The 107,595-nt window shown below is 42.2% G+C and overlaps 5 protein-coding genes and 1 long non-coding RNA gene across 12 annotated transcripts in view; 2 read left to right on the forward strand and 4 right to left on the reverse strand.

Annotated features, from left to right (window-relative positions):
- DUSP29 (dual specificity phosphatase 29) overlaps positions 1 to 981 on the reverse strand; it is a 25,176-nt gene extending 24,195 nt beyond the window's left edge. The window contains exon 1 of the mRNA XM_005500077.4: positions 849 to 981. The gene's annotated coding sequence lies outside the window, so the exon portion shown is untranslated. The remainder of the gene's footprint in view (positions 1 to 848) is intronic.
- Positions 982 to 18,757: 17,776 nt separating this feature from the next.
- LOC102087681 (dual specificity protein phosphatase 13B) lies at positions 18,758 to 43,554 on the reverse strand. Of its 2 annotated transcripts, none has more exons than XM_021284351.2 (4): positions 43,025 to 43,554; positions 28,202 to 28,393; positions 27,286 to 27,506; positions 18,758 to 19,182 (listed from the first exon to the last, which is right to left on the reverse strand). In XM_021284351.2, the coding sequence occupies exons 2-4, from the start codon at positions 28,390 to 28,392 to the stop codon at positions 18,971 to 18,973; spliced, it is 624 nt and encodes a 207-aa protein (XP_021140026.1). In that variant the 5' UTR covers position 28,393; positions 43,025 to 43,554; the 3' UTR covers positions 18,758 to 18,970. The 2 variants fall into 2 exon arrangements, with proteins under 2 accessions (XP_021140026.1, XP_005500135.1); XM_005500078.3 differs by having other exon boundaries at positions 42,860 to 43,110.
- Positions 19,019 to 27,899, forward strand: LOC135579834 (uncharacterized). The gene is made up of 4 exons (XR_010473636.1): positions 19,019 to 21,476; positions 22,707 to 22,781; positions 24,473 to 24,546; positions 27,820 to 27,899. It is a non-coding gene; the product is annotated as an uncharacterized LOC135579834 (long non-coding RNA).
- Positions 43,555 to 44,907: 1,353 nt separating the features above from the next.
- Positions 44,908 to 68,065, reverse strand: LOC102088175 (dual specificity protein phosphatase 13B). Of its 3 annotated transcripts, none has more exons than XM_065068572.1 (5): positions 67,568 to 68,065; positions 62,779 to 62,807; positions 48,489 to 48,696; positions 47,164 to 47,384; positions 44,908 to 46,026 (listed from the first exon to the last, which is right to left on the reverse strand). In XM_065068572.1, exons 3-5 carry the CDS (start codon positions 48,647 to 48,649, stop codon positions 45,800 to 45,802), a joined length of 609 nt encoding a protein of 202 aa, XP_064924644.1. In that variant the 5' UTR covers positions 48,650 to 48,696; positions 62,779 to 62,807; positions 67,568 to 68,065; the 3' UTR covers positions 44,908 to 45,799. The 3 variants fall into 3 exon arrangements, with proteins under 3 accessions (XP_064924644.1, XP_013227336.1, XP_005500138.1); XM_013371882.3 differs by lacking the exon at positions 67,568 to 68,065 and adding an exon at positions 63,543 to 63,676; XM_005500081.4 differs by lacking the exons at positions 62,779 to 62,807; positions 67,568 to 68,065 and adding an exon at positions 55,783 to 56,201.
- A 4,256-nt stretch (positions 68,066 to 72,321) lies between these two features.
- On the reverse strand, positions 72,322 to 82,531 carry LOC102088486 (dual specificity phosphatase 29). Its single transcript, XM_065068574.1, has 4 exons — positions 82,019 to 82,531; positions 74,090 to 74,307; positions 73,652 to 73,752; positions 72,322 to 72,480 (listed from the first exon to the last, which is right to left on the reverse strand). The coding sequence occupies exons 1-3, from the start codon at positions 82,222 to 82,224 to the stop codon at positions 73,712 to 73,714; spliced, it is 465 nt and encodes a 154-aa protein (XP_064924646.1). The 5' UTR covers positions 82,225 to 82,531; the 3' UTR covers positions 72,322 to 72,480; positions 73,652 to 73,711.
- SAMD8 (sterile alpha motif domain containing 8) lies at positions 82,401 to 99,898 on the forward strand. Of its 4 annotated transcripts, none has more exons than XM_065068547.1 (7): positions 82,405 to 82,543; positions 83,799 to 83,950; positions 89,122 to 89,728; positions 91,514 to 91,609; positions 92,330 to 92,447; positions 93,224 to 93,374; positions 94,339 to 99,898. In XM_065068547.1, exons 3-7 carry the CDS (start codon positions 89,148 to 89,150, stop codon positions 94,641 to 94,643), a joined length of 1,251 nt encoding a protein of 416 aa, XP_064924619.1. In that variant the 5' UTR covers positions 82,405 to 82,543; positions 83,799 to 83,950; positions 89,122 to 89,147; the 3' UTR covers positions 94,644 to 99,898. The 4 variants fall into 4 exon arrangements, with proteins under 4 accessions (XP_064924618.1, XP_064924619.1, XP_064924620.1 ...); XM_065068548.1 differs by having other exon boundaries at positions 82,410 to 82,543; positions 83,799 to 84,037; XM_065068546.1 differs by lacking the exon at positions 83,799 to 83,950 and having other exon boundaries at positions 82,401 to 82,543.
- Positions 99,899 to 107,595: the final 7,697 nt, after the last annotated feature.

Raw genomic sequence — 107,595 nt, forward strand, 5'->3', positions numbered from 1 at the left:
ATACTGAAGTGAAGGAAAACACAATCCTGTGTTCCTTATTCCTCTCCTAATCTTCACCAAAAACTGTCATTTACTTCAGTCCCTTTATTTTACCCCTGCATTCTTATGCTTGAAGTATTCAGGAACTGTAAAATAGTTCATTCAATGCATTGGTTTTTAGACAGTTTAAAACCAAAAGAATCATAGCCTCTGTGCAATTATTTCCCAGACCCTCCTGCTGCGAATATTCAAAACTATCCAGCTATTTCAATGAATTTCTAAGCCACTGATGACTTTTTAAAAACTTATTTTTGCCCTCATTCTTTATTGTTGACTGAACTGGGTAATTTAAAACAGATTAAGCTGAGATTTCATGAAATATTGTGAGAGTGCCCAAAGAAACTTAAAACACAGTGTCATCTGAGAGAATTGTAATTCAATTGGAAAAGCTAGATTTGACTGGAGGGTGGAGCAATTATCAAAGAATAAGCAAAATATTCTGGGGTGGATGTCACAAAGGCTTGAAAAATTGCATTTTTATTCCTAACATTTAAAACTTAAATTGAAATTATCTTTAAGATAAATGCAGTTTGGGTTCCACGTTTCCTATTTTATAAAGTCTTTTCTGTAATATGACCAATTTGTTTTTTATATACTTTCAAAACTCTTTGACTCTGCAGTAGTTTTAAGCTTTTTTTTCTCTCTACAAGAAGTTTATGTTAAAGTCTGAGTTTATGTTAACAAGTTTACCAGTTACCTTAGAAAGTTTGCCAGCTCTCAGTCCTCTCCCTGGTTTACTGAACTACTTTATAAAAGGAAGCAAAGGAGCACAAGAAATACAGCAAAAAATGTGTATTGCTTAGTCTTACCTGTAAGCTTAGGTGGGTGCTCTAGGTAGCTGGGTCCTGTGAAGTGCAGCAGAACGACAAAAGAAATCTTACCAACTTTGCAACTAGAGTCTATTTTTAGAGGAGGATTTGCTGACTCTGACCTTGAGTGCTACCCACTCCAAAGGACGATCTTTACATCTGCTGGTAAAACTATTCCCTGATGCGACCTGAAACGTTAAACCTCGCAATTTGGTTACCTAGCCTTGGTATGATTAAGATAATGTGATGCCTGCGTGTCAACTATAATAAGACAAAACTCATCTTTTATCTTCTTATCCCCTTGTCAAGCTGTATGGGTTAGGAGCCTTGCACTGCTGTTTTCTCTCATGCTATGCACAAGTGATCTGGCACTGGCACAACAGGCAATGGGAGAGGTGGCGTCTGACAAGATCTTCATTTCTTGCAAGCACACCACCAGAGAGCCACCTTTCCCTACCTGCTGTCTTGCTTTTCTCCAGTGCTACCACTCTTAGTATTCATCTGACTCTCAAATGCATTTTTGTGCTGAAAAGTGATGTGGTTCTCAGCCCTGCTCAGCTCTGGTGACGTGGGCACAGCTGACCAAAATAGGTGGAGATACACTCTCCAACCTTTGAAAAACTCTCCACTTTTCTAAAAAGGTTTCATGAAAAGATCTTTGCCTTCCTGTTGCAGAAAGTCTAAAACTATCTGTAAAAAGACATGTCCAGATTCATCAAAGATCAAGTCTGATTTCCCTGTAAGAGCAGTGACTATCGTGGTTCACCAGACTGCCTGCTAGAAGGGTCAGTGATCTTGTGTGAGGAGCTGGAACACAACATCCTCTCCCCGAGTGTTTGCTCTGCAGCAAACCATGCCTCAGTGTTGCCAACAGACAGCTTCGTTAGGAGTAATGAGATTTCTGTGCTGCTGGAGCCAGGCTTGCAATGACATAAGAAGCTACAGCTGTCACATGAATATTGGTATTTCTCAGGTTAAATTCTTCTGATCAATTGCCTTCTGCCTGGGAGTAGGGGAAAGAGGCAAAGAGACAAGTCAAGACAAATGCATGATTCTGGGAAGTAGCCCAATGGTTTCTGCACCTGGTTTTGGGGCCTCCTAGCCCCCCTTCTGTTGAGATGACCATCTTGGAGATGACCCAAGCAGACCTGTATGTATGGCTTGCCTTTCTTCTTGGCTCACGGTGCTCCTTACTCTCACCTCAGTGAATGCATAAAGCAGCCAGCTGTTGATGTATACCCATTGTGGAATTTTTTTCATCTCTTGCAAGAACAGAAACAGCCTGTGAATGCAAATGCCTGTGCCTGACTGAAGTTTCAAGTTACCCAAGCTTTTTTCCCAAAGTATATAAGTCCCACGGTAGGTGCCATTAATTTTCAGTGGGACAGTGTCAGTTATTTCTTATGTTACTTCAAATGCTTCCAGCCAGCTTTGTCAACCTCTGTCTGTTTAAAAGATAAAAGCTCATCCCAGAAGGACCGGACTTGGTCATGGCCTGTGGGTAATGCTGCAGTACAGATGTGAAGTAACAACCAAGTTTCAGTTCAAGTTCTGGATGTTGGATCTGCTGCTTTTTCATGCTAACAGCATCACTTTAGCCAAGTTTCTGTATTACCGAGCAGCCACGCTCCTCCCTGCCAATTATTCAGATAGTTGCTCTTAAAATGAGAAAGAGCTTAGATGTTAGAAACCTGCTGTGCCTTCTAAGTTACCTTGGAAGGTTGTTGTGCAAATTAATTCTATACTGATAACAGAGAAACTTTGTGGAGGAAGAGATACAGGCCCCATATAGCAGAAACTAGCAGCAGTTGTTTTATTTTTATCCCTGCAGGCGACGCCAGTATTGGGGAGTATGGGTAAGATGATACAGCAGAGTGGCAGGTCTGGCAAGAGGATGCTGTGTGAGGTGTGCGATGGAAGGTCTGTGTGCCCGGGGCGGCATGGCGTGGGGATGGGCAGTGGGCTGTTGCTTCTCTTGAGCTGTCACTCCCCAGGGTTGTCTTTCTGATGTCAGATCGATGGCATGACAATGTTTTGTGGTATTGTTTTTTCAGGCTGGCATTTTGAGTTCCGGGAATATTAAGCTGAAACAGAAGCATTTGTTTGCCTGCCTGGCTGTCAAAGCAATATGAGCACTTGTGCTTCTCTTGCTATAGGGTCCCAAGAACATGTAGAGAGGAATTGTTCACCTCCTGGAAAAATGTTCTATTTTTGGGACTAGTTTTATGTGTTTCCATTAGTTTTGATTTTGTTAAGTAAAAAAAATACTAGCCGCTGAGATGTCTTGAGGGTGGCCAATGACTTGAAGTGTTTTGGAACCTGGACACATGGGAACCACAGCAGGAAGGCTCTTATTTTGGAACAGGTAAGCACCTGCCCTCTGGAAAGTTGAACGTTTGCCTTGGGCTCCTAAAAGAGGATGATGTTTACCATGTTATTGGTAATCTCTGAAAATCTTGGCTAAGCTGGTGACGGTGCTTTGAACATGCCAGTCGCTCCCCTTTCCTGGAGCCTTGTATGCAGTCAGCCTGCAGGTCCCTGCTGTCGGTGGTCAGCTCTCGTGTGGGGTCACCCGCTGGCCCCACGCGCCTGTCTTAGCAAAACAGTGTCACCAGCCTCAGGACATGGCCCTCCACGAAATTCATTATCCTTGTCTTTTTCATGTGTATTTTGAAAGTGTCAAAGGGCCAGCCAAGGGCAGCACCAGGCATTGTTCAGATACGGTATAAAAGACACTTCCTGGCCTTGAGAGCTAACATTCTAGATAGAAGAGACAAAGGCTTAGGTGGGAAAAAGGATGACACTCAAGCGGGATGAGCAAGACTGTGGCCAAAAAAATGCCATTGGCCAGATTCCTAGGTGGCAGTTTCTGTGGCACAGAGTATGGAGCTGTGAGAAGGATGAGAGCTAAAGTCCCATTCAGGGTGGGAGAGGTGGGAAGGGAGGAAAGACCAAAAAGCTTTAAAAAAAAAAAAAAAAAAAAAAAAAAAAAAAAAAATCTTAAAAGCACTGAATTTCTTCCACAAACAGTGGGTAAAGAGAGGGGAAGGGAGAGAAATGATAGATTTCTGGCCAGACCACACTAGAGGTACAGTTGGAAAAACCTGACACTCCATTTTCTAAGGCTTGAAATTTTGATGTTAGTTTAAAATCAAATCTTTGAGTAAAGTTCTGCTTTAGAAGACTTCCCTCCCCCTTTCCAACCTGGTGGACTGGAAGATTTTTCCTCTTTGCTATTTGGAAAAGCTGGGTTTTTAACAATTGCATTGTAAGAATAAGTATATAATTATATAAGATTGTCCTAATGGACATTTGCAGCTGTACTGAGATGCTAACAGCATGCAGAAACCATTATGTTTCCAGTTGTTTGGCAAAAGTTAAGAAACCTTATATATATATATGTATTATTTTTTTTTTAAAGTTAACCATAAAGTAAATCCAGATGGTTCTCTCTTGCACAGACATCCAGTCTTCGAACTAGACATATAGCTGTAGCCTGGCTATAACTTGTTTTGATTACTGCAGATAGAGAGAAATGTTTCAAATGACTGTGCACCCTCCTCACAAAATGCTGCATGCCCTTGATTCTTGCTGAAGTCAACTGGCATTTACCCAGCACTACATAAAACTTGTTTGACAATACCTTGCATGCATGAGTATCTATCTGGGCGTTACTTGTTTAATTTCTCTTTATACTGAAGTATTGCTTAACGGCCCCCATCAGGGGCTGGGGCTCTGCTGAGGCAGGCATTGCAGACCCATAAAACAAAAAGGACAGTTACTGCAGTTACTGCCTTATGTAACCTGCCATTCAAGCTCGGGCTTCTTTTCTTCTCATCTCCTAGTTAAGGATTACCAGAAAATATTGGTTGTACGCTTATTTTGTATATATACTTAAGAGTTTTATTTGATTCTTTAATAAGCATTGCCTGTTCTGTTCATTACTGTATTTCAGCTAGACATTGGTTGTGCTAGCTTCTATCAGCAGGGGAATCAAAATGATGTTGACTAGTGAGACTATTCTGCAAATCAAATCAAAGGGACGTTTTTGCTTCACAGGGCAAGGATTTTGGTGTCTGAATGTTTTAAATCAGCACATTAGGAGCACTTCTGAAATTCTGAAAATAAGGGGAATTGAAAGGCCCATCAGAAATGATAGAGTTGTGGTATGTTACTGTTCTTGTTGGGGTTTTTTTTTAGTCAATAAGCAAGTGTTCTTGTAGATAACCGTTGATGGTTTTTTGTCCAAGTAGTATAACAGGTAGAAATACTGTTTTATGAGCTTCTTAAGCAATATTGTCAGGAGGGTAATTTGGACTTGACCTGGTAGGAGTCATTTCACTGGCTGGTGCTTCTCCTGCTACATCTCTGACAGGGCTACTGCCCAGCAGTAGTGGCTGTGTTTCTAAGACAGTATTTGAGGTTAGGGATGAATCAAGCTCCTGGGGATGAGGAAGGAAGGACCCCAGTCATGAACGAGGTTTCCTGGCCTTCCTGAAGCTTGTGAGGGGAGGCTGGGGCCAGGAGTCTGAAAGGCATTTTGTTCACTGTTCTGCTTTTTCTCTTGCTGTCAGCAGAAAAAAACGTTCTGGGAGATTTGTGTTCCAGCGGAGTATAGATCCCAAGGCACAGTAATGTGGAAAATACAGGATGAGGGGCTTTCTTGTAACCTCCCTTTACTGAAGAATGCTGGGAATGGGAAGGCCTGGGCCCCAAGCTGCTTTCTCCCCTATTTCTTGGTTCATGCTAAGAGGTAACAGTGCAATAAGAGCACCTACCAGAGAAACCCTATGGAGAGAGGATATTAACCAGTGAGTGCATCATTCCCTGCTGTGCAGGGCATCCTGACATACTCCTGAGGTCCAAAGTTTGGGCACCTCCAATTGTTTATAGCATTTAAACTGCCCTGCAATGAAAACAGCATTGCCAAAATGCAGGGTGTGTTTGTCCCTAACATACCACAGTATCACACACAGGATTGCACTTAAACTATCTTGATGACAAGTTGGGAAACTGCCACAGTCTATTTCTACTCTAATTATTGTTCATTGGGTTAAGAATGTTTCTTTCTTTTCCTTCTGTGTATCCTTAATAACATGTTGCTGCAGAGATTCCAGAAATGTGTGGTCCAAGCTATTTCCTAAGCATAACATGTTTTTAAAAATAAACAAAAATAACAGATACTTGGTATGTAACTCTGATCAGAAAGTTTTGTCCAGACATGCTGAGAACAGGTTTCAGGTCAGAGAAATCTCATGGTATACTGAGTGCCAAATCGAGGCTTAAATATAGCTGAGAGCCAGGAATTGGATTGATGTTTGCTGTCTTCTTGGTACAGGTTTCTGGCTCGCTAGTGGTGCAGATGGAGAAACACCGGAGCTGCTGTGCTGGTTCCATTAGTCCAGTGTCTGTACCACTGAGCATGGTCAGCAACAAACACCTTACAGGAAAGTACAGGAAATCTGTGCTCCCCACTTATTGGACAGAGTTTCTGCCCCACAGAAAATCTGTCTAATCTCCCCACTCCACATCCTTACGTAAAGCTTGGCTGGAAGCCTGGAGCATGAAGTTTTACAGCTTTTCCCAAACAATTTCTTTTCTTACAATGTAAATTGTCTCTAGTGGTGGTTTTTCTTATTTCTGTGACTCTCTTTTATTCTCTTTAACTCTTCTGTGCTTTCTTCCTCCAAGTGTTCTGATAATGAGTTCAACAGACTAAATAAAGATAATAACTGTAACTTATAACATTAACTGGTTTGAAATATAGCCCCCTTTCATTTTTCCTGAGCCAGCTTGGGGGAAGTTTGCCTGACCACTTTTCAGGTGCAGCTGTACTGCTGTACTCAGAACATCTGGTCCTGTGGTACCATTTGGCTACAACTGACCTTCCATCCTCCTAGAAGTAATCAAGTATACTTCATGTCATAAAACCCCACAACAGCGAAACAATGCTTTGTAATCCACTAGGAATGCTCCACACCACCTCAGGGCAAGTGCCTTTTAATGGCTTTTTGCTCTGAGTTTGATCAGGTTCCAGACTCTTTTAAGCTGTTGGAAACAAGGTACTCCATTTTAGGCAAAACGCAAAAGCCAGACTGAGTAGTTCTGTGAAGCAGAAATAGTTGTTACACTATGAGAGATAGCAAGACTGCCTTAATAGATGGCGTTCCAGCACAGTTGTTTATGGGTCTTAGCTGGTATTGGCCCACAAAACGCATACTTAGAAAAGAAATCAGGGAAAGCTAACACATGCCTGGGGGCTTTGAAGTTGTTATTATCATCCACATGCATAAGAACGGGAGATCCTCTCTAGTCCAGCAAGTACTGAGAAATGAATGAGTTTGGCTGGCACATACATCAAAGGTCTTCACTTGTAATTTGCTTAAGAGATTAAAAATGAAATATGAGGGAATTATTGACGAAGAGCAAGCTGCTGGTTTTTTTTTTTTCCCTTTTGCAGAAGGAAAGAACAATTGAGCATCTATTCTGGCTGAAAGTGATTACTGAAAAGCCTTCTGACAACCTTGAGCAAAACAGCAGTTGCATCTTAGTTTCACTGACATGAAATAAGCATTTGATTTACTGGGACCCAGCTGGACCTGTCCAGTGCCAAGGAGCATCTTTGAGAAGAAAACAAACTTGATAAAGCTCTTTCTTTATAGAACCACAATCTCTAAAGCAACGCATTGCCAGACCATGAAATATGCTCTGCATTTTAGCTACCAGAAATGGTTTGCCTCAGAAATGAACTAACAAAACCTGGTGACAAAGACTTGAAGCTTGCCACTGTTCCCTTTCCTTTCAAACATGATTTTTACTGAGGTTCTTCAAGAGACTGAGTAATCACTAGGAAGGAGACAGTGTTGTCGAGTCATTAAGCCATGGTTGGACTGGGAGATATGATGGCTTGATTACAAACTGTGATCTCTGGGACAAAACTGACTGCAAATGCTTTTGAGATGGAAGGAAGAGAGAAGTGGGCTCCTGGAGCAGCTTCCAATAGGAATGCAATGTGGAAACCCCTTATTTTAGGGTTTTGAGGAAAAATAGTGGTCAATTTTTGAAAAGGATCCAGAGATGTTGGCAGAGGTCTAGATGACGTAAATCTTCCCATCCCATGTCCCTTGCTGTTGCCAAGCCAGAGATTTTGTGGAATGACTTCTGAATCAAGATCAGATACCTCAAAACAAAGCCTGGCCTTTTTTGGAGCTGACATAGGGAACTGATGGATGTTAGTCAACAACCTGTATTATGCAAAATGGAAGATGCTGACTGCAGATTATCTCCATGTTCACTTTGTAATATTTGCTTACTTTTTATCCAGCATGTGCTTTGTCCCTTTCTCTCCTTGTCATCACACAACTCTTATTGAGAGTTCTTGATCCACATAATCTCATTTAAGTTGCAATTTTACCTACCCTTTTAAGTTCCAGAGTGGATAGTCCTAAAAAAATTTCTGGCTGTAACTTCATTGTACATAGAGCAGATTATCACCAGTCCAGCTCCTTTATTGTTTCAGACATGCTGTGAACTGTGGGGTTGTCATGTCCAGGAACAGGAGTTGGACTGGATGATCCTTGTGGGTCCCTTCCAACTCAGGGCATTCTATGATTCTATATCACAGAGGCACAAGGCAGTAGAGTAACAAATGAGTTTGTATTTCTCAGTCAAAATTTATCAACCACATTTATGAGCATTGCTACTCTTGGTTTTTATGCAGTGTTAGAATATTTTCTTTTTGTGAAATCAGTCAGTCACTGCCACCCTTTACAACCCATCCGTATAAACACTAGCACTGAGGTTTTTAAGGAAAGCTTTTATGTTGACCCGTTGCTTTTCCATTAAGACTCCAAAGCATCCACATTTCTCCAAGAATCTATTCAACGCACTTCATTCCAGCTGTTACAGATGCTGATTTCAGTATGAATTATGAATTTGATCCCCTGCGTTTTCCTAATTTACAGACAGCAAAGTGACAGCCAATTGTTTTAAAAGAGCGTTCGTGTAGAGGATTTTCATGCGAATGAAAATGAACTCAGAGCCACAGCAGACCTGAGAACACCACCCTGTGCCAGAGAAGAGCATGCAGAGAGGTGGCAGGAGATGCCTTGCTGCCAGCAAGGGAGTGCCAGGGGACAGGACTGGCCGTCAGGAGCCCTGGCTCGAGGACTAAAACTGTGGGAAAGCTGGATGGGTGGTCAGTGAGAGGATTTTTAAAAATGTTTCCAGAAAAAGAGGACTCGGATCTGAGATGCAGAACTGAAGTTTTTAAGGAAACTGAGCTATCAGCAGGAGTTGCTGCCTATTGCAATTATAGCTCATTTACGATCAGAAAAGTAAAATGTATAAACAGTGCATAAAATTACTGCTAAGCATATTTTTGAAATGTCTTTAATTTTTCAGTTTTATGAATAAGCCTGGTTTTAGAGAGAGAACTATGCTGCATACCAGAGATAAGTATGGGTTTACCTGTTGACTTATCTCTTTAAAAAGTGAGGGAAAGAGTGGGGCCAGGGGGGTAACCTAAAGGAAAGAAAACTTGAAAGTAGAATACATGAAATATTGTTTCCTTGGAAACAAAAAGGAAGATTACATCACAGGGTTCAAGCCTAAAAATAGAAACCTAGCAGTGCAGATGCAGAAGAAACTCCTAGAGGGAAAATTTAGAAATGACTATGACCTCTCTTTAGACACTGCTGTCACAGTGCAGTCAGCACAACCTGATCCTGAGGACCAGCAGTAAATTTAGCTGATAGTATATGACAGTCTTCTCTCAATTAGCTGTAGCATTCAGCTGAGGGAACTGGTTCAGTTGGTGAGAAGAGGTACAATTTTCAGGCTGCTATAAATACTGTCAGTGTCTCCAGAGCCCTGCTATGCAGCTGTGGCAGAAATTACTAAAAGCCTTCAGCCTGAACTCTAAATCCTTCAGGCAGCCATGACAGGACAGTGAAAAACTCAAGCCTGTATTAATGTTTGTGAGAAACAACCTGTGCAAAATATCACCACGCTGTAGTGGTTGTTCATGCCTTTGGACAAGATGAGCTTTGGCTCACAGGAGCAACTTGGGGTGCCTGTCCTCCTGTGGTCCCCACTGTGTCCTGCCCCCTTCTCCTCTCCCAATTTAGCCACCCTGCAGTCGTGCAGCAGTTGTGCTCAGGGTCAGAGCATCCCTGTGCCACATGGGGGGTGAGCAATAGCATCTGAGGAAGGTGTAAAGGCGAGCATGCAGGGATAGTGGCTTGGCACACGCCAGGCTGCTGTGAGGCTGTGGTCCCAGCTGTGTTGTGGGGCACATCTCTTGCATCCTGCTGACGTTAAATGTGGGTTGCAAGTGTTTTCCAAGTTATGTTTCTTAATGTTATAGAACATTTGTACTATCAGTTATAAAACCAAGTAATGATGTTTTCATTGTTACAAACAGGTTCCTTTGCACTATGCAGTGGTTTGTCTCATAACCTTTTTTTTTTTTTAGTGACATGCAACTTTCTTCCTGCTTTTGCAGCTGAACTCTTATCTGAGCATGTGCATACAACACTGCTAAGGGACAGCTTCAGCTTTGGGCAATTCACGCATCTTAGGGGCTAATGTAGCTAAATATTTCTTGTATAAATAGTATTGTTATATGGTCCTTCCAGATGTTTTAAAAAAATTTTAAACCCCCTGATTGGTTATGGCTTTGTCAGTAAATGATTCCTTTTAAATTGAGACACAGATTTGTTCCACCAGTTTGTATGTGGTAACATGGGGCCCAGTCAAATTTCTGCTTTCTGGTGGGAATCATCTCAGTTTAAACAGTGATCTTAGTTTGATTGACAGCTTGCAAAGGGCTGTTCCTTCCCAAAGCTGACAGAGCAGGCCTTGGAGCTGCTGGTAAGTGAAGAGATATGTTAAATGTCCCAATGTTACAGATGTTGATGAAGCTGTAATATATATGTGTGTATACATCCTTCCCTGGCACTGCTTATTTTAAGGCATAGCCAAGTAAATGAAACAACATGTGCACCCAGCTGCTTTAGCCCTAGGACATGTCTGTGGTGTACCAGGTGGCAGCACTATAGCTCTCATAGCTTTTTCTGTGTCTCATAACATGGTACGCACTCCTAAATCCACCAGAGAATCTCAGCTTTCCTTGGCAGGGAAGAGGAGGAGGAATATAAGTTTATTGCCCTTGTCAAGAAAATAATGAAAACAATGAACCTTAAGACAAATAATAAAATCCCATGCTTTACAAAGACATTTTATAAAGCCATTCTCACAATGGGAAAGGGTGGGTGGGTGATACAGGAGTTCTGAACATCTGGGGCTGACAGAAATACAGTTCTTGCTTAGGTAGATACAGGGGTGATTTGTACATGTATCTGAGTCTAGCTGTGATTCTGGATCCAAGGTTGTTATTGCCATAATAAACTTTCAGATTCCGGGTCTCTAAGTGTCTACCACTAAGAGAAATCTGGGTAAGATTTGAACCTTGTAGTATGTGTTTGTCTTCAGTTTAATCTTTTTTCTTTTTTTCTTTTTTTTTTTTGTTTTACAAATTAAAACATAAGGGATTTGGCATACTACTTTTCATGGGAAACGTGGCTGGGGTGGGCAGGAGATCTTGATACGATGGTGCTTTCTTTGACTTACTTGCATTTGCTGCTGTAATCTCTCATCCCTGTGAGTCATTGTGCCTGGACAGTTTGCTTTTTTTTTTCCAACTGTCTGTTCCACATTGTGAACTGACATTCCACATTGCAATATTCTGCTAGTACAATCACAGCACTCCAGAAGTGCTCTTGCAGTTTATTGCATGAGATAACTACTAGAATATACAGAATTTTTAGCCAAAAGGATCTGGGATAGCAGAAATGTAGGTAAGTTGACATGTCTGTGGTGCAGAGCAGGTTGGGTTAGGAACTAGAGGACTTGCTGGAGGTTATAGTGATCATAAAATCATGGTGTAACCATAAACTGTTGGTTTGGGTTTTTGTCTTCCATGAAACATGACAGTAGGTGAATTGAAGAACTGTGTGACTTGATGGGAAATAAGTTTAATTTTAAAGAAATCTAAATGCTCATTTATGTTATTGCCTTCTCCTGAGCACTCTGTATCTCCCTAAAAAGCAACAGACAGCTATTCTGCCTGATCAGATGGGCTGTTTAAATTAAAGCCACTCTGTAAGACTAACACGCGTGCCAGGACTGTTTTCCTTGGTACAGTTTTCATTTATTGTTATATGATGTCTTCTTTCGTTAATTCAAATGTGTAGGAAACAAAAAAGATGGTCAGCCTGATGTTTAATCAGTTGTGTGTTCCAGTCAGATATCAGCTAATTGCATACAATTAACAGTTGCATCTGAGAAATGCATTGCTTAGCGTTCAAATGGGCAGAGTGTGCAAGGCTGGGATTTCCCCAGGAGAGCCGAGCAGGAAGAGGAGGAGGAGGAGAAGAGCCATCTCCCCTGGTCTGCAGCACTAGTTGGTCCCACCAGCCAGGAGCTGCTGCACAACCTTTCCTGGCATCCAGGCGCCTGGCAGGGGACGGCATTTCTTCACGGGTGGAGATTTTTCTTCCGTGAAACTCTTGGCCAAACAACATCTTCTGGTTTTTGTTTCTTGAAATCAGCTTATCATTGGCCATTACAGACTGAACTCTTTAGACATGTTCCCTGCATGGGTGACTTAGCCAAATCATGCATACCTCCAGGCATGGTCATAGCTATGAAAATTGTACAGCTGATTGATAGTTTTACGTGCACACACAGAGGATTAGAAATGCAAGTCAATGAATAGAACAGAGAGTCAAAAGTAAATTAAATTTTCCAAATATCCTTAGTTTGAATAGTCTCTGATAAAATGTTGTTTTGCTCTTGTGAGAATGGCAAAGAAAAGTGTCGTTGAGTCCAGGCCTGGGATCCTGCTGTGTCTCTCTTGTGAATGAGTAATGAAAAGTGGCCATTCATTGCTGAATGATTATTTTTCCCGTTCAATGGAGTGGGGAGGGGGTGTGGTGGGGGGGGGAAATCCTCCAAAACCCAAGTCTTCTATGAGTCCAGCAGACTAAAAGCATCAGAAAACCTCTGGAGGGAAGTAAAAAGTTATGAATGGAGAATAAAATATTGGTGCAGAGCAAAAGGGCTGTTGTGTATAAAGAGCAGATGGGAAAATGTTGAGTTTGAAGTTTAAAAGACAAGGATCTGAATCTCATTCAGCTGAGCAGGGGAAGTGGTTTGGGTTTCCTTTCCTTGGAGGTTGGCTTCATTTGATGAATTGTCGAGATGTGCTATAAATGTTTAAGATTTATAGGAGGGGCTCCAACAAATACTAATGAGCAGCTAAAAATAGATATGATAGGAAAATATAAACTGACAAACGGATCATCCAGCATAACAATAACTTCATAATCACGCAACTGTTGCCAGCTGAAGATGGGAGACATGGCATGAAAATGAGTTTTTGTTTTTCACCTCCGAAAGTTAAAGCAGTCAGAGTGGAAACAGATGTTCTCCAAAATAATGTGTCAGAATAACTCTAGTAACAGCCAATTGTTACCAGAGCTGAGCAAATAATTCCTTGCTCATTCTTTTCTGTCTAATGGTTTTCCAATGATGGGTGGGGGTTTTGTAAATAACTGATTTATTTACTTTTTTATTTATCATAAGCAACCTAAATGGTTTTGGTGCAAATATTATCAGTGTTTCACTTCTTACAGTTCTGGCTTCTCGGGTTCCAGGAATTTTTGTTTAAGAACCATTGGTCCTCCAAAAGCAATCTTAAGGGCTTTGAATCATTTTGGTTGTAAAATTTTGTGAATATTTCATTGTTGGTATTTAATATTAGATTAATTGATTAGTTATAATTATTATTGAATTAGGAGGAAGTACATAATTAGATGTTTTGTTTTCATAAAATGAAGCTTGTAGGGCAGCAACTACCTTTCAGAAGAGTTTTACACTGGGAAGCACCACAAAGGTAGATCTACAAGAGCAGACGTGTTGAGCTTTCATTTTTAGGGTCCATCTGCTGAACATTCAGGTCAATTGGTGATACGTGGACAGACTGAAGGATCAAAGATCCTTTGTGCTGCTATGAATCTCCATCTGTGCTGGGTGCCTACTGAATGCGCTAGAAGATCTTTGTGATCATGAGGATGACCGGCGACAAGCAGGATCAGACTGCAGCAACTAGAAGACCCTGTCCCTTGACATGTGGCATTTTATGTCGGGGAGGCACTGCCCACTGTGATGGTATTTTTATTCGCAGTGGTATTTCCGTGGGGAGATGCTTTTTCTCTAAAGTAACTTATTTGAGAGTAGTTTCAAAAGTTAGTCTGTGAAGAGTACTGCATGTTGTTTTGCAGTCTTAAAATGCCTCTTTATCAAAAGTAAAAAATATTGTTCTTTTTCTGATTCTCTTTTTGCCTCAACTTGGCACTTTCTTACTGTCTGAAAAGTGGGCAGAGCCATATAGATACACTCAAGGATTTGATGAAGACAATGTGGCTTCACTGTAATTAATTTAGTGATAAAGTGGGAAACACTAGATGGGACATGACATGGCAACATCACGGAAGTTGCTCTGTGACAGGCTGGAGAATGGCTACTGGCAGAGGTGGAAGGAAAAGAACAATTTTTTAGAGGGTGAGACCGGAATAAGGTTGCTTGGGCAGCCGAGGTTCTTGAGCATGAAGATCATGGAAAGATGTTATGGAGGCAGAAGCAGGAGGAGAGAGACGGAGCCAGATCCTCAGCTAACATCAGTGGGTATTTTTAGGAGTGCTTCCTGAGAGTGCTTTCTGTATATAAACAGACGAGGTTCCAGGAGGCAGCAGTGAAGGGGAGCAGTATAACTTGATGATACTAGTACCACAAATAGTACATTGCAAAGAGCAAATTGTTTGACTTTATTAAACTGCAGCCTCCTGCAAAGGATCAAGGGTCTAGTTTCTAAGCAAAATAATTGTAGCCTTAAGAAAACTTAACTGTTGAAAGCCTCTCAGGTCCTAAATTCCTGTTTGACTTGGCTTTAGGAGCTACATATACTCTTTGAACATTAGACTATGAAGTAAATTTGTAAAGCACAAGCTATTTTGAAGCCCCTCTCCACAGTAACACATAGCTCATCCTTGTTATCAGGAAAATACAAGATAAAAAAATAATGGGAAGAGAAGAATGTCTGACAAATGGACATGGGACTGCTTTGCAATTCTGGAGGGGCTGGCAGGAGACATCAGGGTTACATAGAAGAAAGTCACCTGGCCTTGGTGAGCAGTGCCAAAGTTAAAGCAGAAGTGGGAACCAGTGGCTAAAGCAGAACAGACTAGTGTAATGCAGAACCAGGGGATCTGCCTGTGGGGGTGCTTGTCTCCATCCTTGCCTACAGGTGCTGCATGTCACTTAGGGTGCTGTGTCCAAAGGGCGGTCATGCATGTACTGAAGGCCATGAACAAAATAGTTACTCTGGAACATGGTCAACTTAGGCTTGTTCAGTGGCTTGTTACTCAACTCTGATGAGCTTGTCTTGTTCACACTTAGTTTTCCCTGTTTTTGGTCTATTTTGGTCTCAGTTAAGATTTATCTATCTATTTATTTTTGGTAAGAAAAAGGGGCAAAAGAAGGTCCCATAGGAGGGCCATCCTTCCTGCAGCAACCTCAAAGCTACTTGTCCAAGGAGGAATTAATTAATGCACCTGCAAGAAAAAGGCTGACACTCTTGGCTGTTGCCCACTACACTTGTTGTGTACCTGGGCAATATCCTGGCTGGCATTTATTTCCATGAGAAACCTGTTCTTGGCATCATCTCCTTCCATGTAACTTGTTGAAGATTTCTGTCCTCTCCCCTTGGCTTCTTGCAGAGCAGATTTATGGTCCCACTTTCCTTTTACAAAAAAGCCCTAAGTGCAAAACCGAAGGATAAATAACACAGTGCAGACATGCCCACAGCAATATTCTCTATACTTATCATTGCTGAAAGCCTGGGAGGAAAAGCTGGTGAAGGCAAGAAACCTTACGTGAGAAAACTATTCTCATGCTTTTGTGCCGGTTCTGGAGACTGGAGAGCAATCCTGTTGTGCTTTTCCCCTAACATCGTACTGCAGCTCAGGCAAACTCCAGGTGCCTTGTCTGGGAAAAGGGGGGAAGGCGCCCATCCTCCCTTGCAGGCTGTGTGGGAAGGGCACCGGCTCCACCGCAGTGCTGGAGGTTGCTCTTTCATAGGCAGGCAGAATGGATAGGTGTTCATAAACTAAACCTCAGTGTTTGCTCTGCACTGGTTAAGAAGTGGGCATGGAAAAGGTGGTAGCATCAATGTTGCATTGTCCATTAATATGTCTGAATCTGCCATTCTGAACACTTTTGCCCTGCCTGCAGTTGCTTTTGGCAGGTAATACTTAGCTAGGGCACTGGGCAAGTGTGGTCACAGCCGATACTGCAAGAGCAATGCAAGTGAGCAAGTGGGGCTTCTGCCTGACCCACCAGCAGCACAATTAACAGCTGCACATCAGGACCAAACACCTTGCTGTTTGGGCCAAGCTGATGGTTTGCAAAGAGTCTGCAACTCTGGATCTCAAGGTTGTAGTACAAAATGTACTTGGAACTGCCCCCAATATTGTTTTCATTTTCTTTGTCTTGATTCCAGCCGTACTTTCTGTTTAACCAAGCATAGGGACAATAAGCCATCTCAGTGTGCAACACATGTGGGGCAGACACTAGGACTCCTTAATTGTCATCAACAAATGAGCCTGCCCCTGCCAGGCCATCTCTGTGGTGCTGCAGCCCAAGCACAGAGGGAAAGCAATGGTGGGCTCAGGTGCTGTTGTCTGCTGGAGGGTGGAGAAACTGCAAGGAGATGTGGGGACATGCCTTCTGCTGTCTGAACTTCATAGCAATACTAAGCGCTGGAACCAGCTTAGGCTTTTCTAGGAACGGAATTTTTTTTTGTCCTGGGCTTTGATAGTTACTTTATTGTCTTTGGGTCAGTGATTTTTGACCTCTTGTTCTTCATTGTTTCATTAGGGTTTTTTTCCAAGTTGAAGAGGAAGCTTCCACTATACACCTGTAACAGTGACACCCAGAAAGCAGTCCTGCTTTGCCAGGTCCCTGGCTTTCCTGGCAGGCTGCAGCTCCAGCCGGAGTTACTGCACCCTGCTGCAAGTCATGCATGGCTGGGAAACCTGTGGCTGTCCATGGTCAGATGAAATCGTCCCACAATGGCTGTCAGGCCTCAACTGGGGGAAATTTAGGCTTAGTCACTCAGAGAAGTAGTTTGCTTTAAATTCTGCCCTGCAAGCACAGATGTTTTGAGATGTGCAACTTGCTGGGAATTATGACCTGTCCTGACAGGCTCAATGCATGGAGATTTTGGACCATTGTGTTTCATACGCTTCTTATGCTTTAATACAGTGCCATTTGGCTTCGCGTAGGCTGAGTTACAGAGACCTGAAGGGAGTGATTAGTCAGGCAACTGAAAAGGCTACTCACAAAACAGCTTCAGCATGGTCTGAAATAAAGAAGGATCCCCAGACAGACTGAGGTGGAGGAGACCCAAGTGCCAGGAGTGGTTCAGCCACCATGCTCACTGAAATCTAATCTCTGTGCTGCAACAGCCAGTAAGAGGCCTGTGAAAACTATAACTTCACTGATTTTTCCATCATTAGCTGTGACCTCCCTTCTGGCTGCTTACTCCAGTCTCAAAGGATGGAACCCTTTTTGAAGGGAAGACACATCTCTCCGTTCCCTGAGAGGAAATTAGTCTGTAGCGTTGCTTGTGTTTTACTTACAATGTTTATGAAAGTGGAAACACCACCTGAACTTCTCTATAGGCTCTGCAGGGAAATCATGTTCCCATATTGCATTATGAGAAATTCAGTGGAAGTGTGCTATGCTCACTTAATTTTTTTTAATGTATGGAGGCAAAAGAAACTTCAGAACCAGTATATGCTTCTCTCTTTCTATTCAACATCTATAGTGTTATAAATACAAACTGCAGGGTACTTTCAGAACTGCAAGCCTTTAAGACCTCCCAAGGGAAAACATCACACCAAATTAATCTGCCATCAAGTGGAAATTCTATATTGTTTGCATTTGCCAATGTTCTGTATGTGGCTGTAATTGCACTGAAGCAAATATCTGCTTCGAGTTCTTCACAAGATTAAATGTGGCCAATTGGGCGTAAAAGAATAATCGAAATGCAGAGCTGCTGCTTTGAATTTGTTAGAAGCACTGCTCGTTTTTGCTCTGACATGATGACACTAGGTTCTGGTTTTCCGTTAAAACAGGGAAATTTAGGGAATGAGATTTGGAGTCCTGGGTTGTCAGCCAAGCGGAGGATGTTTCTGTCTGGCACTGCTGCCGCCCCACAGTGTTCCAGTGGGCAGCGTGCCCTGAGTGTGCCCCTTGTCTTCCACGTGCTAGGGGACACCTTCCCCGCTCTGACCAGCAGCGAGGCAGTCGATAGCCATGCCCCAGGGTGCAGCGTCTGGCTGGGACCTCCAGTACTGCCTCCTGAGGATTTCATGCTCTTTTAAAGTCCTCAGTATTTGCTGTATGTTGGAAGCTGAAAGGACTTGTGAAGGGTCCTGGTGAGAGCCTCCATGTCTTGTAACACAGAGAGCCCCAGGTCCAAGTTGGATCCTGACTGGTGTCACCATGTCTGACTAAAGGAGCATGTCAGCTTACAAAACCTGAAGTCTACCCCTGTGCCAGCTGGATGTGAAATGTTAAAGATTTGCTTAAAAATCTCATGCTTTCTTTTTCTTTTTACTAGTTTAGCCATTTTCCCTCTTGCCATATAAATGAAATTACAAGCAAGTAAAATGTCTTTTTTTCAAGTGGACTGTGCTGCCTTTAATTCTGCAGGAAAACCCAACTGCTCCCTATGCCCTGCCCAACAGGTAGTTAAATAAACAGGACCAGGTGGGCAAAACTGCACATTTGAATCCTTCTTTATTTAATTTTCTTTCCAATTAGTGGGCTTATCCAAAAAATACATACCAAAGTCCTACCAGCTTGCTCGTTCTCAGCCGTTTCCCGAGGTGTTTCTCAGCGCAGCTGCACAGCAGTCCTGACAGCGTCCTTGCACTGTCCTTGGTGAGGGCAGCGTCTCTCTGTCCAGCGCCAGGAAGCAGCACCCCTTGGTGCTAGCAGGTCTCTGCTCTGCCTTTCCTTCTTCCTAACTGGATGTCCAGCTCCCGGAGCTGCTGGAGGAAGCCGGAGTTGGGGCAGACACCTCTGTGTGAACGCACAGTCTGAATTGCATCAGCGAGGGACATATCTTCACAGATCATTAAGAAAGCAAGGACAAGAGTTGCAGAGCGGCTGATTCCCATCGCACAGTGAACTAGTACTTTACCTGGAAAAGGGAGGGAGAGAGATCCAATTAAGCCAGGAGGCCAAATGGTGGGGTTTATCATGCTGGAGCAGAGATGGAAGTGGTGCTGATACTGGGGCTGAGCAAACAGATGTGTTCAGCCCTGCAGAGCAGATGCGGTGCACTGATGGCTGGGGAACAGTGGTGTTTGTAACGTCTGGGCATGGAAAATTCATAATTTTACTCCAGGATCCACATTTGCTTGTTTGGGCTTAGCTGTCAACCTGATGGCATGCCCTTGGCCCTCCTGCCCAGCCTGCCATCCATGGTGTCCCTGCTTGCTCACGTGTGGTTTTAGGGAGTGATGTACTTGCTGGCAAAGCTTCAAGTCTTCATACTTGAAGGCCATACGATGGGAAGCAGCCTTGACAGGTTACTACAAGAGGGCCTGGAAACTTGGGATTTCAAATGTGTGATGCTCAGGAGCCCTTGGTGCTATTATAGGAACACTCCTGATTTTCAACAAGCTCTTTTTTTCTTCTTTGCTTAGGGCAGTAATGCTTTCTGAGGGTGCTGACTGCTGCCCAGAGCTTGTTGGAAGCGTGTGGGGAAATGGGTGTTACCTGTAAGAATAGCTCCTGTTCGTATATGCCATTTGCACCTGCTCACTTTTGTTTTTTTATTTCTATAGCTTATTGTATAAGCCGGCACAGGCAGGATGCAGGAACAACCACAAAACCTCAGATGAAACGTGAAGAGTAAATTTATTTTCATTAGCGCGCCAACCGGGGTATTCCCGAAGCAGCACCTGGACAGAGGCACACAGGTGGGGACGCAGGTATCGCAGAGCTCAGCCCATGCTAGAGGATCGCTGATCCTCTACAGGTTTTGCCTGTATTTCAGGGATTCGCACAGGTGTAGTTTACCGCTACCTGCCTTGATCTTCCCACAGCAGGGCAAGTGTCTCAATCATGTTTGATAGGGTGCTTCTAAGTCTGTCACAGGGCTGTGGTATCAAAACACAAATGACTAAATAACAATTAGTATCATATGTGTTTTTCTACACCTCAGCTGTAGGTAACTTAAGTGTGTTTATAATTCTCTTTGACAAACTTCTGTTATTTTCCCACACCTACCCTGTATGTCTGTAGTCACTATCCTTCCCTAACACTTTTGTCTTCCCTTCTGCATTAGGTGATCACCAGAAAAACAATTTATGAAATGTTCTGAGTTCCCCGGAGATTTCAATGTGAGGTGTACATCTTCATTAAGAGTAATATTGTGAGTCCTTCCATGTTGCTGTAAGCGAGCCTCAGAGAAGACTGCCAGGGATCCCTCCTGCCCTCTGCTCTGCTTTTGGGTTTGCTGCTGTGATCACTAATGGAAGCAACCTGAGAAACCCAATTCTGTATCATGACCGCTTCCCGGGTTTCTGATGTGTGTCTTTGACCCATGCTGGAAGGCAATAAACATTTTTTTAAAATGGTCTTATGTGAAATTAAAGCAAATTTTGTCAAAAGGATTGCTTTCAGAGGGAAAAACTCAGATTCGTAGTATTTTCCTTCTGGATGTGAACAAAGAGCTCATTCTGGAACCTGAAAACCTACATCTTGTAAATGTTGTAAAATGCCTCAACTTTCACAAAAATGGTGTGATCCAATGAAAAAATTTTAATTAGAAAAATGACCTGTTGTTCTACTCAGTTATAGCCATGCCTGAAAAATCTCAGACTCTTCTGTCCTTTGCTGCAGCCAGATCTAGTCTTTTCACAGAGACCAGGGCCCAACGATTGGGCATTATTGAAGCAACTAATGATTAGAGTCAGATTTGAACTTCTGGCCAGCTCTGTGCCCTGTTAAGGCAGCTGGGAAAAAAAAAGTAGTCTTTTTAGCATGAAAATTTCAGAACACTGCTTCACTGCGGATCTTCACAAGTTTGAGACAAAATCTTTTCTGTATTTTTTTAAATTTTAGGAGGTTTTTAGACTCTTATTTGAAGGCTCTTGTTTACTGATTGTATAGCTATATGACGTGCAATTTAACAACAATACCATTTAAATCCAGAAAAATATTAAAATCAGTAAAAACAATCCCATGTTGCTTTTTTACCTTTGGAGATGGAATACAGTGTTTCAGATGCTGTTTCTCTGTATAATGTAAGGAGGAGTAGAAAGAATGGACATCATTTCAGGGCTGGTTCCCTTTGTTTGTGCTTACAGCATCTTAATTTCTGTATTACCAGGGAGCAAGACAAAAATATCCTTGTTGGATGATGAGCATAGATCCAGTCAAAAACCTCAGACTGATTGCCCCTGTCTCCCTGGGTGTTAATTCCAGGTACTTTGTGCACAGCTTTTCATCTTAGATCCCTTTTTGTTTGTGACAGGGTATTTATTTAGCAACTGTTCCAGTTCTGACTAATGATGATGGCATAGCGACATGCCTGTGTTGTAAAGACCCGCTCTGGCCAGCAGGTTGAGAGAAGTGTTGAATGCTGCAATGTATGTGACACAGCCACCTTTCATTATCCTGGCATGAGAAATCTGAGCTCAGCACTAAAGATAGACATGTCTTCAGCAGAAATAAAGGGACAAATATAGTCTCCAAGGAAGCAGCGAAACCAGCTCTGGTGACAGCAGATTGGGACTGGGCATCAAAACCTTCGGGGGAAGGAAGAGGTTTTCCCAACATAATGTTGGTTTTGCAGAATTAGTAGATCAAATGATTTCTATTTATGTTTTCCAATTCAGATACAGCTTGACAGATTTAACTGAGATACTGATGCCATTATTCAAGTTAAATTACATCTGTCAATTCCATTAACTCCATGGGGATTCTTGGAAGTGAAGTCCTACTTTTTGCAGGAATATGGCAAAATGCTTTGCACCCCTGCTAAAAGATAATGGCAATTTGAATTTTAACTAGGCTTTTTTTTCAGTGTGCTGCACTATCATCAGCCTTCACACCAACCTGGTGGGATATGCATGCTGTATTGTCTTGCCTGGAGAAGGCACTTCAGACCCACATAAGCCAGGTCTGAGATTTTCAGCGGGACATAAAGGAGTCATGAGCACAATTTATCTTTAAGAAATACTGCAAATAGGGCTAAGTTCAAAAGGTCTTTGGAAAATCCATGCTTCAGTAGCTCATAGTCGGCCTAACTGCAACGTAGTGTCAGGGACTGGGGAAATCCAGACTCTCACCCTGATGCAAAGCCCAAATAACAGAAGCAAAGGAACTATATGTTCTAAAAAAATTTTCTTGGAACTAGAACAGCCTTTTTTTTTACACCACCACCCCCCCCCCCCCCCAAAAAAAACTTCTAAGCCACTAACACTTGATAATTAAAATAAACTATATTTATGGTTAGAACTACACCAGGAAGAGGGGAAAAAAAGAAAAATAAAAAAGATATGACCTTGATGGTGAATTTGATTTTTTTTGAATCACTAAATAGTTTAGAATTCCATCTAAATTTGGCCAGAAATTGGATGGAGGACAGGAGACTTACCGTTCGGAACCTAATTAATTTTAAAAATTGTTCTTGGGTCCATTTTTTTTTTCCAGCCAGAGGGAGCCTTCTGCTTTGGAAAATGCTCTGCCCCACCTGCAGCCTGGAAGTGAAGACAGAGCTAAGCACAGGTATGGATGCTGCCTTTAACTATTGCCTGATGTGTTTTTGTTGTGTGCATAGAAAGCAGAACAAATTCCAGACTCCTGCTTGTACAGGCTGGCTCTCTACTGTTTTGTATCTAATTCTGTGTCTGAGAGGAGGAGGTGGTAAGTAAGAACACACTGAATTTTCTTGTCTGCTTCTCTGGCTTATCCACACTTCAAAAGAATCCTCCTAGATTGACATCTAGATTTAGAAGGTGTCTCAGCGACAGCCTGGACAAGCCCCAGCTAATGACCCTGGTCCTAATGGACAGGTCTCTCCGATACACTTGTTTCCATGAGAATGCAGGTATATTATTTCTTTTACATGTGCTATGTCTATTCTACATTGTTAAATTTGTTTCATGAGGTACAGAGGTTATGATAAATGCTGGTACACTGACAATAAAATGACTGTCATATGAAATGATTTAACTAACGTAAAATTGCTCTAATGAAAACATATTTGAATTTCCTATGTGATTATTTGTAGCAAACAAATTGAATGTTAAACCTGAGTCAGGAAACAAAAGCTGTGTTGCCATTTGGTTCTGTGTACAGGCTCAGACCCTTGTCTTCTAGCACTTGCTCTGTCTGAGTTAAGTGACACTCTGAACCCACCACGATATACCGCATTTTAAAAGTGCCTGAAGCAGATCTGTACCATGTGGTGACTGCAGTGGCCTTGCTGACAGCAGGTTGCGTGAGGCTCTGGCGGGAGGCAGCAGAGATGCACTGTCCCAGCACCAAGGCTCGGATTCCCGGGTGGCTGCTGGACCACAGCCTGGGCGAGCAGTGTTGCAGGGGTGGTTGTGGTGCATGCCTCTGTCATGGCGTGGGCAAGGAGGTTATAACCAGATCTTCTGTACCACAGAGTCCACGCCACAAGCTGACATCCTTCAGATCTGCTTTCCTCGCCTCCATTTGTTTTATCATACAGTGCAAAGAGAAGTCGGACTGATCCCACATTAGAGGGCCATATTGCAACCTTCTTTCTGAGCGTGTAACAGGATCCCTTAGGAATAATGGGATTAACTGAGGAGAAGTGGGGCCACTTAGCTTTTGGCATTATTAAATATTGCAATCCTTATTTGAAATGTTGCACCACACATCTCAAGCTACTTTTTGCAGAGGCAGACAATAACTGTCATCTGGCTGGGATTTGTGCAGAACAATGACACTTGGTTTTTAACAACGGATTATGGATATTATATCCAGCTCATGCCTGCTGTAACTCTACTGACATCAAAGGGTTTGTGCTAAGGATGAAGTTTGCACATTCAACTTTGTTGGCCAAAATCAAGTTGGGAAATTCAATGTTGTTGAACAAATTAGTCATTAAAACACATAATATCTTATTGTCCTTTTGCTACTCATCATTAACTGAGCTAAATGTCCTGAACCAGCCCTTGCGTTCTTGCAGGATGGATTCAGTTTTGCTTAAGACCAGTCTGCACACTGTCACCCGGAGTGAACGCCCCAGTTGCCCTTGCTCCATTGAATCCAGCAGAATTGTGCTGCTCACCAGCACGAGGGCTCAGCTGGGCCAGGAGGTCCCAGGGCCTCTTCCTACTCCACTGTGGTTTTCGCATCTCCTGTTACATTTTAGCCACCATCCTGTAGCCAGGTGCAGAATCAATTGTCTGTTTATTGACTAATCAAATGTCTATCTGTCACAGCTGAAAACAGCATGAAGCCTATGGAGAGCTTTAAATAGTGGCATGTCCTTTCCTTCCCATGCCTCCCGGAACAGGTAAGGGCTGTCATCTGCTGTAGGGCGGGAGATCAAACTGGTATATGGAATGCCCCCGTGGCAGAGTCAAGAAACAGGACCCTTTTCTTGTAAGTTAATCTTCTTTCGCAACCACCACCACCAAGAAGGCAGAAGAGGGATCCGAGCTTCTCATTTGCTCCAGTGAAGCGGAAGAAAGGAAAGGTCTTTCAGAGGATTTGCCATTTCAGGAAGTTAATGGGTGATTTTAACCTGCCCGTTTTAAACATGTTTGGAGGTCAATAAAAGGAGAAGCTCTCTCCTTGGGAATCTTTCTCTCTACATACTGTTAGTTTAATAGTTTTCATGGCATGTTTTCATCTGTGCTCTCAAGTTCTCTTTCCTTCCCTCTCCTGCTAGTCTTCGCCAAATGCTGCTGGTTTATGCTTAGGTTTAGCTGTACTCCAGAAAAATGCAAATTGCACAGATGGCCATGCAAGGGTCAAACTTGATATTCAAGGTGTTGCCCCTTGAGCATGAGTACGAGGGAGAAAGCCAGTACTTCCCTGACATCATGTTTTTCCTTGCAGAGAAGGGGGCAGCTTGTGCATCTGCTTGCTCTTGGCTAAGCCTTCCCAAACAGCTCTGTTAAGTGGGCACAGTAACAGCAGGGGTCTGCTGAAAAAAAGGCAGCCAAGGAAACAGCGTTCATAAAATAGTGCTTATATGGCATGGCTGCAATAGTACTGCCTGTATTTCTTAATGTGGACAACAAAGATGATGAAGGAAGTAATTTAGGGTGTTATGCAGCCATTGACCACTGTGACAGGAATAGCTCCCGATGAGGAGTAGGTGAGTACACGCTCCTCTGCTTCCTTCTGCTCATGCTCTGGCATGAGCAAAAGACGTTGCTTTATAAAGAAAATTCTTACATCATCAAAGATGTAATCTGTTCAGCTAAGGTAGAAATCTGAACTAAATCTCACTATGCTGTTTCCTGGACTTCTGGTGTAAAGCATCAGAATTTTTCTTCAAGCATGATGGGAGTAACAGTTCTTACTTATTTCTAATTAGTATTTGATTCATAGTTTTAAATATGTTTGTGTCTCATATAATCTTAACTTTGACTTATCCTCCCAGGTGAAAAAGATCATTTAATTCCATTAAAGAAAAGATGCTAAATTTGCTTGTAAGAGTTAAGCAGCAGCCTTAAATGACTTCTCAGTCAAACGAAAGTACCTTTTTACATCCTGAGTTTAATATGAACAGGCCTCTTGTCACCTGGTGTAATTTTTTGTTCAGCATCACTGCTTATAATAAATGCCATTTTTTCTCTTATTCTAAATGCTGTGAGTAACAATCCCCTCCCTATCTCATCCTTGCACAGGTCATGGGTATTTAGCTGCTAAATTTCTATACCTCAAGAAATTATGCTTCCAGAACATCTTGTTTATATATTTTCTAAACTGTTGCACTTTCCTTAAAATGATGAATGTCAGCAACAGCTGGACTGTATATGATTGAATTTCACCTTGTCCCCATTCCCAGAACCTTACTTCCATATGGATTTCAGTACAGCAATGTCTAAAAGCATGGGAGTAGAGATAAATATACACTCTAGACATGAGTTCATTGTGTTTGCCTTGAGCCCCAACTTGTTCTGCATTCATAGCTTTCAGTATTTGGGCATGCATCTTGCAAAGCACTGATTTTGTTTGCTTTTGTAGTCACCATGATTTGTCTGTTGTTTTCTGTCTTTTGTCAATTGATTTGGAAACTTTTTTTTTGGAAACTTCTTTTTTTTTTTTTTTTTTACACTCACATGAAAAGATTTTTGGATTTTACCTTTCCCTGGAGCACCACAAATAATGAATTCAATTGCAAACAGTATACGCTGTAATAGAAATGTGTGCAGGTCCAAATTCCCCAAATGTGTTAGTGGTTTTGAAATCCAAATGCAGCCAAAGTCCAATTCTTTCTAACAGGATGGGTCAAGCCCTCCAAACAGCAGTAAATGCTGAGGAATCGAGCACAGAGGTGCACTGTTTTCAGTAACTGTGTCTCCCTTTCCTAGATTGCATGGTGTAAATTAGATCTACTAGCTGCACATGGTTAATCTGGGTAGTTAGTATTTTATGACCCTCATTGATATTAAAGCTCACCATGATGCAAGCAAAACAGTTTGCTGAGTGTGTAGGTGTTCTCTTAATGAATCACTTATTTTTGAGTGTGTATCTGTACAGTTTTGTGCCCCGGTGAAGACTTGCTTTTGTGAAGGCTTATCCTTAACAGTTATGATCCCCCACTAGCCCCAGGCCTCTGGCATCGTATCTGGCCTGTATTTAGTGAGTCCAAGGATTTTGTGGGTTATCTTCCTATTTCAAGGTTATACTCCTTCTAGCAACAGCATGGGATTTTTACCCCATCCCAGCATTTATTCTAAATCCCAGCACTAATTTGAAAAAATTGTGTGTGTGCTGTCTCCCATGTCAGTATGTCACTATAGGTAATAATGGATACTTGCTATTTTATCTTTCATTAACGAATAGCACGAGGCATAGCAAAACACTTTTGAAAGCCCGTTCAGTGCATCCTTCCCTGTTTCAGGGGAACTGCTGCTTACTGTGGGAGTTCAGAAGGCAGGCGTCACACTACTTGATTTGGCTATCTCCATTCTTACCCACATCTGCAGGTGGTTGGTTATGCCAGATACTATTTGATAGCTTGCCCTACTTGGCTCTTATGCAGAAGGTATGCAGCATGCACAGATGGTCTAGTTACCTCTTGGGGAATTCAGTGCTGCTCTTATGTATCGAGCAACTGGGTAGAAGTAAATGCTGAGATCAAAGTTTGGGTTGTCCTCTGCTTCTACTCCATAGTAATCCACAGACAGATCTTTGTAGAACTTGGGTCCCGTGTCAATATGAAATCGCCCAGCAGCAGCATCCACAACATGGGAGATGCCCATTCGGCTCAGCTGTGCTTTGTCACGAGCGACGTACCTGGAAGAAGGACGGGGGGTTATGTTCACCTACTGCATCGCAGTGTGGGGTAGAGCATGCTGCTGATGGTGCAGTTTGTTAAAACTGCATGAAGTTGTAGTGGCTATTTTTGACAGGTTGATCCAGTACAAAGTCTCCACCAAAGTCTTTCAAGACAGAAATGACTCGTTAAGAAAGTGACTTTTGTTTCCTGAATTTTTTTTCCCCCCAAACATCAGTTTAGGTGGTTCTTCTCAAATGACAAGAAATAAAAAGGTGATGGTGAAGCTATTTCTGCACAAGCCAAGAGTTTTCTGGTTTGCTTTCTCAACAGGTCACCTCTGCTGGGCACCCATCAGTTCAGGGGACTGATGCCGCCTGGCAATGTGAAGAGAGCACAAGGTTGATCCTGTTTAACTGGGGTCTGTCATGACTGCCTGTGGTACCGATGCCATGGCCCCACCAGGCTGTTGCAGGGTGGGACTCCTGTACTCATACAAGAGCAGAAATCAGAGGGGGAGATATTCTTTTGGAGTACTAAGGATGCCTTTTTCTATGCGACAGCATCCTAAGCAGAGTTCAGCCTTGCCTAACACACTGTGAGGCACTAAATTAGTTTCTAGGTCTCTCTTTAAATGAAGAGTAGATTATTTCAGGGAGTATAGGGTGGGGGCCAAATGTTGCATGAACACCTTCAACCTTCCCCTCTCTCTTACAGGTCTCCCACGTAAAGGTTTGGCCAAACTTCGTCCACATGCCCTGTGGGGTGTCTGTTTGTCCAGAGCAGACGCCGCAGCTCCTCCAGGGATGGTGTCTCGGTGCTGCGTGGGCTGCTGGGCGTCCGGCTCGAGGAGCTTCTTATCTTGGGGCGCAGTAAGTCCCTGCTGCACAGGGAGTCCCAGGCCATCCTGAAAGTGGAGGGCAGACATTCAGCACCAGCCAGAGACATTTCTGAGGTTGCCCTCCCCTCCTTAACCCCTTCCCAAAGCTTGCCCACAGTTACAGCTGTAGCTCTTGGGGACAGAGATTGTCTTTTTCTCATGTGTTTATATACTTATCACAGTGGAGGCCACACTGGACTCAGGAATGCTGTTGTGATCTAAACAACAACAGTACAGTGCCTCCCATAATCCCGTGTTGTGGTTCAGACAATGATTTTGAAGCTTGTGCTTCTTAAATAAAGTTTCCTATTATTATGGCAAATTGGAAGCTAAAGCTTTCTCAAACTATTAGGCTTAAGGTCTCAGCAGGCTTATTTTGACCTGACTACTCAACCCTTCTTTCTAGATATGTCGAACAGTCAATTTAAAGTTCATAATTATATTTTTAAAGGTTTTTACATAGTAGTATGAACTTTCCCACTCTGTATTTGGAATTCCAGACACTATCACTATTGCAGTGAAGCAGACCGGTCCTTGATATGCCAGTATGAGGATTCTGCTTTCAAACAGGAAGAGGTAATGCTACAGAAAATGTATTGTGTAAATGTAGCTACACAGCAGGCATAGAAACAAGTTGCTAATTTGGTATGCTGAGTTTTTCCTTTAACCACATAACTAGGACTTGCTTATTTATCTGATTTGTCTTTTATAATTTGCTCAGCAAACTGAGCTGAGCTCAATAGAATTAGTCACACAAAATCTTATTCAGTGGTTAACTCCTAGTTGTCAGCTTCAACAGAGGAAACTCTATAAGGAGTATTTTGGTTCTTTGTGATGGCAGTTGCCAGCCATACTTGTTGTCTGAATGACAAATGTTTGTGGCAGAAGGAATCTGCATGAGTTAGTTATAGTGATTCCAGCTGCCATTCACATGAGCATTAATATATAGATTTTTTTTAATAGGTTGTTTCATTTGCATTCCTCTCCTTTCTGCCTTCTCCAAAACAGTCCCATTTCTAATCTTGAAGAACTTTTAATTACAAGGAGAAACAGGTTTTTTTAGGCATCAATTTGTCTCTGCTATTACTCTGTTCCCATATGATACATTTCTTTTGAAATAGTGGTTCCTTGTGTTAGCTGTAGACTTGAACTGTTGGGAGGATGTTTGAAGAGGGGAATAGAGACTCTATTTTTACCAGAGCTATGCTTTAAAACTATTATTAAAAATGTATGTGATTTCTATGTTCTACAAATCAGTCAAGTATCTGCATTACAGAGATATTGGCAACTCTGTCAACTCAGGCTGCTATAGAACAGAAGCATCTGTCTAGGACATGGATGAAGATATGGTCAATGAGTCAAAACCTTGCATTGCCACTGACTGCTGAATGTCTTTTGCATAAATGATTAGAGGGGTGGTTTGAGGTAGAACAGTCCAGCACAGAAAACCTAAAACTCTGTCTTTCTGCTGAATCTCTGCTATTTGCAAATAGGCCGTAGTCATGTTCAAGCACCTTCATTGACAATTTCTTTCCAAATATTAACTGTGGTGAAAGGTTTTCCTGGTTTCCCATCAAGGTACTTTCACTAGCCCTAAGTTCATATTTTGGTGTAATTTTGTTTAAAAGTATTTTTCTTTGCATGCACAAAGAGTCTGAAGACTAGACTGCTTTGGGAGCTCACTGCACCTTTATATTAATCCACTGTTTTGCTGAAGGAGAAATGGAATAACTAAGTCCCTGAAATGTCCACAGAAATGGAGGAGGGAAGGATTAACTAGAAGCCACCCTTATGCCATGCACTTGGGTGATGTGCCTTGGCAGCTGTGAAAAGGAACCCTTTCTTCTGTCAGTACACCTTCTTCTGCCACCTTCACAGGCAGTCTTGTCCTCTTGAATACAGTAAGTTTTCACAAAATAATAATGTTCCCAGGATAGTCTTGTATTGTTTGTGTTACAAAGAGCTCTGCTGTGGAATGTGCCCCCCTCCCAAGTATGCGTATCTCCGCCAGTGTCAGCTTTTACTGTGAAAACAAAAGCAGATGTTCTTGCCCATTTTGGATAGCTTTATGCAAGAGGAGGCATGGAGGAATTCCCATACTGGAATGGACATCCCCCATTGATTTTGACAGCTGCTTTGACACTGGCCCACCCCAGTGCCCACTGAGTCAGGTCTGCATGGCTCCCACTGGTGATCTCAAACACCCACGTGACTTCTCTGATCCCAAGCAGGAGGTCTGCAGTAGAAATGGGACTTGCATTTCCTGTGTTCTGACAACAGGGACATCTGCAAGCTCATTAAATACTTTCAATTATAACAGCCTCCTCCAGTCCTTCACACCTCATAATATCTGCAGCAAATGTTCTTCTTTTTTGACGTATCTTATTCCTGGCAGTGTGGCTAATGACCACTCTAGGGCACTTCTCACTCCTTATAAAGTTGGTTTCAACAGTTTCAAGTTTTTTCTTTTCTTCCTTACTACTGCCTGTTATCCATTCCTCTTGCCCTCTCCACTGTATTAGATACTTTGATTTTCATATTACCTAGCCTCAGAAGATGGAAGGCTGCTGTCAGCCTTGCTTTCCTAAGCCTTACATGAGTGGAGAATTACAGGGCACTGTCCAAAAGTCCAGGTAACATTTCAGCATTCAAGCTGTCATTAAGATGGGGAGGGACAGGCAGCAACTCTCAACAGCTCTTCTGGGAGCTGTGCTTTCCTGGTCCATAACGCTGTCCCTCTAACAGCTGGGTGGACAACTCAGAAGTAGAGCACACCTTAGGAAAAGTGCTCCTTCAGAGATTTTTTTTTTTTAAGTTGTCTTTCTGTGAGGGAACATAACTGCATGGGTTTGGGAAAAGAAGGTAGCGTGTGCTACAGGGCTATTGAAGGTTGTGGAATAATTGTCTTTGCAAGATGGGTGTGCTTCTCCAGCATTACCCTGAGATGACTTCCAGCTTGTACTCACGTGGATCTTGTATTATAGCTAAGGAGTTTACTTCTGTTGACACGAACCACTGATGCTATGTGCAAAACTTATTCCATCTGCATTCTAGTCACATTTGTTCAACTGGACAACAGCTTCAGTTCATGTAAACGCGATGTCCAATGAAAATTAAGGACTTGGGTTCAAATTTCAAATGTGAAATAATTGGAATTAACAGGCTGTGAATGATTTAAAAGCAGAGAAGTCTCTGTAGGACTATTCAAATAATACATTGAATAATTCCATAGAAAATAATTCCATAGAAATAATTCCATAGAAAATTTACAGACAGGAAAACAAGGCAATTTTTTCTGAATAAGTGATTGCTCAGTTCTAGTGTCAGTCTAACATGTTAGCTCACTAAATTTTTACATGCAAGTGTCATTTACTGAAATGCACATATTTAAAGAAAACAATGCTATGATTAAAATTTTGTGTAATGTTTATAAGGAGTGTGAATAGATTAAAACAAATGAGTGTGAGAGGAAAATTATTACATGTAATAATGTGGTGGTTCTTAATTTTAAAAATATGTTTTTAACAATTCTCAGTTCAGTTTCTCTATATTCGCTTTTTGTAGTGGATCTGTTTCTGTGATGTGTGTCATGTGAATGAGCAACACAATTTTACAATGCTGGTTTCTGAATGATATTCACATGAAATGTTCCTGATCTTTGCCCTACTGGAGTTGTATTGCAGTAATTATTCAGTCACGTAAGAGAAATTTTACTGTTATATTGAGATTAATTTTGAATTGGTTTGTACTGCAACCATAATTGTATCTGAACTGTGTAACAGAATTTCCTTAATTATTACTAGCAGAAGAATTGCAATCAAAGAGGCCTGTTGCAAAGCAGAAGATAATTCTGATCATCTGGAGTGACACAGAGTATGACACGGCCCCTCATGTCACCATGCCATGCTGACACCTGTAGCCCCCATCCTGGAAGCACATTAGTGGTTTTGCTGCAGTTGGGCTACAAGAGTGGCCAGGTCAGTGGTCCCAGGAAGAAAAGAAAGTGGTCCTGTGAGAGCTCACAGAGAGCATCTCCCTCGTGGATGTCAAGGTTTCCTCTCTTCCCAGCAGTGAATGCCCCTGTGTGCTGTGTATACTGTGGATGCTTTGGTTGTTTTTCAGTTAGTTCAGTGACTACAGCTTTATCTGTAACATATTTAATGCTGTCCGGTGCTGTGCTGAGAAGGCCTTTAGAGACTGGTATCCCTTAAACAGGTGTCTCAGTCCATGGACGCATGTGCCACCTCTCCAACTTCTCCAACACCATAGTATTTAATTAAATAAGAACACACTCAAAAGTCAGTGTAATTTGACAATTTGGCATTACATTGGTACAAGATCAAGATGAGAGGATGGTATAAAGGCTGAGATGGAGCAAAACAAACCACTGCAGCATGATGCTTTAGAAAGTCAGAAGGAAAAAAATGACTTGTGTCCTGGATATTCAGTAGAAAGCCTTTATATCCTCTGCTTTTCCTTGCATTTTCCAATGCCAAGATAAAGAAGGGATTTGAGTATAATATAAGGATGTCAATACTCTCATTTCAGTGATGTAGTGAATATTTTAATCATCCCAGGCATTGTTTTGGCTTTTGTGTGTGGGTAGAAAGTCATCATTTTCCTCTGGCTTTATTAAAAATATTTCTGAATTTTTAAATCTTGAGAACAAAGTGCACTACATCCTGTTTTTTCTCAATCTGATGTGTGCTGTAACCTTGTCATCTCAATGAAGATATCAGTCTGACTGCACTTCAGATAGACGGTTTGATTTGTGGTGGTAAAAGTCCAGGCTGAAGCTAGGGCTTGGCCAAAGTAGGTCATGTCAAGTTCATGCCTATCGTGTATTCAAAAGTCATAAATGTTTCTCAGAAAGCCTATCCCTTGGAAAGATTCCTCCAAGATAACATATGTTTGAGGGTTTTCTGTTGGTACGTCTCCATACAAATGACAAGTATTACTGTCATCATTCTTCTGTGGTGTTTAACCCGATAGTCTCACTGGAGCTGTAATTTATCAATTGCTAGGAGCAGCAGAGGATATAGATGGGTTGAATCAAATACAGCAATGACTGAGGTGGGGCTGGCTGGACTTGAAAACTGAGATAGAGGTGGTTTCCAGGGAAGCACAGTGTATTTGAGTAGCCAACTGTTTGTAAGAAAATCTCTTCAGCAGCTGGAGGGTGTAATCTGAACAGCACTTCCAAATTTAGGAGAGGTTTCCAGACCCCCAACTTTAACCCAGATACATGTTTAGGTTAAGGCACCCATTTGGTGTGACCTGGCAAAATCCATTTAGATGGCCTTGCTCTCAACAGATCATGCAGAGCCTGTACTGAGGAGCAGACTAGCTAAATTTATCTCTGTATTGGACAGCTTTGAGCACCATAAGGAAGAGGAGAACTTCTGACTGTTTTTTTTTTCCCCTCAGTACTGTGTTGGTACCAAATTTTCTGTCCTATCTGGAGAGGGTTTGTGACACTTCTCTGTCTGAGTAGAACTTTCCTCCATGTGATGTTCAGGGAAATCAGCAGCAACATTTCTGATGCAAAGCATTACTCAAATGTAAGGAAGAAATCAATCAGCCCATCCTGGTTCTCAAATATGCTGAATTTACCACAGCTTCTACTGATGTTATGGGTTGCCAGGCCTCAGAAGCCTCAAAAATGTCTAATGTTTTCGTAGCAAGACTGTGGGCCAGCCAGCAGGGCTCAGACCTGATGGTCTTAGCTGTTTCAGGATGTACATCAGCATGCAGGCCTCAAGGCAGGGTGGCCTCATTTTTGTCTGTGACTGTAGTATAAAATATTCTCTTGTCATCAGCTGGTTAGTACACTTGTATTTATCAACCATGTGTGTGGTTCCTGACAGTGGCTAGACAGAAGCAGCCATCCTTTTATGTGCAGTAATGTTGTGCCAAATGCTCAAAACCTGGCCACCTTCTGATTTTGCTAATTTTTCTGGGTCTTGCATGTGTATTTATTTTTATTTTAGCCATGGCAAATTATCTCTGTAGAGATGTTGCCCACAGTGAAGCTTTGACTGGATGAAAGAAAAGCGAAAAACATGGGCAGCTAAATGGATTTTCCCAGACCCATCCCTTCCTTGTGGAATGCAAAACCAAGGGTTTTCTGGACACGGTTGTATTTTTCTAATATAAATTCAATCCTAGCCCTGTTTCTGAGTCAGGACAGAGACAGGGGCAGAGGCTGTACCAGGCAGGGGTGGGCACATAGATTATGCTTTATAGAAGCCATGGCTGACAGGTAGCACCACCAGAAGGATTGCAGAGATAAGAGGAGATAGTTCATCCACCCCAAGCTTTTCTGTGGCTTCTTCACCACTGAAGCTTGTGTATATTTTGTTGCTGAATTGGACCTTTTATTTACTAGTTACAAATTTTACATGTTATTTTAATAGTGTGCATTGTAACTATTTAAAGCTGTGCGTTAAACAAGCCCAGACACTGTTAACAATCTGCATGTTACGATATATTTTTTGGTAACTGCTTGTTATGGTATCAGCTATTAAGAATTTATTACTAGTGCATTTTAGGTGGTGCTTTACAGTCATTTAATTAGAGCCATCTAGTAATCATTACATAAATATGCATTGAGAGCAAGAACCCCAATGTAAGGTGACCCGAAAGGCTTTTACCTGCCAAGACCCGAGTTCAGGCCCTCAGGTGGCAATGATGTCATCGGCATATGCAGGGAAACACAAATATTTAAAGCTGTGCGGGGAGCTGTGTTCCTCTCAACACTAGGTGTTCATGAAGTCATCAGCTGGACTGAGAGCGCTGTAGAGCTCTAAGGACCTGAACTTGGCTCTTGGCAAGCAAGCAAAGGAAAGTCGGTTCCCCTCCAGCCCTGGCCCCAGCAAAGGTGTGGGGCTTTTGGCTGTGAGCACAGAAGTTCAGCTGCAAAATTGGGCCCTCTGAGCCCCTTGGTACTCCTGGGCTCTCAGCTGCCAAGTGCATCCTTATACCTGTTAACCAAACCTGACCTGGTAGAGAATCAGACACACTGCATATGGCCCAAAGACAGCAGCTGGTTCAAAATGCATCTGCCACATCTCCATGCTATTTATCACTGAAACAGCACACCTGTATTTGAGAGTGTCTCTAGCTCCCTGCCAGGCTGCCGCTCCTAGATCGAACGTAATTGCTAGTTTCTTCTGCAGTGGACTTCAGCCATCAGACTTGACCAGTGATCAGTTCTGACAGTCTGTAACTCCTTCTTCCATTCAGTACTGATATTTTTCACTCCCTCTTGAGAAAACAAAAATCCCAATTTACAATATTGTAGCACTAAACAGCTCTTGGACTATCTACATTCAGGAGACAATATTGCTATCCCTATGCTCCCACTTGAAGACACACTTGCCTAAAATTTAGTTTTTCCTGTGTAAGAGTGGCTCTTCTCCTGTGCACAAGGGTTGTTACATTGCTTACTTTCTATTGCCTCCAGCAACGACTTGTCTGAGGTGAAAGCCAGTGTACTCTGAATAGGTAAATTCTGTTTTTTCTTCTGCAAGCACCCTCAGAAGATTACTGAAAAACTCAAAGGATGAAACATTTCTGAAGACAAACTGGCAAGTTGATGCAGGTTGCTGTAAATCATGAGTAATGTGTGCCACTTTGATTTCCTCTTGGAACTGACAGCAACCAGCTGAGTTGCCTGGCTGACACTGGTGTTTTGGTACAACCGTCCCAAAACCTTCACCCTCCCTGAAAAACACAAATTTTAGTTGCTTTTTCATGATTTCTGGTAATGTTCTTACTGACATTTGCAGCCTGAAGTTGCAGAGAGTGTGTGGTGCTCTCATTACTGGGTGATGTTAATACAGCATGACCCTGTGGAGAGGCACAAGCTTGGGTTTGTTCACAGATCACCTGAAATGTGCTGAGTCTATTTCTCTGAAGAAGATCCAGTGGGCCGCAGGCTCCCATTTGCAGTGATGCATTTCAACCTCAGCACTGTTGCTGTGTGGAGGCAGAGCCTGTCATTGCTGTACACCACAGGGTACATTCTCTGCTCCCTCTCTGAGGCTGTTTGGGTTGAAACTGTGACTGCCAAGCAGCTCAACTGCTATGGTCTTTTGCATACTGTCTACTTTGCAAGGGATGTCGATCCAGACATCTCACTTCCAACTGAACACAACACAAGAAAGCCACAAACGGGTTGCTGGGCACAATACATCTAGCTTGATGAAAGAATGATAGAATGTGACTTGGGTGTTGTTTCCAGTCTCTCAGCCATGGTTCTACTCCTCAGGCTTACCATGTTGCATTCTCTTAATCTAGCCTGATCTAATTTTCCCAGGTCACATCCAAAGTGATCTGAGGCATAACCCATGTTTATTTCTTGCTTCAGCAATAACTACTCGGAGGCCAAGGATGTCCTGCACTGTGCTTTGCACAGAACTCCAGTTGTAATGTAGTCCCTTAGGTCTGTGTCTTGTGTCCCCACTAGAGTTTAGTGGGCCACATCTGAAGGTGAATGAGGCTGCTTTAACAATAACTAATATAGCAGTGTCCTCAAGGCCAGCACTGAAACATCAGGCTTCAGAATTCAAAGAATCTCATTACAAATGAATGGGTTTTGCCCCAAGGATTTAACTGAAAGGATGGCACAATGCAAAGCCCTTCTCCCCTGTGACTAGCTCTGGTATGTTCTTCTATCTTAAAAAGAATATATTGCTCTTTTTTGGGTCTGCTCTGTTTGGGGGCATTGACAGATTCACTGCTCTTTATTCTTGCCCAGTGGTCTCTACGAGCATCATGAAGATGGCTCAGTGCTACCCAGCTTACAGGAGACAACAGACACGTATCCCTAGGCTGGCATAGCAGGAGGGGTAAGCAACCTGCTAGGAAGAAAGGTGGAAAACAGCAGGAGGTAGGCAGCCAGTTTCCTGGTGTTTCTTGAGCACTGGAATGCTTTTTATAATTCTTACCACAGTGAGCCTGTGAAGAAGAAACTGCTGTTCCTACCACACAGGTGGAGATGGTAAAGTTAAGTTGGATGATTTTTCTACATCTCTACAGAAGACTGAGCTGGGAGGCAACCCAGGGGCAGAGTGCTGCCAAACACTTGTAGCAACAGCTGAACCAGGGTTAAGAGTCACCCTCTGATTTAATTTGGGTCAAAAGCTGTGCCTACATCTAGTGAGTCAAAGATAGCTTACATTCTGAAGTGAAAATCATGGTCAAATTTGGACTTCCGTGCATAGGGATGAGATTTCCTAGGAACGCTTTGGCAGATTTTAGCTTTGTTCAAAACAGAATTCAGAACATGCAAAATCAAACCAAGGACACAGAAACCCTATGCCACTATGCCATTCTCCTGATACTCTTCTTATCATGTTTGCAAAGTCCTTATTTAGAGATACCCTAAAAAAAATAGCATGATCCCTTATTAAATGTGGTGACATTATGACTTAAGAACAACCACATTGTCTTTCTAGGTTTTTATTAGTCTATCTTGCTTTCACCCCAGCCTCTCTGATATGAGACTTTCTAGCAATGTGATAGCCATGGCAGGACTCGGAGAGGTTTGAAAGGCTAGTTCCAGGAGCCTGTCCTCACCAGCATTCCCTGGCAGAAAGATAAACCGCAGAGCTGATAGCAAGCTCCCGTTGCCCAGGTTTCTGGCTACAGAACTGGGAAGGATAAACACCTCCTTAAGCACTGTAAGGCAGAAATGGAACAAGGGAAAGGAATGGAAATCCTCTCATAATGCAATGACTAGAAGCAATCCAGATGTTTTGTTTTATTCCCACCATGAGAACTACAGTCAGTCCCAGTGCAAGCTTGGCCACCTGTCAAATCAGGTTTGCGAACTAAAGCTTATTGGAATTTGACACGCTGTTGTCTTGGAGCACACTGGAATGGATCAATACAGACTCCTCCTATAGCAGTGACACAACACGTATGCTGCCCATGCAGTCCCAGATGCCCCTCATAAATCATTAAAATACTGGCCAGTTCTAATCAGACCCGTTGGGGTATAATGTAATATACTATTTGAGAACTAAAAACAATAAATCAAGTTAGTACAGAGGTCAGACTGAGACTGAACAGAGCTGAGACTTGCTTGCTGATGCGTGTGCAGTCTAAGAGATGCAATGGAAGGAGATTAAATCCTAAGTAAGCTAAGCAAATTGCTTTCTTCTCATTGTAAAATATCACTACTAAGTCTGCTGAAGGTAAAAAAAAAAAAAAAAAAAAAAAGATAGGAACTCATCATATTATGTAGTACAGCTGATTTGAGGTTTAGAATTTCCCAGAATTTGTATTAGCTCTTGAGATTACAGGTATTCCTAATTATTTGTCCTTTAGGTTAACTTTTACCATATTTCTAAAACTGGCAATTAAAAATATATGCCCCTAAATGTCATAGGTCACATGGTACAAGCAGAACAGAACTCGTTTTCTTCTAGAGCTGGAATCAAATTAACCACTAGCAAAAAATAATTCAGATCCCATGAGAAGGCAGCTGCTGTGTTCGCACTCTTCAGCCTTGCCAGGGACACAACGGGCAGCTCTGTGAAGGGGAGGTTGCCTTGCAGTGCCCAAGTGCTGGGAACCAGTACTAGCCTTCATACGGAGGTGGTGCTGCATAAATCCAATAACCCCATAACCCAGTAATCAATGCCTTCTCTTTGATATGGAAATGGTTGAGTCCAATCCATGTTTTTCAAGTGTTGTCTGACTCTGAGAACAACGTGGTATGGGGTATGGCCAGTATGTAGTTTGGTCACCATAAATGTTATCTGACAAAGAATGGTACTAAAGGCTACCTCCGTCATTTGCGGTTTATCTGCATGTAATACCTTTTGTTTCTTACCTTGTATTCAGAAGAGAAATAGCTAATAATTTTTTCTCATCTTACCTGAAGGCAAGGCCAGTCTGTGGCAGAAGATCCTGCTCTGCATGTACACTGCAGATGCTGAAGCTACATAACTCGCAGTACTGCTGTTCAGTTCCTCTTGCTTTCCTTGCACTTCTTCCTCAAACCTTTCTCTGTTTGGTCTAAATTGGGCAGTGTTTTTAAAGCTCATACAGCAGAGTAGCTTGGCACCTGAGTTTTGCCTGTGGAGCTGTATTTCTAGTAGTGGCCTGCAGGGAAGGCTGTCAGAGGCTCCAGTTGTGGTAGCCTCCCTTCAGTCATGAATATCAAAAAAGAGCTTTGGTCTAATTCTGTGAAAGCTGCTGTTATGCCAAGCATGGACTTTGCTGTGGGGAGGTATGAGTTGTATGAACTCTTGGGGTTCATGCTGGTGGCTCTTGAGCTGAAAGTTTTGGAGGTCAGTGCCAGGAACTAATTCCAGACCTTGTATTTGGTAATGCAAACCACTAATCCAGAAAGTCACCATAAAACAGTGAACAAAGTCTCTGTGAGACACTGGCAGTAAATAAGAGTTAGCGAAAACCAGAGCAGTAAATACCTGGTGGTGAACAGAGTGGAACCTGGCTTGTTTGAATGATGCACCAGCACCTCCAAACTAGGTGCATGTGTGGGGCAACGTGGATGAATATTATGTTTTATTTCTAATTAGACCTAAAGCAAGTCTCAGTTTGTTTTAAGCCTGGTGAAGATATAGTTGAAACACAGATGGAGACACAATAATCAGTTACATTGGAGATGCAGCACAGCTTGGTGCGGGAACTTAATGAAGATTTGTTGGTCAACAACAATCTCCCAACCTGCTTAACATGCTCTCCATTTAATTTGCTCTGCTATTGTAGTAAATGTGAAGCCCACAGGTCAGACTCAGGTTTTTTTGCTCGTATAGTCTCTGCAGTGTCAGCAGGAAGCACAAACCAAAGACTTAGAGCCTGGACTTGAGCAATGTGTATTTCTCCTAATGAAACCCAAAGCCAGGTGAAATTTTTGGGAGAGAGGAAACAGGATATGGAGTCCCTTTGGGGAATGGGGGGTGTTCATAACACTCAGAAACTTGGCCCACATTTCTGGTCTCCTCTCTTTCTACTCCACAAAGGGCTTGTAGCATTTTTAAACAAACTTGGATCCACCATATGTTGTGAAAGAACCTGCTGGGAAATTTGGTGATTCCTGCACTCCAGGGCAGAGGAAACCTGTGTTTCTGCTTTGTGTTTTTAGGAAAGTAGGGAGATGAAATTCAAAATAAAACATAGCAGATGGGAATCTCACAGAGACAGACACTGGGAAATGTTTAGACAAGCTTTGTCCCCAGTCCTTGAGCTCAGGATTTAGCAACTAAACCGTAGAGACTTCAGAAAGACAATGAAATGCATTTTGGCTTCAAATACAGTTCCTCCAGAATCCAGTGAGAGTTGTGCATGTGAATCTGAAGGCAGAATATAGCCAGCAGTATGGGGAATAGATGTAATGTGAGAAACTCTCATGCTATATTATTATAGTCTGAATTGTTTCCATCATTTTGGGTTAAGTAATTCCCCGCTATCCATCTCTAAAGTGCAAACAGTACAGCCTTGATGTGCCCCAGGGAAAGGAAGTAAACCAGCCTTTGAATCTTTACCCAACCTTACTGCTCATATTTTGCTTTCAGTGAAATGTTCAAATCCTTTAATATTTCATTCCCATAAAAATATATTTACCAGGGGTTTTTGTGGCAGCAGTGAGGCTGTGTTTATTATTTTAGGAACACCACACGACTGGCTTTAGAGAAAAGACAAGGCAGGAGCTCAGAGTGCTGTAAATCTATCTGAGAACAGCATGTTTTCCACCTGTTGAGGCAGCAACCACAAGAAAAGATGCACATAATAATTATCTGTACCTCAAACGCAGCACCAAGTCCTGCACCTCTGCTCCCCACCTAGCAGACAGCTTGATAACAGAATTACAGAAGAGGAGCACCGAGAGTGTAGAGTAGGTAGTGCTTTGTGAAGAATGAAAGAGCAGCTCTTATTAAAGAGAAACTGGAAGGTGGAAGATGAGAAGGAAAGATCTGAGGCGCTGTGATGCTAAAAGAAGAGTGGACCTAAGGAACTCCAGGAGCCTGCCTTATTCTTGGAGTGGTGGTCAGGTTTTTGCCAATAGCTTTTCCAAGGCTGCTTCCATTTGTACTCTTAACATCAGAAATCATTTCCACTGACAAATAGGTGCCCTATACAACTGCTGGAGCCCGTTCCTTGTCAGAGATGGATGCCCTGTGCGGTACAGGCCTGATCTCAGTGACACCATGAGTGACAATGATTGTGTGCCAGGACCCTGATCTTCCCCTCCCTGCCTCCTGACACTGGGAGCACGCTGGCGCTATGCTACCATGTTTTTTGCAAGTGCCCCAGAGCATCTGGTGTAGGAGAAGGGCTGGGGACAGCATGGAGAACAGGGATGCAGAGCAGGTGAAACACCTTTGTTTTTTCCTGCTGAAGTGCTGAGGCTTGTAAAGATCTTTTTATCCCCTTCCTCTGACTACCAAGAGGAAAGAGGTGGCATTTGGCTGGGTGAAGACTCCCAGAGCCCAGATCCTATGAGCTCGGGAGTGGTTTGTACCATGGTAGTCCCTCACTTGCAGAAAGGAACAGATCCTTCCTAGCAGGGATTTGCAGGGGAACGGAATCATCCCAGCCCTGATTTAATCTTGACAGAAGCAGATGATGAGAAGACTGTGTGCTGAGTTGGAGTTTTCCTTTGAATTCCTGCGGTGTTGAAGGCAGTGCTATAAATAGACACAGTATCCTTTTTACCCTGGTACAATTCTGCCTCCAGCTCCTCATATAGACAGTAAGTCTGCTGGTAGGTATTTAGCAGGAATTAATTTAACCCAGTCTTCTCCTCCTGCACTCCTTTACTCCAAGCATCCCAATGTCTTCTACAGACACACAAACATGTTTCCTCAATAAAAATGTTCTGAGGAAGGCTGTTGATTTTAAAAATCCTGTTTCTTTCTGAAAATTCTATCCTAGTTATAAATAATTCATAGAAGTCCCAAACTATGGAGGGTTAGTATTAAAAAATAAAGGCAAAAAAAAGGCAAAAAATTATCCCCACCCCCATCTCTTGAACTTCTTTATATAGATATTTTTTTCCACACCCAGGTTTTGGTTTTGAACTGCACAGCATTTCATTCATAGTCTGTTTCCCATTTTCTCCAGTGTAACTGGCTGCCCAGTTTCTCCCTTCCCAAGAAAGACTCTAGTGAATATTAGCTGAGAGGGAAACCCAGATACAGTGTTTCACGGCTATTATCTTAAAGGCAGATCTGTAATAAATTTAAATACAAGACAGATTGGTATTTAAAAAAACAAAACCCTTGAATTTAAGCATCTTTTTCAGTGAGAGATCCTCAGCCTGAGAATCCAGCTGGAAAGCAAACTAAAATTTCACAAATAGTAGAGCTTCTGAGTACAGCAGCATAGATTATAATCTGGCCTAGCCCTGCAGTTGTGTTGTTGCTTGCGGAGCTGGCTGTGGTTAAATTCATGCTTCTCAGTGCATGTATTAAGTTCACTGGGGGTTGGTTTGTAAACAAGCTTAAAAGTACTTGCCTGGTAGTAGAAGGTCCTGTGCTGCGGTGTCTTGGATTACCTTTGAATAATACCAGTTCCTTTCCTCCTAAAGTGCCAGTTGCACAACAGATTTCTATCCTCTCAGTGTTCAGTTTATTCAAAATCTATTTTTAATTGTGTTAATTATAAACCATAATCCCCTACCCTCTTTGGACCTGCAGGAGCCCGGGCGGGCAGCCGCGGCGGGAGCTGCGCTGTGGAGGGGCTGATCATCATCAGGTGGTGCGCTGGTTCACCCCGGCCGGGCCGGTGCTGGCGGCGACACTGGGGTTTGCAGAGGGAACGGGAATGTCGCGGGGTGGTTGGGGTGTACCCCAGATACCTGGGCTTTTGCCGTGTGTGCTTGTTGGCGGGGCAGTTGCGGCTTACGTCGGAGAAGAGCAGTCGGGGGGTGGCTGGGCTTGCCCCGGCACACCCGCATTGGTGGGCAGCTGGGGTTCAACCTTGTAGCGGGTGTCGGGGTGGCTGGTGCGTCCTTGTGGGGTTGGGGTTACCCCTGGCACGCAAGTGGGGGGTGTGGAGTTTTACTCTGCCTGTGTGCGTGGCTGGGGCTGCGGCATTCACGCCGGTCACGCGTGCCCGTGGGGCCGCCGGGGTCTGTCTCGGCGGGGCGGGTGTGAGTGTGCTGTGCCCGAGCCCCCCGGCGGCACACGGCGTGCCAGGGCGGGGGCGCTCCCAAGCACGGCCCCCGCACCGGCTGCTGCTTTTCCTTCGGGGTTTGACCCCAACTCGGAACAAAAGGGCCAACCCGGGGGTCGCCGGGCCCCCCCGCGCCGCCGCTCGTGCTGCCGGCCGGGCCGACGGCGCCACCTGGCGGCGCCACCCGGTGCCGCGGCTGGTGCGGGGGCAGCGCCCGGGCTGGGGCGAGGGGGTGCGCCGGGTGTTTTGCGGGGAAAACCGAGTGCGTTGCCTCGCAGGGTGAGAAAGTGCGTTCTGTGTGCTGTTCTGCAGTGTTTACAGTAATGTGCCATCAGAGTAAGACACACGTTTTCCAGTCGCACCAGAAACACAGTAAGATTTTATCACATGAAATGCACATAATTTACAGGTATCTTGTACCTCTAGTGAGAACATCTTCAGCTGTGCCCTTTGCTTTGCAGATGGAAGTGGCTGACTGGCCTCAGTCCCACTGCTGCCAAGGGCCAGGAGAGTTTTCCTGTAGGTGGGAAATACAGGGGAATGTGGATTTTTGCTTGGGGCTGGGGGAATCTCTGTAGCCAGATCCACTGTTGTTGGTTTCCCACTCGTTCTGTAAGTTGAAATCAATTTATTTGAGTTAATTGGTAACTGAGACATGCATATTAAATTTTTATTTGGGTCTGAAGCATACATTTACACTGACCGTTGCTACTTGCTCTGTTTTTGTTGACGTTGCAGAGCAGCCCTGGTGCTTGTCAGCAGGTTTCCTTAGACAGGGAACTAAAGCAAAGAAACACTCCAGCACTGCTCGCCTGCTGCTTGGGGATGTCCAGTCCACAGGGTTAGTCCAAATCAAAACCCCCTGAGATGCCCTGCTGTGAGGGTCCAGTCCTCAGTGCCAAATGCTCTGCTTTGTGTTCTTGCTTCTGTAGCCTGGTCCACATAGAAGATGTAGATATTGCCAAAGAGTATTATAAAAGGTGCTGAGTTGTCTGTCCTGAAGGCAAAAATCTGCCTTGTAGACAGCAGTGGGAATGGCAAGGAATGTTTTCCCTTGTTGCTGTGGTGTTCTTGAGCAGCCAGCTCACATGGTGGGGAGTATTCATGCTTCTGCATTCCTGAGTTTGGTACTAGGAATGCAAACAACTGCCATCCCCAAGCTGGCTTTGTGCTGTGAATGTTTGTCCGCTGGGAACTGAGAGCCAGATGTGCTTCACAAAGTTTCCAGGCAGCACTGATCCATCAGATGACAGTAGCTATTGAATGCTCTTATGGTGGCCCAGGGACACAAAGATGAAAGCCTGATGCCTGTCAGCACCTCTCTTGCCATTCCTGTGTCCCTTCAGTTTTCACTTGAGTCCCCTCACAAAAGCAAATGCCACAGAACATGATGTTGCAATGTTAATGACCTTTATTTTTGAGAAAGAAAATCCCAAGTTTTATAATGTTGGACTGTCAGGCAAATTTGGGACCCCTTTAACTTTGTCATCAAATGCTTTCCTGCACCCGCTCCCACTGCCCATACAGATGTTTGGAGCCTCAACTGGGAGCCCACCTTCCTCTTCAGAAGCATTTTCCACAGCATGTCCTCGGTGGATTTTACCAGGGAAGATGAACATTATTTGAATACCTTCTCAAACAGAGGTACTTTTTATGGACTAAAGAAGAATATATCTAATGAATAGTTAAAGAGAAAATACTATAAGCAGACCTGGAATAATTTCTTAAAGAGTGGCTTGTGTTGTTTCCCAGCTGCTCTGTGTTTAAATGGCCTCTTACCCCCAACTCAGCAGCTCCACCAATTGTAAAAGCAAGAACTAACCAGTGCCAGATTCAAGTCTCAAAATACAAACCATTTCAGATGCAGGGAGCAAAGGGGTGTGGGGCTGATTCATAAGAAAACTTCTAAGCATTATTGTAGCAGAAATAATATGGCATCTTTCACCTCAAATAGCCTAACACTTCATAAAGTGATATGGGCTTCACTAGTTGCTGAAACACAGCTATTTCTGAAGTGGAACCTGATATCTTTTTTTTTTTTTAAACCAGCAGAGAGCAATGTTTTAAGGTGGAGAGTGAGAGATACAATATACAACCAATTGTAAATATAATCTGGGAGGATTTTGCAAAATGGAAAGATCAAGTAAAATCTCCTTTTAGTCGTAACATGGATTCTGGCGTATCATAAACTTGTGTCTTTAGTTTACAACTGCAATTCATTTAAAAGAGATACAGGAAACTCAAATAACGTTTTGTTCTCTTTCTTTCAGCAATATTTTCTTACAGCTCTTTAGTAGCAGATTCTCTGGTTCCTTTCCTCTCTTCATTTAATTTAATGTCCAAGTCCCGGAGCTGGCTGAGGAACCCTGAATTTGGGCAGATGTCTCTGTGAGCACTCACTGTTTTCAGAGCATCCACAAGCGTCATGTTTTCATGGATCATTAAAAAAGCGAGCACTAAAGATGCAGAGCGGCTTATCCCCATGGCACAATGAACAAACACCTTACCTGTAAAAGAAAAGGCACAGCAAGGTGGGTGGACTTTACCATTTCTAAAGCAAGAGGGACACAGAGAAGACAAAAACTACTAGAAATTAGTTGGGAAAACAATGGTGATGATTAGTGAATACTCATGTTTTGACAGCATAAGATCGTGCCATTCTTCTCCAGTAAGGTCATATTACATACTGACCACATGCATCTAACTTAGGCCTCAGATTAAAATCGTTGAAATTTCCTATGGAAGGAGAAGCTTGCTGTGTCTAAACTTGATAGTATAGTTTTCTGTGGAAAAAAAAATGTTTTGGCAGAAAATTTTGGCCCAGCCCTGACTGTGATCACTGACAAGTCCCATAAACTCTGTAGAAAGTCTGCCTGTAAAAGTGGACTCATAATTTACTGTATCTCAGCAGCCCAGTGTGAGCTTTAACTGGGGATTTAATAAAGCACTCCAGTGAAAGCAGCAGATCTCACAGCCAGTCAGAGTCGGAGCAAACTCTGCAACAAATGGAAATTATGATAACTAGGCCATAATCCAAAGTCTGCTGACAAAATTCAGCAGGCTGTGGGTCAGGCTTGTAGTTTTTGACTTAGTTCATTAACTTTTGCTGCTTCTCTAGCTTAATAGACAGTCTGAATAAAGCTCCAATTCTGTGAAGCACTTAAGCGTGTGAAGACTTTAAGCCTGCGCTGAAGCGCGGCTGCTCCCGGCTGGGCGCACCGGGAACGGGCAGCGGGCTCTGCGGCCCAGGGCAGGGTCGCGGGGCTGAGCCCGTGCCGGGGTGTGCGGTGCGTGTGGAGGCACACGGATCCTGCGGGTTCCCACAGGACAGACCCATGGGGCAGCCCCACAGTGCCATAACCTCTGCTTTCGCCTCTCCCTGCTCCTAGAGTGGGCCCTTTCCTCCAGCACACAGGGTTTGTGGCGACCAGCCCTCCCCAGCCCCTGGGCATCTGGCCATGGCCACCTTCCCTGCAGTGCATGGCATAGACACCCTCCTCCCATCCTCTGCATGGCAGTTCTGCATGTGCCTCCTTGAACCCTATGCTGAATCTGAGCCTTGCTGGCTGCCTGTTACTGCAAGGAGAAGCCATTTGGCTCATGTTGAAACTTCTTCCCAAATATTCTCTTTGCCTCCCCCTTACCTCCTGAAGTGTTTAAGCCTTTGCCTATGAAATTGGCAGCATCGTAGAAAAAGATACTTATATCAAAGGAAGGATCATCAAATGCTTCTACTCCGTAGTACTCTATTTGCAGATCTTTGTAATATTTGGCTCCTGTATTGATGCTATAAGGCCCATCTGCTGCATTAAGGATATGAGTAATGTTGAGGCTTTGAAGAGTAGTTTTGCTCCTAGCAGCCCACCTGTTGAAAGACATGAAGGGCTCATTGGCAACACTCCTAACATTCTCCTAAAATAGTATGGTTTAAAGTTAGTGCCTCCTCCCACTAGGGAAGGATGCAGGAACTGCAGCTTGCTTACAGAGTAGCAAATTTCAAGAAGCCCACATGAAAAATGTGATATGGTGTTGTGAAGAGCAGCAAGAGCACAGACTTGCCGGTGGGATACTCTTATTTAAGGAAATGCCTCTCAGCAGTTAATCCATGGGAACATGGCTTACCGTATAATATAGTCAAGATTTTCCTTTAAATAGTTGTTTATCAAGTTCTAGAGCTAATCTCTCATTCATAGTGTGCGTGGGTCACAAGGGCAAGAACCCACACAGATGCAGCAGCACCTCATCCCTAGTTTGGACTTGAAGTGGATGCATCATGCTCACCAGCCAGGTTCTACCCCCTCCCCACCCTAAACTGGGACTGAAGTTATTCCACAAAACTGTGATCCTTAACTGATGCATTCATGAGGAGAAACAGCTGGGAAAAGTGAGCTGATGATCTATGTAATCTGCAGTAATCCAAATACCAGAAAATGGCAATAAATAGAAGTTGTCACAAGAATAAGGTACTTGCTTGAAAATGCCTGTTCGATATTTTCAGTTTTACCATCTTTGAAACTAAGTTTGGATTTGGACTGGTAAAATCCCTATTGTATAATTAATTTGGGTCCTCCTCCATCTGGCTCTTGATCATGCTACTCCTATTTGAATGTGAGGGCAACCGTGCTCTTGCCTCATGCCTTGGAGCAGTTTCCAGGGTGGATAACACATCTCAGAGTTGACACCAATTTGGGATGGGTTCTTTAAGGACTTTTGTCTAGAATACAAATAATTCTTACTCTGCCAAATCCGCTGTGGTTCACAGAACATAGAAGACCCAACTCAGACACACTATGAGTAAATCACCCTTTTGTAAGTAATGCTTTTCATGACTCTTTATGTTATCAGGTTTGGAAGCCTGTATCAGAAAAACATTCCTGCAGATCCAAAAGCTGGTTCCCAATGCACCACACCCCTTCCTCCTCCTCCCAGGGACTGAGAACGGCTTAATTAAAAGACCATATGTTCTTACGCATCTCCCAGGTAAATATTTGGCCAGACTTCGTCCACATGATTATCAGACCCTCCTCTGAACCACAAGAGCCTCTGGAGGTCTGATAGTGCTGGTGTTTCATAGGAAGCTCTGCTCCCTGTGCTGCTCGTTGGAGATGAAGAGTCTCTGGAGTGAGGCATCTTGCTCCTCTCTTGCTTACACTCAGGCTATATCAGAGAGAGCTTTCCTGAAATGAATTAAGAGGAAATTTTCATACAGAAATAATATTCCCTAGGAAGTTGTCCTGTTCATTACCCTCCAAACAGCATTACATTATCATAACCGGTGTGTGCAGCAGGACCTGCAGGTGTTGCTAAAAGCATCCAGAGAGCAGGACTGACCATGTGGTACGACTCTGCAGGCATGTAATGAATCCCTTGAGAAAGCAGCAGCATAAGACAACAGGATTTTTTTTGTGTGTCAAGTAACACTTGAAAAAAGAACATCCTGTGCCACCCGAATGCAGCACTGGCTGAACTTCATAGGTGCAGGTATTATTTCTGTTACTATAATGCTGGTGAGTGTGTACAGGAAAGTTCCCATACTTGATGCTGAAGAGCTACCAAAGTGTTTGTGTACACTCGATTCTGTTTAGTTAAAACTGGAAGTTTTTGAAAGAATGAATCATTGGTCTGACTTTTACTTACAAAGCTTCTAGGTGTGTGAGCCAACACAGGCAGGTCACAGGAACAACCAGGGGCCACAGATGCAATGCAAATAACAAATTTATTTTTGTTATCTCTCTGACCGGGGAATCTCTGAAACAGTACTTAAGCTCCCAGGCAGAGGTCGCAAAAGCAGAGATACAGGGGCTGCAGAATTCAGCCCTTGGTGAAGACCAACAAGCCTGCTCGTTTTGGCATGTATATAGGGACTCGTGCAGGCGCAGTTTACCATTCTGCTTTGATGTTTGCCTGCAGGAATCTCAAGGATATATGATAAGGTGCCTTTACAACTTTTTTTCACTGGCCTATTATCTAAACACAGAGGTTCTACTTTCAATTTACGTGTTTTATGTGATTTATGTAACTGCACCCCAGCTGCAGTTGCTTGAGCATATTTGCAATTCCCCTCCTCACCATTCTTGCACTAGTCCCACATATAGGGCCAAAGTGGAAATCTTAGGATGTGTATATAAGACACATTCATATAGTGTATATGTATACATATATAAAATGGATGTGTGTACAATTTCTTTGTGTTTATAGGGATGTATTTAAACACATGTATGCACATATGTATACATAAGAGAATTTTCACAAGCATACATATATCTATGTATGTATATAAATAGAAATGGAGAGAAATTGAACCATTTTTTTCTCTGTCTCAGGTGGATACCCCTGAACACTCAGCTATGCTGGTATACTTGCATCTGTCTGTCTCAGTCTCTCCTCTGGGAGCTGTTCCACTTTGGATAAATAATGTGATAGCTATTTGCCTCCAGAGAGAGGCTGTTCCTCTTGCCTGGGAGGTAGGGCACTTGCCTGGGAGGTAGGGCACTTACCTGGCACATGAAAAAAAAGAACATCTGAATTTTAGGAAATTCAGAGCTGAAAGGTCCGGCATTGTTGGCCTGTTGAGAATCCCATTTAGGACTGTTTTTTTCCCCTACAGATCATGCAGTGGAATACAGGCATCCCTTTTGCAATGTTTTTTGCTGGTTTAGACTGAGGAAGCTCTGGCCAGCCAGTCCAGCCTGAAGCAGTGCTCGGTTGAGAGCAAAAGTTCAAAGATATCCAAGCAGCCCCTCCTCTGAGACTTCAGGAGCGTTTCTCCTGACAGGATCTCATTATCCTGAATTGCTGTTCTTGACCCTAGAGAATACTGATGTTCTTTGTTTAGTTGCTTGCTGATATTAAAGCTATAATCAACATGGGAACCACAGTAGAACTCTTCCCAAAGTCGATGTCCTGTGTTTATTCTGCAGAAGTTTAAGTGACATCAGCTTTTTCTGTAATGCCTGAATACATAAATCTAGAATTTTGGTTTATTTTCTTAGCAATTCTAGAAAACAAGTGCAGATGGAACCTTTGAAAGTCATCTAGTCTGCCCCCTGCCCCACAGCAGCATCAGCAAGATGGATGTCACTCCTAAACAACAGCTTTGTCCAAACATCCAGGTATGTTACTTTTAACAGTGTAGGCTGATTTGGGGAATAAGCAGAAAGCAAGAGAGAATATCTTGTTGCTTATAGATAAAGAAGTAGGGATGATTCAAGGTATTTTTTTGAACAAACCAAATATATTTGTGACCTCAGCTTACATTTTCTTCCCCTATTTCATTCTCCCCCCTCCTCCCCATGAATGTTGAGAGCAGTTACAGTTTTTTGTACATTCCAATAAAAAAGAAATCTCCCTGGGGTAACTACTTAATAAGGAAGATATGAAAAGCATAATAAAAATGATGGAAGAAATGGAAAAAAAGCTGACTGGTTTTACTTTTAATGAAGAAGGAAAAGAACTGCAGGGAAGTAGAGAGGAGTATAGGGATAAAAGCCTACAAATTTTTCAGGGCACATAACACCAAGAGCTTTGGTAAAGGAGTATGTTGTGCAGTCCCAGCACAGATTAGCATGAAGAACAGCACAGAAAAAGATATTGTGCATTGCCCTACAAGTTTTACTACCTTGCAGAAGTCATGCACTGTGCTCAAGAGCTACTACCAGCATTGTCATGATGACCTGTTTGTACTTTCACTGATACAGAATGTTAAGCTAAAGCAGTAAAAGGAAATAAAGAAAAAGATAATCCAGGTTCTACATCAGGAGATTCATAAGACCACAGGCTCATTTTCAAGGAGTGTGGCTGATGCTCAGTCTCTGCAGATGTTTAAAAGCTGAAGTTGTGGAGGTAAGCAGATGGATACTAAACTTTCAGTTGTCTTAGCCCCCACTGCTTTAAAGGCCTGTTGTAGCCTGTCAGCTAGTTAGAGTAATGGAGATGATTAGTAGAGGGAAAGAGGTTATTCGCAGAGAGAATTACATTGCGAGGCCTCTCGTTCAAGACCCGACTTTGAGGAGGTTCTCTTGGCCTCCAAGAACTGAGTCGTTTTGGTGCTGGTGAAACTTAGCAGGCGACTCCAGGCTTTGCAGCCAGGGAGGTACTTAGCAACAGAGCTCCCTTTCATGCACCAGTCCTCTTCCCAAAAAGTGCGTCAGCATCATTTGCTTCGCATGACTAATGCCAGACAAGCGAGCTCCTCGTGTCAACGCGAAGCACAGCTCCTCCCAAGCACCCGCTCCGTGCTGTGCTGGCCTTGGAATTGAATTGCTCTGCGGGGCCTTCGGGGTGAGCTTGGAAATAGCTATAGCAGATGATTGGACTAATGAGGAAAGTAATATGAATTTCTTAATTGAAGGCCAGGGACTTTGCTGAGAATTGCCCTCTCCTTCTACTTTAAGATACTGCAAAGCTAGTGAAAGTGCTGCCACTGATTACATTTATCTAAGCTTGTCCCTCTGGGTGGCTCCCAGAAGCTGGTAGAGCTGGAAACAGCCTGTGACTGCAGGAGGGCAGGAGCCCCCGTAATTGGGGGAGAAAAAATGCTGTCTTGCAAAGTCACTAGTGTTTTCTGCAGAGATCTAGACCATGAAAGTTGGGTAGGATTGCTTTACTTTTAAACTGTAGCCTGGAAGTACCTAAAGACATTTTAATTAGATTCGTTCTTTCTATCTTTCTTCCTCCTTTTTTTTTTTCTTTTTTTTTCTTTTTTTTCTTGGTTAAAAACAAAACAGCAGCAACAAAAAACCTGAACCCTTCTACCTACAGAAGACGTTCGAGATGGGATAGAGCTTTTAAGAGCTGTCCAGGTGTATTAACCTCCTTCCTTCCCTGGGACAATATGGGGTAGCACAAGCTTTAAAATTGGTTTCTCATTATGCATCAGTTCCCAAACAGCCAGACCACTGGGGTACATCCCAAGTGGCTGGGACCTGCTTGGCTCCACCTTTGAGCTGTGCAGCCCCAGTCACCTCTCTAGATGCCACGGAGGAGGCTTGGGTTTCCCCAGGGGCAGAAGAGCCACAGGTAGCTGTGGGGCCAGCAGTGCCGAGCTGCAGGGAGCACCTGGGGGGCTGCAGGGGACCCCACGCCCTGTCTGCCTGCAGCTGGGTGCAGCTCCTCAGGGACCTGGTCATCCAGGATCTCGTCTGCGACAACCTCGTTGAGATCTCCCTCATATTATCCGGCCACTTGAGTACTGCAGGCTGCAAGGCGCTTTTTCTTTTTTTTCCTCTACACTGGAAACAATTATCGTTTTCTACTGAAGACTTTTCTGGCAAAGAAAAGAGAAAAAAACACACAACCCCCACTGACTTGAATTGGCTAAAGCATTTAACAGATTTGTGTTGCATTTGCAAATTCCAGTGAAAGAAAACTCAGCAAAGTTCTGAAGAAACAAGCAAACGTTCCAATACTGTAGGTTTGGAATAGTTCATTTTATTATCTCAAAAAAAATGACCAATTCAATTTTTCTATTCAAAGTTACTTTTGTTTTGCAATTTTACTTTAGCATTGCATAATACTTTTAAAAATATTAAAACAAGATGAAGTGGCTTGTTCCTGATTAAGAAAAACATGTTCTGTTTACCTAAAAATGAACACTAACTGAGCAGCCACTTGCTTGCCTAGCCCCAATTTTCATTTCTGTAAGGGGGAAAGCCCATTGCCCTTTTGTTATAGTGGTTACCTTGTCTTGTAAAGACCAAACTAAGCTGTAGAGGGATTAAATGACTGAAGCACCAGGAGAAGTCTGTGGCAGGGCATTATTTGTGCCCCAAGTCATCTTTCCTTTATCCCTTTCACTAGCACCTTCCTAGCTGGCACAGCTCTGCTTGTGCCTATGATTGTAGCTCGGATCGGGACAGGTGTCTTTCAATAACAAGGTCTTACATGATATAATTGGTAGCCTCAGACACAGCAGGGCACTGATTTTGGCTGGGCCTGTGGTTACTACAATAACAAACACTAGATAACAATAACATGATACAGAAAGAGCCTGGAGCCAAAAATCTTGAATTCCTTGAATCAAAATCCAACAAATGAAATGGTCCAAATTACTAAAGTATGAGATCAGAATATAATTCACATGAAAAATAAAATTTAAAAAAGCCTCTTGATGCATTTAAGGTTGCTGTCTACTCTGTTGTCTTTTTTTTTTTCTTCTCTTTTCTCTCAGCAAGTATTTCTGCACTCATCTTTCACACTCCTTGCTCTTTTCTCTCAGGTAGTGCTTAACACTATGGCTCTTTGTCCTCCTGATGGAAAAATCCAGATGGAAAGAAGTGTGATTCACAGGGAAATGATCATGTAAGTGGAATTAATCTTTCAGATACTGTAATGTGAAATCTGATCTTCCTTTTTGTTAAGAAGACCCAATCTGTGTCTCTACATTTTGGCCAGAATCCTATGCTAAGAGAACCCAGGAGTCTCTTGAGGTAGAGCTGAAAGCCTTGTGTGCAGAAACAGGCACATTTAAAAGCAATAGCAAAGTTAAAACAGCCAGATGGGAACCTAGCAGGCAACCAAGAGGGGAACTCTCTGTTTTCCTTGCAAGCCTACAGGGGCTTGTTTGCAGGAATTAGAATCTCTCACCAGCAGTTCACTGCAGCTCTAATACCAAGTGGTATTGAAAATGAGAAGCAGGTTATGGCTGATGGTTTAAATGAGGCTCCTATGGGAATTTAGAAATGAGATCCTGGACTCGTCTCAGTGTAGACCATGCACATGGTAGAGCAATATTGCTTTCTTGGCTGACTGCATCATATATTAGGGCCTTTTATTTTGCCCACACTCAAACAGCAGGGAACAGTAGAAGTTCATTGCTCCTGCTCGCTGTTTAAATCCTGATCTGCCTCAGCAGAGGCAGTGCCCCATAATAATGGAAAGCAGAATCGGTCCCTCGGCCTCAGTGCAGGTACGTGTTCAATGCAGCACTGTATTAATGCAATTGCCATTATTCTGGAGTGAAGAGAAAAGCAGAATGTACAATTAAAGCTCTGTTTGGTTCAGTTTTTAAGAGAATTTACTACCCGGGAAAGATGCCAGACCGAGGGCTCTGGAAAACACAACCCTCTGTTTAACCGCAGCGCCGGGAAGGAGCAGGAGCAGCCCTGCAAGCCTCCTCCATGGCTACCCCCGCAGCTCCACTCGCACATGCCCCTCGCCCTGTGCCGGCAGCCGTGTTTTACTGGGTGGGAGAAAATCTGAGTCTTCACACCTCTTCACTGCCTGTTCTCCCTCCTGACACCTCCATCTCATCCAGCCTTGTACATTTATGATGGGGCCCTCTGACTCCTCCAAACCGAGCTGGAAGGTAGCAACTTCTGCATGTCAGGAGCCTGAGCTGGGCTGGAGAGTAAAAGGCTCCTTCCTACAAGAGCCTTCCTGTCCCTGCACAGGACTGCCCGTGTGGCCAGAGGGGCTGGCACAGGGCAGAGACAGGAGCTGCCTGCACCTGGGATGGCCAGGATGCGTGAGGCTGTTCCTGGGGTGGGAGCAGTCAGAGGGCAGGGCAGGTGAGGGTAACCAGCCTCAGCCAGCGGTTTGGGCAGCCAGGAGATCCTGTGGTGGGGAGGCAGGTCCCAGGTGAAATGGGAAATCAAGGGAGTGCGTGGCCAGGCAGGGGCAGAGCTGTGGGATGGCACAGGTGGAGATGAAGCCCGAGTGTCTCAGCTCAGGTGGGCCTCCTGAGTGAGGTGGGGAGCCCCAGCGAGGTGTCCCACTGCTCACTCTCACACAGCTCCTTCCAGCAGCCCCATGCAAGGTCACACAGCCACCATTGCCCCTGGACAATCCGGCAGGCAAGCCCTGCGGAGGGGCAGAGCTTGCTAAACTCGATTTACAGCCCTGTCAGCAGGATTAGGACTTATGGGGGGAGCTTCACCTGTGACCTGCTGGGTTTTGGGGAGAAGGTGTTATTGCTAGCTCATTGAAGTGCTCCTGAAGAGCATTTTTCCTTTCTTTTGCAATGTAATGGATCTGCACATATTATTCCAAAACTATATCTTTTCAAAGGGGGAGAACCTCCATGCTGCCTCCAGCCCCCCAGCCCCATCTTGTCACCCTCAACCCTCCCATTTAAGAGCCATGCAGCCAAGGAAGAGGCACCTGTCCATGCACAGGGCTAGTGCTGTGGAAAAGGATGCTTGAAAAATGGGGGAGGCAGGTGGAAAAATGTGACGCCCTGCTGCAGTGACAAGCCATGGCTGTGGCAGGACGACAGCTTTTACATTTGCAGCTTTCAGATTCAAAGGAGATAAAAGAAGTATTACCTTAGCAGATGGCATCGCTGGGCTATTCAACCACCATCCCCAGCAAGGCAGTGCTGCCCTCCACAGGCTCCTGCCATAATTTCCGACTCGGCTGTGGATATCTGTCAAGCCTAGGGTGATGCTTTCCCCTTTAATTCTCTTCTGGGGCGCTCCTGTCCAGGATACCACAGCTAGGAATTAAAACCCCCCCAAACTACTGCTTTCCTTGATACATCTCGACTACGCTTATCCTTCTCCCTGAATTAAAATAGCGGTAGTTTTAAGTCCTGCTGCCAGCAGCCATAGCTGTGCTAGATGCTATAATCAGAAGAGCACAATCTCACCATGCAGCTGACTGCTTCTAATAGTGGAAACTTCACTCTAATCTTACATAACGCCAGTAATGGAGCAGCGAGGCTGTGGCTTGTGAGGAGCTTAGGCAGAAAGCTTCCCTGGGCAGCCCCAGGGCAGAGGAGCTCCAGTGAGAGCAAGAAAAACAAAGTGACCTTGATATTGCTAACAGTTCAGTGAGCGCTGTCACAGCCAGAGCTGCGCCGAATTGCATCGTTGTCACAGGCTGTCGATAGGTGTAAGTCATGGGCAGCTCTGACCCAAATGATGTTGAAGAATCCAGAGTCGGGGATGGGGGTGGGGTGTAAATGGGAAATGCCATGCAAGCTTCAGGAAAGACAAACAAGGATATTAATATATTGCTATTAAAAGGGGCTCTAAAGCACTTGCCCTTCTGCAGGCAGTATGGATTTGTGCGACGGTGGATTAAAGGGGCTTTTTTTTCTTCTCTTTGATTTACTCCTCAAATTATTTTTCTCTGACTGCTGCTGTCAATACAAAATTGACAATGCTGTCAAGCTTGCAAGATTTCAGAGTATTTGAAGGCATGAGTAAAGGCATTTTGATATTCCTCAGTCGTTTGGCAGTGGTATCTTTGAGCTGTCTGTCTCGCCCTGCACTTTTAACGTAGGCAGTGAAGTGCGCTCCTTGCCTTGCCTTGCTTGAAAAGGTACATATGAGAAAGGAACCTTTTTCTAAGGTTGACAAAGCTGTACAAACTCTTTGCAGTGGAATCAAGAGAAAAGAGACTTCAAAACTCTACAGTGAGAGATCTATTTTGGCACTGAAGTGTTTTCAGGCAGAGCTTTCAAAGGACACACTTCAGCTTTGTTGGGGCAGAGCAGGAAAATTTACTTAATATTTTTTAATTGCCGACTTTAAAATAATGTTTTGTTTGTGTGGGGTTTTTTGTTTGGTTTGGATTTTGTTGTTGTTGTTTTTTATTATATCATCTTTTAATTACTGTGACATTTTTTATCAAAGGAATTGACCGCTGAGGAGGTGCATGAGAACAGCTAAGAGGAAATAGTAAGACCTAGATCTGGGATTTACTTTCTCTTGCAAACTTTTGATTATGTGTCTGATGAATATTTACTCCTAATTTCTTATTTTGAATTTGAAGAAATAAAACTGGGGGTAGTTTTCCTACTGGTCCTCCCTGGTATGGGGGTACCAGGTAGAGCAGAGCGCAAGCAACCAGGTCGCTGCCCAGTCGCGGTGTGGGTGAGGTGGCATGTGCAGCCACCTCTCCGGGCTTTGCTGGATGAGGGGACAAGGGTGTGGGGGTACACCTTGCTGCTCTGCGGCATGTCCAGTCTCAGGGTTGCTGGGAGAGCTCGTCCTGCCATTTGCTGGCTGGTGGGAAGGAATTTCCCTGCCAGGCCCTGCCTCTGCACTGTCTCTGCAAGGACCTGGCAGTGCAGTGCTGCTCCCTCCCTACATACCATGTTGATGGCACCTGAGTTGTACAGTTGGTCAGGCAGGGCAGGAGCCAGGGTTGTTAAGTGCCAGCAGGGTTTTTTTCACCTTTATGTTGTCAGGTTTTATGCTGCTGTTTTTCTGATGATGTTTCTTTCTGAGGCTTGGTGTGGACAGTAGATGGATGGCAAAGCTGGTAGGATGGCGGAGGGAGGAAGAGCCTCCAGCAAAGCTGCAGCCCCATGGCTCGCAGAGGGGACAGTCAAGCACAGGTTGCAGGGATGGCTGCAGCCTTGCTGGAGGTTGTGCCTGCTGGAGGCAGTTTATAATAGACAGTTTGGGAAGAGGCTACAAATGTAACTGTCCGTTTTCCTCAAGCAAACCCCAGTTCCTCCAGCACAGCCCTGGGAAGGCTGTCCTCTGCTTCAGAAAGTTGCTGTGAGAAGGAATACATTAAAGACTGTGAGCTTCTCAGGTGCAATGGTAATGGGAGCCATCCGTGAGCTATAAATAGCATTAACATCCTTTCTCTCCAATGCCTGGCATCCCAAGCACTCATTTTTGCTGGTGCTAGTGAAAATGAACACAGCTTTGAACAGCTTTTATTTGTGTTCTGTTTGCAGGCTGGAATTTTGCAAGTAGTTTTTTCTCACTGGCTCTGAATTTTGAGTTTATTTTAAGGGAAAATATTGGCATTTTCTCCTTTTGGATTTTTTTCTTTTATTTTAATTATCGTGTATAATTTTCATATTTTTAGCACAACTATGTGGGAAAGCTATTATGACAGGAGAGTGAGAATCACAAGTAGTCATTTACAAAGAACCTCTGTGTGATTGCAGGAAAAGGTAAAAAACCCAGGAGTCAAAATTTAGTCTTATTTAAATATTATATAAGTTTTTTTAAAAATATTGCAAATGTTTTGTTTTAGAATTAAGCAAATAATGCAAGGTATTCTGGCATGATTTGTGGTGTTTACATTGAGACATCAGAAAGAAATAGTTGTTGCAGCAGAAGAAAAAGCTTTACATCCCTATTGGACAAGATCTTCCTCTGATTTCATAGGAAACAAATACGTCTTTTGTCAAGGAGCTATGAAGATTGAGAGCAAAACTGGAAAAAATTATTCTATTAAAAATATTTATGGTACACTCAATGAAGTCGTGTTATAAAGTGATAAAGCCTCACATGTTATGCATGAGACTCCTTCGCTGTTACAGACACAACACAGACACGAGGTCTACAAAAGAGACATTTTGTCCTGGGATAACCACCGAGCCATTGCTACTAGATCAACTGGTAGAGCTGGAAGAATTAGGCAAGCTTTCAAAGAAGCAAGAAGGACCATATTTTTTTTTCTAATTATGCCAAATGATATGATTATACACTGTCTTTACTGACAACCCTTCACTTTGATCAGGACAGCAACAATGCCATTACTGAAGCTCTGTCATTTTTCCTATTGCCAGAAGATGGCAGAATAAAGCAATCTTGAATGATTTAAAAACATACAGTATATTCATTACTGGCTTTTAAAGGGAGCTGTTACTGATTCACAAGAAACGGCACCAGTTGGATGAATGAAAAATGTGAAATGTGTACTGAACAAATTAAATTGGTGTTGACTAGGGTGTATACATCAAATGATCTATACTGTATCCTTTCGCATGCAGGTTTTCTGTATCAGAAAAGCCTGTAACTGTGCTCATTTTTCATATGCACGGTGCGATTTGGCCTGGCCTGGCAAAGTCTGCTGTAGAAACCAGGCTACACCAGAGACCAGGACATAATGCAATCACCAAAAAGAAAAAGAGGGTGATTCTTTTAGTCTTCTATTCTCTCTTTCCAACCATGCTTTCTTCCCTTTCCCAGTTCCTCCAGTCATAGTGGGAAAAGAGCCAACATGGTGCAAACATTCCCCTCCTCCAGCTTTCAGGAAGAGGGAAGTGTGTGGGGCAGTTGCTGGTGACACTGACAACCTCTGCACTGAGCTGCTGGACTAGGTGGCAGGCTACTGATGGTGGGCACCTCAGACAGCATCTCCCCTGCCTGTTCTCCACAGGAAAACTGACCCTTCAGTCACAAGGGTGACTTTTCCACGGCCAGGACTAAGCCTCTCTCAGGAGCTGGAGGGGGTTTGAAGAGGGCTTGGATGGAGGGGTTCATGCTGCTCATACTCTCTCCCCAGCCACTTTCACGTCAAATACTTTTCTTATAGGAAGTAAACCCTTTATAAGGATGGAAATTGGTTTGGAAAGTGCAATCAGACTGGCTGGGGGCCTTGAGTTAACCAGAGGTGTTACTCCTCCTCCCCAACCAGACTGATGCTTCCCTTGTAGGAGAAAACTTGCAAAAATTATTGGGCACCAGTGAAAACGATCAGGCTCTTACTAACCAGTAGCAGTGATTTCTGAAGGGCAGCACCAAGCGGGCCTGGGGGTTCCCACAAAGATGTTCCCGGCAGGGGTTCCTGGTAGTAGCTCCAGCTGTGCTACTGCTCCCCACCATGTGTCCCCTCGCCCCCGCAGCGGTGGGAAGTGAGAGGCAGAGCACAGTACCCGGTTGCTGGTAGCTGATGTCAGAACGAGGCAGCGAGGACATTTAGCACATTTATCTGCAGCCTTTGTGTTCGTCCGTGGAGGCAGAAAGTCTGATGGCCACCATAGTCATGCTGGGAACCAGCCCCCAGCACTCCTCCAGCCCCAGCTGGCCCCATTACTTGCCTCTTGTTCTTCCCCACAGCCGGAGCTGACCTGCCAGGAGCTGATGGAGGCAGGTGCTTGTTGGGGGAGCAATTAGGGAGTTTTGTGCTCAGACCAGAACTTCTGTCTGGTCTGCAGTAATTAAAAGCATCGTGAAGGTTTAGGAAGCATCCAAGCTATTGAAGGCCAAAAGCTAGAAGATACATAGGGGAAGAATCACTCTCAGGTCGTCCTGCTTCTTACACTGTCTTCCCCTAGACTCTGCTCTGGGCTGATGGAGAATGCTTGACTAGCTAGACCTTCAGATCTAACCTGCCTTGGCATCTTTTCCGTGTCTCCTATGAACGGGGTGTCCCCCATATCCGTTGCTAAACATCACATTATCTAACATGGGCACCAAACATCTAGTGTCTGCTTGCCAGGTTGGCAATATATTTTTACTATCAACCAAGATTTATTTCACAGTGGCAGCAAGGAGGAGGATGGCAAGGGATCAAGAGTGAAGAAGCAAAATAAAAATGTTTAAAGCAACTTTCAACTGTTGTGATGATAAGGAAAAGCAACTGATGCTATGGACAGCCATCAGCTGAGCAGGAACACCCTTGCCCCATGAGATGATATTAACACAGACCCCAGTGCCCTTACACCTTCTGCTTCAGGATTCTGATCCTACTTGACTTTTTAAGGTATTGTTCATAATATTGTTCCTTTTGGTAAAACAACTTTGTTCCCAGCTTGGTTGTGTGGTTAGCAGTGGACTCAGCTTCGTCCTTTGAGTAAAGCAAGTGATGGTAGCTCTGTGGCTGCTGGCAACACTGCAAGAGGACTGCTGCCATCCAGCAGCTTTCTTTTGCCCCTTTACTGCCCTCCTTTTAGTTAAAGGGTCCCACCTGCTATTCAGAAGTATACTAGTCCTCCCAGAAAATGAATAGTTTTAAGAGAGCACAAAATGACTTTGAGTCTGCCTCATCCAGAACATCCTACAACCTGAGTCCTTTTGCCAGGCTTCCAAAAACTGATTATCTAGGTCAAAGCACCTCCAGGGTATGCTTAACCCTGCTCTGGACCTGAGGTGAGCAAGCACATGCCTTTTGCACGTTGAGGTTTCAGTAGGGGTGTCTATATGGGGGAAACAACACTCTAAGATATCTGTTCCCCTTCCATGTTTGAAAGGAAAATCCTTCTCTTTCAGCACTGAATCATTAACTTCAAATGTCCATTTGCCCCTTTCCCCCCACCTCCTTTTTTTTAGTGAAGACAATACTGAAAAAACACTCAATACAGTTTATCTCCAAAAGAAAGGCAGATTCAGGGCTGTCTAAGAACTTGAAAACTCTGGGTGGAAGGGATTTTCTACTTCTGTTCTATTGGGTGAGGTGTGTATACCTGAGTTTTCTGTTTCTATTCTGTAAGGTGAGGTGTATATACCTGAGAGGGAAAAAGCATATGTGCAGGTGAGCTCAGAGGGGAGGAAGCTCCCAGACAGGTGACATGATCGTGATTGTGCTGCACTGAACTCTGCCCTTTTCCTGTCACTTACTCTTGACCATTGCCACAGTAAGGGCTGAGGCTGGGTGGATTGGTTCTAACCCAAAGGGTCAAATCTGGTCTGAAATGCAGGAGCCCAGAGCAAGATCAGCTCAGCTAGGCCCTTTTCTCCTTTTCTGGCATCATCAGACACAGGAAGGTGGTCACTGGCTTGCTGACTGTTGGAACAGAAAAGCACACCACAGGTGCTTTATTAGCATGTCCTGTTTTCTTCATCCAAGGTGACAGCAGACTGTACTAGGTTCTGCTGATCACACCTTTCCTGTTTTCTGCCCTCCTGGGGGCATAAACAATCGTGATTACTAAATATCTCCATCTCGCCCCTCTGTTATCTTAAGCATCCTGTTGATGAATCGCAAACTGGGTGATGACAGGCAAGACCTCTATGGTTAAAAATTCAAACTCCCTCTGCCAGCAGAGGTGCTGGTGTGCTGGCGAGGCTCTCTTTGCGCACATGCAGCCTGCCTTCTGGCCGGCTACAGCTCCTCCATGCAGGATGCTGCATCTTGACTTTATAGCTCCTCTGCGTGGCTGCACATGCTTTCACAGCAGGATCTATTAGGACCAACCAGTTCCCCTTGCAGAGATCTGAAAGCATGCCACCTTTTGGCACAGGAACGCAGCCTGCTACCTCCAGAGGAAATAAAGACAAAATCCTGGCCAAAGAGGGAATAATGAGAACAGACCTAAGGTTATGACTTTCTAAATTATTCATCTTCAATCTATATTTGATGTCTGCATAATAAGGTGACCAGTCTCTTACAGAAACCTAAGGCAGGTTAAACAACACAGAGGAAAACAGTGGGTTTCCTGAGCTGCAGGACAGAGGATGTGCAGGACCTCACCATTCTCCATTCACAGCCTCTGTAGCTGAGAATTTAATGCAGTGTCTCTTCCTAAGCCCTTCAAATAAGGGCTTTAAGTACGGACAATCCAGCTCAAAAGAATGGCTTTCCCTTTGTACAGTTTGCATTTTGTCATGCTGCTTTGGTTCACTCACCGTTTTCCTGAGTTCAGTAAAGAAGCTGTCTGTGAAAACAAGAATGAAAGAAAAGAAAATGATCAAAGACTCTATGTATATACGGGGGAGAGATTTTTCAAAGGCAGAAAGGGGAATCTATCAGGTTATGCACCAACGTACTATTTATGTCCTTGAAAATCTTTCGCTTACAGTGCTTAATTGGTCTGTGCAAATCAACTGCCAGAAGAGGTAATTGACCATTTTTATAGAAGGATTAGTAACAAAAACACTCCAGGCTATTGTTTTAGAAATTAAAAAAAAATTAGGAATTATGGAAAGAATATGTTTCAGGGCATCATCCAGACTCTCCTGAAACTATGCAAATTCACTTGGTGAAAACAACAGCAGACACAATGAAATGAGTTGTATATGAAGAACTGAGATCTCAAATGTGATATTATGCAGGAGGTAAAGAGTCTGTACTAGATAAGTAACAGCTCCATGTGTTATCAAGGGTGCACTTTCATTTTGATGAATGTTAAAAGAACCTTTAGCCTTGAAAATAAAGAGGATAATTTCTCTCTAGGCAATGGCTGCTCATGAAAGTAATAAAATAAGAGCACTGGAGCCCTAATTTTATAGTGCTTTTTAAATGATTTTCAAATGGTCCAGCTGCTTTGTGCCACAATAACACAAGGCAGAGATATTTACGCCAGCGATAACAAGCATGCAGCAGCCTGCCCGAGCTGCTCTCTGCAGGCAGCCTGCGTGAGGCCAAACACACACGGAAAGCTGATACTTGCCAATGCGGATTGATCACAATTACACCGTGGCTACAGCAATCCTGGGGAGCTGCTTTTTCCACCAGACAACTTGATTGTTTTTCTTGTCTGTGTCTCGCCTGCGAAGCACGGGATGTACGTGGCCAGTGATGCTGGTTCTATTTTGACACTTGAGAGCCTGCCAGCTCTGTGTGCCTCTTAGGCCATACTGTCCTTGGCTGACTTCTCTTTTCGGAAATAGGAGGGCAAACTCAGCCCTGGGTTGCACCACTGGTTTTTAGTGGGACTTTCCCCAAAGGATTAATTTGGCCCCAGGGTTGGTGCCCAATGTTGCGCTGCATTATCTTGTACAATTTGTTTTCCAGAACCTGCTCTAAGATGAGAACTACCCTGCGTTGGTCTGGCTTAGCTTGCCAATTTGGGTAGTCATTTTGAAAGTCTGATGAGTATTTTATCTTTGCAGTTCCCTTTCCTTTGCAAGACATTGACAGAAGACAGGGTACTTGGAGAAACCTTGTCTTCTGAGCAAGATGAGTAGGCTTGAAAGACCAATTTCTTTATTAAATAATTCTGTAGAAGAACTTGGCTCTTCCTGTGTTTACCAGTGCTAGAGACACAGCAATGATTGTGTAAAAAGAAGTTTGGTAAGAATGGGGAATTCTGAGCATGAAAAGAAGGCTACTTTATGGCTGAAATTTTATTTTATTTCAGTTGCTGTAAATCTCAGGTCCATAAAGCTAAGATAGAGGTGCACAGAAGGCGCGGTGGGAGGAAGGTACCTCTGGAAAGTCCCCAGCCATTGACCATTTATTTTCACGAGGACTTGAAAATTCTGTCTTACATCTGGGTGACTTCTTGTATGTGTTGGACTACAACATTTTTCCCCCTTTTCATTTGCTGATCCCAACACAGCAAAACAGGGTAGCATCTTTTTATGTCCAGGTATATCCTTAAGAGCTTTAACTTTAAACAGGGGCCTATTTTCTCTTGGAGTTGAGTTTTATGAGTTTTAATGAGCAGAATGGACAAGAAACTGGGAATGTATCCTACAGGCGTATCTAGCACATTTGTTGCCTGCATTTAACCAAATGACTGAGGGGTGACTGGAGCATACAAAATTCAGAAACCTTCTACCTCCTAAACAAAGAGGAAAGATAGGTTTGTTGCCAAAGCTTTAGGTCATGTTTCTTTCAACTATATCTCAGATCCAGGTTGTCTGTCTGACCTTTCTCCCTTTGATCTTTTTTTATTTCATAAGAGTTTAGAGTTTACATGGGTGTATACTACATCTCAGTTCGATATGTAAATCCTGCAGCTTGATGAAATTGCTCGCTACTGCATAACTCTTGGGATAGCATTGCTAGAGGAAAGTGACAGAAGATCGTAAGGTGACCAGCACAAGGGAAGCAGATCTGATTTTTCCAGGAATACAGAGAACTAAGATTTTTCCCTTCAAAATAGAAAAGAATACATGCAGTGCTGTTCCAGGCTGCATGGAATAGCAGCATGGTCACAGATTGCTTGAGTTCATGCTTCTACCTCACTCACCTCTCATCTCTGAGAAATCAAATTTACAGCAGCTGAGATAAAGTAGCCTCCAGTGTATTACATTAATCTCTTTCATAAATCAAGAACCACTTTTTGTTTCTGGAGGTCTGAGTCCATAAAGACAGAAAAACACATGGCACTAGGCTTTGTAAATGGCCAATTGGCATATCTCTATGATAGTTCATTGTGGCTTTCCGCTGTTTCTGAAACCAGAAAGCAATAATTTTTGTGGTGTGTATTGATGAATGAAAAACAGAAAAAAAAATTAAAAATCAGTGGTTTCTGACTGAGAAGTCAGAAATTTCTCCTCACTCCCTAAAACAGAGCATCATTCCCTTTTATAATTGATTTTTTTTCTCTCTCCTGCTACAGAAGATACACTCTGATGATTACCAGTAGGCCACGTGTGATTCTCGCCACTGATTTGGATGCAATTTTGTTGGTTACGCCTAATCTTTCAGGATCCTGCTGTCCTCCCACCTGCCAATGGAGACAATATCTGTAAGTGGATAATTAGGCTCACCCAAGTGGTTGAGTGAGGTTTAATCAATGCTGCTAAACTAATTTGTGATCCCTTAATGAAAGTGCTGCATAAGAGCAGTAGATTACCACCAGGAGAGGGACTCGCCATTTGGCCTTGTGAACATATTCAGAGGTGGTACAGAAATGCACACCAAGGTGAAAGTAGAACAAATCTTCTGCAGGTATTATATAATAACGCATTTCCTGACCACAGACAGTTTGGTCTTCTTGCCTTCCCCATGCAAGATGTGCAGCATTGAGTGCATGGGTGACACCAAGCCTGCCCAGAGAGGTTGTGGAGTCTCCTTCTCTGGAGACATTCAAGACCCACCTGGACACATTCCTGTGTGACCTGCTCTGGGTGAACCTGCTTTAGTAGGTGGTTTGGACTAGATGATCTCTAGAGGTCCCTTCCAACCCCAACCATTCTGTGATTCTGTGATTTTGAGATTCCTTGTTGTGGCCTACAGAGATGTTGAGAGTCAGGGACAAAAGCTCATGATGAAAAGCAACTCAGCACATCCTGTTGCCTTGTAATGTATTCCTGTCTGCAGAGCCCAGTGCCCACCACACTTGCAGACTTGTTGTAGTAAAAGAAGGTAAAAGGTTGTGATTTTTGAATATACTCAAAATAGATGTAGAAAATGCAGAATTCCAGGTCATGTCACTTCTGCAAAGACAGTTTCCCTGCCTACAACTTCCTGTAAATTTAACAGGTGTTACAGGTTCTATTTGATGACAAAGGCATAGAGAATTACTGGCCCAAACACCTTACAAAAATTCACTTCATGAGGTAGCTCGGGTCCTCCTGTAACTGGATTTGAAATATGTATGTTGAAATAACACACTAAGAGCATAGCCTGTAAACATCTTATCCAGTTGCTGGAGTGATATTAGTCTCGCTAATATCACTAAACTCCAGTTGATAAACCTGCCTGCTTAAAATCTGCATGAAGTTTGATTTTGCAGGATATTTACATCTTGTGCCCTCAGCTGCTTATTATGTAGGACTTTAAAAAATATTTTACCTTTCAACCCAAAGGGTCAGAGTCTTGGCCTTGGCCTCGCATATCAACAATGGCTGATAGCCATGCAAATATTTAATAATCAGTTTGCTGACCACTTCAAAGTCCTCTGGGATGAGAAACATTGTGTAAAGTCAACCATCCCTACTTTGTTTTACTAGAGATGTTTAACTCATTTAAATAGGCTGGCCATCACATTTCTGAAAAAGTCACAAGGATAAATATTTCTTACAAATACAGCTTTAATTCTAGATTGACCTTTAATTTCCAAATAGTTCTTCAGGAACTGCACATAACTGGTTCCACAGGAACAAGCAGTGACAATTTATGGTACTGCTTCAGGTTATTTTATGTCTGGCACAAGCCCTGGTGCTGGCACAGGTTTGCTCAGTAACAGAAACAGCCTCTGTCTATTGACTTCACTGAGTATTAGCCTGGGCCCTGAATGCAAATCCTCTGTGTCCCATTTCCACCTCAGGAAGATCCCATGAAACCTTATTCTCAGGTGTTGTTCATTCTTGTCTTATTGATGTTGGCAGAATAAAGAAAATTCCATCTATAGCACTTGAAAAACTTCCAGGTTCACTGATAGCAGTCTGTAACTCTTTGTATTTAACCACAATATTAGTGACTGGCTGTTGCATTAGCAAACAAACCCGTTTACATTTTTATGCCTGTTAACTGAATGTTCTCAAAGTTAATATTTTCCATGCTACATGTACACACTGCTGTTATCTATACTTTTTTTTCCCCACCATTCATTTTTTCCCCCTAAGAGACAGATTGTGATTGAAAATAAACATGAAATAATAATTTGAAGCATATATAGCCACAGACATTAAAAGGAGGTCTTAAAACTGCAGTTAGAAGAATGTCTAAAATTAAATGATGGTGCTAAGACAATACAATTTCAGTGATTTTTATAGAGTCTTAAATCTTTGCATTTACAACCTCTTGGCCTCTGTTCTTCAAATCCTTATTTTTCCAGCTGGTTCTAATAAAATAAGAAAAGTTAATTTCCAAATAGAGTTATGAGGTTTAACTGGAAAGGCAAAGGTTGGGTTCCTGCTCTTGTCACCAAGGCAGAAATTCAGTGAAGTTCTGCGTGTTGTGCTGGCTTCTGCCTTTCCCCACCCAGGGCCAGACCTGAACAATCATGTTCTGGGTGTCCACCAGTGCCTACCAGTGCACAGGGCTCATCTGCAGGGTGTCACGCTCCTGACTGGAAATGTGGCCAGATTAGGAAGCAGGCTACAATTTGTAATCTGCGTTTGGAAATCCTGGTTTTACTTCCCCAAAGTCATCTAGCTCATTTTTAGGCTCTTCTTTTTCATAGCTAAAAGAATGCTGACTTTTAGCTGTAATCAATGGGCAATTAGCTGAAGGTTCATCAGTTACTCCTGCTTCTCTCATTTAGGAATTATTGTAATTGTACTTTCCAGATATTTCAACAAGTTTGCAACCTGCTTGTGGAGGAAGGTCACTAGGCACATTGGTCACTAGGCACATTGAGTGCAGATGACTGTGCTTTCTACGTGTTCCAGAGTGAAACGGACATCTGCACAGGTTTGAGAAATCAACACTGACGTCTGCCATTATTCAGAATATCCATATTTTTTTTGTCAGAAATTTCAACTGCAAACAAGGTTGTCATACAAACAGCATATATTATAATACTTTTTTGTTTGGTTTTGTGGGGGTTTGTGTTTTGGTTTGGTTTGTTTGTTTTAATATGAAAATTTCCCTTCTACTTAAAAATAAACTGAAAAAGATCAAAACCAATAATAGTTCAATTTTAAGGCTACTCAGAATCATGAGTCTGTCTTGTGCTTTATTTGGTAAATGTTTGCAGCATTTATAAAATCTATTTGTTGAATAATTATGAAATAATGCAAAGCAATATAGTCTTATTCTCTTTTTAATTAATTTTGTTCTGGTTTGTATGTTCTTTCTTCAATGGACAGGCCTTTTGCTTTCTTCTATGCTAATCTAAAGTCTATTTTAATGCAATGAAGTTTAACAACGCTAACTAAATAAAGTAGTTGGACGGGGTGTGTTAACAAGTACTGTATTCCCCAGCCCTTCAGAACAACTCAGCCTCAAATAACACTTACATATTGCCTATGCAGAGACTAGGCCGCCCTTCACCCACGTGATTTAATTCCACCTTGCAGCTGTCCAAAATACCTGGCGGTTCCTGGGCAGAGGATTGCCAGGCTCAGAGCATTCCTGGGCTGACGGGGTCTGACCGTCTTCAGGCGCTGACCCCCTGGGTGGCCATGGGCAGATTTAGGGAGGGGACAGGCGGCTGGGTGCCGCTGCAGCAGCACCCGCAGGGGAGGGTTTTTGCTGAAGTGTGCTCTTTGCTGCCGCGTGATGTTCCCAAGCAGGTGGCTGTCTCTAAATTCGGCACACGCCTTGACGCCTCCCCGCACTAGCTCAGTGCTACAGCCCTGATGGAGCGGGGAAAAAAACACAAAAAGAAAAAGTCTGCATTAAGCGAATCTTATGCAAAAAGACAGTACTCCCCTCCCCACATAAGCTATATTGCTGTGCCCACCAGCAGAGACCTTTCCTTGTGAAAGAAATGTCAGTCAACGCAACCGAGACATAGTCCCAAGTGCCTCATGTGACCCAGTTCTAAAAATAAACTACCAGGAAAGAGCAGACAGCTCATATTAGGGGTGAGTTCAAAATAAAGACTAAGAGAGCAGCTGTTCTGGGCCTCACCAGAGGTCCATTGAGCCCATTATCCTGCACCTAACTGTGGGTATAAGTGGATACCTACAGAAAATATACAAGCATGAATTATACTGTTTTCTAACACTCTCCCAGCTTCCAGATCTGGATGAAATTTCTAAATACTTCTAACCCTGAGTGGAAATTTTCCAGCTACCCCTTGAACGTTCATGGGCTTTTACCCTCTGCAGCATCCTGTGGCAAGGTGTTACGCAGCTCAGCTAAACCCCTTCCTCTTGTTTCAAACCTGGCTTGTACTGACTTCATCGGATGCCCTCAGTTCTTGTACTGGAAAATAAAATCAAGGGAAGTTTCCACAGGAATTTTACATGGCTCCCTTCAGGTGACACTGTGGTTTTGTGTGAGCCTGGGTGCTCTGGCAGCTCAGCAGGTACACAAATTACCTTTAAATACTTTATCTGTCAAAATGGGACCATCCCCTAGTGAGGAGTTAACATTTGGTGTCTTTAATCTCCTGGGTTGTGTAGACCCTGTTGACAGATGTGCATTTTCTGAACAAAGTGCCACTGGTGAGGCAGTATTTTTCTTTTGTTTTGGTTCCTTAGTCTAACTTCCCAAACCAATATTTGAAATAAGTTTTCCTGCTGATAGTGGAAAATAATGAAGCACTAATGTCATATGACATCATAACCTGAACTATGGGTAGTGTAAGTGACAGATGAGGTCTCTTTTCCTCCTCGCACATCACAGCAGACAGTGTTTCCTGTTTTACGAAGTTACAGGCCTAATTCTACCTCTTCTGCTTATGTTGACTGGAATCCTCCCTGAGCAGACCTGGAGCCAAAATTAAACTGTATGTAAGGGAAAGAGCAATACAGGCAGGCAGGAAATACAGGCAACACACTTCACAGATTAGAAATACTTCTGTGATTTGTCAGTGCCCTTGAAAAGATTTTCTAACTAATTTATTCCCTCCGCTGGGGTAAGTAAGTCTAGCTGTACGTGATCACTATCATGTCATTGGTGGCATGGATGCCATATTGGCTCAGTTTCGCTCTGTGCTCTTTTCTGCCCTGGTGAAACAACACTCTTGCAGGACAAGCAGTATCTCCGAGAGCAGGTTCTAATTTACAACAGGAGCAGCTTTCACAGCTGTGGCTTTGTGGGACAGATGTTCAGGGGCATGCAAAGCATTATCCTGATGGGAGGTTCCATTAATCTTGCTCACATGTGTCTAATTTTGCCCAGCCTAAGGCCATTAGGATGCATTATTTCACTCACATGAATTTCAGATTTTTCAATGCTATGTCTTCAAAAGGTTTCCAGGCTAAAACCTACTGTAACGTGAATGAAGTATAAATTATAATGAAACATTAGCTCATATAAATCCCTATTAAATCTAATGGAGAACTTCAAAGCAAACCCAGCTCCTCCACCACTCTGTTGCTTTGTGAGGTATAAAGATTGTCCTAGCACTGTTGGGTTTTAAATGTGATTTTCTATTTGATCTTTTTTCACTACAATGTCTTCTTTCTCTTGTCAGCAGAGCTCTTTGGCAAGATTCAGGAAAATCTAAACAGACAGTCAAATAGACCTCTGAAAGGATCTTAAATATGCTTCCTTTGCAAAGCATTTGTGTACACTGAAATTGGGAGGGATTTCTACATTCCTGTAGGTGCTAGGCAGAATCAGCATTCATGTCATAACCTCTCCAAGAATTAAGGAGGATAGGGGGTCCATGAAGGAATAGGTTCAACTCACAAGTCACCACTATTTAAGTCTACTAATAACCTTGCAAGTCTCTTCCAGCCGAGAGGAAAATGATCAGAACTGATGCTTCAAATGCAAATAAACAAACAGAAATGTATTTACTTCATCTGGCAGGGAAGGCTTATAAGGTTAGCTAATCAATAAACCAAGCCAGTAGCAAAGGGCAAAAATAGATTTGATTATCACTTCATGGTTCACCACAAGGTAACAAGCTAATTTTCAGGCAGAGTGGTAGCATGAATTTAAAATGCTGTTGCTGTATTAAAAATCACATTGGTTTAAGTACCAATTAACTGGCGATAGGAAAAGTGACATCCTCAAAACAGCTTAAAACTAATTTGTATCAATTAAGCCTAGCCATTCATGTAAGTTAAGTTCCTACATGATGTTAAACCAGGAGTGATTCAAAGCCAGTTACACAGAGCTGATTTGGTGTAATTCAGAGGGAGAATGGGCTGATGAGTTCAGGCTTACAAAATGCTTTGACGATCTGTCATTTTTCTTTAATGTCTTTAGTATACTACATAGTAAACGCTATCTTGCTGAAAACATATTTACACAAGAAAAGGTTTGTGGGTTTGCTGACCCAGAGACTGCAGGGAGAGCTGCACAGAAGTTTATTCTGCCGGTGTGGGTGGCCAGGCTATCACAGCTTTCTGTAGCACTGCAATAATTAGTAGTCCAGTGGAAGAGGAATGTTTCTGTAGCAGTGACTGGGCTCTTAAGAAAATGCCCTCACCACATCACCAGGCCTGAAACACAACAATCTTTTGTTATGAGAACATGCACATGAGAACTGTAACCAAACCAAGGAAGGTGGTTATGTTACGCTCCTGAGTAAAGGGGACTCAAACATGCCATACGGCTAGGTGCAATTATTGGACTTGCCTCTGGCATTACACAAAATAGGAACAAACTCGGTTCATCTTAACCAGTCCAGTGAAGTCACCTGGTAGCCCCAGGCCAGGCATAGCAGCTCTGCAGCACACAGCGCTTACGGTGCTGATGTTGGCTGTGCTGGTCTTGGATCAACTGAGCTATCAGAATTAATCCATTTACGGTTCTGTTGACTTTTTTCTTTGATGCACAATTTTAGTCATTTTTTTCAACATGCATTGATCATAGGAAACTCTATATGCACAATGGCTATGAAGGCTGAAACTCAGAAAAGTGAATGTAAATGGATTTGCCCCTTCAGCAGTCTTTCTTTTGCCGTAGCTGAACATCCAAATTTCGCAGGTGTTTCAGAAAGCCACGGTTGGGTGAGATCCATCGATGCTCCTTCACTGTTTTGATGGCTTCAACCAATGGGAGGTGGTGATTTATCATGAGATATGCTAGGACTAGGGAAGCTGACCTGCTCACTCCAACTGCACAATGTACCAAAATTTTAGCTGGTTAAAAAAAAAAAAAAAAAAATTATAAGCATAGAAGAAAAGGAGTACAGTAGAAGAAGTTTACTTTAAAGGGAAGGCAAAGCCCATCTGCTTTCTCCAGCTTAATTAGAGTAACACTGCAAACATGGTGTATTTCTCACTCTTCTGACAGATCACATGAACTGCTAACAGTTCATTTTAATTTGCAGTTGTTACACTCATTTGTACGAGAAGTGTCATGAGATCCCAACCTGATCTCAGAAACACTGGTAAATCAAAGAAAACCCTGTTGAAGTAATGAAGTTGTGAGCAAGAAGAAAATCAGACTTGATTTCAGAGGTCTTACTTAGATGAAGAAGAATGCTAAAATCAGGCCTGAAAGGATGGCACTAACACATTAGACACCAAGAAAAATGACTGGCCTAGTACCATTGCATAATAAGGCAATTTGCTGTGACCATAATTCTCTTTTGAAGGTGTTAGCATTCAAGACACATAACCACAGGTGCAGTTATATGCGGTGCTTTATTTCAGCGCTGGGAAACCAGGGGTTCGCACCCAAAGCTGGCTTCAGCCACTGATTCAGTTTACACCATATTTATACAATTTGATCACATACATATGCATTACAATTCTTGACAACCATTAGCATATTCCACACCTATTCTAACACAAATTATCTATCTAAGCAATGCTAAGTAACTTTCGCATGTTTATCAGTTATTTCTAAGTTACCTGTTTTAAAGAATATGTCATAAATCTATATCAATCTTAAGAATAGGGTATGTTTTAAGTTACCTGTTCTAAAGAATATGTCATAAATCTATGTCAATTTCAGGAATAGGGTATGGCTATATAAAATCATGCTTGAATGCACATTCTGAACCTGGATACAGTATCAAAGCTAAGAATCTTGGATACGGTCTACAGAATCAAAACACAGCCCATAAAATTCAATTCAACTGTAACAAAGGCAGAACTTGTAACACAGACTGCAACATCTCCATTAATGCCAGTTTACTCATGCTAAGAAATGGACTTTTATGTAGTACAGGTTAATTAGTATTTTATTGCACCAGTGTCAAGCAGCTCAGTCTCTCCTGCAACATGCTATGAATCTCCTTGGGTAAAGGTAAATCTTCTCCCTGGGGGCACAGCGCTGCAGGCCCTGCTCATACAAGAAGCTCACCTGCAATATATGAGCCTCTTCATGTGGTTGGTGGCTGTAGAAATCAGGACTTTTGTCTCTTTATTCATTTGTTCTTACAAATACTGTTGCACTAAGTGTGTCTGAAAAGAGGATGTCAAATTTAAATGCATGGCTTTGCTTCTCCTTTTTTGAACCAGCCTTTCCTTCCAGATACTTTTATCTCAACTCTGCCTCCTATCCTCTCTGCCCTTGTCTCTCTCCTGCACCGTTCATCCCTTTTCTCATGTCACCTTTTTGGGACCTAGTTAGAGCTACATCTGTGTACCCAGCACTCTCTTCTCCTGCGATCTACCACGCAGGTGACCAGAAGCTGGCAGGACACCATGTAGTGACATGTCTACTACTGAGTTTGTGGTGCTGACCTGCTAGGAGAGGCTGCCAACCCACATAAAAATGCAATCAACGACCATTTCTTACCTCCCGGCGTGTTCAAGGCGTTGTGGATAAATTGCGCCGCAGAGAAAAAGAACTGGCTTATATCAAAGCTTGGGAGGTCATGGGCTGGTACACCATAATACTCAATGGTTGCTCCATAAAAGTCCTGGCCCCTGTGGCTGTATGCTGTGCCATGGGCAGCATTTAAAACGTGGGTCACACCCATCTTCCACAAAACAAATCTGTTGTGAGCTGTTACTCTAAGGCAAAGATAAACACAAGCAAATTGAGATGGGCGCGGAAGTATTCACCGAGCAGGAGAAGCACTGCGATTGCATCTCCCAAGCCATTTGCTGGAGCCGATCCATTCTTTCCAAGGGCTAACTGAGAAACAAGTACAAGCTTAGTCTAATTTTATCTCGGAAACTATGCTGTCTGCAGTGTAAATGACAGCAATTAGCAAAACTATGAGCTATCTAAAGCTGCACCCATGAGGCATACTAACAGACAGAGCATATGGTAGAGGTGTGTCCACAAAGCTGTACTCACAGGTCTCCTAAGAAGAGATTAGGCCACACTTCATCAACGTGGTTGCAAGAGGGCCGCCCGGTGTTCAGGAGCTGCTCGATTTCTTTAAGGGAGGGAATGTCCCCTGTGCATGACCCAGTGCCTTCAGGTCCCCGGGGGCCCAGCGCCTCCACCCCAGACATGCTGAGAGCCAGGGACAGACCCCAGTCCCACCAGCCAGAGGCACGGCACTGCTGCTGGGGTGCTGCCAGCCCCCACGCCGGTCACGGGGAAGCCGGGAGATGGGCTGGGGCAGGTGCCGGGCAGCAGCTCCCGCTGCCGAGCCATGCTGTCCCAGGCCGCGGCATTCTCCAAACCCCTCCTCAGGGCTGGCCGCTCGCCTGTACGTTGCCCTGCCAGGGACAGCCAGTTGAAACAGCTACGTGTACCAAACTGGGCTTCACTGCGTCCTCACTGGTTCCAGGCAACTCCTTCAGGGCTCATCCCCAGAGCCGCACCACTCTCCGGCACAGCCATGCTGTGGCAGCCCCCCACCCCCAGGGCACCCATCAAGCCACGGCCGTGCCTGCCTTTGGTGCTGCCTTTGACACGGCAGCAGCAGTCAGAGAGACCTGGCTGTTCATCCTAAGTGATTAAAGGCCAAATAACAGAAAATGGAATCCTGTCCAGTGCAAGAAGCGTGGCAACTATCTCCCAATAACAACTGTCTCCCAGTTACTTTGAGGTGGTTAAAACCATAGCTGCAAAAGGGTCAGAAATGCACCAGCAGGTCCTACCAACATGGTCACCAGGAGGTCAAACACCAAGCTGATGATGATGTCTTTGCCTATCACCAATAATTTAGAGAAATGTATTTCTTGAAGCTACTGTTTTTTCACTAAGTAAAATGATCTGAGCTTCACTGTACATTATATGTCTAATCTTTCTGCAGTCACTGCTTTCACCAATGTGTTAATACAATACAGTTGCCACATGTTGCACAATATCTCCCTCAGTGGGAGAACAAGAAACATGAGTATAATGGTTAACAGGTGAAACTTGTAAGCTGCTGAGTTAGTTCATATAGGAAGGTCTGGTGAGCCACTAGAGACTGATCATGTCAAACTGCAGTGTTAGTCTTGTCAAGTAGAGCAGGGCCTGTGCTTCTGGTTTTCAGACCACGGGGCTCCTGGAAGGGGCTGCAAAGCTGTCAGTGATGGAGCTGCAGGGTGAAATACATGAGATGCTGATGCTCTTTGTAAGCCTGGCAGCTGATGTGCAGAGCTTGGTTTCTCCACCAAAAGAATCCAGAAGAGAAGGTGACCCAAGAGGAGAAGCTTACTGCTGCTATTATCCCCCATGGAAAAAGGGTGATGAATGTAAAGAACCCTTGGTCAGGTCTGAAACACCTTTATTCTACATGCATTGACTTACTATGATGGAGAGAGCATTTGCTTAATTTTATTTTATCAGGAGACATGAAGAGCCATTTGAAACCAGGTATTAAAGTCTGGACTAAATAAGTATGCTTAGGAGTATTAAGGGTGAGAGATCACTTTAATGCAAGGCAATAGTTTCTAGCATCAGAGGTCAAAAGTTATATGGAGGTGGGGGAAAGACTTTGTTTAGAGTCTCTTATGAAGCAGAAATTGTTAAAATTCTGTGGATTTAGAGAAAAAACTGCTTAAAAGCCTCCTGTATACAAAGAGACTGTTATTTGCTATTGCCATATATGTTCTGGCCTAAAACGTCAAAGAAGAGAAAATGCCAGCAACAGTGCTTCTGCCTTTATTTTGAGGGGGCAGTGGGACATGCAGTCAGGCTCTGCAGTGAGTAAGGCAACCAGCTGGCCAGATGCAGCAGAGAACTGCAAAAATGGTTAAACTTCAAGCACTATGCATATGTCTTTAATGTGTCAACCTGTTTCTCTGTTTTGTTCTTTTTTTTTCCTCTGGTAAACTAGTGCTTTTTAAGCTGATTGATTTGTGCTCATGAATGAGGAAAACTAACTCACTGAGCAGGTGAAGTTGTTTAATTTAGTTTACTTTTCTCAGGTTTCTGGGTGGAGGGTTAAGCTGAGGCTTTATGAGCAGGGGTTTTTAAAATGTAAGCCCAGCCCTTTTGTTGCCAATCAAGTTCTGTCAGAAATGTGGCACTCATATGTAATTCTGGCTCTTTTCAGCTGTAAAAGTTTTATTGGACTCTACCTCTACTGCACTGACTAAAAATTCAGAGTTCATCTGTGGCATGAAAGCTTTTGAGTAGAAAAACATGAACTACAGATGAATGATATTTAAGCCCTGTGTGCCTCCAACATTCGTATGGCATACATCCATTTGCTTCAAAACTCTGGCCTTCCCCACCTAGCATCTTCTAAACATTTAACAGTCTGTAACCACGACTGTTAAAGCTGTGTTACTGACTCTTGTTATCAGGAGCCGTCTTTGAAACAGAGAGGATGCAGAGATCTGGCTTTCAGACCAGCTCTGTTACGCATTGACCTACAGGATGTAACCTCACTAGAAAGAACAAGACCATCTCTTCCCACTCCATGTTCTCCCTTACCTGCTCTTCTGCCCACAGCATGGGGCTTGGGTGTTTCAGAATATACCTCTCCTTCCATGTATTTACACACTATTTAGCTATCAGGACAGTTGGGCTCTCCTCTACTGAGATGAGCCTTGATGTGAAACTCCCAGAAAGCTGGAGATCCCTCTCAGCAGAAGTGCTAACTCCCCTACATGAAGCTGAAGGCTTTGTTCCACCATCTCCTTGCTCCTGCAGTGCTTTATTTTGTCCTCATGTTAACATTCAGAGAAATGCCGTGATTCTCTGACTTTGTGAAGAATTGCTGTATTTTAGTTGGTATAAAAGTAGCTTGAATTCAAATGGTAAAAAACTATGGAAAGCATGAACTTAGCTTTGTCCTCAAATTTGGTAGGCTATTCCTTCCACGTGTAACCTTTTGGCCGCATGGGTTTAGCTCTCTTGACAGCTTTGCTTCTTTGCTGTCCCTTTTAAAACTACTAAGGATGGATGCAATAAAACAACAAATTGATATATGGAGACACTGAATAGAGGCAAAATCAGCTTTCTGTGCAGTAGGAACTTTTTGAGATTCCAAGAATTTGGACATTGTCCTGAGCATTGGGATGGTGAGCAGCTCTAAGCCAAACATCCATGTGCAATTACATATGATCTTAAAATAGCTGCTGTTTCAGTTGAAATTAATGCATTATTAATTCTGGAACACCCAACAGAAGGCATCCTTTCAATGAGTGGACTATGCCTTTGTGATTACTTTGTAGGCAGTACTTGGTGCAATAATCTAAATCAAACATTCCCTGGCTCATAACACATTAGGTGGTAACAGTGTCAGCTGCCATGAGAGCCCCAGCAGCATGGCATTACCTGGAAAATGAGCAGCAATTGAGAGAACAGGACATTTGTGGAGGCTCTTCTGTTGAACATCAGTACTAACTGATGCTATGTCTGTGACACTCTTCCAGCTCGCTAGTGAAAACGGGGCCGAAAGCAAACTCCTTTCACATATCCTGAAAGAAGAACGTTTTTAGAGTGGAAAATGTTACAGCATGGAAGTTCAGCCAGCTATGATGCTATAGATACAGTCATCTCCGGCTGCAGAACATGTACTCAGTTCGCTCATCAGCCTCCTTTCAGGATATGATTTTGGGGATTGTCAGCTATTGAAGAAGAAACAAACTAATTGAATTCTGGCACATTTAGATGAATACTAAGTGAGACAGAGTTTTCTAGTGTTCTACAACATTAACGTGTTTTTAATGGGTAGAACAATTTTTGTCTGATCAGCACATGGAGTTTACTTTTTTAGCCTCTCCCCTCTAAGAAGCTTGTTTTCTGCCTTGAAAAATAATTATTTAACTAATTTGATTAGTTCTTAGGCATTCAGTCCCTATTTCTTCCATTATGGGAGCACAAAATTTGAAAATAAAATAGATGCTTGAAAGTCCACATGACTAATCTAAGTATGTTTCAACTCAAGTACAGAAATTACAAATAAATTCTGAGGAGGACCTGATCTGTACAAAGATGAGATTACAAAAAAAAATCCAAAACCTGGAAAATAAAACATTATTTAGATCAATTAGCACTTCTAGTGAAAGATCTCCCTATCTCCCTTTGCCATATTTTATTATTTGCTGGAAGCAATTCATTCCCTGTTCAGTTGGGGCCTTTCTTTCCTGTGTGCCATCCTGAGATTTGAGATAATTTCAAATTACTAAATGCTAACAGTATTATTTGATGACAGAGTGTTTAAAAAAAAAACCACATTGCATTAACATATCTCATTTTCCTTTACTATATAATATATTGTAACTGGAGCTAGTTGGGGAATTTCAATATAAATTTCCTTTTTTTTTTAATTAAGTGTCAGTCTGAACATTGAATCAATATAAGTGTATTGAATAAATTGTTTTCGATCTAAAGATGCACCCAGTGAGATTATACATTTTGAAGACATTTTCTTGGAAATCTGCAGTATTTTTAAAAACATCTGTAGCATATAATTTGTCATAAATTCTCAGACTGACACGTCAGCATTGCCACTGCCTGTCAAACTTACATCAATGTCTTCATGTCACATGGCGTGAAATGACATAACTCAAAGTGACAGAATGAGGTTTATTGGAAATTTCTGTTAAATAAAGCACAAACTATTTAAATAATTCACCCTTTCAAAGAACATCAAATGTCAGCAAGGAGAACCAGTTTTCATCTTTGCAGTGCAGTGGCTAAGCAGCTATTTCATGTCTACTTGCATTTAGGAGTTACAAGTTTTAAATTGTGCTCTTCATCAGTTTTTTGTGCAAGATAATTTGGTCATTTTCAAAATATTTGTTAGGTGATGCAACTAGACAGAGCAGCAAAACGCCATTAGCAGGGACAACTTCAAATAGAAACTGACCGTCAAGACTTTCTCCAGTGCCAATATTGCCAAATCGCTGCTGCAAACCAGCGCAGTGGCCCCCACAGCTGGGCACAGGGCTTTCTGTCTCCAGTGGGTATGACCAGGCTGCGCACGCATGTACATACGTACGTATGTACATCCGTCCTCCAGTTCTGCTGTGCATGTGACTCTCAGCCAGGGGCTCACAGCATGGAAATCTATCGGTGATATAACATACCTTGGGGCCCTAAACTTCAGATAGTCCTGGACTCTCATGTATATATAATCATGGCTCATTTCCCAACCCGGATTTCTGAAGTCTGGAGACTGAATTTGGGAAATCATTTGTAGGTGGATTGCTGATCTTGTTATAAACAGTGTATGGAAACAGGATAAGGAAACTCCTGCTTTCATTTTCGCTTCCTTCCTGCAATCTGGGGACCTGGTGGACTCTATGTGTGTTTATGTTAAAAAACAAAACCAAAACCACCCACACAGCAAAGCCACAGCATTCTGAACAAAACAGCACTTTCCTGGCACCTCCCAAAAACAGGCTAAGAATGAGATCACGAAGGTAAGTTAGCGCCGGGACTATGCTTAAGACACTGACACAGTGACCCGCTCTGTAGCCTGCTACAGTTATTTTTGCAGCTATTTTTATCTTCTGTTTTTACTTATTTTTACATTTTTAGCTTAAACCAGTTCTTCAGATACAAGCAAATGAGGCAATGTGTTATAAATTGTACCAACTTGGCACCTGGGAGTGCGCAGAAAGTTGTGATTGACAGGCAGCCGGTGAAGAAAAATGCATGGCAGAAAAAGTGAATAATGTGCATAGCAGAACTAAACTGCCTTGCTCCCCTATTTGTTTCCCTTGTCAGATAACTGCTACTTATTTTTAATACGGATATGTGGACCTGGAGTAAGCAAAATTCCCTCAACATTCAACTTTATTACAGGTCCATTATTAACAGCAAGACAAGGTCCTTTTTAATTTTTTTTGCTTTCAGATTCATATGTATGTGTTCTACGGTTTGGCACCGATGAATTAAAACTTGTTGGTTTTTCATCTAGTGTGTGTAAAGGGAAAGCAGGGAAACATTGCAAGGACTGAAACTGTACTTAATTCCTATACTGTTTGCAGAGGCTACTGAACTGGCAAAGAAAGGGGAACATTCCCTCCAAATCCAGCAACTTATTTGGGAAACTACACTTCATTTGGTGTAAAAAATAAAGGCAGAATGGAACAGACTACTTAAAGATCAGCATCTTTGAACCAGTATCAGGGCGTGTGGTAATGCGCAGAAATTCTTACAGCTTGTTTCTGTTCCAAATATTTGATCTACTTAAAATATATATAGTCCATTACAATTGAGATTGTAGAATCGTGGACACTTGCATTAGACTGCTTGATGACTTGACAACTTGAAGTAGCTGTGAAGCATTTTGAAATGTAAAATTTCCTTGTTTCACTGTAGGGGCACATGGGTAAGAATTGCAAAAGAGCCTTTTTTCCTCTGTGAAGAAAGAATACAAGGCCCAATACTTTGAAAGGGCTAGTGTCATTAACTTTATGGAGTGACATTAGCATCTTTACTTCAACCCAAGTGACAACTTAGGTCACTTGTCTTGATCCTCATAGTAATTAAATCACAAAGCTAAATCTGAATGTTCCTCTGACCGCATTATGCTGCTGCAAAGGGCTGACTGCTACCACAGTCAGTTGATATACAGAATAAATGTATTTCTGGAGTCATTTGTTTCTAACTCATCTGTCTCCTATCCCCTCCATTTGTATTATTTATAGGTTATGGAGTTCCTGATGTTACGGTGCCTTGCTGGAGCTTTCATAAATCACCTGTGCTGTTCAGATCGGTGCTGTGGATCACCCTGGATGAATGACTGAGTGCTGTCTGCCAGCTGCCAGTTTTCAGATTTATTTTTTCTACAGACATCAGAAAAGAACAACAGTGCAAAAAATAGTGCATCTAAGGAGAAATGGCCTATAATGATTGCTTGATATGAAAATTGACAGTATAAGGGTCCTGCAATATTTCTCGGCTATTTTCTCTTGACATATGCCTTTAAATGAAGGATGGGGATATCTTCATGACAACACTAGTGGATTTTTAAATGATGCCGGGCTCGTTTTATGTGTTTACTCATTTCTCATGCAAAAGCAATGAAAATTCTATTAAGTGTGATCAGAAACTTCCGCCTCTTTCTCTCATCCACACCGTGCTAAGGTGCATCCCAATAACAGATCACTCTGGAAAAAATACACTATGGTATCTTACCAGGGTAGAGTTCAATACCTTTGCCCTGGTTTGAGCATGTTCTGTTCTTCAGATAGAATAGCACGATACAGTTAGAAAAGCAAGACAACCTCACTTGCCCCTTCTGCTGATCTCTGTTGAGATTATGGAAGAGTTAATAATTTGTCTTATGACCTCTAAACAACGGGCAACTGGATTGTGAGTTTCTTGGACAGCTCAAAGGAGCAGTGACTACGCTCTCACGTACTTAGAACTTACATTCTCACGGCAGTCCGACAGGACATTGTACCCGTACTGTACGCTATACTGTAACCTCGCCGTGGAGGGGCAGCAGGGTGAGAAGCCGCCCGCAGGCCCACAAATCCGAGGCGCGCAGGCAGCACCCGCTCCAGCCTTTCCGCCCCTGCCAGCAAGGCCGCGGTACCGACCCGACGCCCGTAGCTGCCGGTGCCCCGCGCCACCATTACTGGCCCTCGCTGCGACACCGCACGGCCGAGGCGGCGCCCTGGGCCACGGCCGAGGCGACGGGCACGGCCCGGACCCCGCACCGCTCCGCACCACGGCGGGGAGACACCGCCATCCCGGAACCTGCCCCCGCACCGTCCCCGCCCCTTCCGCCGCCCGCGGGGCGCTGCCGGCCGCCACTTCCGGCAGGGTGATGGGGTGGTGGCGGTGGCCGCCGCCGCCGGAGAGAGGGAGGGCGCGCAGGAGCCGCCGCCGCTGCCGCCGCCCCGGGGCCGGGCGCTGCGGCACCGCCACTTAGCGCCGCTGCCGCGGCGGCAGGTGAGGCGGGACGGGGTGCGGTGCGGTGCGGTGCGGTGCGGTGCGGTGCGGTGCGGGGGCGCTCCCCGCAGGGGTCGCGCGTCGCCCCTCAGCGAAACACGGGTCCCGGGCCCGCCGGGCGGCGTGTGTGCGGCCCGGCGGCGGGCGGGCTCCGCGGGCCTCGGCACGGACAAGGGCGGCCGCGGCCGCGCTGGAGAGCGGCCTCAGCGGGGAAGGAGCCCCTTGGATCTTCTGCTGGTGCTGAAACCCGCTCCGCCATCGTCAACGTGTGTCTGTCACGGCCTCGGCTCTCCTGAGGTCTGACCCGCCTTGGCTGGTGGGTTCCGGGCGCTTGGGGAAACCAGTCTGCTGAGAAACTGGGAATTGCGTGTTTCTTGCTTAAGTCGTTTCGTTTGCTGGAGAGAGGATGAACAGGTTTAGTCTTTGTGTCCGGTTGTGTCGATTTCGTTCTGGACTCTGTAAATTTTGTACCTAAGCTGTCACCAGGGAGGAGAACATCGTCGTGAGGAGCCTGGGTGTGACCGTGTGCACCGGGGCGGTGGCGGGTCCGCGGGGCTGGGCGAGGACGGGACGTGCGGTTACTCTGCTCGTTCAGTTGTAGCAGGTCTGGGGACAGAGGAATCGTGTCCGATTCCCGTGTCAGCCTGCCCAGGAAACACATCGTTTCTGGAAATGATGCTGTGTGTCAGTCTTGCAGTTCGATAACGAAGCAGTCGTACAGGGTCAAAACAGACACTTATCTGTCTTACTCTGCCAACGGTGTAAAATCGTGGGTTTTCCGAGGGCACAGTATTCAGTTTTGAGTAAAAAAGTTTTTGAGCATGTAGGATTTGATAATTGCCAAGGAAAGGTGCCGTTACCGGTTGGCATGTTCCACGCTGTTCGAGTCTCGGATTAAGGGAGGAGTCTGCCTGCGTGGGACAGATTTTGTGTGAGTTTAAGGCCTGAGTGTATGCAGAAAATTGAAACTCTGCAAGGAACTGCTGTCCACTCTGTCTCTCAAATCTACGTTGCTGATGCATCAGGTGGCCTCTTGGACTAATCACTTAATGCTGTTTTTTAAAAATAATACTTCAAAGGGTAGGTTTTTTCAGCTCTATAAGTTAATGGAAGAAGAGGCAAATGAGAGGCAGTTTTAATGTTCACATATTTATTGGTTTGTAACTGGAATTGAAGTGGTCTCGTGGCTTTGTATTTGATGCTTCAGTTTGCAAAATCCATTTTATATAAACCCAACACACATTCTGCATTGTAGGATGACTTGATGGGAGATTCCACTTGCGCTGAGAACATTCCGTCTCCACAGAGCTCCCTCGGACAGCTGGGCACGGGGTCCTGATGTGCTCTCTCTGCAGCAGCCAGAGCTCAGCAAGTCATATCCTGCCATTTAAATGCTCCTCGTGTTTGGTAGGAGTTGCCACTTGCTGGATATCAGAGATAAGGAAATTCCTGTGGTCTTGTTCTTCTTTTGCTATCTGTGGTACAGAAAAAAAGGTGAAATTAACTCACAGGTTTAGAGTGAAATGATTTTTATACCCAGTGGAAGGAAATTCTTTGGGAAGTTTCATAAGTTTTTGTTGCGAAAGTGTTACTTGGATGTGAAGGAAACATTCTGTAGATTTGTAAAGGGCAAGAATTTGTAATTATCTTGTTTGCTATGCTATGTGAATTTTTTCCTGGCTGGCTGGTTTGTTGTTTTTTGTTGTTTGTTTGTTTTGTAGTATACAATTAAAAACCCGGCTTGGCCTAGAAGCTGTGGTCTTTCAGGCTCCATGCTGTCACTTTTCTTTGAACAGAGCTCAGTTTTGCAGCCCACTAAGCTGGTTGAGATCCATAAACTATATAACACTATAAATTATTTAATAATCCCATAACTTGAAAAGGTTTTTTATTTCTTATTTATTTTAATGCATCTAAAATGAAGCAGGCTCCTAGATTTTTGATAGACCAAAAAAGATCAGGTTGTAAACGATTGTGGAGAATAAGAACAAACACAGTTTCACTTCAGATACTGTTCTGATATTAATTTGGATGGAGAGTTTGTTCATGTTTTTCCCAATTTCCATCTTAAGATGGGGGTGTAGAAGAAAAGAATTAAGTAAAAGGGGAAAAGCAAACATGAATTGTTTTACTTATAAGCTATATGAGGATAAAGAGCAGCAAACATTCTATTAGGAGATGCATATACTATGTCTTGAAGTTGGAGGAAAAAATATTTGATGGTTGACGTTTAGCATGTGAAATTTTCAAGGTCTTGTACAAATATTAGTGACATACTGTGAATTACATCCTAAGACAAGTGCTGGAGTACTTGATCAGTTATTTAAAAATCACTTGTGTGTGTCTTGAATTACAGTGGTAGGATTAAAAATGTTTCATTAGCTTTGCAGTTGAGTAGGAGTTGAGCCACTCATAGTATTCACTTGAGTATAGTACAACCCATTTGGTTTAATGAGATGTAAAAGTCAGGTAAGAGTATGTACTTTGTTCAGCTTGCTGCAATGTGTAACTGCACTTAATGGTTCTTAAGACAAATATGTTTAGCTGTCGGTTTGGCACGGAGGCAATTCCAACAGACACACTCTCCTAAGCACGTTTAGCTAATCTTCGATTTTACAGTATCAGTTCTATGTTTTCCACAATGCAGCACTTCAATAAATAATTATTGAAAAGCACATCTTCCTTCATGTTTTAAAACCTAAGACATACAATACAGTAAACTAAACAAGTGTTACTTTATGAGTTTTCATATCTTACCTTCATAAATAGCACTGAGGCCTTTGAGTACAATTAAGATACTGCTGATAATCTCACTTAATATAAATGTTTATGAAACAACCCTGATAGCAGAGTTTCTTAAGTAAAACTGAATGAAAGTTTGACAGGATTATTTCTGCATTTGAAGTTATTGTATATTTCCTTCAGGAAAAAAACAATTTTCTGGTCTCACGGTGGGCATTCTGCTGTGTTTGATCAGTTTTTTGTATAGCATGGTAGCTATTGTATTAAAAACCCTTTAAAGTCATCTGTTTTTTTGGTAAGTGTTCTTTTTCTCCTTTTGTTTTCAAGATACTGTTTTATGTATGTTGGCATTTAGAAGGTAAGGTTTAAGTCACTGTATACTATGTAGCAATGAAACCTTTGGTGTTATTTGCTTTAAATAAGCACTGAAAATTTAGAGTTTTTGGGAAGAACAAGTGTCAGGCTTCTGATGCAAGTCAGCAGAGTATTCGAGACTTCTGATGAGTAACAAAGGCAGTGCTGTATTTTCCTTTTCCAGCACAGCATTACTGGGTTGGTATGTGACAGTGGCCCCATTATTGCAAGTTGGCTCAGTGTACATTTTTGTGTATGGCTTTTCTGTGCTGGAGAGCCAAGGCCTCAAACCTGCGTCTTGTCCCCATTGCGATCCAGCAGCCTTTGTACAGGAAAACTTTTCACCCGAGGTGTGAGATGTCCGAAGTGTGAGATGTCGTGCTCCCAGGCCAGCCGACCCGGCAAGGAGGGGTTGGGTTGGGGTTGCCTATATTCAAACTTCAGCTTGAAATCTTCCACAAAGAAATGTAGGTTAAATCACTTGAGATCGGTGAGATTCAGTGTCCTTCCCGAAATTCCTCTGAAGCATTGTGAGAATTTAACCTAGCTGGGACAAAATCCGCAGGCATGTCAGGAAGGAGAGCCACAGGCTCTCCAAGGCACACGAGGGCAGGTGGTGAAGCTCTAATGGTGCTGGTAGAGTTTCGCATGTGTCTGGAATGAACAAATCCGGTCAGCATTCTGCTAACTGTTGTGGGCATCGCTAGCATGTTATTTAACCCTTCAGCTATGACTCTGGTGGAATCGAGTTTTGTTTCTGTAACCAAATTGCAGCCTAATGTTAGTGTGATACTAATGCTACTTTTCCTTGGCTAGAGCAGTGATAATCATATTCAGCTTTCCACACTTTTACCTCAAAATACTGGCTCCATGTCCATATGCTATGAAAGTTAGTGACTAAATGGTTGACTGGCAGTAATTCAGTAGAGGAAAACATGATAGTCATTTTGAGAGAGATTAATTTTCCATATTTAAGTAGACATCTAGGAAAAATATTGTGCTAACAGCCAGGGTATACTCAGCCTCTCAGAGGCATCTCATTTTTAAAAATGCCCTAACCAAATTGTAGAATTTTTCATGACTCATGAAGTAATGTTTTTCTTTAAAAAAAAGAAGAAAACAACTTATGTGCATGAAGTTCATCTTTGGTTGTATTCATGCTGTTGATTGAAAGGCTGAGGAAGGAAAAAAGGGAAACAGGACACATGATATGTACTGCTGATGAGCTGACTAAACATGAAGTCCCAGTAGCAGGGAGGTAATCAACTAGCTCACTACAGATATTGCTGGTGTCAGGCAAAAAGTGTATTTTTCCCTCTGATGCTGAAGTCTCTGCTTGCTCTGTGTTACTCATGCGTGTTATTAATTTTAAATAACATTATGCATTTTATTGCATGTTTGCTAAGACTTGATTTTTATTCCTGTGATGCCAGATGAAGAAACACTAGGCTGGCCTTGGGCTACTTGCAAAAAAATGAACAGATTTCTCATGGGTTAGGGAGAGTTTTTTGCCTTTGCCATCAGAACTTGTTTCGGTTAGAAGATAAATCAGTAAATTGAGTGTATTTTTGGTGAGTCTAGATTCACTGCTTTTAGAAAACTTGTGATGATTACAGTGTTGTAAGAAAAACAGAGTAATTAAAATTTTTTGTCTGTATTTCTGTGTAAGCAAAGCTGGAAGTCCAGATGAGCAACTCGAATTTATTTGTTTGCTTTACTGGAGCAAGATAAAAATATGTAATACAAAAAAAGTCACTTAACTGATCATTAATTATAAATTAAATGTCATTATTTCTTTTGTTAGTAGTTGTACGAGCAAAGTAGTTGCTATAGATGTTTTGAGCAAGACCTTCAGAAATAGTAAGATAACAGAAGTGAGCAAACAGCTTTTTATATGCAGACATTCTAGTAGTGGTTTATGGATGTTTTTGCAACTAGTTAAATCAAGGTATTAAAGCTTATATACATATTGACTGTATATGGAGTTTTGAGAAATTAAACAATGCGTTAAGTACATGTTGTTAATATACAGTCAACTTCAGAGAGAATATCTTCAGAAGTACCGCTCCCTTAGTTCATTTAGAAGGGCAGCTTTGATTTGTGCACTCATTTTTCTTCTAAGTGATTTCTTATGCACTGTTGGTAAATCTCATAAATCTTGTTGGACAAACTTAATCTTCTCTGATATAGAATAAAATAGTGTGTGGTCCTATTAGATATAAGTTGGAAGAAAAAGTTGAATGCAATAATTATATAATAATATTCATGTGTAGTATTCAATGCGCTAGTGTATTTTACTCCTGTATTTTCTGAAATTTGGCTGGCATGATTAAAACATTCTAGTTAAGTAGACTGTTTTTTTGAGTGCAAAAGAGTTGTGAAATTGTAGCTGTTTCTTAGATGGCAACTGTACATAAGTCACCAAATATAAATTATGCACAAATCCATTCTGTACTGCTGTGGGTCTTGAATATTGGATAAGCTTTTTATTACTTCCACATCACTGGTAGCTTTTCGAAGTTTTTTATGTATTCTATTTAACATTTTGGGGTTAATTTTTTTCTGGTTGTTGTTCTGCTGACTTGTCACTTCCACGTGACTCAGATGTTGCTCAGATGGCTTGCCTTCCTGCAAACAATATTCTAGGGTCAAGAAAACAATTATTGAGAAATCTGTGTGAAGAGAATACATCTTTTCTGGTTCTGGTGTGTTATTATGTTATCTATTACCACATCACTTTTGAAGGTGCTTTGGAATTAAAGCTAATGCTTAATTTCTAGTAATGTTATTTTGAAAGCTGAGTATTTTTAAGGATTCATAATATAATAAGCATCTATCTTAATTACTGAGATTAAACAAAGATAAAATATGATGGCTGCACCATCAACATACAATTGAGATGCCTCGGGTCAATATTATTGTAGATACCTAGTCTTAGGTTTACTTGGGAGGGGTGGGGGGAAATGCCATGCCACTAAAGCTTCAGTATATTTTTTAAAACAGTAGAATGTATTGGACCTGTAATGTATTATTTTAGTTCTAATTCAGTTTCACCTGGTTGCTGGCTATACTTTCTTACTTAGCTTATGAAGTGCAAGCAGTGGAAAAGACTACTGGTTAAGCTAGTACTTAAACAGAGAAATCTTTGTTTTTCATCACCTAGTGTAATGAACAAACTTTAATTTATTTATTTATTTTAAGAAAATAATGAAAGTAGACTGGGTACATCTAGCAAATGCTCTGCTTCTTTGTAGCTTTAAATGTGTGTTTAGGAACAAGTGAGATAATCTTAGTTTTGCTTGGATAAAAAATGTTTTTAAAGTATTTTTATATTACCTAATAAATTTTATATCTGTTTTTTAGGTGGCTCATATGTAAAAAGCCTTTGGCTAATTAGGCATCTAAAATAAACAAAATACAGTGGCATTTCAGTGATCTGCATTAAATGTTTGAGTCTTGTCTCTTTCTCCAACATGTTGCAGGTCAGTTTGTTGGCGGATAGAGAAGGATGATGGCAGGCAACAACCAGCTTTGCATTCGACGTTGGACTACCAAGAATGTGGCCAAGTGGCTGAAGGAAGAAGGTTTCTGTGAATATGTGGATGTGTTGTGTAATAGACACAGGCTAGATGGAATTACACTGCTGACACTTACTGAGTATGACTTACGATCCCCTCCTTTGGAAATCAAAGTCCTGGGGGATATCAAAAGGCTAATGCTGTCCATACGCAAACTGCAGAAGCAACATATTGATGTCCTAGAAGAGCTGGGTTACAACAGCGACAGTCACGTTGGCACAATGTGCCCCAGTGTTGGTTCACTGCAGGGTTCAGACTGGTTTTGTAATGGTGAAGTACCTCGGGACTACGATGGACCAAGTACTGACTCGAACGGTGACCAGTATCAATATGCCAATGGCAAAAACAAGCACGCGGCCCGAAGACTGGACCCAGAGTATTGGAAGACAGTTTTAAGTTGTGTGTATGTCTTCATAGTGTTTGGCTTTACATCGTTTGTTATGGTTATAGTACATGAGCGAGTACCTGACATGCAAACATATCCACCTCTACCAGACATATTTCTAGACAGGTAAGAAATTTTCTTCTAAAACAAAATAGTAACTTGATGGTTAAAGTATAGGCTGTCTTCATTCTCGAAGTCTCTTGTGCTCTTGAAGATGCCTCTGCAAAATAGTAATTAGAGTGTAGTTAAACCCTTCTGCTAAGATCGAAATGCACGTCAGTTAGATTAAGAGATTTAGTCTTCTCAGGGGAAAATAAATTGAGCTGTTGCTCTACCCAGTTTATATTTAATTCTACATCTTCAGCTAATCGCAACACAGGAATTAAATTGTCCATCCTCTAATTTTACTAAAAAGGCTGATGGTCAGCTCTCATAGATAAGCAGCCATACGCTTTTTCTGAAACCCAGATGCTGCTACGAAGCTTAACATGTCTTGGTAGAAAAGCCTTTTATGAAGGAATATTTTGACCTGCTAGTGAGCAGGGAGATTGAAAGGGAGTAGCACTGATACTGTATTCTTGCCGTCTCCCCACTGTTAACTTGTCGAAGGTGGTTTAGGGAAACTCTGAAGTAGACTGAGTAGACCAGCATCTTTTTTAACCGTAAAGTATCTGTGTACTAAAGCACTGTTGTAACTTACATAGTACCTGCTCATTTTTTAAGGAAAGTATTCAACTTCAGGCAGGAAAGGGAAACAATAGCAAAGGTGAAATTCTAGTCTATATATAGTCAACTACAGATTTAATGGGGGATAAATGCTCCTTTGCAGAAGTGTCTGTGCACTGTAGAGAACCGATGGCCTAGAGAGCTTTAAAAAAGATAAACCGTTTAAGTGTTCTGTCCTTGTGGTCTCCTTATTCCTGCCAGTAATTTCCGTTTTCATTAATGATTTTCCTGAAGTCTGTAGGAGTCTAATCTTTTAAGTGTGCAGTTATAAATGGCATAAATTCAGTTATAACTCAGAAAGGATGGACCACGTCCAGCAGTGTGAGAGGGGAGAGAGAACGAGCGCTGTGAAATTGCTGGGCTATGTTCCCCAGGCACTGCCATGGTGTTCCGTGGGCGGGAGGATGGGGGAGGTCAGAAAGCAGCAGCTCACAAAACAATGTGAGGGGATTACTATAAAGCTGGCATGTGAGCAGCTTTGCTACCCCTTTGTTTCAGGGGGAACACCAAGCTACGAGGAGCAGCCTCTCTTGAAATCTGTTGGTCTGTATTTTAGTGAAATTGGAGAGTGGAAATTGTTACTGGTGCCATACATGTGCAAGAAAGTCTTAAATATTTTGACAAGCAAGGCTGAAAAGTTTGCATATAGTTATTATCACTGAAATCTAACTTTGAAAACAATTTTTGTTTTTCCTGGCGCTTTCCTGTGCAGTTCTGCTTCATTGCAAGTATTTAGGATTTTAGGCTTTGCAGCATTTCATTAATTGTGTTGGCATGGGTTTCTTATAAGTATAAGCAGCATAATTGACATGATGCAAGTTTGTGTCAGAAAGAAAAAGGCTATTGGGAAACAATGACAGAGGAACACATCCTGTTAGGAAATCATACACGTAAATTAAGAAAGCATACTAGAGATTTTCTTTGTCTTAGTGAATTCTGCGTAAATGGCTGCTGAAAATATGTTATTAGAAGGGAGATGATGTGATTAAAAACTAATTCAAATTCTATTTCATTTAGTCTAACAAAATAATTTTGATTGTAGTTTAAACTATTGTCAGATTAATGCAAGTTAGATTTGTAGCTAGAACTTTATATGTCTTCATTCTCAATACTGAGACTAGGTAGAAAAATTAAGTCTTTGTATTGCAAGTTAACTTTTTTGCTTCATCCTTTGTTTTTTTTTAGTGTCCCTAGGATACCATGGGCCTTTGCTATGACTGAAGTATGCGGCGTAATTCTTTGCTATATTTGGCTGTTGGTTCTTCTGCTTCACAAACACAGGTTCAGTATATAAAGTTCAAATTAACCAATACTTTGATTCAGAGAAAGGACTGTAGCAAGAATTTATGATGATTGTTTAAGACTTTCAATTCAATGAGAACCTTGTAAGCTTCTAATAGGTCCCTGTTAAAATTGATCAGGGAGGATTTATTCGAGAATGGTGATGTGTTAATCTTACAAAGGAGTAATCTGAATTTACTTTTCTACTGAATTTATATGTAATTTCCTTCAGAACGTATGTATTTCAGAGAGTTCTCGGTATATACTCTCATACTGTAACAATTTTGTGTATTAGAAAATCGAGAATGAAATTCCACAGGATGACTAAGCCAGCTTAGCAGGGTGATGTCACTGAAGAGTAGAAAATGCTTGTGTATGTATTTGAAGTTAAATTTGTACCAGTTAGTTGATTTTTATCAGTTTGCCAGTAGAAGGTGTGAGTGCCAGAGCTGTTACAAGTGCAGCTGCAGAGGAGTGGAGCTGTACCATGTGGTGACAGTAAACTTGCCACGGTGTCTCACCCTGTCATGTGGAACCATACCTTTACAGTACTACTTAAAAAAAAAAACATACTGTGAAACTTGCAGCAGCGATGAAGGGACTTCATGGGATTAAGTTGGGGTGCAGGGAATTGTTTTTATGATAGCGTTTCTGATTTAAGAATACGATATATTAGGATTCTTGCAATTAGTTCAATTAGTTCCTATGTACTTTTCCCAGATCTATACTTCTGCGAAGGCTGTGCAGCCTCATGGGGACAGTATTCTTATTACGTTGCATTACAATGTTTGTTACCTCACTCTCTGTGCCAGGCCAGCACTTGCAGTGTACTGGAAAGGTAAAAACTTAAAATGCTTTCAATTATTTTTGCCATTTCCTTTCTTTTTTTTTTTTTTTTTAATTTAAAATTATTAAGATGGTTGTGACCATAATGTTAGACGTATGTTTGTAAGAACAGTGTTGTTTCTCTCCTGTTCCTCTCTTCATTAATTGCCATTATGTAGGCAAGCATCCTTAGGGGTATTAGAAGTGCTTCCCACTTCGGAGAGGAGATAGTTACTTGGGGAAGGGCGTTTAGAATATTTCACAATGTAAACTAGAGAGAATACAACAGAGAAGTGTGCACTTAAGATACTGACTTCATGAAGAAAGGCTAGAAGTGGAGTAGTTGCTTCATTGTCCTTTTGGATGCATGGTTGGAAAAAAAAACCCGCAACCTATTATTATTTCACCCCTTCTAATAAGGGATATTCCATAGAACATGGAATTTTATGGTTTTATCTTAACTTCTAGTTGAGCTGAATATATTGGAAGTTTGACAATGACACACTGGGAGGCTGAATACATTCAAAAAAAGGTGGCAGACTCTGTATGTAAATCACTTGCAACAAAATACTTGCTCTAAATTCTAGTATTTGTCAGAGGTATGATGAATACGATTTGTAATTCTAGTTACTAATGTGACTCAGTGCCACAAGAAAATTCAGAGATGTGCTAACCTTCATTTTAATAAAAGACCCAACATGATAAATGGTATTAAATGTACATAGTGCTATACAACTAACGTTAAGGATGTACTGTTCGGGCAGTGTGGTTAATGTCATTTTCTTTCAGTTGTATGGCAATGTTTGGGCAAAACTCCAGCGGGCATTTGCAATATGGAGTGGCTTTGGAATGACTCTGACTGGAGTACACACATGTGGAGATTACATGTTCAGTGGTCACACTGTTGTCCTGACCATGCTCAACTTCTTTGTCACAGAATGTAAGTACCAAGTGTCAATATTTAAATGTCCTCGAGTGTTAAGAATATGTACTGCTTGCTGTTAGCCAAGAGCGTGAGAGTGTAAATACTTAAATGTCCTTAAGTTTTAAGAATATCTGTTGCTTGACCTCCTCAAAAAGTTCAGAGTGTTACATTTAAGCAAACAAATGTAAATTCAGATTGCTGTGCTCTTTCTCACGTTCGTGACAGTTCACTTGCAGCCAGGAGAGGGGCAGCACCACTTGAATCAATGAAAGGATGAATAGGGCACATGTGAAAGAACATGTGAGCCAAGAAAATTAGAAAGACTTTCTAGCTTGTTACTGGGAGAATATGGGGGGAGATATTTATGATTCCTACACACTTCCCTGGGTATCTGTCACTGACCCCTGTCAGGCAAAATAGCCAGCTGGGTGGCTGGATGGTTAGTATAATGCATAAAGCCAAAATACCAAACCTCATAATGAGTGAGAAGATGTGAAAGGATACTCTTGTTCTGTAAATACAAAGTCGGATTTGATACATTATATAGCAAGCTAAGATAATTAGTTTGAGTTCACCAATGATGGAATGACTGCAATAAGAGAGTAATGTACGCTTTATGACATTTTTCCCCTTATTACATGGAAAAAGCATGGTGTTCATTAAAAGAAGTTAGTTCAACAAAGAATTCTGCTTTACATGGTCCTAAACCATTTTAGGATTCTCTTTTAATCCAGAAATGCATAATAGCTGTGTTTGTAAATGAAGTCATGAAGTGATAGATATTTGTAACTTCTGTGGTTGTTTTCATTGAATTTATTGGACCTGTAGATGTAAACAATATTTCCAGGTGATGACAGTAACTTCATCACATTTTTTGGATGAAAACTCTGTATAAAAACTTGTGATGTCTAGGCCTGGATTTTGTAATGACCCAGATTTTTGAGACTTTCAAGGTTAGTCACTTTCTGTTTTCTCTTAGATACACCAAGGAGCTGGAACTTCTTGCACACCTTGTCCTGGGTCCTGAATCTCTTTGGAATCTTCTTCATTTTGGCTGCACATGAACATTATTCTATAGATGTCTTCATTGCCTTCTACATCACTACAAGACTCTTTTTGTATTACCATACGTTGGCTAATACTAGAGCATATCAACAGAGTAGGAGAGCAAGGATCTGGTTTCCGATGTTTTCTTTTTTTGAATGCAATGTTAATGGTACTGTTCCCAATGAGTATTGCTGGCCCTTTTCAAAACCTACTATACTGAAAAGACTGATTGGCTGAAGAGTGTGTGGGTCAATTCAGATTTTTATGAAGTGTTATGACTAAGATCCTACAAGACTAGCTGGGGCGGGGGGAAATGTAATATTTTTCACTCCTCCTCCCTGCCTTGTTTCTTAGATTCTTAGCCATAAAATGGGGTTCCCATCTTTCACAAGTATGTGTTTTGTTTTCTTGTTGCTAAAATAGAAAACAGTGCAGGAACCGGTAAAGGCTATCAGTGCATCATGCATATGAACCAGAATATTGTTACCCTTAGTAAGGTTCTGTGTGAATGTTTAAGTAACTCTAACCTCAAGTATTTGCTTGTACTGAATATGAGATATCCTTTACAGGTCCAAATAATCTCCGTTACCTGACATGCCAGCCTTTACATATACTGACTAAAGAAATCAGAACTTCATGAAGACTTTATTTTAAAACAGTCATAAATGTAATTTTCAAAACAAACTGTGTGTATACTTAAAAATTGAGGAGTACTGTGTCATAATGAGGAAAGCAGTATAGTTCCGTGCTAAAAGGGTCTCTTAACAAGTCTTAAAGTATAATTGACAGTATAAATGGTCTGCGTACAGGTTGCCAAAAACAAAAGTTTGCTTTGTGGCTATGCAGCGATTATGGGTTTTTTTTTAATGACAGCTCACTTAGTCTAGTCTATCAGTTGTGTATATGGTTGTTCTGGCACTTGGAAGTTTTCCCTTTTGTGTTTAAATAAATGAATTAAAGTAAATGCTACATCCACTGAAAGTAAAGTCAACTTAGCTTTAGGGAGTTTAAAGCCACAAAATAACTTTTGTGTGGTTTTAATTGCTTTCTACCCAAACCTTTGCATGCTTTTTAGGAGCAGCTCTTTAACACTGGAAAGCCAGAACGGTTCTCTTCATGTATCTTACTGTCCCATAAATGGATGGGGAAAATGCATGTAGTAACTCTTTCAGGAAAAATAATAATAGTGAGTATTGGAAATAGTGCTCATATTGGTGTGTGTTGTAGCACTCTGGTATCAACAATGGTGAATATCTCTGGGTATATATGCACAGTATATTTGTTTATATGTATATATAAACACATAGAGTATATGTTCATCTAACAAGTATGAAAAAAGACTAGTTCTTAAATTAAGTTGCTCATTTACTACACTGAAAGATAAAAGTACCATAAGCAGTTGAGTTTCAGTTGTTAAAAAAAAAATTCCTCCACAACAAACCAACCCCCAAAACCCCAAACCAACACTCCAAGTCCAAGGGTCACCCCATTGATGATCTCTTACGTGGTGGTTTGTAAGGGGACAATACTAACGTATTGGCTGTAGAGACCTGAAATTAGATTAACGCTAAATGAAAACTGATAGGTAAAAGGTGCAAATCGTAAAAAGATAGAGGCATTTTTATTTAGTTATTGCAATTTCCAAATAGGTGGTATATGCAAAAGGTAGCATAAGTCAGCCTTGGAAAGTTGCACGAAGCTTTTCCAGCTTGGTACAAGCTGACTTAATGGCCACTGTATACTTACGTTTGCATGGAAAAGAATCTCTCTGGAATTTTGCAAGACAGTTTTCTGTTTGGAGGTTTGTAACCTCCTGTGGGCTACTTGTCGCTGTGTGGTGTTCCTTTTATAAACCTGGATTGTACTAACTTCACTATCTTCCTCTCTTTGTACTATATTACTTTCGTAACTTAATTTAGCTCCTGTTCCACAGAGGAATTGTGCATCTTAGAGTATCTCTCCCAGCTGTATTGAGCACATATACATTGTACTATTCTGCAGACTTTTACATTTGTAACATTCCAATTTTTTGGCAAAATTGCAGGTATAATACTGTGTTGTTCAATCAGCCGTAGCCTAATGGCTTTTCCTATCCAAACTGGGGGTGTGTGCATACACTTAAGGAAAAAAAAGGAGAAAATATTCTGAAATATTTAAAGACTCTTCATTTGCTGTTCTTACCTTTCTGATTTCAGAAAGGCAGTTTGAACATTCCTCTTGAGGCTTAATAATCAAAGAGCTCTATGTGCTAATTTATATTTGCCTTTGCAATGCACACACAATTACTAATGCTATTTTTTAAAGTCTAGGAAACATCTGTTCTCAGGATATGCAGGATTGTATTCTGAGTTAAAACATTTGGAGAGATAAGCAATTGAACTGCAAAGCTATCGATTCTGAGTGCTAACTGGCATAGCTGTGTCTAAACAGAAAAATTATTCTGCAACTTAGACATGCAGGAGAATTTTCAAATACAGCCCAGTGTAACAATGTTTACATAAAGTAAAGCTACCATTTCAATACTATTTTTTTTAATTAATTTCATATACTTTGAAACATAAGGCTTCTCTCTTTGTTCTAATTTAATTTTTCAAATTCTGTTAAGTAAATCCATGTTTTACATCAGCCTGTCACTTTTTTTTAAAGGAAACATGTTCTTTTGTGCTCTTTCCCTTGATGCTAAATATCTGAGTCCAAGATAAGTAATTTACAGAGGCTGGTTTGGTGAGCATTGAAGTGGGTTAAAACATTGTTGGGGTAATTGTCCTCTTCTATTTTGTAAGTTCATTGTGCTGATAAACATGCAAGAGGAAGGCTTGAAATCAATAGAAGACAGAACAGTCTTATCTTGCATGCAAAAGAGCACAGGTCAGTCTGTAAAATTGCTAATGTAAGTTTTATTGTTAGTTAGATGTAAACAAGTTGCAAGTAACTGACAGGCTTAAAATTCTGTACCTCCTTTTTAAAGAGTCAGTGTTCTAAATGCATTTTGCTGCTTCTCTGCTGCTGACAGGCACTTTAAGTAATGGCAGCAGAGCATCGTTGGGCCTTGGATTTAATGCCAAGTACGTTCAGGGTTGTCTTTCTATCTTATGTTCATGCACCAGTCTTTCTTACTGTCCTTTAACTTGCTGCACCTAATTAGTACAAAGTCATCTTCTGTGGGAGTGCGCAAAGCAATCAAGTAGAGAAGTCTTAACTTAATAAGTCTGGATATACAAAAGAAGGGGAGGGTCACATTTTTGGTAGCTGAGCAAATCTAGTAATATTTGAGACTTGACAATAGTCTTGAGCTCTCCCTTATTATTGTCATCAGTTTTGGGATATGTATGCACAGACCTGCAAGTGATAGACATGTAGGCACTCCCCTCCTCCATTTTTTTTCATTGTACCTTATGACAGAGCTTCTTGTAATAGCTTTCCTAAACTTTTTGCCTTTAGTTTTTCCTTTCTGGAAGATCTGTTAAACTGGTGGCTCTATGACCTTACACCTGCATACAGAAACTAGACTTTCATAGGTGTGTTTTTTAGCAAATTCTGATTACACTGACAAAACCTTATGAAAGGGTCTTTAAACAAGGTTCCTTTAGGTGTTCTTGAAAAATTATATAGAAATCTTCCATATATGCTGATTATCTTCATGTCCTCTGGCAAACAAGATAACATTTATACCAAGTGTTGGTGCAGAAATGTAGATAGGCCTGAAGTATTTAAATATTCGAGACTAGCAAGTATACTGCTTGTGATGATGCAAATGATGTGCTTAACTTTAGGCAAAAGCTGCTCTTGACTTCAGTGAGGGCTACCATTTAAGTTTAAGCATTGTCTTGGATAAGGCCAAGTACATGCTGTACATGGTCGGCTGCTACGGTTATGAGAATAGGTAATGTCACTTTGGTTTTGGTTTTCCCTGATTTCTGCCCACGCCCATCTATTATAGAGGAAAACATTCCAGGAGAATTAAAAAAAAAATACTACTTAACTTGGTTCTGAGAAAATAAATCTGAAAAAAAAAGAAGCAATGAAACAAAACCTTGATAGTTGCTTTAAGATGCAAGAATCAGTTAAATGATTTGGAAAAAAAAAGGTTATTTTTTGATGCAAGCATGTTAATGAGGTTATTTAGAAATATTGAAACCCTTCAATGTGGATAAAAGCACAGGTTGCTATAATCTTCTTTTCTGTACAGCTGTGTCTCATGTAGTGCCAAAGAGTACTGAAGAGAAAGAAGGAAGCGTTGAACTCGGACATCAGTACAAGTCTTCTGCAACAGTTAGTATCTCCTTGAGTTTTTTAAGCAGTGCTTGCATACTTAGTGCTACACTTGTTCATTACTATTTAGCTAGTTTTTTGATGTATGAAAGTCCACTAGGTTTTCACGCACCAAAACTATTGTGGAGTTGAGTCTTAATAATTAAATACGCATTTGAAGAAATAGCAGATGTCTTAGGAAAAAAAAGAAAAGTAGGTTTTGTGGACGTGGAGTATAATGAAAGTAACCTGTAACAACTATGTTAGTTTTTCATCCTGTCCATGTAGTTTCTACTGAAGAGTTGGGGAGAATTTGTAGTAGTTGACAGTATTGATTTTTCTGTTTTTTTTTTAATAATCTAGGATACTTTTGTAGAAACATGACCTGTAACTACAAAACCCATCATAGACTTATCAAGATGGATATATATTGGGCAGAAGTCCTAGCAGCGAGCCAGCTTACCCTCTGAATTGTTTTGCGCATGTAGACTTTATCAATCAAGGGTTAATTAATAGACCACTGATGATTGATATAGATGATTACTATTTCTGATGCATCTTTGACATTGTCCCTATTCTAATTGAAACAGTATTTCTGGGGGAAAAAAGTCCTCTGGAGCGAACTTACTCATGTTGTCTTCATTATATGAAGAAAAACACCGAAACCCCCTCACAATCCCTCAAACACTATAGTATTGTGAACACTGAGCTTTCCGTATAGCAGTATCCTGCATACTTACTGTTAGTAACTTAAGAAATTTGCAGTGAGTATTATGTACATAGTTCAATGACATGCACATTTTTAAAGCCAGTTTGTAATAGGTGTGCAAGATCTTAAGGTGATAAACGTTGAGCACAATAACCTGACCTGTTAGCCCAGTGACTGCGTAGTTAGGAAGACTAACTGTAACTTAGTTTTGCTTTTTCAATTCCGTTTTGTCAAATATGAGAAATTTGTCAAATGTGAGAAACCACAAACTGCATTGTATGTGGTACTTAACATACTAGGGATGTAGAAATACGGCTTTTCACACTGACAGTTACTTCAGTTTTATTCCAACAGAGAAAATAGTATTACCTAATGGCTAGAAGGAGTGCCAGTGAAGTTTAAAGTGAGTACTGTAAATAAGTAAATATTGTTTTGATTCTAAACTCAGATTGAATTAATATATTGTTTTCTATCTTTGTTGTATTAAAACATATTTAAAAGTACTAAAATAAAATATTTGAAAGATGACAAATGTTTGATTTATTTGATATGTAAAATGATGGTCTCTGTTAGTGCTGTGACCGTGAAAGTATACCTGAGTAATCTAGGGTTTAGAGTTGTTTTTCCCCAAAGCTCTGTTTTACGGGTGTGAAAATGCATGTTGCATAATGCATGTATCAGTGTGCCTGATATTTTTGCCAGTTGTAAATTGTTTCAGCAAATCAGTTAAATATTTCTGTTATCAAAAAATTAAAAGATGTATTCTGTTTTGTAAGATTTCAGTTAAGTATGGCAAGAAGGCTTTCAGAGACTCTTCAAGTGAAGTAACTTTAATGTCTCCAGGCATTGGTGGTCAATAGTGTTGCAGTAAATCAGTAGTCTATAAGAACTGTTGGGAAAAACTGTGAAAGAGTAAAGTTAACTTCTGAATACTTGGATACTCTTCTAATGGGTTTGTATGTTAGGCTTGTTGTTACTCTCAGTCACGGATTTCAGTCATCTGGCATGTGAAAGGATGTACACTCATTCCTATGGAGAAACTTTAACAGTGTGCCAGGTGCGCTGTGTGCCCTGTAGTTGCATGTTCATGTTTGTAAAGGGCAATTTTAAAATATATTTTGTAACCTTCATCTAGCTAAAATATTCTCTAATTAGTGTGAGCCAGCTAAACTTAACATATTGAACAGCTACAAAGTTTTTTGTTTACCTTCCTCTGAATTATAAAATGTTGATCAATCTGATAATTTAGAGAAGGAATCCTGAATACGAAGCCCTTCCTCAATGTGATTTGACTTGTGCACAATATTGACAGCCAATTCGGTAACAGAGGTTTTTTCTGGCAGTGTCGTTAGTTTCTCAAAAGTTTATTTTCAAGCTCTGTTCTCTAGCATACCACAGCAAGCAAGATCCATTTGGAAGGAGATGGAGAATGCTTGTTTTCAAAGAAGTATCATTCAATTTTAATATAAAAAGCAATTAACTTTTTTTTTTCCCCTCACTCTGCCAGATGAAGACCTCAAAACTGAATCTGTGTCTCTTGATCACTGGTAGATTCTCAAATGCTATAATTGGAGCAATAGCCCTAAAAAGAAAGGGGCAGAGAGGAAGAGGAGACAGCAGCAGGCAACAAGTGTGCTATTCTTCCTGTAGCACTGAAGAAGGGTCTTTAGGAAAGGCTGGGAAAAGCAATTCGTTTCACAAATACTGTGAAAGAGAGTGGAGCATGAAGCTCGGGGGAGCTTACCAAAAAATATTCGAGATGACTGTGCCCACTAAGGAATCTCTCTGGTGTACAAATGGAAGCACAGAAAGGGACTGATAAAACTATAACCCACAATTTTGCTGGCTTCTGTAACTTCATTACAAGTCTCATCACAAAGGTCCTCCACATCTTCAGTGTTTTGGATTCAAATTATTTCATGATGTTAGGGTTTTGTGGGGTTTTTTGGCAAAGCTAATAAATTGAGACTTCTGTGTCCTAACGGCACTCTTTAAAATATTCCTCGATGCTTAGGGTTTTTTTAATATCGGCGGAAGCTTGTAAAACAGAATATGTACAGAACAATAAGCTGATATAGCTATTTTTTACACATACATGAAAACACATCACAGAGACTATTTTGTGCATGCTTCTGCCAGAAATAAGGTGTGTGATGTTCTCTGTTCTCCTGTGCTCCGAGGTGAGCTCCATGGTAGGTTGCCAAGGAGAGAAGGTCCTGCTCGAGGAGCAGGGTTATGGCAGCCCTGTGCTCCAGGAGGCATTCAGTGCCACGCTTTAATCGTTTGCACAAAGTGACAGTTTGACCTAGAAACAAGAGCCAAAGTTATGGAGAGGGAAGGCAATAAAAGTATAAAGCAGTAGCTCCAGCTTCTGTAAAACTGCAAATGTTATTTTGCACCAGATCAGGCTCTGGCCAAGCTAAATTATAGTCAGTGCCCAAATTAGGCCTAGATTGTTGCAGCCCTTATTTTGCGTCTCAGGAGGTTTCAGTGTATCTTAGCTAGCTCTAACTTCTCTTGCAAGGTACTAACGTGACCGTAGGGATGTCACATCAGTTAGCAGTGCCCTGACGTGTCACTCCACAAGGTGTCCTCTCCCCACCCCAGGATGAAACAGTGCTTCACCATGTTACAGGGGAACTGGTTGCTCACACTGGTGTTTCTGAAGAGGAAAGCAGACACAGTTTGTTAGCCAAATGCTTTAATGAGGGTGCCAAAAAGTGAATCAATCTGTGAGTAACAGAGGGTTGTGGTGCACTTGGCCTAAGGCTCTACCTCTGTTTCTGTCTTGCCTACTAAAAATAGCCTCCCTGGCTAATGCCAAGGGGCATAACAGCCCCTCGTGACAATCACAAACCATCAATCATGAGACTGGAAATACCTAGAAAAGCATTTGCTCTCCTGCAGGCTGCATTAAATAAGCAAGAGGAGACAGCAGAGGAAGAGGGAGAGTAGTTTGCAATGGGCTCTGCTGAATGTAAACTTTGCTGAAGGCCTCTGGCTGCTCCTGAGATGACTCCTTCACAGAGGCAGTCTTTCCCAAAGGTGCTCTTCTGTTTGGCTGTTCTGGTTTTCTCTTAACAGGGTCATTTCTCCAAGCTGTGTGTCGTGGTAATTGAAAACCAGAGCTTTAGCAGAAGGCTGGTGTCTGCTTCTGCCCAGCTGGCAACATGAAAGACCACTCAGGTGCCACCTCTGTCCCCGCGCTGCAGAAACACTGCCTGGATGCTTCAGCGTGGGATTGTAGAAGCAGGGATGGGCTGGTGTGATGGCACAGCTGAGTTACAGCAGCACTGTCATGCTGGTGTGGTGTGCACGCTGACTGGGAACGCACTGCGGTTTAAATGCTAGAATTAAATTATTCTATTCCAGCAGTATTTGCTTACCAGACAGTGTTACCCCATTAGCCAAACCCATAGACAGGCTCCTGCTTGGGCATTATCTCTACTACATCCAAATGCATCTGAGTTAAATTAAAACCTGCATTAGCTGGTGTGGTTGATGAATAGTTCAAACTTGTGTTGTTTTGTCTTTGGCTTTTCAATGGGGATGTACACTGTATCATCTGATGGCTATTGATTTGCCCTTGGTTTTCCACATACTACACAAATGCTTTCTACAAATTCCTCTTCTGCTTTTCCTGCAGCATGGCAGAACCAGCAAGGAATGACAGAATAGCCCAGATCACTGGAGCACAAAAGACAGTCACAGGATCTTCCCTGCCAGTATATGGTGGGGCGAACGCATTATCCATGAGAAGATAATAGCCTGAGCTTACCTTTGGCTACCTGGTGTACTTAGATCCCATCTAGCTCTTCAAAGTCCAATGCCAACTAATCAATGTTGCCACATCAGATGCAGGAAGAGTTTACACCTAGAGCTGCACAGAGACTATGGAACCCTAAGGAAACTGGCTCAGCTCTTTGACTTCATCTGAAGAAATCTCCCATGTAAGGTTAAATGTATATATTGTTTCAGCTCTCAAGGGGATGCACCGATCCCCAGCCTCCAGGTGTGTAAAATGTGGGAATTTAAACCCAGTTGGATCCTGGGGCAGCAGGTGGTTGGGATGCAGATCCCTGGTATCTCAAACTCCAATCTAACAGCTGAAGAACTGTGAGAATTCATCCTCAAACAGGTAAGATAGATGCTGGCTTAGGAAGAAGGATCTTTTACCTCGCTGGGTAAGAAATGAGGGAGCTTAATGAGAATGTGCTGACAAACTCATCAGTATTTCTGAGGGCATTTGTCAGAAAGCAGAATAAAGGTAGCTTGGGTTCCTTAATTGAGTGCGCTTTCTTCAACATTTAATGTTCAGTGAATGTGTAGTGTTCTTGAAAATTTTTCTCCTTTTTAGGTCCCTTAGAGGAATTTAGTTTTGTCCAAGTATCTCTGTACATTACTGTTCCCAAAAGCAGGAAAGAAAGGAATGAAGTTGACTTGGATTCATATCCATATTTTCTTGATTCCTTTTCCTCCCTTTTTTTACCCTCAACCATGTAAGTCTTAAAAAGCTTGTGCTGCATTCTCAGTCTTCCAAACATCATCCCTGTGACATTGTCTTGCCAGATCTCTGCGAGGCATGAACTAACTTGTCAGCTACAAACGCAGGCAGGGTAACTGAGGACTAACACCCTATTTAGATACAGAAACCTGAGGTGTGGTGGGGCTGACAAGATTGTTGAGTCCTCCAAGATGGACTTGTGAGGAATCCCATGGCAAAAAACTCAGAATCATGCTCTCCGTTCAGCTGAAGATCCCTTCTGGCACAAGCATTATATGCTGCAACATCCTTTCTGCTGCTTGAGTATAAGCCAAAGCTAAAAGATCTTTGGAAGGCCTTTTCTTCTGTCAGAAGTGATTAATGGAAAGCAGCCAGCCAGCAGATCAGAATAACAGCTGGAGTGACAGGATCCTGCCAAAAGAAGTATGCTTGTGCATTAAGATTACTGAGCACTGGCTTTTGTCATATGAACATCTGTATTGTGCTTTGAGGATTTCAGAGCACATTTGAAATTCATCCTCCTGGAAAATGAAAGCACAGAAGTAGTCCCAGGCATGCCAAAGATTGCAATGGGCTTAATCAGACAAACTTATTATACGGCATCTGGCTTCTCTGATAGCTTAGTTAGAACAGTGAGAGTATCTTCAAATCAGTTTCCCATATATAAATTCCCTGAGCAGTAAGAAATCAGGACTGCGGTCAAGGAAATAAACATGCTGCTAGTAAAACTGCCTGTTTGTGCCTTCAATGAACACCTGAGTAAAACTAAAAAAAAATAAAAACAACACATACACAATTGTTCCTGTTCTTGGTCACACATGTCTAGCAGTCCACATAAGCCAGCTCTCCTTAGGAGCTGCTGGCAGTGCCAGTCATAGAAGCATGGAGAAGGCAAGGCTGTGTGTTGGCTGGTATGATATACTGCAGAGGAAAGGTAGGGAGGCAAACGCACCAGAGAGCATCCACAGCAGCACTTCACACGACTTCAGCTGCAGCCTGTGCCAGAAGAAAGCTGCTGAGTGTCCTGAAAATCGTGCTGGAAGCGTGAAAACCTGGACACAGAATGCATCCCTCATGGGAACAATCATAGCTCCGTCAAGATCCGGCAGGGCAGGGTGAAGTTGTACACAATACAACCCATGCTGCATTTGGTACTTAAAGCAGTTAATCTTATGCTGCAGTACTGAACAACAGTTAACAGCCATATAATGGCATAAAGTTCAGAAGTTCATAGTATCACTGAATCAGTCGTCCTGGACTGTGTTGGTGGATATACAGCCTGAAACTGCAGTTTATTCATGCAAAGGTTGTCTTTATTTTAGGATTTTCATTTTGGTTTTCTTTACTGCTTTTCCCAAACCCAAGATGCTGTCAAAAAGCTTGAATTTCACAGGTTTTGACCTTCAAAGGGTAGATTATTCTGCCTTTCCCAGCTTAAAAAGGTTTGGAAAAAAACATTAACTTCTTGTCTGATGGATTCGCATTTCTAAAATGTAGATGGTTTCATTTACTGCTGCTGGGTGAATTTTCGGTGGTAGCATAACCCATAACCCTGGCTGATGGTGTTATTAAGCAGAGGCGTGTTGGGCTGCGGCTTGATGGAGCTAAGAGGAAGCAAAAGGGAGCAAAAGCTCACTTCTCTCTCTGAAAGGACTCCTTCCTCATGATCACTCCTTACGATCAATGAACCACATGTGATTTTCTCTACATATACCCTAGCTAGTCTCTTAATGTTTATGACTCCCTTAAGCTGCTGCTGCGTTAACTGCGCTGTTGGCCCATGTCCTGCTGTGAACACCCACCAAGTGACAGAGGTCTCTTTGGTTGCCACTCCTCAGTGACGTTATTTTTCAGAAACATGCATTTTGTGGGTCATTACTTGCAGGTCTTTGTTCTGAAGCTCCATCTTTGGTTCCAGCCATAACTGACACTGATGAAGCAAGTGACACTGGATTCTTCCTCAACCTGCACCTATAAGCCCATCTGCAAACACCCTCTATTTTCCCCAACACAGGCTTTTCAGGTCTCTGCATGACACCATACTTGAAAACCCATTATTTTTAGCAATAACTTCTCCTACATTGTTTTGTCACATTTGATTTATCTGGCCAGCGCAAGATAACTTTTTGAAACGAATGCCCCTTTGCCTTCCAGGCCACATAGATAATAACATTGTGGTCATTAGAATAGTTCTTGATATTTTTCCTAGGTAAATGAATACTATCTATCTAGGCTAGTTTTGAAAACACTTTTCTATACAGATACCCATGTAAAAAGTTTTTCTTCCTGGTGCTCCATCAAAATAGAAATTTGCAAAATTTGCCCCATTTTAATCTTGCAATGTACTAAACTTCATGCTCTTTGATCATAGCTACTTATATGATAAAATTGCTTTTTTTCTGGGTGCTTAGGCAAAGCCTATGTGAATTATAGGCTGAGTAAATTTCAATTTTCACTTTATGCTTGTGAACATTTAACCAAAAGTAGTCATGTGCATATTTAAAGCAAAGCATCAGGTATAAAAGATGGTAAAAATCTTTAAGGTGTTACTTATTTATTGCTTTGCTATAATGGAATCTGCAGTGAACATGAGGAGGGACAGTGACAGGATACAAGGATCAGCCGTCATGTGTCATGTGTTTACGGATGTCCAGGTCACCCATGTTATCTGACCACCACAGAACACCACAGTTTCCCCCTACTCCCAGCTCAAAGAGAAGGAGCTCTTTGTGGCTCTAATAAAGCAGCAGGTCTGTATGTCCATCCTCTGCTATGCTTGAACACTTGGATGATCTCACATTTATCTTAACACTTCATTATTCTAGAAATTGATCAGCATTTGTGTTATAAACACTGGGAATACATTTAAAAACTAATATGCAGCAGTGCCAGACAAAAGTCTCTCTGAACCATAGTGTATGAGAAATTCTTCTAAATGCCTGAATTCTAAGAATGTGGTGAACATGCTCTCAGGGTATGAAATAGGTATGCTGAGACACATCTTCCTTCCAAACAGAAAGAAAAGGAAATAGCTAAGAGGCTGTTTAGTTTTATTTAGAATGGTGTGTATGATTTTTCCCGGTGGCTTGGTTGTATACAAATAATATTGCCTCTTTAGGCTGTGACAGGCCACACTTACTGTACCTATCTCATCACCTTTGAATGTGGAGGATTTTTGTGGAGGATTTTTAACCAATATCTTATCCATCTTTCTATTACATGCTCTGTTAGTTTTACACCTGGCTGTGCAAGTTTTTCAACGCGACATTAAGGGAAAAAAAAAAAAAGTTGTAGTTATGTAACAGCTGGAAAGCAGGACAATTTTTTTTTTCAGCGTTCACTTTGTGCTGGGCTCGACAAAAGAGGTCAATATCATTACTCCCTTTTTGCAGAAGGGCAAAGACTCTTACACAGAAGTGAACTTAATTGCTGCAAGTAGGTCTGCAGTAAGTCCCCACTTTCTTAATTCTTGTCAACAGACACTTTTGCCCTTTTCCTGTCATAGTTCATTATCCCCTTGTGTTAGTACTTGTGCTTCTGTCTTTCTTGCCTTTTGTTTTGGTACCCCTTTCTGTTCTCTGCTCCTCAGCTTGAGAGGCATTTGGGGTTCTTGTGCTCCTGAAGGTTACCTCTAGGGATTTCCATTCTGCTCAGAATAACAGTCAGGTTTACAATAAAGAGTTAAAATTGTATTAATAATCTCATCCCACTTTTTCAGCACAATT

This window comes from Columba livia, chromosome 6 (genome assembly GCF_036013475.1).
Source record: "Columba livia isolate bColLiv1 breed racing homer chromosome 6, bColLiv1.pat.W.v2, whole genome shotgun sequence".
NCBI lineage: Eukaryota > Metazoa > Chordata > Aves > Columbiformes > Columbidae > Columba > Columba livia.

Excerpts from the sequence above, each read along its gene's own strand:
- LOC102088175 (XM_065068572.1), bottom strand. The coding sequence starts at position 48,649 with ATGCCTCACTCCAGAGACTCTTCATCTCCAACGAGCAGCACAGGGAGC. Across the intron at positions 47,385-48,488 it reads AATATTTACCTGGGAGATGC|GTGGGCTGCTAGGAGCAAAA; the intron begins GTAAGAACATAT and ends GTCTTTCAACAG. Across the intron at positions 46,027-47,163 it reads AGGCTTAAACACTTCAGGAG|GTAAGGTGTTTGTTCATTGT; the intron begins GTAAGGGGGAGG and ends TTTCTTTTACAG.
- SAMD8 (XM_065068546.1), top strand. The coding sequence starts at position 89,148 with ATGATGGCAGGCAACAACCAGCTTTGCATTCGACGTTGGACTACCAAG. Across the intron at positions 91,610-92,329 it reads CTTCTGCTTCACAAACACAG|ATCTATACTTCTGCGAAGGC; the intron begins GTTCAGTATATA and ends TACTTTTCCCAG. Across the intron at positions 93,375-94,338 it reads CAACTTCTTTGTCACAGAAT|ATACACCAAGGAGCTGGAAC; the intron begins GTAAGTACCAAG and ends GTTTTCTCTTAG.
- LOC102087681 (XM_021284351.2), bottom strand. The coding sequence starts at position 28,392 with ATGGCCTGGGACTCCCTGTGCAGCAGGGACTTACTGCGCCCCAAGATA. Across the intron at positions 27,507-28,201 it reads AACCTTTACGTGGGAGACCT|GTACGTCGCTCGTGACAAAG; the intron begins GTAAGAGAGAGG and ends TCCTTCTTCCAG. Across the intron at positions 19,183-27,285 it reads AGCACTGAATTCCCCAAGAG|GTAAAGTACTAGTTCACTGT; the intron begins GTAACTAGACCA and ends TCCCTTTTCCAG.
- LOC102088486 (XM_065068574.1), bottom strand. The coding sequence starts at position 82,224 with ATGGTGGCGCGGGGCACCGGCAGCTACGGGCGTCGGGTCGGTACCGCG. Across the intron at positions 74,308-82,018 it reads TGTCGGACTGCCGTGAGAAT|AGTAACAGCTCACAACAGAT; the intron begins GTAAGTTCTAAG and ends TCTTTGCCTTAG. Across the intron at positions 73,753-74,089 it reads CGCCTTGAACACGCCGGGAG|ACACACTTAGTGCAACAGTA; the intron begins GTAAGAAATGGT and ends TCCTCTTTTCAG.